This window comes from Colossoma macropomum, unplaced genomic scaffold (assembly GCF_904425465.1).
Source record: "Colossoma macropomum unplaced genomic scaffold, Colossoma_macropomum, whole genome shotgun sequence".
In the NCBI taxonomy this organism is placed as follows: Eukaryota; Metazoa; Chordata; class Actinopteri; order Characiformes; family Serrasalmidae; genus Colossoma; species Colossoma macropomum.
The window spans coordinates 15,556,150-15,700,328 of record NW_023494789.1 but is presented as its reverse complement, the minus strand read 5'-3'; the positions used below and the strand labels follow the sequence as shown (position 1 = coordinate 15,700,328).

At 39.0% G+C, this 144,179-nt stretch overlaps 7 protein-coding genes across 7 annotated transcripts; 3 read left to right on the top strand and 4 right to left on the bottom strand.

Moving 5' to 3' along the window:
• Positions 1-4,046: 4,046 nt before the first annotated feature.
• On the bottom strand, positions 4,047-21,466 carry lurap1 (leucine rich adaptor protein 1). Its single transcript, XM_036569532.1, has 2 exons — positions 20,853-21,466; positions 4,047-4,921 (listed from the first exon to the last, which is right to left on the bottom strand). The coding sequence occupies exons 1-2, from the start codon at positions 21,054-21,056 to the stop codon at positions 4,235-4,237; spliced, it is 891 nt and encodes a 296-aa protein (XP_036425425.1). The 5' UTR covers positions 21,057-21,466; the 3' UTR covers positions 4,047-4,234.
• Positions 21,467-25,901: 4,435 nt separating this feature from the next.
• ttc22 (tetratricopeptide repeat domain 22) lies at positions 25,902-34,051 on the top strand. The gene is made up of 7 exons (XM_036570262.1): positions 25,902-26,465; positions 27,101-27,156; positions 28,152-28,267; positions 28,582-28,700; positions 29,973-30,134; positions 31,083-31,235; positions 33,259-34,051. The coding sequence occupies exons 1-7, from the start codon at positions 25,902-25,904 to the stop codon at positions 33,784-33,786; spliced, it is 1,698 nt and encodes a 565-aa protein (XP_036426155.1). The 3' UTR covers positions 33,787-34,051.
• A 2,220-nt stretch (positions 34,052-36,271) lies between these two features.
• Positions 36,272-40,618, bottom strand: ttc4 (tetratricopeptide repeat domain 4). The gene is made up of 11 exons (XM_036570261.1): positions 40,506-40,618; positions 39,839-39,955; positions 39,623-39,740; positions 39,242-39,403; positions 38,979-39,056; positions 38,724-38,848; positions 37,729-37,815; positions 37,395-37,639; positions 37,067-37,151; positions 36,852-36,934; positions 36,272-36,753 (listed from the first exon to the last, which is right to left on the bottom strand). The coding sequence occupies exons 2-11, from the start codon at positions 39,938-39,940 to the stop codon at positions 36,651-36,653; spliced, it is 1,188 nt and encodes a 395-aa protein (XP_036426154.1). The 5' UTR covers positions 39,941-39,955; positions 40,506-40,618; the 3' UTR covers positions 36,272-36,650.
• Positions 40,619-41,675: 1,057 nt separating this feature from the next.
• Positions 41,676-45,114, bottom strand: pars2 (prolyl-tRNA synthetase 2, mitochondrial). The gene is made up of 3 exons (XM_036570260.1): positions 44,973-45,114; positions 43,839-44,422; positions 41,676-42,760 (listed from the first exon to the last, which is right to left on the bottom strand). Exons 2-3 carry the CDS (start codon positions 44,394-44,396, stop codon positions 41,879-41,881), a joined length of 1,440 nt encoding a protein of 479 aa, XP_036426153.1. The 5' UTR covers positions 44,397-44,422; positions 44,973-45,114; the 3' UTR covers positions 41,676-41,878.
• A 1,491-nt stretch (positions 45,115-46,605) lies between these two features.
• On the top strand, positions 46,606-56,633 carry dnai4 (dynein axonemal intermediate chain 4). Its single transcript, XM_036569531.1, has 17 exons — positions 46,606-46,729; positions 48,072-48,234; positions 48,326-48,507; positions 48,662-48,774; positions 48,973-49,129; positions 49,386-49,525; positions 49,706-49,882; positions 50,048-50,233; positions 50,853-50,992; positions 51,172-51,258; positions 51,407-51,558; positions 52,869-53,026; positions 53,491-53,609; positions 54,108-54,206; positions 54,795-55,021; positions 56,190-56,343; positions 56,431-56,633. The coding sequence occupies exons 1-17, from the start codon at positions 46,680-46,682 to the stop codon at positions 56,479-56,481; spliced, it is 2,355 nt and encodes a 784-aa protein (XP_036425424.1). The 5' UTR covers positions 46,606-46,679; the 3' UTR covers positions 56,482-56,633.
• A 3,296-nt stretch (positions 56,634-59,929) lies between these two features.
• Positions 59,930-63,645, top strand: insl5a (insulin-like 5a). The gene is made up of 2 exons (XM_036569530.1): positions 59,930-60,133; positions 63,182-63,645. The coding sequence occupies exons 1-2, from the start codon at positions 59,947-59,949 to the stop codon at positions 63,325-63,327; spliced, it is 333 nt and encodes a 110-aa protein (XP_036425423.1). The 5' UTR covers positions 59,930-59,946; the 3' UTR covers positions 63,328-63,645.
• Positions 63,646-66,698: 3,053 nt separating this feature from the next.
• On the bottom strand, positions 66,699-139,470 carry sgip1a (SH3GL interacting endocytic adaptor 1a). The gene is made up of 25 exons (XM_036570259.1): positions 138,938-139,470; positions 102,631-102,694; positions 101,946-101,970; positions 99,459-99,521; positions 99,037-99,091; positions 98,640-98,821; positions 93,533-93,544; positions 90,219-90,230; positions 89,397-89,421; positions 87,947-88,040; positions 86,510-86,595; positions 84,805-84,891; positions 82,645-82,719; positions 81,385-82,152; positions 79,696-79,814; positions 78,532-78,685; positions 77,508-77,567; positions 73,256-73,315; positions 72,307-72,418; positions 71,541-71,696; positions 69,639-69,771; positions 68,754-68,956; positions 68,282-68,346; positions 67,993-68,157; positions 66,699-67,500 (listed from the first exon to the last, which is right to left on the bottom strand). Exons 1-25 carry the CDS (start codon positions 138,945-138,947, stop codon positions 67,478-67,480), a joined length of 2,808 nt encoding a protein of 935 aa, XP_036426152.1. The 5' UTR covers positions 138,948-139,470; the 3' UTR covers positions 66,699-67,477.
• Positions 139,471-144,179: the final 4,709 nt, after the last annotated feature.

The following is a 144,179-nucleotide window of genomic DNA, read 5'->3' as shown; positions in this document are numbered from 1 at the left end:
CACACTGACCACCCAGTCCAACAGGCAAAGTACTGAGCAGAAACAAGAACAGAGGAAGATGCAGAGCGAGTCTGTCTGTCCATTCATCCATTCATCCATCCATCCATTCATCCATTCCTCCATGCATCCATCCACCCAACTCTCCATCTATCTATCTATCTATCTATCTATCTATCTATCTATCTATCTGTCTGTCCGTCTGTCTGTCCATCCATCTATCTCCCAACATCTCACCTTTCCACTCTCTATCCCTCTATCTTTCTATCCACCTTTCATCGCTTACTCTCTATCTCTGATTCATTCTCTTCCTCATTCTCTTTCTCTCTATCTTTCTGCTGTCTATGTATGAGTCCCCCTCTCTCTCTTTCTACCTTTCTTGCTCCTTTCTCAACCATCTGTTCTCTCTAGCTTTGTTCACTTCTTCTTTTGCCATTCTCCTCTCTCTCTCTCTCTCTCTCTCTCTCTTTCTCTTGTGCTCTCTCTCTTTCTTGCTATCAACCATCTGTTCTCTATAGCTCAAATCACTTCTTCTTCAGCCAAATTATCACTCCCTTTCTCTCTCTACCTCCTCTTTTCTCTTGTGCTGTTCATCTATCTATCTATCTATCTATCTATCTATCTATCTATCTATCTATCTATCTATCTATCCTCTCTCTCTCTCTCTCTCTCTCTCTCTCTCTCTCTCTGTCTCTCTCTCTCTCCACTGTTGCTCTACCTTCTCTGTCTCTTTCTACTCATGTCATCATCTATCTCTCCCTCTCTCTGCTACCCCTGGGACTGTCTATGTTTTCCCCGGACCCTCACTCTACAGCTGTACTCACTCCCTCACACACACTCACAGTAGTCATGGAAACGCTTCCTAGAAGCGCAGACATTATTAGCTCTCAGTGTGGGTGTCTAGTGGGAACATTACTCTCTCATGTTTGTCCTACACCAGACGCTAGCAACACATTATAGAGCGCAAACACAGTTTCACAGCTTTTCTGACACTCATGCACAGAAATCACATCACTATAAACACGATGAGGAATCACCATGGACCAGGTATCACCATTTATTACGTAACACAGTGAATATTGAATACTGATTGCGGCTTCGTTTGGTTCCTCAGTTACATGAAAGTGCAGTTCTCTTGGCAAGAGTGAGACAGGCAAAATAGAACCACATCCAGTGACACAAGGGTGGTCAGGCAGAGCACAATAATACGAAAATACCTTCAGCTTAAATAATATACAAATTAGCATTTTAATCAGTTAACAAGTGCATTCCTTCTAATAACACTAGACCTCTCAGAAAGCTTTATGTTACCATTAATGTTTACCCTGCAAAAGTACTGAGTGTCTCAGAGCCTTATGATCAAAGCCTTGCACGTTCTATTGCATTGGGTTTAAATGGCCCTGTAAGTTTAGGAGGCCTCCAATTATCACAATTACCTCATATACAAATACACAGTCATGTGAAAAAGGAAGTACACCCCATGAAAGGTTTAGACTTTATCCACATAGTTGGACATGCAGATGTTAGATCTTTATTTAAACAATGTTGACAGATGTGACCTAAAATGAACATTTTGCCACGGTTTGTATAATAGAAATTTACAGACATGCAGTTTTCTTACGTAGAAAAAGTAAGTACACCCCTACACCTGATCAGGTGCTAATGATTAAAACATCTAGGAGGAAACTGTCTTATTTGAACCTCTGGTCTGATTTGCTCTAATTGGAGTGTGTGGTATCATCATGCTTTAATCAATAGAGCTCTTATAAATGCCTATGAGTCTGGGAAGGGGCTTAAAAATATCTCCAAAATATTGGAAATCAGTCATTCCACTGTCAAGTCTTTTACAAGTAGAGAAGATTTTAAACCACTGCCGATTTGGTCAGGCAACACTGACCTGAGAGTAGAATGTAACATGCTAAAAGAAGAACCCCAGAATTTCATCACAGGACCGGCAGGCAGCTCTTGCCATCGTTGATTTAAAGTGCATGCATCTACCAGTAGAACAAGACTTTACAAATTCAACCTAAATGGGAGTGTGCCAGGAGGAAGCCTGTGCTGCCTAAAAAGAACAATGGGGCAAGGCTAAAGTTTGCTAATGAATATACAGGCAAGGTTAAGGACTTCTGGAACAATGTGCTATAGACAGATGAGTCAAAGATAGAGTTGTTTGGCCACGACACCAGAACCCATGTAAGGTGAAAACCAAAGACAGCATTTGATCAGAACCTCATATCATCTGTAAAGAGTAATGGTGGAAATATTATGGTTTGGGGCTGCTTAGCTGCCTCAGGGCCTGGCCAGCATCCAATCACAGAATCAACTATAAATTCTCTTTCGTACCAGAGAGTGCTTGAGGAGAATATGAGGTCATTGAGGTCATTCCGTCAAAAAGAAATCAGGGGTGTCTAATTTTCTAAAGTAGATGATTACAAAGTCAAAATTACATTGTTTTTTTCTTTTATTATTGACCATTTATCTAGGTTGTGCTTACTTGTTCACATGACTGATACAGTGACCTGCATAAATATTGGCACCCCCGGTAAACACGAGCAAAACAGGCTGTAAAAACCATTCTTTATTGCTAATCCTTTTGATATTTCATTCAAAATATTAGCAAAAATCGAACCTTTATTTGAAGTACAATGACTGAAAAAAATTAAATCTTATCACAAATAAGAATGTTTCTTTACAGCTCCTCTTGCTCATGATTACCAATATTTGAAGTGCCAATATTTGTGTAGGACACTGTATTTATATGTTTTTTTCACTTAACATACTGATTATATATGCTTCATATTGTGCAAAGCAGTTCTCAAGTAGGCAGTTATATACACACAAACCATTAGACTCTGAATGAATGATTAAAATTCCCAAAACATTCTGAAGAAATCACAGAAGTGATTCCTGAACTACTAACGCAACAAAGGTGAAGGCCGTCAAGAATAACTGATTGGGTGAGAGCTAATGCTAACCTCACTTTAGCTATTATTAGACAATTATCAGTAAAAGAATAACATTTCATTGTCTTTCTTTTTGCATATTCCCATCTCCACCCTGAGGGTCAGAGCACAGGTCAGCCACACTGTAGCCCCCTGTGCTGTAGAAGAAACAAGTCCATTCATTTGATACTGCAAATGTGATATGAACTGGAAAACACTAAGAAAACACTGCATGGATTGTATTATATTTACGGAACCTTAAACATGAGCACAGGTACAAAAATAATATCATCATTATGATTTCTTGAATGAACAGCTAAAACTTTTGGTCCTCTCTAAAATACTTTAAAAATGTTTGCTGTCCCACTTCCAGGTATTTATATTCCAGACTGTGTCTCAGCTGCACACACACAACTCATCATTTGCTTTAACAGATTAATAAGCTGATCTTAACTAGAAAACAGTATAGTCAATTTTCATTGTCATCTGTATCCTTTCTATCACACATGATTACAGAAAATATTAATAAACACTTTGATATTAAACAGAGAAAGCATTACAGTTTATCAGTTCAGTCACTTAAAAGAAACATTTAAAGGAAACTGCATTCCTGATGAGATTCCACGAGCACAGCCATTTGTAATAGATAAACACCAGCACACCTGATTGACTTTAGTTGCTAAAATTAAATTCATCCTTTGAAAGCTCTGAGCTCGGCGGCTCTTTGACATCATAAGCCTATGCCTTAATTCATTCAACCTATGACCTCAGTTATGAGGCTTCTTTTCTTAAAGGCTGCTCTTATGCACGGACATTAGTGTGCACTGAAAAACATGATGCACTTCTGCAAATTGTAGTGCACAATTTCTATTTATTTGCTGAATTTAACATATTAGGAACCAAATAAAATAAATAAATAAATAAAATGTGGCCTGTGCAAAAGTTATGGCACATTTTATATTCTATGTTTTATTTTTTCCAGTATGTTAAACTCAGCAAATAAGTAGAAACTGTGAACTACAAATTGCAGAAAAATGCCACATTTAAGTTCTGTGTAGAGGATGTGTTAACTTAGTTTCACTTAGAAAATCAGCAAAACAGGTTGGTGTTCAAACTTTTGCGCACAACTGTACATCATTTCCACATGAATGCACAATTTTACATCAACACAGTTTTGAGTGTCAGTTTCCTTCATGTGGAGATGTACACATTTGAATAAAAGTGAATGCATCACTTTTTCCAGTGCATCTGTCCAACTTGAAAGTTCAGCACCTTTTGCTATGTCACTTCAGTCCTCACAAAAAGGTCACATCGTCTTGCGACTGCACCCAGCGCCAGTGTGCGTCATACTCCAAGTGCACTTTACCATTCATTTTACAGCTTTCCAGCTCCACCTTGCCATTTTTATACGCTTTGCCTTTAGGGCTGAGGTTCTTCCCCAGCTTCTCAGCAAGACGGGCCTTGGGGGAGTCCATCTCAGCAGCTCTCTTCAATGCACTGTCCAGGACTCCATTATCACTCCTGTTGGCTTCTGGATTATTGGAGTCACGGCTGACCACAGAAGAAGGTCTCCCAGCTTCGGGTGCTGTTTTGGCCTGCCTCGCTTGGGGATCTTCTTTAGGGACGTCCAGTTTTACCTTTTGATTTTTCACCTGTGACGTTTCCGTGCCCTGTTGGGCGGGGCATACCACAGAGTCCGCCCCGCTGGAAGGGCAGTACTCGTCCAGGTCATCCGCCAACGTGTCCAGGTAGCTGCCGATGGAGATGTTGTCCAGCTTGTCGTGGGGATCCTGCAGGCTGCTCCAACTGCCCCTCCACGAGGTGTCTGGGCCCTCTCCCAGGCTGTACTGGCTACTGGTTAGGCTGCTGCAGTGGCTAGTCAGTGGCCCACGCTCCTCCAACAGCCATTTCACTGCCTCGATGCCCTCATGCAGTGCCAGCAGCTGCTGTAGGATCCGCACATCCACCGCCCGCAAGTGAGCCTGAGCAAAGAGACACAGAGGCACTCGCGTTAGCAGAGAGATGATGAAGGAGCAGGAGAGAATCTCTGCTCAAATCCAGTGGAAACAGAAGGAGGAGTTAAACTGAATTGTAACATTACAGCCAAAGTACAATTCCGTGCAAAAGAAACCACCCTTTATTTATTTCATTTACAGTTTAAACCGCCAACCCCTCCAAACTTTAGTCTTAGAGGTTGGATACATTTTCTGCTTTTTTATGACCTCAGTAATCCCAAACACACATTCAGTGATGTTGAGATCTGGACCCTGGGGGAGACCAGTCTATTGTTCTGAGAACACCAGCAGCTTCTGTGTTTGATTTGCAATTAGTTGTCTATTTCCCTTTTTCAGTAACAGCTTCTTGACAGCTACACATCCTTTCAGACTCATAGTGTTGAGTTGTCTTCTCCAGTGAAAGGATGGACAGAAACACTTGTGGATTTAGAGTGGAGCTTGATTTTCTCTCATCTCTCAAAGATGAAAACTTTAAGTACAGTTTAGCTGTAAAAGGTTTGGTGGTCTACCAGGTCTTGCACGGTTGATAGGAGTCCCATTTTCTCTAGATCTTCTAAAAATGCATTGAACTCCATTTTTGGAAACTCCTACGTTTTCACTTATTTTCCTTTGACTTTCCTCTTCTTTATGCAAGTGGATTATCTATAGTCTAATCTCCTCAGAAATATCTCCTGAAAAATTAATAACTTGTATTTAATGGCCATTTTGACTGTTAATTAGGTAAATGAAGGGTGGTCCCTGAATTTTCCACAGCACCGTAAATCCATAGCATTCTATTGTATAAGTGTAGTTTTCATAACTAGGCAAAACTGTCACTACTGTGGTAGCTACATCAACTTTCTTTAGGCCTATTTATTGATTTTTCATTAACCCCTTAAATGGCAAGGGCCCACTGGTGGGCCCAAAGTTTTATTACACACTTCTATAACCTAAGACTAGCTTAACCAGTTTGAAGTCCCTGTAGTTACTGAATAATAAGCCTTAGTATGTAATAAGCCTGGGATTATACTCAGTGGCCATTTTATCAGGCACATCTACCATCTTGAATTGTGGATCATTCTTAGCACAACAATTATACTGACACAGTAGTTGCATGGTTGTGTTAGGCTTTGGTACGAGTGTGAGGTGCAGCAGTGTTTCCATGTCTTTATGGGTGTCGCTGCTGGATTGAGAATACTGTCAGACAAAAATATCCAACCAACAGCAGCCCTGTGGTTAGAAACAGACCACTGGTAAGGGGGTTGGGGGCCTAGCACATAAAGATGAACTATAAAGATGGACTACAGTCTCTAACTGTACACCTACAGGCTGTACCAACAAAGTAGACGTGTCTAATAAAGGTGTAATAATAGGGATCAGAGTTCTAATCACAATGCATAGTATCACAGCTGAAACCTCCATGTAATACCACACAATACTGAAAGACGAAGGGCTACCCAACCTCCTAAAAATCCCAAATGAATCCATGAACAGAAGCTGTGACGTATAACATTTAAATGAACAATTGGGAGATGAGCCAGCTGAAAGGGAAAAGGAAATGAAATGCACAGCTCTAAATCTGTTCTAACAAGGCTGATTGGACCCGTGTGTATACGCAGCAGTTGTGCTTAATCTTAGTGTGAGTTTGGGAGTTGTGCTGACTGCTGACGAGAGCCAGAGGGCCATTACAGTAAGTGCTGTTGAGATTTATGGAGCACTCTGACAACATCAATTCTCTGTAGCGAAGCCTTCACCAGCTCTCTGCTCTCTTCTGCCCACAGCACAGTGGACAGCCTTTCGTACACAAACACAAGCTAACACTAAACAGTAAACATTATGCTTCATAACATACTGTAACTGACACAGTTTCTATAACAGATTAAGCAAGAATTTCATTTCTTAATTCTGCACTTCTGAATGAAAGAATTCAGACAACTTAAATATGACAGAAATTTGGAGTAACTTAAGCTGATGAATTTAAACTGAATACATTGCTGAGACAATAACTCAAACAAGTTACTTTGAGTTAAGATGAATTTATTCAAATGTATCATATTCACTATTTTTCTCTAAGTTGACTTTAAAGGCAAACAGGCCAATTATGAGAAGTTTATAAAGATGGTTTGAGATTTAGTGTCATCAGATTGCAGGATCTGAAAAGTCCTTCGTCTGCAGTCAGTGATGTGACAAATTTAGTCATCCCATCTGGACATTTACTGTGTTAATATCAGGGCAAAAATAAAGAAAATACAGCCTGTATATGGATCATTCTACTGAACTGGTTGAAAGTCAGCTTTCAAGAAAACATTTTGGACCTTTAGCTGACTTAAACTGACTGACTTAGAGCTAAAATGCTTTTGCTTTGAATGATCCTCTACCTTAATTATGTTTATTTTATTAAAATAGATGATTGAAGATTCCACTTTGTCACTACCAAAACAATCATAACACTACTGAAACTTTAGCAAATGTTTCAGTAGTGACTGTTTTGGTAGTGATAATTTTAGCTAAATTGGAGCAGAACTCAAAAACACTAGCCAGTACATGACTAGCAAGCACAGCTTTGAACAGTCGTATCACATAAAATCATGATATTTTTCATTAAAACACAAAAACGTTACAGAGAATATGTGTTTCGGTAGTGACAATTCTTAATGTTACACTGATATTCAGACTTCAGGACATTTACTCAGAACAATGGGATCTAACTGTTCACCATAAGGCCATGAAGGACAGGGATGCACTTCCTGATCTAAAATGCAGAGGTGTGGCTAAAATAAGTCTCCGCCTATCGACTCTTTCTGTTTTGGTCGTGACATGAAAACATTGGACAGCATTTTTGAAAAAAGTTTTCTTTATTTATATGTAAAAAAATGTAATATTAGTATAATGTAAGTTCAAATTTAGGGGTTAGGGTTTGGGACAAACACCTGCCAGTAGAAAGTACCCTATAAATAATGCTTTGTATATATGGGGGGGTTGGTGGTCCAAATTTGAACCAATTTGTCCACATATAAAACAACTAAATATGCACAGTTGTAATGGACGACAGATAACCTGTCACCTCAGCACATGTGGATCAGCTTCTAATGTTTTTAGGCAACACAAAAGTTAACAAGTCTTAAACATGTTCCACCTGATTCAGTGGGTGAGCTGTTGGCATATCCTGTATCAGTTTATCTGCATTCTCAGTGAATTTAGACTGCATCAATGTTTACATTTAAATGTTTGGACTTAATAACGCGTACTTAATAAATGTTTTACCTTTAGTAAGTGAATGTTAAAACCCAATATAGGCACTTTATGTCTTATAAATATGTTATGAAGTTTTTTTGTGTAGTACACTAATCTATCCTCTGTAAAAGCAGCTTCTAAATGGACAGAGTGCTCTTACAGTGCATAATACATGGGCTCATACTGCTCTTTTAACCCCTGGAGACCAAATCAATACAGAGTCAAAACAGAGAATATTGATTCTCAGAATGCTCCTCTGACAATTTTGCAAATCAATATTGTAAACTCCATTCACATTTCAGCTGTCATCACATTAGAGAAACACTATGTCTACAGGCTCGAGCTCCTCTGCAAGACTTTATGATGTGTATAGCAATGCACAATACTGTTCAAAAGTTTGGAATCACTTAATAGTAATCATAATTTTGAATTTTATTCAGTTATAACTTCTACAGTGTAGATTGAAATATTATAACTACACACTAGTATGTCACTAGTATGTAGTCATTTCTTGATGAGTTATCTTCAAATATGAGGCATTCTGGCTGTTTATTTTATTATAACCTCTGGTTTATAACTGGTTTTATATTATTGAAAACAGCGATTCCATACTTGTGAACAGTATTTGCAGGTCTGATCCATAATTAAAGAATGAAATTTTATGCATTAGTTTGCTATATCAGTATTCAATATGAATGTCTTAATTCATCAAAGCACTTACATCAATGGAGTATCAACAGGGATGTCAGAGATTCGTCAGGATGCTCACAGCACGCAATGAAACATTTGGTGATTTGTTTGAGGGCTTGTTTACATATTGCAATATCACTATAACAGTTAACACAAAAATAACGGTTAACAAACGATATATTGTGCAGCCCTGTATGATAATGTATGGAGCAGTAATACCCTCTCAGTGAGGCACTCTGTTGATGACAGCATTAAGCACCCATTCTCCGCTTCCGGCAGCTTTTCCTCTGAACTCTACGGAACTCCAACAGCTTCTACCTCCCACTGATATCCAGGCTGTTGTAGCCCATCTGTACTCTCAGAGCCACCAGTCACAAATCATCTCTGTCAAAGACCTGCTCATGGATTGGGCTGTTTTTTCAAGGTACAGCTGACTAGAAGTGTAGGGAAACCTGAGTCTGTACTCATAAAGCTTCTCAGAGTAGGAGAACTGATCTGGGATCTGATTTCTCACTTATTTACCTTACTAACAAGAACGAATCCTCTTAGAAGCTACTCCTGCTCTTAGAAGCTTTATGAATATAGCCCTAGATCTCAGACCCTGAAATACTGCACTGACAGAAATTATGCCTTGAAGTTTGTCGCTGTCCAAATAAAACCAAGTATCTCATTTTCATTTTTCAGCATTTGAGCACACCAGCTGCCCTTTATGTTGTGTGACAATTTCATGATGAATGGATCAATACAAATGGTCCAAAATTGCTTGGAATAAAATCTCTTTACATTAACTTATGTTAAAAGTACCCATTTTGCCTGTAAAGCTGTCACTTTTTGCTTTTGTCTGGACTGTGATGATTTGCTTTATACAAATGTGTGCACCATTCCTATGAATACATTTTTCTGCAGGTTTTAGTGCACAGTTTCTATTTTAGTTTAGGGGTGCAAATAGGGTCTGACAAGTGGTGGGGGACCAACATCAGGAGGCAGTAGTTTACATACAGCAATTCAAATGTGAAATTGGGTAAACACAGTACACCTACAATTACATGTATCATACTGATACCTCATGCTTTGTATGTCCATATTAAAACACAAAAACTAATATTATCTACAGGAATATCACACATATTCAGTAGAGATTCAATACTGTTTACCATTACAACAGCTTTTTTCCATTGTGTCACTGAAACTCTTAGTCTGATCTGCACATTGTTAGAAATATTTTATCAAACATAGGCCAGACATATCCCACTACCCCCACCACCGAATTTGCACCAGCAGCGGTGGAGTTTAGCACTGTTAACATAAAGTGTGCCATAAACTTCGCACAGCCCACATTTTATGTTTTATTTTTTCCCCAATATGTTAAATTCAACAAATACACAGTAATTGAACAGTAATTGAAATTAAAATATGTAGAAGTGTGCTCTCTGTAGATGATGTGTTAATTTTCACTTAGATCAACAAAACGTACTTGGACCAGAGGCGCTCAAACTTTTGCATTTTATTAATGTGGGAATGATGTACACTTCTGAATGACTGTTCTACACTGTGTAGCTTGTATTCATACATGCTGTTATTTACTTGCGTGACACCAGATCTCTCTGGTATTCAGCTTCTCTCGCACCACCTACATGATAACCACCCCTCAAACTAACTGTAGCCTCCTGTTAAAGAAAAACATCAGCAAAGCAGCAGTGAGAGGACGGTCATGGAGACCCAGAGGAGGCAGTGAAGTTAGCTGTGACCAAACTGCATTATTTACTGCTGACGTCAGCCTCACTAATTACAGCACAAAAGAAAGAAAAAGAGGTGGACGAGAGGGAAAGGGAGCATATGTGTGTGTGTGTGTGTGACAGAGAGAGAGAGAGAGAGAGAGAGAGAGAGAGAGAGAGAGAGCGAGAGAGAGAGAGCAGACAAAACAATCATACAACAGGAACAAAGAAACAATATTTTACAGTAAATGGAAGGAAACTGTGTAGAGAAGAGTGAGATAAAGTGCAGAGCCTAAAATACACAGTCTGTGAAACTGCCGTCCCACATCACGACTAATATTCAGAATATTTACAGTCTTACAGGTTTCAGTGCCTGAATTAACTCATGCCATGCTCCACATGTATAAAATACCTACTGACAACTTTACAGCCTTATAAAACCCCTACAACACTAAAATGACCAATAAAACAGAAATTTTACAGCTAAAAGGCTACTTTCTAATCGATGACACTGCTGAAGTGTTTGTGAAAGCCTGCATGTCTGTACTGGTAATGTCCAAACACACCCAGCCAGTTTCTGTACAGGATTAAGCAGATGCTTTAATTTAATTCCTCATAACACTTTTTTTGTGCTGCAGCTTTTGTACCCGCACACACACACACACACACACACACACACACACACACACAAATTCTCAGTGAGTCTGAGGGAACATGTCAGTTTGGGGGCTAAAGTATAAGACAAGCTTCAATGTATGGGAAGAACAGAGGTAAAGGAAATTAGAGAGAACAGTGGTTTGGCACATTTATGGTAAGGTGCCAATGGCTACACTGATTTGAACTGTAATGACTGTTTGATCTGATTGATTCCTTTTATTGCCACATGACATGTTGGTGGTAATTGTATCTGGTGCAACAAGATGTAATTCAACTCGTAGCACAATATACACAATATACCACATACAGTAAACAATATGCAATACAGTACACAATATACATGATTTAGTATAGGAGAATCCTACAAAAATTACACAGTAGTTTTATCTGTGCATTCTTACAAATTCTGGCAATCTTACAGTTAAACTATATTTACACTACTCAGAAGAGCTTAGTAACCTTACAGCAGTAGGAAAAAAGCTGTTCTCGAAGTGGGTTGTCTTAGTTTTTATGGATCTGTATCATCTCCCAGAAGGAAGAGTCTGGAAAAGACAGTTCACTGGATGAGATGAATCTGTAATTATTCTCTTTGCTGGCTTCAGGGTGTGCTGAATGTAAACAGAATCAACTGAAGGAAGTGATATTTCGATTATCTTTGAAGGTTTACTCACAATGCCTTGCATCCAGAGTCTGGATATTTATATTTCCATACCACGCTGTAATAGATGACATAAGAACGTATATAATAAGTGGTTGGTATAGTGTTGTGAGTAACACGTCTGCCTTCTACGCTGTAGACTGGGCTAGACACTATAGCAATAAGAGTCCTTGGGCAAGACTCCTAACATTATCTTCGCCTACCTGTGTAAAATGGTCAAACTGTATGTTGCTCTGGACAAGAACATCTGCCAAATGCTGTAAACACAACTGCATCACTGGATATATTTTCAGTACTCTGCAAAAGCTTTTTAAATTTTTTTTTTTTTTTATTTCCTGTCAAAAAGTGCTTTATAAGTTACTCATTTTCACTTACACAAGGAAGGGAAAAGTAAAAGTGGAAAAACAGACATTTCCAAAACTAGAGTTCAAAGATGATTTAATGATATAGAGAAAAAGGGGCTCCTAAGAACTACGCAAGAACTGACCATCTCAGACAAACAGTACTTAAAGCTTTTGTCTTTGAGATCCACAGGTGTTTCTGTCCATCCTTCCACTGTGAAAAGACTCAACACTATGAGTCTGAAAGGATGTGCAGCTGTCAAGAAGCCATTACTGAGAAAAGGAAACAGACAAAAAAGATGTAAAATTTGCAAATAAAACAAAGAAGCTGCTGGTGTTCTCAGAACAACGGACTGACCACCCCAGAGTCCAGACCTTTACATCACTGAATGTGTGTGGAATAACTTGGATCAAGTGACACAGAAAATGCAACCAACGTCTAAGACTAAACTTTGGAGGTGTGGAAAAATATCCCTGCAGATTTCTTTGAAAAACTCAAAGCAAGTCTCTTAAAAAGAACAGAAGCTGATAATAAAGGCAAAGAATAGACACATTAAATAGTAAAAATACTGATATAATAATTAGTTGTTGAGGCTTCTTCATAATTTTCTGCTAAATGACGTACTTAGTAGCTGTTTTTACTAAAATTAAATAAATGAGGGGTACTCTGTATATGACTTTTTCACAGTTATGTATAGATATATAGGCCCAGTTAAGGTAAAATGTGATGTGAGTACATATGTGGCTGAGAGCTCTATGAGAGAGAGAGAGAGAGAGAGAGAGAGAGAGAAAGTAAGAGAGAGATGGCAGTGGAAGCGTTGGTGTGTGAGGTGTATTAAGAAGGTTGGACTGCTCTGAGGCTTTGGGCTGGGTTCAGTCTGGCTCTGCGTTCCAGTCTGAGGCTAATGGAGCCACTCATAAATCCACTGTTCTCCCTGTCTCAGCACCAACGTGGCTCAACCCCCCTTCCCCACCACCACCCGCCGGCCTCCCTCTCTCACTGCCTGCAAGCAAGCATGCATGAGTACATCCATCAGTAATATTCAGAAATATTCCATTATTCCATTCATGCTCTAAAGCTGCATTAGTCTTTCAGAAACAATGTGTGCTCTGACATGTTTGATCACTTTATGAGATTTTGATTATGAAGGGATTTGTATACACAGTCCTCATTGTAACAAAATCAAAAGTCTCTGAGAAGATAACTTTGTAGAAGGAGACAATGCTTCTAACTTCATGCTTTTATTCCAAGTCATTTTGGACCATTTCTATTGGCCCACACAAAGTACAAAGGGCAGCTGGCATTCAATAGTGTAAAAAAAAAAGAAAATACGTTAGATTTGTCTATGACGGCAACAATATAGAATAAATAATGTCATTAGCCAGTTAATCTCTTTGTCTCTTGTACTCTATACTGCATATCCTTCCTGTCATTCTGTACAGTCACGTTTCAGTCAGGCTAGTGTAGACGGCTCTTTATTTTCACAGCCAGGCAGATCCCATTTTCCCCCAACGTCTCCTGCTCTAATCCCTGGAATTCTCATTTTCCCTGCTGGGCTGTTTCGCTCAGTTAAATATTACACCGCAGACATTGTGTGTGTGTGTGTGTGTGTGTGTGTGTGTGTGTGTGTAACTAATGTCTCAGTGCATCTCCCACTTATCCTACTCCTTTCTATATATTTTTTATTAAAAAAAATTAATCACCCCTACATTTTTATTGTTCTTTAATTCTTTTTTTCCCTTTCATTTTACACCAAAAGTACCACCATAAGAGAAGCGTTACCTCTGAACAAACTTCACTTCCTGTGCTGGCAGGTGCTGGATGTACTAAGAGTTCCAGTACAGTTCCGTAGTGAAGTGAACTCGGCACTTGAAAAGTTTTTGAACCTGAACCTTTCACTCTTACACAAGATGTTTCTTGCTAGGAAACCTTTTCTTCTATATAACCCAAACAGTCTAGATTCACTGAAGCCTCAAGGCATTCTAGGCCTCCAGAGATTTTTTAGTTTATTTTTATTTAAAGGTGCAGTGTAAAAGATTAAGTAGAAATGGAATATAGTTTACAAAACCATGTTTTCATTAGTGTATGAATTGTTGTGTTGTCGTTGGGTTAGAATGAGCCCTTCTTATCTACAGAGGTAGCGGGTCCTCTTCCAACATGTTGCGCCGCCATGTTTCTACAGTAGCCCAGAACAGACAAACCAAACACTGGCTTTAGAGAGCTCATTTTGCGTTTTTACATTGGAGCGGCTGCTGGTGCTGGCTAACCATTTTATGTCGTGAGACGTTCACGAACACAAATTTTGAAAAATTGAGGATCTACTTATGATGTAGCAGAAGTAAAAGCAAGGGAGGGTGAATCCTCATCGTCAAAGAAGCGAAAACATGAAGAAGCAAAATGAAATCTGGACAAGCAATGGCAGAAAACCTGATGGGCATTGTAGGTTCTACTACGTGCTTGGAAAGGGAGGGGTGAGGGAAGAGTATTCAGGAGGTTGCAATCTGCAACCTCACCGCTAGATGCCACTAAATATTACACACTGTTCCTTTAAAAGACTCATTACATTTGTTGTATTTAGACTCTGCAAGTACCGTAGAAATATTATTTCATTATCAAGTTTTGGTTGGAAACAAAAGGGTTAAATTTGTGAAACACCCATAATTGACAAATCAAGATTTTATTCTCTGTGGTAGATCTTCTAGGCAGATATAGCCAAGTGAGCTCTGCCTTTGGTTAGGACTTCAGGAGCTGAACAGAAGGCCAGATTATCCCTAACATAATTAGAAAGTGACAGTGGAATCAACCAATCACATTTAAACAAAACATTTACAAAAAGTGGGACAAATGTCACTCTAGGCCTTGTGGACGTCACTGACCACAAATATGAGCAGTAGCCTGATCAACATCTGTCAAATGTTAGAAATGGAAAACAGCTGTAGCAGCTCTAAACCAGGCCCCGTTACTGAAGGAGTCACTGTAAACCTGTTACATACATGGCAAAATATGTGCTAGTGTCTATTACAAGCTTCAAACAAATCATGGAATTGCTGTTACAAGCTTCTTGTTTAATCTAGAATGGCCAAACAATTGTAAGTTAGCACTAGCAAAAATTAGCATTAGCATAGAGGTTTTTTCCTTGTTTTTACTGGGGTTTGACATGTAAGTCCCAAACTGAAGGCCTAGCTGTAATAATCATAATTCACCATTGTCTAGATTTATTTCTGTTGTTTTGATAAACTATTTAAATAGAATTAAAAATAACAATTACTTAGATGCATAAATATTATTTTTTTATATTATTTCATTTACATTCTGTACTAACAGGCTACAGTCCACACTCCTGAGTTTGCTTCAATGTCGAGAAATGACATAAATATGGGAAAAAAAAGTAAAGCATAGTTTTTTGTCCTGCTAAAGTTCACACAACAACTTTTAATCAAATCATAATACAATATGTCCTCTTATACTCGTGAACATAAATGTGGCAACATTTGAAAGGATCTGTTCCTCTGACAGAATTTCTCAATTTATTTCATTTACCTACAAATGAGAAATGGTTCTGATAGCTGCAACTGCTAAGGGTTAAGTAATTCTTTCACTGAAGTAACAGCACTTTTACTCGATAATTTACATACCTCTGCTCAGAAAGCAGTGACTCACTAAGGGAAAGTGAATGTCACTTTGCCAAAATATCGCAAAGGATACATACACAGCCTAAAGCTGACACATAAACACGAGCTTGTGCACAACAAAGTCATGCCAAAGGCAACCTAATGTCAAAATGCAGGCATCAGAACGCGTGACTAGACATAAACCTTGCAGGGCCATTCCACTGAATACACTCTTTCTTTCTCCCTCACACACTCCTGCAGACACATTTAATTACAAAACACTGATAGACAGTCCTCTTTCACTGATACTGCACCATGCCACTTACACTGTCCTTCAGTGCCTCTCTGTCCTCCTCCGCACTTATCACTCCACCTGCCCTCTCTCTCTCTCTCTCTCTCTCTCAAATCTAGACTGGGAAGTGGGAGTCCTCTCTCCCATCTGTCAGCACACCATCCCCTGTGTTTTCCATCTGCACAGCAGAAAGACAGACAGAGAGACTGTGTGCAAAGTCATTGAGGACTTTAAGCTTGTTCCACAGTGCACAGGTGCTTAAAGGCCTGCTACTGTTTATTTCCTGCAGAAGAGCCACAGGTTTTTAACTGCAGGCTTATTGGTCAGTTACTAATCTTAGATAAACTTACAATAAGGAAAACACACTTATACTAGTAGTAAGTGGGCAGTTGTTTCAGTATGTACCCCAGTGGCTTCTGTTATAAGAGTGCTTAAGAAAAAACCCTGGTTGATTTTGTATCAATTAATCATCTATGGAATGTATGATTTACATGTCAGATCATTTAGTAGTCAAAACAGTTCAGGTGTCGATGTATCTCTAGTCAGTGAAACGCAAGTGAGCAACTATGTGTCTTTATGATGAAAATCTAAAGTAAATATATTTTAATATACTTGAATAATTTAATCTAAATACATTTTAATATAATTTACATAACAATTTTGGGGCAATATACTAAAGGGGGCTTTTTGCCCCGTGTCTGCGGCGACATCTTGCCCCATATTTTTTTCCTCTCAAAATCGAATGGGACGCTCTCTCCACAACCACCCCTAATTATATATTGTTGAGACGTTTATCATACAATTTAACATAAAGGCATAGATCACTAAATTATCCAATAACTAAAAAATAGATCAACAGACCCCAAACTTTTCCAGAGGAATGAATCCCAGCAATGCAGTGATCCAGATGAAATTTCAGAATTAATTAGAGCACAGCCATTCAGTAAATGCGCTGAGATTAGATTTGCCTCCATCATCAGGAGAGAAAATAAGGGGGCAATGTTACCCTGGGGGGCTTCTTCCCCAAGTTCCCCTTCTATGAATTATTTAGTAACTACTATGAAACTAATACATAAGTCATGTAGTTATGAGAGTGAAGAACTGCTCTCTACTGAAGTCTAAGTGATCTCAGTGAAAACAAATAGCTCACATTACATTAGATCTAGTAAGATCTAATTATCTGATGTTGTGCACCTTCACTATGATTATTCCAAGCCACTCTCAGGCCTTCTCTCTTGCTACCTTCCTTCGGACACGTGGGGGGAGCGGAGGAGAACACACTGCCGTCACACACTGCCGCAGCGGCGGGTGACACAGCCACACAGCATGAGGTCAGAGCCACTGACAGCTCATCAAAGCTCAGGAGAAACAGAGGGAGGTGAGAAACAGCATCAGGATGAGAGAATTCCGCATGAGGAGAATCATAACTGAGAATCAGCTCTGTTAACATTCTGGAAGAAATGAATGCATGTTCATCCTGTCAACTTCAGACCTTTGACATGAGTAGGAGGACTGTTCAAACGGCTAGAAATAGCACTGCCTGCACCAGCTACTTTACAGCAATAGTTCAGTGAAAAATCAAGTTTACGGATTTTTTCCCCAAATATAGTCGATCAGTGTTTGAAGTTTGTTTTTTCAGTTTTGCACTGGAGCTACAAGGCTAAAATAGCTAAAAAGTAATGGAAGCTTATACCCCACCAGTTGGCATCATCCACTCAATCTCAATAAACCTGCTTATGTGGTCTTTTAACACTGTATGACTTACTGTTATACCGTAAATGGGCACAAGATTTCTGACACCACTGCTTTAAGCTATGCAATGCACTTACATTTTGTAGTTAAAAATATATCACACAGTGTCAAAAACCACATAAGCAAGCCTTTTGAGATTACCGAACAAATCAACACAGCTTGAGGCAAGTGTGTGATGATTTAAGCATGCAGGCTTCACAACTAACATGCAGGCTAACTAGCTTCCATTTCTTTTTACATTAGCCTCACAGCTTCAGCACAAAACTATAGAAGCAAACTTCAGATAGCAACACATCTTGGTTAATTGACTACATTGGTGGTAGGATGACCAAACATCACATTCAGTGACTACATGAATACTATACTGTCCCAGAACTCCTTTTGTGTCTAATTCTGTCGATTAAAGTGCCATCTTTCCGTAACTGAAGACAGTATTTTTTAATATGTGAAGGTACCTAAAGAGAAACTCTGTACTGTAGCATTGAGATGTAGTGGTCTCCAAAGGACATGTTTTTTGCCTGTATTTCTAATGCCAGTCCTGCAGACCCATGCTCTGGACAGTTTTGTGCTTTCTGTAATCTCACATACCTAATTAGATAATTACCAAGAACTTCATGAGCTAATTGAATGTGCAGAGTCTAAATGTGTCTGAGACATCAGGCCTGGGAATGTAAACCATTGTGATAATTTGCCTCAATATTTTTTCTTACTTTAATAGTTTCATTGTATCACATCACTCATTTGCAGCAAAGCAGAATTCCACCAGCTTCTCAAAATTCCTGCATAATTCAGACACTGAAATGCAAACAAAGACATGCAGAGTGATTTGATGTGAAATGCACTGTGGAGAAACTTACTGACTCAGTTTTCAGATGAAATAACTCAGAAAGTCAGTTTATTTATTAGGCAAAACTGTGGTTTTTAGGTTTTATGTATAGTGGTAAAATAGTGGTAAATCTGAAAAAAAATGTGGGGACCATTTGGCTTCACAACACCTTACCACACCTCTGCTCAAAAAATCTATGTTTTAGGTCAAAATCTCAGAACTTTTGTAAAGCAATAACTCAGACATTATGCAACATAGGAGCATCTTTGAGCTTTTAGGTGCATTTAAACTCTTTGGACATCTGGTTCCTATGACCACCACTGTGAACTATTCAGACTTGGTAAGTTTCTCTAAAACTGAGTATTTCACATCAAACCACTCTGAATGGCTATTCAAACGATTTAGCTATGCAGACATTTTGAAAAATAAGTGGAGTCCCCATTTAAGTTCCCTAATATTGCCTGGAATACACATGCTAATCTCCTAACGCCCTAATCAATACTGATGGTCACAACTAATCAGAAATAAGGCTGGCAGATGCTCTATAAATGATGACTTTTGAGTCCCTTGATTCTCTCACTCAATCAAGGGGCACACAGTGACAGCATCTAGGCCTCATTTCCTTAATGGGTCTGTCTTATTTCAGTCTCTACCATTTTTACAAGAACACACAGATTCAGTCTTATTTCCCTGTGGAATTGAGTGGAATGAGCTTGACAGGGTTGTGTGCACAATGTCAATGGAAAAATGCAGTAAATCTTCTCTTGTCACCTTTGTGTAGTTATTATTGATTCACTATCAGAAATGGACAGGCTGTATTTCAAATATGCAGTGGTGTGACATGTCCAGATTATACTGTCACTTAGTAATCAAGGCTGGTATTTTTGCAGCATGTTACTCTTCAAACAGAACAAACAAGTTAGTTAAAGGTCTCATGCCAGACAAATCTATATATCTGAGTCTATGGTGATGACAGGTGTAACATGTTTACATCTTTGTTCCAAACTGACCAATCCTGCTAGCACAAATAGGTCATAAATCACATTTACAGCTTTGTTACTCTACAAACCACTGGCTGGAATGGTAAGAAGTGCTTTGTGTCCATGCATTTTTTGAATGTGGTTGAACTGGTCTGTGGAATTTGGGCTGGAACATGTGAAACGGGGAAAAGAGAAGAACGCAGATATCAGGATAACTTTACTCAGCTTAAGCAAAGTAACTCTAGACTGCCAAGCACAAAAAAGACATCAGAGCTTGTGTAGAACTAGTGTTACTCATTTTCCACGTGGTTCAGTTGTTAGAATATGAAAAACCTTAGCAGTGAAAATATGGTTCTTGGTAGAAGTTGGATGCATTGATGTAGAATGTACATAACATCATATATATGGTACAGTGAAATTCTTGTTTGAACTGGCAATGGGGGTTATTCTCCATTTATTCAATCACAAGCCAGCAGAGCTCACCACAGACTCGAGCCCTGGATGTCTCATAGTGGCCAGATGGATGTTGTAGTAAATTCACATATCACATACACATTTAGTGCACATGACTCATTTAACTACACCAGCACACTGGATTTAAAACCACACTCGTAAACATAACATTCACATACATAGTGGCAGAAAAGCACTGCGGTACAATCAGCGCTGAAATATCTCTGGTTGCATGGCAACCTTTCAACATGGTGATGATTCAGTGGAAGTCCGAGCCTTTCCCACAGCTTTCTACAGAACACTCTAGCCATACAAGCGCACTGAACCCCTATAGATACTTAGAGACTAGACCATATTCCAGTCAAGTTAAACTTTACTGTCATTCCTTCTCATCACAGTCATGTGTTGAGAGAGGAATGAAATGGAACACAGTGATACATTAACACAGCAGCACACAAGAGGAGGAGGTGAAGGGGTCGACAAATACCATAATATTCAAATCTCACATCCAAATCCAGAGATTTTCTAATTCCTGGCAGCTGAATTAACAGCTACTGCATCTGGTTGGTCAATTTTGATCACTAGGCAGAGAGAAGGGAAAAGCTGTATCCCACACCTAGACCTTCAGGACTGGTATACTGTAGATGTAGATTATATGTAGATTATTCTAATGCCTGTTATAAATTAGCGTGACTACAAAATGCCTTACCATCTCCACTTTGAGTCTCCTGATCTTTTCATCAAGACCCTTCTTCTCTGAGTGGCCACTCTCGGGGCAGCTGGGCTTGGGGTGGCCCTGGAGCCCTGCCTCCTGCCGCATCCATTTCAGCAGCCCCTCGGGTGTCTTCCTTCCCACTTTCACCTCCAGGTCTTTTAAATCCGGGACACATTCGTTGACAGCAACTTCATCCATCACAGAGTGCCTTTAAAGAGCCTGCAGTGAAATCTCTACAACCCCAATTCCCTGGCTTTGATGGGTCAGCAGGCTTTCAAAACAGTCCTTTCAAATCATTACACACTATGCATGTCCTGGCCATAGGTACTGAAAGTGGCAGGATAAACTGATAAACTGATATGATAAACTGACAATGAACCAAAAACGTCCAGCCCACGTCTAGCCTTTACCAGACTGATGCTCATGTCCAGTTGTGCAGGGACGTTTGCAGTAAAACATCATGTAACGGACAAGGCTTCGTCCTCTCAGCACTGGTTCATGCTCGGGCTTCCGCTCTCTTGTCCGCCAGTCCTAGAGGCGCTCCGTCCAACACGCAGTCTTTCCCCTTCGGCTATGATCAGAGCGACCAGGCGCAAATTCCACCTGCGTTCCACCAGTGAGCGCGCAATAAAACGCCTTATTTCTTTTCCCACCTGTATTACGACGAAGCTCCGCTTTCCAGCGCAAGGATTGGCTGCTCCGCGAATGTGAATTTGAAAGACTAGCCAATCCGAGCGCAGGAGGGAGGGGCATGTCAGAATACGGGTGAGAAAAAACATAACACGGAGGCCATGAGTTGTCTACCGTAATAACTGTAGTAAGAGAGAACAAACGCAATACCGTAAACACTCTACACTTAACATATAGGTGCACTTGGTAGTTCAAAAATTACTGACTGTAGCCCATCTGTTTATCTGTTTCTCTGTATACCTTGTTAGCTCCATTTCGTCCTGTCCTTCAATGGTCAGGACCACCACAAGGCAGTTATTATTAGGGTGGTGGATCATTCTCAGCAAAGCAGCGACGCTGATGTGGTGGAGGCGTGTTAGTGTGTGTTGTGCTGGTCTGAGTGGATCAGACAGTTTTTAAACACTGTGTCCACTCACTGTCCACTCTATTAGACATTCCTACCTTGTTGGTCCACCTTGTATATGTAAAGTCAGAGACTGTAGCTCATCTGTTGCTGCACAGTTTGAGTTGGTCATCCTCTAATCCTTCATCAGTGGTCACAGGATGCTGCCCACAAGACGCTGTTGGCTGGATGTTTATGGTTGGTGGACTGTTCTCAGTCCGGCAGTGACACTGAGGTGTATAAAAACTCTAGCAGCACTGCTGTGTCTGATCAACTCATACCAGCATAGCACACTCTAACACGCCACCACCACACCACCACCACCACCACCACGTCAGTGTCACTGCAGTGCTGAGAATGATCAACCGCCCAAATAATGCCTGCTCTGTAGTCAAGCTGATAAAATGGACAATGAGTGTAGATACAAGAAGGAGGTTTTAATATTACGGCTGATCTGTGATCTTTTTTTGAGATCCTGAAATAATCACTGATCCGATGCTGTTATTTATTGTGTTTTTCTATTTATTGCTATTATCTGATCCTGGCCTTTTTAGAAAATGTAAAATAAAGCTAACTCCTGCTTCCTATCACCTCCATTGTAAAGAAATGTAAGCTGGTATTTTTATTTGCTTGTACATACACTCACCGACCACTTTATTAATAACACCCGTACACCTTCTCATTCATGTAATTATCTTATCAGTCAATCATGTGGCAGCAGTGTAGTGCATAAACTCATGCAGATACGGGCCAGCAGATTCAGATAATGTTTACATCAACCACCAGAATGGGGAAAAATGTCATCCTAGTGATTTTGACTAGGTAAAGGAATGTTTCCAACATCTTGTGGAATCCATGCCACAGAGAATTGAGACTTCTTCTTCTTATTGTTATTATTTTTATTAGTCTACTTTCTGACAAATCATATATATGGGTATAATTACCTACTCCCTAATTAATGCTACTAATTCTGTCTTTTCCAGGTCATTTTCTAACTACACGTCCTTGTCCTGACATTAGTATCTTCGTGTCTATGAGATTGAACAGGCAGCCATGGAGGGAGGCAGCACAGAAGAGGACATTGAGGCCCTGACCTGACAGATAGCAGCCTAACCTGAGGCACAGTAACACTGTATTACATCATATTAGGCAGATCAGGAGGTGTAACATCTGCCTGTCAATTAGACTTCCACACATAAAAATGCATTACAGCAGAACAAACACCATCCTCCACACATGTCCATTCTCAGAACACACCAGCCTTGCAGACTCCAGCTCATATCTTCTGGTAAAATACTATATATGGTCTACAACTGGTAAATTAATAGGCTGACTCTTTCCAGTGGAGTCTCAACTGCTGCAGTTGCACATTTCTTGAAAAGCAATTCCATTTCTCTCCGCTGCTTCCAAATGAGGCTCCCTCCAAGCATTGCTAATATTGAACACATAAAACACATGGAATGTGCCTGTCGGAAGTGGAAGGGGAGAGGGGACTGGGCTACTGAAAGCTTGCCCTCATTGCTCTGTCACTTTGCAGCTATAGCACACCAAAAGCCCAGAAAGATGATATCATCAAACAGCTGCAGGCCGCACAATGTGAGGATCTCCTCTCTGCTAAAATCATTATGGTGGAAAATAGAACAGCAGGGAGAAAAGGATAATCACTCAGTGTAGACTCAGACATTGAAGATTTCAACAGTTTCAAGCTGAAGTACATTCAGTTCTTCCATTAGTGGAGAGAACATAAGGTTATGACCACTCCATAATGCATTTGTATTGCTGAGATGTGGGGTGATGTACTACTTTTCCAATAGTATTGATGCAGTCATGCACTCCTTCAAACGGTATTCATCTTTAATCAAGGAATAGAGAGCATCTTCATCACATGATCTAGATTGAATGCATTTATAATGTATGTATTTAAATGCTTGTATGGTTACAGGCAGTTGCTTGTTACTCTAGTCCAATCAAACTCTCATCTGAATGGTGAACGCTCACTTTATAAGAACTCATTTGACATCTAGTGGTCAGAAGAGGAAATGCACAATGGACTTCCTTTCGGCTGACGAATTAGAAAAATATTACTGAACAGGATTATTTCGTAATGCCTTGCCTTGTAATGCCTAAAATACTTCCTCTTTCCTATGATCTAAAAATGACACCACAACAGGTATCAGAAAAATAATTATCTAGAAAAATGCCTTACACCTGACCTGCATGCATATTTTGGAAATCAGCATCTAAACAATGCAGAAGTCTTCCATCTTCTCCTTACCCAGAATAGTTAAATCATCAGAAGGGCTTATCTGAATATCAGATTAGCAAGGCTACAGTACTGAGGTATACTGTAATCCTGTAAAAGCATTGGTCATTCAAAATGGAATTTAAGATGATGAGAAAAACATGTGCAATGTTAGGCCAACTTCTACTTAAGAAAATGTAACCCTTTAAATTGCCAGGGCCCACCAGCATGTCCAAAGATTTATTACACACTTTTATAACCTAAGAATAGCTCAACCAGTTTACACTGAAGTCCCTGTAGTTACTGAATAATAAGGCTTAGTGTGTAAGGGTGGTTGGGGAACCAGCCTTGTGACCGGAAGGTCGCCGGCTCGATCCCCAAAGCCGACAGTGCGTGACTGATGTGCCCTTGAGCAAGGCACCTAACCCCCAACTGCTCCCCGGGCACCGTGGTTTGGGCTGCCCCCTAGTGTGCGTGTTCACTAGTTTGTTTGGGGTGTTTCGCTGCACCATCCGCGGTAAAATGCGGAAGTGAAATTTTCCAGTTGTGGGACTAATAATGGTCACTTCATTAACCTAATCTTAATTAATAAGCCTGGGATTTTAAGGGGTTAATACAGTGGATCTACATGGTTATGTTCTCGCACCACAGGACCAAAAATGTGTACCATTACTGTGAACTGTTCTGATCTTTTGGTTGAAAAAGGCTAAATCTATAATGACAAAGCAGGCATGTTATTAATTGTGAATAAATAAGTATAATTGTAGACATATATCTTTCCTAACCTCAAACAGTTCCTAAATCCTCAACTCAAATATTGGGCAATACCAGTAATTGTAGTAAAGCTAGGTATCGTGTGGACGGATTTTCAATATTTCTACATAATTGAATCATTAAGATGCAAACAAAGTCATTCAGAGTGGTTTGATGTTAAATTATTTATTCTAGATAAACGTGAAGAGTCAGAATTGTTCACAGTGGTGGTGACAGGAACCAGACATATGAAGTTTAATGCCTCTTAAGATCCCTCACAGAAAGTTCGTCCTTGAAATGATTCCAGATACATTACTTGATACAATGTTCTGAGAAAAGGTTTTGGACTAAAATATATTTTTAAAGTACATTTAGGATGGAGAGGTACAGAGTGTGTCAAGGCAAAATAGTCCCCAAAGAAAATGATCAATCACCATTATCAATGTTACAGATAAAACCTGAGAAGCCTGTTTGAAGGTTCACTATTTCACATCAAATCACTCTAAATGACATCTTAATGATCGAATTATGAAGAAATTTTGAAAAATCAGTAGAGTTCCCATTTAAGCAGTTGTTTGAGCCTGTTTAAGAACATTTCACATAGTGGATCTACATGGTTATGTTTTTGCAAGACATAGCCAACAAATCTGAATCATACCCTTAATCTGTTCTGATCTCTGGGTCGATAAAGGCGCAGTCCATGATGGCAAAGCAGGCATGTCAATAAATGTGAACAAACAAGCATGATTGTTCACACACCTCTTTCCCAAACCTGAAACATTCCCAAATCTTCCATTCACATACAAGCAAGCTGACAGTCATTGTACAAGAAACAAGACAGCACTTGCCAAACCACATGATTCTTCACTCCTCCAAACCTGTATTTCCTGTCCTTCGTACGACACAATGACATTTCGAGTACACGTCCATGTCCTGGCGTTAGTATCTTCGTGTCTATGAGAGCGAACAGACGGCCATGGAGGAGTGCAGCACAGAAGAGGACATTGAGGCCCTGATGGAAGGCCTGGCTTTCATCCCTGGACATTTTCATCTTCTGCTTCATCTGAATAAAGAGCCTGAAGGACCAGAAACCCTCCGCCAACGTGACACCCAGTTAAAGCAGGAGAGCCTGCGGGCTGAGCTGGAGGCTGAGACTGGGAGACTGCAGTATGCTGTCCGAAACATGCTGGGCCTGCTGGCCTATCATTTGGACAAGCTGGACACAGCTGAGGAGGTTTTTCGAAGCATCTGCCAGGAAGACTCTGGAAATCTCAATGCTTGGGCCAACCTGGCCCATGTATACGAGCGGCTCAACCGTGAACAGGACGAGAGTGAGTGTCTGGAGCGGGTGGCCGCTCTCATGGACCCGGAGACAGGCGAGGACCAGCCAGACTGCAGGCTCAGAGCAGCCCGGTGCTTGGCAGAACAGGCTTTTGCCCAGCCTCATGATGTGGAGCTGGAGAAAGAAGAGCACCGTCAGGAGAGACTGACAACTGCACTGACCCTGTATAACCGTGCTCTCCACTACGGAGGAGAACTGGTGAGATTCTGCCAATACAATTAAAAAGCATAGCCCTCTGAGTAAAGCACTGTGCTTTTCGTGGTAAACACTCTTAAAAATAAAGATGCCTAACAGGTTCTTGGAATGATTCCATAGAGGAACCACTTCCCTGAAGAAGCTTTCAGTGAATGATTCTTCAAAGAACCAAAACTGTAAATGAGATGTGCAAGTATGAAGGACATTTTCATTCAAAGTTTAGAGAACCTCCATATAATGTTCTATACCAATTAAAGGGTTTACTTAGAGCCATTTGTTCAAGCCAAGAACCAATTAGTTTCCATTATTTTTAAGAGTGTAAATGAATTTTGCTTTTAATTTGTTTTATCTTACATGGAATCCCAGATAATGAAACCTAAATATTTCTATATTATACAGATATATTGCAGTGTGATATATAATATGAGCAAAAAGCTATTAAGTGCACAGGGAAGATATAACTTAGTAAACCTAGCCAACTATAACTATAAATGTAATGTAACAGACGCTAAACTGTACTCATATACACACATCTAAACATACTTAAATACACAAGCACACGTAACTGCTTTTATACATTTATACCTATAATGTAGTTAAGATTTTCACGCATTTGCTTTTTTTGCTATTTGTTACAGGTACCTGCAGAAGAAAAGTGGAACTGGTACTTCAAAATGGCAACAATTTACATAAGGTCATCTACTTTACACTTTTATAGTCACTCTTTAACCATAGGGGCATACAGTTGGCTAAATTTACAAAACATCAGATCCAAAAAAGTTGGGACAGTCTATAAAATTCTAATGAAAATTATGTGATTTGTAAATCTACTTTACAAATAAATAAATGTATGCTCATTCTAAAACTGACATCCTCAACTCAAAAAAGTTGAGACGGGGCAATTCAAAAAACATCTTAAACATATGATGCGACCATGCTTGGGTGTAAAAAATCCAAGATAGGCAAGGATGAGCAAGGATGGGTTGACGCTCACCAAAAAATGTGTCAGTGAATAATCCAGCAGTTTAAGAATGGCATTCTTTAATGAGCGATCACACAATTTTTATGTATTTTATCCTCTACAGTGCATAATATTATCAGAAGAATCAGGGAATCCTGAGAACTCTCATACGTACAAAGCAAAGCCAAAGAACACAACTGAATGCATGTGACCTTTGATCCATTAGACAACACTGCATTAAAATCCAGGATGCTTCTGTAATGGATATCACCACATGGGATTGTGAATACTTTATCAATCTGTTGTCAATAAACACCATCCATCGCTGCATCCACAAATTTAAGTTAATACTGCTATGCACAGCAAGCTCATCTGGAAAGGACTGATGCACAGTGGAAACGTGTTGTGTTTGGACAAGTTAACCTTTCTCCTGGTCAAAGAAAGAAAGTATCATTCAGATTTATACAAGTGTGAAGTTCAAAAGCTAGGGTCTGTCATGGTACAGGGGTGTATTAGTGTTCAGCATTAACGCTGAATGATATATACACGTTTTAGAGATACATATGCTGCTTTCTAGACAATATCTTTTTTAGGAACCGTCCCAACTTTTTTTTGAATCAAGGTTTACAATAATAGACTATTACAGTAATACAGTAAACAGACACAAAACAGCTCCTCCTAATCTCCCAGACAGGAGACATTATTGCAAAATCTACTTGCTTTTACAGATTATATGGTATTGTCAATGATTCCAAGGATTTGGAGTATACGAGGCTTGGACACTACAACAAAGGCCTAAAACTGCTTGCAGAGACACTGAAATCAGAAACAACTCATCTCAAAGGTAAAAGCTGTCATCAATCACATCTATGTCAATTGTGTTTTGTTATGTTCAGAAACAAAACAATTTGCCTTTATTTTGATCAGTTAATGTTTTGAATTTGCTACAGTATCTGTGTGCCTTAGTAACTTGTGGCTTTTCACAGCCTATGTGATAATTGCTCCATGATCTCATGCAGTCAATCGAGAGCAGGTGTCATAGACCTGCCTATCTGGTTTCTAACATCAGTTCGCTCCCCCTGCTTCTTTCAGTTCATGTAAGTGATCACAAACATCTGTCAATGTCTTTATGCTGACTAAAACTGCCTCTGTATGTAGCGCTTGCTTGGTGTTACATTGGTCTCATGCTGGAGAGGCAAGAGGAGTTCTCTACGGTTCCAATGGCAATTCATGACTGCGGCCTGTCTGGATCTGACCCACTCTCATGCTACGGATCGGTACTGTATATCAGAAGATATAGCATTTGGATAATTTATTGATAAGGGATGCACTGCTATGGTTTTACAGATCAGAGCACGCTGACCCAACAGACATGAATAAACACTAACATTCTAATCACTGTAGTTTTTAAAGAAAGTTCAAGGGAAAAATAAAGTGTGAACGGGGAGAACATTCTAGAAGAGTTGAGTGAGGAGAACAATCGAGAACAGTTAAGTGGGAAGAACATTCTAGAACAATTTAATGGGGAGAACATTATAGAACAATGTAAATGGGGATAACATCCTAGAGCAGTGTGAATGGGGGAGACCAGTGTGAACAGTTGAGTGAGGAGAACAGTCTGAAACAGTGTGAATCTGGAGAATGTTCTACAGCAGTGTGAATGGGGATAACATTCTAGAACAGCTGAGTGAGGAGAACATTCTAAAACAATGTGAATGGGGAGAATGTTCTAGAGCAGTGAATGGAGAGAACACTGTAGAACAGTGTGAATGGGGAGAACATCCTAGAGCAGTGTGAATGGGGAGAACATTTTAAAGCAGTGAGAGTTCCTTACTCAGTGTCAGCTCCTAACTAACTGTCAGTGTGTTCAAAGGTCATCTGCGTTGCAAAACACGTTCAGATGTTTTTAGAGTTTAACTGTTTTGCCTCAGGCCTGCATATAGTTTGACAGTGTTGCCCATGTTCTGTATCGCTGCTGTTGGAACAAAACCTTATATCTCAGTTTTTGTCGTTTTTTAAGTTTTTGATATAATTTGAAAATGCTTGTTGCCCTTTACATTGTGTGTAAATTGCGTGATGAATGGACCAAAAGAAACGGCCCAGAATTACTTAACTGAATAACATTACTGATTACTTCCTGAACAAAGCAATCTCAAAGTTACATTACTTTTATGTTACTCTCTAAAACCCAATTAATTGGAAGTTCCTAGCCAGTAAAAGCAGCACAAAAATAGCTGCCTTGAAATAAAATCTGAAACACTACAATGTAATACTTGCAAAGCTAAATGAAAACTGGGTCTGGCCAGTGTAGACCCTTGCATCACTGAGATCTCTATCCATCAGTTTATTTTTAACATGGTCAGATGCATTATGCGTAATTAATTGTCTGAGAGACAACAGATGTCACCAAAATTATTAGGTATTTGGTTTAGACTGTAGTGTATTACAGTACTTTCTTACAGGAAAACGTTTATTATTATGTCACAGTACCAAGTTCAGCTAGGACAGGCATTGTAAAATAGTAAAATCTTCCCTGTCTGTCCTTACAGGGTATCAAACTGGCTACAGATGATGCATTCACATTAAATCAGCTAGCCAGTGTGTTTTTTCAGTCAGGCAAGCATGAGATGGCAATGGGCATCTGTAACATGGCCCTGAATGTGCTGCCTGATGCAGAGCTCAACTGGCAAGCTTACTGCACCCGGGCAAAGGTAAGTAAAACCCTCAAACACCAGCCAGCCCATCAACAACCATCTAGTTCAGTAGGATTTAATTTATATAAAAATCAATGATTTTTTATTTATACTTTGGACCACACATTGGATTTGAGGTCTAATGTTCTATTTTAAGTGTAAAATGTAGAAAGTCAGTTTTAATTCCAGGCTATTCACTGACCGCATAGGAATCACAGGCCTGTGTCTGGGGACCAAGAGTAATTGAGCAACTGTCTGTTCAGTTGTTTGTGGGCCAGCTGTGTCACTGCATTATTCAGTCATGCATGAGAGAGCTAATGCTTGATTGAAGACTTGATTGCAAATATGGCATTTGCATGTGTTGCTGTTAACATGAGGACTAAGAGAGAATTAATAACAGTACAGCAGGCAATCATGAACCTGAAAGATCAGAATGAATCAGTCAGAGACAGAGACAATAAGTGTGTGTGTCAGAATTAGGTGTGCCATACTCAACTCTAATCCCCTGATTTAGTACATTGTTAAGAAAGATTAAGATATATTTGAGTCACAGACTTTAGACAGTAATCCACTGCAAAGCATTCGCAGCCAAGTACTAAACATGACAATTTTACTCAAGATGTAAGATTTATTTAACATTGCCCAGTAACTTAAAGTTCTCTGCAATGATTTTGATTGCATAAAAAGTAAGTGGTTCACCCTGTGCAGATTGAGAAACCTCATTATGAGGAACATACTGAGCTGAAGTACTGAGCCAAAACAACAACAGTTGTACCCAGTTTTTCATGGATGCACTGTAAGGAAAGCTCTAGTTATCTGACAAATCAAATGAGGGGTTATATTTAATGCTTAATTTGCTTCATTTGCATTTCCCTTTATACTGTAAGCATTCTGTTAGTCTAAACAGTGTCATACACACTGAACAGCCCATTTTAAAAAAGCAGTTGTTTTCCATACTCTCCCCAGCTTAAGGTCACAGCTTATGTGAAGGCCTTGGACAGAGCTAAGCAAGGACTGGATGGCATTCCTGACCGCCAGGACCTGAGAGAGGCCCGCGCTGACCTCGAGCGAGTCCTGAGTGTCCGGCCCTGTCTGAGGACGCACCTGGAGATGGGACAGGTGAGACAAACGGAGCAAAATAAATAAAAAAGATCTCTTCAGACACTGAACATCATGCATTAGGTCAGTGTTCATGGAGCTTGTTAGCTGCTTTGTTGGACCATATTAAAAGACCATACTAGAGCAGAGAAAACACCAAAACACTCAGGGGAGGTGTTCTCCAGGACCAGTACTGGAAACCACTGCCTTGGGTTACCTCTTCTGTTGATCATGTGTTGTATAGGAGTGTCAAACTGAGATTTTGGAAGGCCAAAGCCCTGCAGGGATTACGGTTTTCCCTCTAATGCTGTTCATGAATTCTCATGAAGTTCTTTATCAGCTGATGAGTTAAATCAGGTTTGTTTAAAGTATAATGCTAAGCTCTGTGGCTAATATATTGCCACAGTGAATCTTTGTCAACAGATTACCTAGATTTTCACAATAATTTTTTGTACTAGAAGTTCTGCCAAAAAATGCCTTTTATGCAAATGAGACTCATCTACCTAAATATTCATCGATTTGAATATTGGAAAATTAAAAAATGATGTTACAACTAAAACGTTTATTTCATTGTGAACAGTTACACTGCAGAAATAGGACTTTACGGAACAGCTCATTGAAATCTCATTTTTTATTGTTTAATGAAGAAAAGAAAAACATTTTTTTAATTTGTATAAAACATTTTAAGTTAATTTTGAAGTACAAAATCTAGTATACAGCAAACCCAGTTATGAGCAGTATACTGGGGTATCCTTCTGTAATACACTTTAGAACATGGTTAGTTCTTAACAAGTAAAATTTCACAAATGCAAGTCCTCTAGAAACTGAGATTTTTGGTTCTGAATGTAAAGGAAAGGCTGATTTTCAGGAGAGTTCTGAAAGAACTAAAGTTTGGGTGGAGGATCGCGCCTGAAGCACCTTCTCCTTCAAATCTAAAAAATTCCATATCTACATTTGATTCCTGTGATAAAGTTTTCACACCACATCATCACCTCATCTCCTCCCGGTTCGTGTCTATCTCTGTTCATCAATGGGGGGTCCTGCCTTCTAGTAGAAGCTGCCCAGAACTCCAGCACGAGTTCTTAAAGTTCTCTCCCCTCCTGAGCTCACACATTGTATATTTCAAGCATATGTTGAAGGCACAGTCAGAATTAGCAAAAGAAAAAAAAAAAAGGTAAAAATTACCCTCAGAACTGCATTACCCAGTAAGAGCTCAGAAAACATGCACCATTTGTGGGAATGTTGTTATTAGTACAAAGGAATATTTGTATATCCTAGTTAGATTCTACAAGGCTTTTCAGTGGAATGTTTTAATAAACATAGTAAATTCTGGAACATTTTACAGTTAGATACGAGAATGTAAATTCACTAAACACACTGAAGTAAATGTATTTCAGCTGAATTTTGGCATTTTTATGACTACAGTTCAAGAAAACATATTATAGATGCATTTTTTTTCCAAAAAATTGAGAAAATGATTGACAGGACCAAAATTCTTCCAGTATAATCCTACATAAAACTAGGTGCCAAATGCAAAATGTCTTGGAAGAACCACTTTTTGTTCCCTAAAGAACCTTTCAATGGATACTTCTTTCAATAACTATTTTTGTAAATGAGATTTTCGTGCCAGCGTGAATTTTCTTTCTAAAAAACCTTCACATAATGTTCTAGGGGGAATCTTTAAATTGGTACAGAACATTTACATTTCTTTCTTCAAACATCATTCTTTGGTAAACCACAAGAGGTTCTTCTACAGCATTCCTCAAAGTACCTTTTGTGGCACCTGATTTTTTAAAGATGTGCACTTTTAGTAGGTATACAGTTATACTCACTTATATTACCCATCTGTTGCTGCACAATTTATCAGCCACCTTCTACCCTATACATAAATGGAAAGGGACAACCACAGGTCCACCACTGACCAGATATTGGGTGATGGATCATTCTCAGCTCAGCAGTGAGCAGGCGTATGAGTGTATCAGTCACAACAGTGCTGCTGGACTTTTTACACAAATTGCCTACACTCTCATTTCTCCTCCCTCAGGTCTATTACTACATGGGTGTGGATGCTCTGCAAGAGAGCCTAATGGTGGACGAAATGGCAGTCAATCAAGCTTTGGTCAGCCTGGCCCAGGCTCTGCAGTGTCCACTGGGCTCTACTCTGCCAGAGCTGCAGCTGCTGAGGGGCCGCTGCCTGCTGCTGAAGGGCGAGGAGCAGAACGCCATAGACTGCTTCAAACGAGCGTTGGAGCTGGAGCGGCCTGCCAGTCAGGAGCTACGTGCCCTGCCCTTATTGCTGCAGGCCCTGCTGACTGCCTTCTCTCAGAGCACAGGAGACGTGAACCACATTATCGCCCAACTGGAGGAGTGCTTACAGAAGGCTGAGGAGAGACACGGCACCGGCCCAGTCCGGGCAGAGCTCAAGCTGCTGTGCCGGACAAACACGGAGGAAGTGGCAGAACTGTCCAGGGAGCTGGTGAAGAGGGGCAAGCTGGGCATTGTGAGGAGGCTGCTGCAGAGCGTACAGCCTCAGGGTAAAAACACAGTGTTGGGCAGGTCTCTGTCTGTGTGAGAGGAAGAGGAGGAGTTGCAGGTTCCTCCCAGTGTGAGAATATTAATGCTGATATGGAGGCTGTAAGGGGACCTTTCATAAGCATACTGGATTAGAGTTCATTCACTTTTGGAACAATACTGACTTTAAATATAATGACAATGAATGTACAGTAGAAGGGCTACTGACCTAGGACTTATGAGTTATTGTGAAATATTTATAATATAATGTATATAATATGATATGTAATTAGAACTTGCTGAACTTGTGAAATAAAAAAAAAGCTCCAAAGAAGTTCCATTTTTTGTGTTGTCATGCTCAGATTCAGTTTCACATACACACTACAGTAATGCAATTCCGTTCACTATTCAGCCCCAACAGAATTCTAGAGCACTCTTGTGTAAAATCCACGATATATCAGAGAACTTGTAGAGTAACTGTCATAAACCGGCTGTGGATATATGCACAGCTATGACCGCTTCACAACAACTGAATTGCGTATTACTATGCCAAGGCACGGAAAAAAAAACCTTCGGCTGTTGATGACTCTGGTTCTGCTGGCGCGGACCACCGAGTATACTGATGAAGTAAGAACCCGTTTTTGTTGAAATTGAGGGACTTACAACTTGTGTTCTTAACTAGAACTAGACTGGTCGGCTAACTAACTAGCTAACAGCCTAAACAACTCCTTCATAAAACGCCACAGACTTGAATTAAAGGGGAACTCCATCGATTTTGCTAAATTACTTAATCATTCAACCGTTTAGATGTAAACAGAATCATTCAGAGTAGTTTGGTGTGAAATGCGCCTTTCTAAAGAAATGTGCCGAGTCAGAATTATTCACCATTATAGGAACCAGACGTCTGTATGTCTACACTGTATCACCATTTTATCTGCTATCCAAAATGACCAGTGACCTTACATGTGTCTTATAAGGTTTTACATGTCACGCTGGTAATGGTAAAATAGTGCTAAATTCGAAAAAAATAAGTTTTTGGGTGCTATTTTTTCCTTATAACGCCCTGTATGTACCTGTCTGCCCTGCACGCGTTTTGTGTTTTTGGGTTGGCGGCGTTGCGTCACACGGTGTCAGCAAAACTCAGAGCTTATGTGAACAACGTTATTCATCAGAGGAGCTGTGATGGATCACAGTTGCACGTCGCTGCCGCGCGCCCATAAAGTAGTGAGCAGAGTAGCAAGTAGTTTGTTGTTAACGCCGTAAAATTCCATTCGCCCTGGGTTCTTCTGCTTTGGCGCCGGCGCGTTCAGTGTCTGTCTGTCTGTCTGTCTCTCTCTCAAGCCGCAAGTTATTTGTGTATTCTGGTTGAAATCGATTTGGCACTACGACAGTCTGTAAACGGACCTTATCAATTCCCTCCACACACTTTGTCATCTTCCTAAAATAGGTAAGAAAACTGTAAAAATAAACTGTACGTAAAAGCTGCTGTTAGTGTTGTATCCGATTCGGTTCCCCCTCCAAATTCACGTTCCCTTTGACAAATCAGGTCCTCGGGCGCGCGCATTCCCTGAACAGATAACAACGCCAAGCCACACTGGAACTACGGAAAGCGAAAAGGTTCAAAAAAGACTGAATGGCCACGTGTTTTCACCCAAACCCCAATATAAATTCACACAATATAATAAAACATAATTGTGATTCCGTGAAAAATATTATTTTCAATTCGGGTAAACAGTAAACAATCGTACTGATAAATACTTTTTGTACTATTCGTCGCCGATTGGGTGAATGCAGCTGCCTTACAGCCCTTTATTGAAACTTTTGCTTTCCGTAGTTCCAGCGTTGCTTGCCGTTGTTATGCAGTCGGTGCGAGGAACCTGAGCGTGTCTTGCTTGTTCTGTGTAAATTTTAAATTTCTCTCGCGTTTGAAATGTGAGCAAAGTTTGGAAATTTTTGACATTTCACACCAAACCAATCTGAATGACTGTTTAGAACTCAACCATTTAATTAATGTAGAATTTTTGAAAAATTGGTGGAGTTCCCCTTTAACTAGCTGAGGGACTGACACTAGCTGGAAACTGGAAACACGGAGATCACCGGCTAGCTAAGTTGTTTCATTTAGGCTATGAACTATCCCTATACATCGATATAAAAAACGTCTCTGGTGTCTTGACAGGTCAACATAATTATTCTGCTAAATACCTATCTCAGTCTCTTCCCAGTTAAGCCTTAAAATATTCATGCTCTTCATTCCATAATTACAAAAGGAAGCTGCATTCCTGTGCAAAGTCTAACATATTCATTAAATGATTCAAAAACAGGGAAAAAAACAACATAGAATGGAATCTTGTATTGAACCATTAGTCTGTGTACCCGAACAACCCAGAAATAAAATCCACACTATGCCGAAGGGTTTTTTTTTTTATATGTTACACTCAAGTAGTGAACTCACTTTAAGCAGCATTGGCCAACATAAGTTGAAGAAATGCAATAAATACTTTTGAGGGCTGTTTATTTAAAAAAAAAAGTGGAATGCATTTGCAACATCTCATTAAAGGCATTTATTTGAATGACGGTTTAGTATAACCATTATTTTTAATGTATTTTACTACTTGCTCCATGAGTCAGTTTTGCCTTTCTCAAAGTGACATGTCTTTTGATCTATAGGTTTCGTGTGGAAACTCTCAGACCACACTGAAAAAGAAACTTGGGGTAAAACTACAAGAAACAGTTATGGTCTCAGCCTGGCTATATGGTTTTATGCCACATCAAAGTGTCCTTGAAAAGATCTCTTACCCACCGTTTCCATTATTAAAACATTTTCAGCTTAGTGAATTCATGAGCAGCCACTTATTCAGCACTCTAGTTTGAGAGCTTGGTATAGGTGCTTGGTTAATGACCAATACAGTGTCCTTCCATCAGTCTTCATTTCAGTCTTTGGACTTTCTTTCCTGATAAAAACTGCTTACAGAATGGAGACTCTTTCACCAGCACAATAAAGCTGGGTGTTCCTGCCTTAACAGAGCACCTAGAGGAAGAATAAAAGTACCAATCAAACAGGGGCATTCTATAGTGCTTTTCGCAAATAATCAAATCAATGAATCTACATGGACAAAGAGAAAATACCCTGGGTGCCGAAGGACGTTAAGAAGAGACATCTCCAAATCTACCTCATAAAGATGCCCTTTCTCATGGTCTTCAAAAAACAGCTATAATGACAAAGAAATAAATGAGCATGTAGACAAGAACATCATTCAAGTGATTACATGCAAAGTCAAAGTAAGAACCATGTTCATAATGGAAACATTTCTGTGGTTCAACAGCAGGACATCGAGACTAACCTGAAGATTCTGTGGATAATATTTTCTATCTGTGTCCCAGGGAGGCAGTTCCTCTCCAAACATGACCGCCAAGTGATCTATGAAGCTGAGCAAAAGGTAAAAGAGACAGTGTAATGTTTAATAGTGAACAGAGCACTGTGATGAACTCAAGAAAGCAAGACTCACCACTCATTTGTCATTTTAGGTAATACAAGATTTTCAACTGAGAAATAAATGTAATAATAATGTAAACAAAAACAAAACATCAGATTTTATGTGCCATTATTCACAATTATTTCCCACTGAAAGGCCATGAACGATGAAGACTGTTGCGAGATAAATGACATACCTGGAGTTTTCGCAGAAGGCTGAGATAAAGTCAGTCTGTCTGTACTCAGGGTACAGGAACAGCACTGGCCAATGGAGCACACCCTGCTCATCCAGGTGCACATGTGCTCCTGTGGCCTCCTGCGTGCTCAGCCCGTCCAGATGCAGCTCTGCCATTGCTGCTGCAGATACATCAGCTCCATCATCCTCGCTATCAGAGCCTCTGCGCTGAGGCTGCTCAGGTTTCAGAAGCCTGATGCCACGCTCCTGCTCCAAACAGCATCTGGATCAGTCTGACTTACTGGAAAGCACTATGAATGCGTAAGGTATAAAGTAATACAAGGCTCAATACTTACTTTAATAGCAGCTAACAATGCACCTCTCTCATTCCGCTCCTTTTTCTCTTTGGCCTTGGCCTTCCTGGCATCTCTGTCTGCTGCCCTCTACAGCACAGAAAAAGTAGAAATACAGACATTTTACTGAACAAGTGTGCCATAAAATGTAAGAGTGTAACAATTTCAACACAATATCAAACAATCTGACAAAATTACTGAAATGTAAAATTGTACCCCTGCTCTCCTGCAAGCTCTCTTTACCGTCTTTACCGTGCAGGTTTTCATTTCAAACAAGAAGTGCACACCTGATTTCACTCTTTTAATTAGTCAGTCTCAGTCTTTAAACAACTGAGCATGTGTGCTCCTGCTTTGTTGCAATAAAAACTTGCAGCCACACCAGCCTATTGCGGATAAGATTGGACACCCTGCTATACACAACACCACAAATGACCAGGCTTTTATTCTGAAGTGGTTATAAATTCTAGGAGTTGTGATTTTCAGGGGCAGCAGGAAAGGCACTGAAAATAATTCTATTTGTGATCTTTTACATTTCTGAGCCAAACTAACCTGTGCAGTATATACTCAGAGCTCTTCAGCTATAATAAAATAAATAAAATAAATCACAAATATCAAATTTTAATTGAAAGTCAGATCAAACTTGAAAATATGCTCACCACTAGCGAAATTGTGATTTATTTGTTTGACAGGCAGGGATTTTGTAACCAAAATATACTGTATGCACAGTACAAAATATTTACCGTACAAATATACATCACTAGAACCTTGTATCAGCAAGTCATGACCACTCATCATATGTTCACACTATCAGGCTGCTAGCCATCCCAAATAGTATAAAGAAAGAAAAAAAAACAAAAAAAACAGGAAAACATGGAATTACAAGTTTGACAGCAAGATATACTGTATAAAAGATTTGTGTGTTAGTCATAATTATTATTTTATGTAAAGGTGCTGGAATATGGTTTGTAGTTCTGTAAGCCAGTCTTGCCCCAGCCTACCTTCTGTTTGTCTGCTGTGGCTCTGAGCTCCTGCAGTTTCTTCTCGGTAGGCAAAATCCTGAGACCTTCATCACACCACTGCAATGCAACTGCATAACTGTGCAGTTCCATACAGCACTGGGCCCCTACACAGATGTTTACATATTTACAGGTTACATAAAGAACAACTACCAATGTATACTACCCAACTGGATATTTAACATGCACAGAGTTAAACAAAATATAAAACTGGCTGGATAATATGGTGTCATTCACCTCTTATGATGGCTTTAATATGGTCTGGTTTCAGTTTCTTTGCAGCAGTCGCATCATTCAAAGCAGATCGCATATTTCCTGTGGAAAAATAAGGAAACATTTAACTGTACAAACAAATTTATCTAACAAGCAGTTTCACAACACTTCTTTTGTGATCACTGCAGTGCTCAACCTTGTCCACAGAATCAAATTTCAATCAATATATCTTACCCATCCAAAAAAATATTGGCTTTAAATAGCCACATGTGAGATTCTGTTCTTACCTAGATGGAAATGGGCTGCAGCACGATTAGTGTAAAGGATGGCATTCAGATCAGAGTCTGAACAGTTCTTTTTCAGGCCCGCTGTGTAGGCCACTATTGCTTTCTTATAGTTCTTTTCCTTGAAATACTCATTGCCCTCGTCCTTTAGACTCCTTGCTTGCTCTGTTGAAAAAGAGGCAGTATTAGTTCAGCATAGTTAATTGAACAGTAACTACAATTAGTTAAGTTGCACTCACTGGACACTTTATTAAGCCTGGGCATCTACGCTCATTGTACGTAACATGTTAGCCCCCATTCAGGACCCCCAAAGGAAAACCACTGAGCATGTTTTGGAAAGTGAATTATTCCCAACACTGCAGTGAGTGTATAAGCATGTGATACCTTCTGGTGGCCTATCATCATCATGTATAATGGACTGAATGCAGGCAAGCTCAGGGTGCTTCACTGGGTCTATCTCCTCTGGAGCGGTCTTCATGAACATGGGCACTTTGTCAAACTCCTGTAATACAACACAGTAACGTTGTAATTTCAAGATATGAACTACTAGAACCTTTTCTTGTCAAGGAAAAGGACTGAGACAAAAGAGTCACTTCTTACCTCCTCCCAGTTGCTTTCGTTAAATGCATTTTTGTATTTCTGTGTTTTGAATTTCTCCATAAACTCATCCATTCCATCGTCGCTGTCATCCGCCTGAGCCATTGCCTCGCCTGTTAACTACAGTGTAGTCTATGAGAAGATGTACTGCTTTATGGCACTACAGACCTTATTTTATTCCACAAGCTCGGTTTAGAAAGCGCGGACTAATTACACATAATATATCAGTATACTTTAAGGTTAAAAGCACATGTGTGTGCCACACTATAAACATTTACTGCGGTAAACACGTGTCCATGTTACTCTAATACGTCGCTCAAGCGGCTCTTCGAAGCAGAGCTCTCTGCCTCCCCGCCTGGTCTGGAGCCGAGTGGATACAAAAAAATGCTCCGGATCGAACTAATGTAGAGAGCAAACTTTGCGAGTCAGAACCGGAAGACAGCTGTCTCGATGCCTTGCTGTCTGTGCTGTGTCATAAGTTAGGGTCTTAGAAGGCAGCGCTGTGATGAAGACACCTGAAGGCAAGGATACGTCACGTCGTTGCCAAGATACCGACAGCTCACTGCTAACTGTTAGCGTTAGCATCTTTCACGCAGAAAAAAAGTCCTTTAAGAAAGCTAGCATACTGAAATTTCTAAAACCAAAATAAGCATTGTATTTGTACACAAACCAGTCTGTCTTCTCCACTGTGTCAGTGCTGGTGCTTTTTGGTATGTTTTCCCCAACCGCATCGGAACTTACACAGAGGATTATGGGAAACGTAGGCAGCGAATGATACTTCCACACTGCTCTCAAAAAATGACTATGGGGTTTCGTGGCTTAGACCACAGTCCGAGTGGGCAGCTTGTGTAGAGGATTTATGCTGCGTTTGGCATAAACTGGGAAATGGCACTTTTCCCCTCTTGTAAACTGCGCTCGAACGCATCTTTACGAGATGTGACGTATAACGCAACCTTCTACATTTTATATGTAAAAATATATATACCTGATGCTTCTGATATATCTGTCCTTTTTTAACACAGCAAAGAAAACATTATTCTCCGGAAAGTAGAAACACATAAAAGATAACTCTGTTATGGACAAAACCTATATTTCAGGCATGCACTGAGGTGGAAACTGGAGGCCAATTCTGATATCCCTTATGTACATATCTGCAGATGCCACTGAAATTACGCTACAAATGCATTAAAATGAACAAAATGCAGATTTTAGGGCAGCAGTCCAGCATCATGTAAACGTTCTGCTGTTCTGGAGCCAATAAATCTCATATCATTTTGAATATCAGTCAAATCTAAATCTGTCCAACGGTAATTTTTTGGGACAAAATATTCATATTCATAATTGATATTACTGTGCATCCCTTATATATATGAAATAAATAAAAATCTAATAAATAATAAGCAAATAAAATATTACAATGATAAAACATAATGGATAAAAACTGAATACACATACATGAAGAATCCTAGTAATTTTCAAATGCATTATTTTAATACTGGTGGTGCACCCAGGGACAAAAAGACAAAACAACATACAACTGAAGAGGTAATAAGAATATAATAAGTTACATACACTATGAAAATATATTTTCTCTCATTGGGTGAGTGAAACAGGGTAGGGTAACTTTCTGGTGGGCCATATCAAACATCCTCACGGGCTAACTTTGCGCACCCTTGCCATATTTATTTCTATATGTTAATGGATATGTAAAATATTTATTCATTCTGAATCTTAATACTCCCTCAGTGCAGAGAGGTGAGAGAGAGAGCAGGAAACAACAGTCTGTGCAGTGCAGGTGGACTACAGGACTGGAAAAGAGAAGCAATTTAAAATTCCACAGTTAGAAACAGAACATATTTATTAAAAGTTTAGCAGTCCATGTAACATCTCCATCATCAGCACATACAATTACGTACACGATCACCAGTATGTACATAAATGTCCCTTTGAAATATTACATACCCCATTTTAATTGCTAGTACACATACAGACTGTATGTTTTCATGAAAGCAACACACCCCACTGTATTTCAGTTTAGGTAAATTATATTGTCTCTACTCCACTTAAGAGGTCCAGCAGGCCATCTCTGCTGAGAAACACAGTCTCCCCATTGTGCTGACACACTACCTCAAACACTGGCTGCTCCTCCATGGCCTTCTGTCCTACAACCACCACATACGGGTAGCCTAGCCTATTAGCGTCCTTCAGCCGCTTCCCAATGGTCAGCTGAGTCCTATCATCCAGGACCACCTCTCCTTTTAGATTTGGTAAACTGTTTCCTAATCTCTGGACAAGTTCCTCAGCAAGGTGTATAGCTTCATTGGCCTTGCTGCCCTTTTTAGGAGGCAGGACGCAAACCTGATAAGGAGCGAGCAGCCTAGGCCAACGAATGGAATCTTCAGAGGAGAGCACCTCAATGGAGGCGGCGAGGATTCGGGTGACACCAAGGCCGAAACAGCCCATCTCTGCCACTGCAGGCTTGTTCTGCGCATTGGTAAATGTGGCATTAAACACTTGGGAATATTTTGTTCCAAGGTAGAAAGTATGTCCTACTTCAATGCCTTTTGACTCTGTCAGAGGTGCTGTGTGGCATTGAGGGCAGTCAGCTTGTCCTGGTTCTACTGTTTCAACATTAGCAGAGAAGCCACAATTCCCACACATAAGCAAACGGTCTTCTCCTACATCGGCCGGAAGATGAAATTCATGAGAAAGCGTTCCTCCGATGTTGCCGGTGTCAGCCTGCACCTGTACCCACTTCAGACCCAGCCGGTCCAAAAGGCGGCCATAAGTGTGGCACACAGACTGATATGTGTGGAGAGCAGCCTCTTCGCTAATGTCAAATGAGTACATGTCCTTCATGTAGAATTCACGGCCCCGCAGCAACCCAAATTTTGGCTTCTGCTCATCACGAAACTTTCGGGTGACCTGCAAATCACAGTCAAAGCCACATGCAAGGTTCAGACAACATTAAAACAATAAAAGCTGACAAGATCTAGCTATAACGACACCTTTTTTTAATTAGCAAATGCAGCTATTTTAAAGAGGCATTCAGGCCTTAAACTAGATTTGAATGTTATTTGTTGTTTAACGCTGTATTTTGTAGAGTAGCATTGTGTGCTTCAACCTCGCCGCTTTGACAGAATTTACAATTATATATTGTTTTCATTCATCAATGTTTCCTCACTACATCAGACAGCATGCATTACTTAAATACATTGGGAATCCCTGTGGTCAACCAACCCTGTGCTACTGATTCTATCTCTATTCAGTACAAAATGGATACCAGAGACAAGTTTTTTTATCTTTTCAGTAAAACAGAATAAAAATTTGTCTAACTTTAGCTTTTAGCTTGCTGTCTACCTCAAGTGACGAGTCATTTGTGTCACTTGAGGAATCTGTTCTCTCCTTCACAACGATGATTTAGTGACAGCTGCTTTCCTTCTACATTACCCAGCTAACACAAATTTTCAAAACACAGCGCCCCCCAATCCACCTCAAAGCAGTTGTAGTTTTTCAAAAGTTTGCCCCACCTTTAATATATACCATCAAAAGGGGTGGAGGTGGGGTGTTCCTAGGCTTTAAACCAGAAATCTCACTTTAGAGGTTAGGCATGTTTGTAACAGATATATCCAACATCAGTACCTGACCTCACTATGGCTCTCATGTCTGAAACCCTGTCATTGCACAGAGTTATTAAATTTTTCACCTGCACACCTAATTTAACTTAAAGAATTAGAACCTAATGAAGTACTGAGTTTATTAACCAGGTTTGTAAATGGTTGAGCTAACATACTACCAGACATAAAATCACAATTTTATGTATTAACATTTTATACATAATGTAAGAGCTTTTCTGAGAAAATAATGGCTTTCTTGTTAAATAAATTGCTTTAAATACAATTTTATGAAGTAGCCTTAAACTTTTCTTCCAATTACTTTATATGAAATGTTTATAGAACATGCAATCGTGCAGACCAAGAATCTGCCAAGCCATTTCAAATACCTGGTAAAGAAGCAGTGGAAGCTGTCTGTAGGACAGGGTACTCTGTGAAGCCAACAGTTCTGTGACCGCCTCCTCATGCGTTGGGCCGAGGCAGTAGTCAATATTGTGTCGATCTCGCAGCCTGAACATCTCTTTTCCCATTAGCTCCCAGCGTCCACTACGCTTCCACAGCTCCGCTCCGCACAGCGCTGGCATGTCCACCTTCTGTCCTCCAATGGCCTGCATCTCCTCATCAATAAGCCTCACCAGCTTCTCCATGGAACGCAGGGCAGCAGGGAGATAGGAGAAGCAGCCTGGGTTGGAAGGGTGAATGAGGCCAGCCTGCAGCATCAGTCTCTGGCTGCGGCATGTCATGTCCCCCCCTTCCTGGCCTTCGCGAAGGTTTGAGGGCTGGAAGAGACGGGACACCAATGGTGTCGGAGCGACTGGCTTGGAGGGCACATGGACTGAGTGAGAAGGCTGTGGTGTGCAGTGGTGGTTTCGTCTACATGCCCTGCTCAAGGTTCTGGGCAGCAAGGTGTGTAGTTTGTGGTGACAGAGATGCATCAGCACCTCCATTGTAGATTCTGCAGTTCTGGAAAACTCTTAAAGGAGAAACATGAATAATATTGTAATATAGAAATACAGAGGCATTACAATCACTCTCTGAGCACTCTTGGGTCTAATGTAGCCCTACCACAATCACCACAACCCTGCAATAATAATAATGATAATGATAATGATAATAATAATAATAATAATAATAATAATAATAATAATAATAATTAGAGATGGCACAATACCACTTCTTTTTTCCCCGATACCAGCTCCGATATCGAAACCTTCAGTAAAAGCTGATACCGACACTGATCTGACATTCATGTCTCTGTGAGAGATTATTTTAACAGTACTGTTGAAGGTCAGCAAAAGAGGGTGGACTGATATAAGTGCGCTTCAACAGCTGTAATAAGCATTGTGTGAATGACAGTATTACAAAAAGGAGGTCAGTCATACAGAGAGAAGAATAACTCTGTGTAGTGGAGCTGATTCAGTCTGTCAGTCACACTTAGCGCCGAGCTCTCCGTGTAGTTTAGCTCAGAGGAAAGTGAACACCAGCACAGGACGCTCAAACACGCTTCAACAACAACAACCTACCGTGTAGAAACCAATTTGGTAGCTCTTATTTATCTGCAGAGACCTGGACTCCTCAGGCACAAAGCCCTAAATGTGTACGGATAACGCAGACAGACAGACAGCGGGTTGAAATGAACACACATGACAGCTAAAGACAGTCTTCTTCAGGGGAACTGCGCACTGGAGTACATTTAGCTCCCACGATTCATCCTGCCACCTAGCGGTCGGGAGTGTAAACCTGAGCACATTCTTCCATTCATTTATAGCTGAGGGTCATATATATATATTACATTTTTTAATGTTTGAAGATATATTCACATATTCAATCCGATACCAAGAAATAGCAAATCTAATATCCACATATCATCACTGATACCGATCCTTTAAAAAAAAAGGGGGGGGGGTCTTTATGATTTCTACAGTGAAAACCAGTAAAAATGTACATTAAAAACTATATTTGAAAGCTTTTGCATTAGTATAAAATCGATTGACACATAAACTGTCTGTTTAGAGAAATAACCCCACTGTGCTGAACTTTTAGTCCAGGATAGGCACAGATGAGTGAACAGAGGCAGGATTTAAGGGAGATCTCATATGCAAGGTGGTGTCAAAAACAACAGAAATCACCCCCTTGGAAAACTACCGCTCCTTCATGCAATGCCCTTTGGATGATTGTCGTTTTATGACTTCACTTCAGATGTATGCTATCTTATAATATGTAAAATCTTATTTAAATGAATATTGCACTTCTAAAATGTCTTGTATTACACTCATATAATGTCTTATTTCTGTATTGTGTACGTTTCTATCTAAGTATCAGGACTGAAAAATTAAATTAAAATAGAATTACTTAATAATTACTAAAATTAAATGAATACACACAGAAAGCTATAAATACATAAACAAATTAGTACAAGATATAAAGAAATAAATAAAGTGAGCAATACAAATATATGTAGTTTCGAATATAAATAAAACAAAAAAATACATATATTTTTTGAAGATGTGTGTTATTTTTATGCTTCTAATTATTTGGTAAGTCATTTTATTAATTAATTAATTAATTTGTTTGTTTGTTTGTTTAGGCAGATCCTGTACTCTATTGCCTTAACCCTGTACTGCATGTGTTTTAAATGTGTAAAAAGGGCTCAGCAGCATCATGTCCTCAGATTACTGAGTGAGCTTAGAATGATTAGTGTGAAATGGTTATTTTCCTGTTAGCTTGATGTCTTGTACAGTGTCTGTGCTGCTCGTGCTCCTCTGAGAGGGAGCAGAGCGACGAGGGTGATACAAACGCTTCACTAACCTCACTCACAACATTTAAACGTGCCATTAGTAAAAACAGTCCCAGGTCAGTTACTAGCTAACAAGCTAACATGGCTACAAGATCAGATGCTCTGCTCTATATCAGTCCTTACCATGAGGAATGGAAATAACCTCTTATTATTCCAATAAACTGGAAACAGTTATTGAATAATATAGTGTCTCTGTTTTTGGAGTAGTTTTTTGTCTCATTGTAAGTCTATGGAAGGTAAAATCGTTTTATAAATCAATAAATAGTTTTTGAGGAAAACCGTTGGACTTTTAACTGGTGGGCGGGATCTGTTACCATGGTTACATTAAACAAGCTCCTTCAGGACCTGATTCGTGAGGACGCGCTGGAGGAGCCGCCTGTAGATTTAACGTTACTGTTTTATTAACTGTAGTTCTGCTCTGTCTTCAGTAAACATGTCCAGCTCCACGGCAAAGCACACCAGACCTACTCTGAAAGTGACCACGTGAGTTACTTTATATTACTGACCAAATTCCCCGCTGTTCTGACGAGTTATGCCACCTTGTCGAAAAAACCCACCGTACGCCACTAAAACGATGGTTCTTCAAGGGTTCTTTAGTAAAGGCAGTTTTGTATAGAACCATAAACACTCGAAGAACTATTAGCATGCTTAAATGGTTCTTTGCATAACATGGTTCAGATGAATGAAGTATGTGTTGCCTATGGTTCTACATGGTTGCACATGGTTCTTTATAGCACCAAAAAGGGTTGTGCTATCGTTACGTTGTCAAGATTGTAAACAATAGAATTACCCTTTTTGGGTTCTATATAGAACCACATACAACACATTCTTCAACAATCTGAAGGACCATTTCACCATTCAAGTACCATTTAGGCATGCAAACGGTTCTTTGAGTGTTCATGGTTCTATAGAACCTTTGTCTTTACTAAAGAACCTTTGAAGAGCCATCTATTTAAAGAATGTAACACATATTTACAGACAGCTCCTTACATAAAACTGTAGACAGGATATTTTCACAGACTAAATCACTATCAGAAAGTGCTACCAGCATTGAAATGTATTTCATGAATAAAATCAAATCAAATGTTTTCAGAATAAAAAAAATTCAGAATCTCTTAATTTCGGCAAGTATGTTACACTTACAAGGAATTAGTCTTAGTGTATGACATGTAACATACTGAGCAGAGCAGACAAGCACACAGACTATTAGCAACTATTTAACTGAAGGAAAAATAAAATAAGAATACAATAAATAGAGAATAAGAAAGAACATTGCAGAGCCAGTGTGAATATTTGTACATATGCACATGTAAATGTCTATACAAATGCTGGTCTGAGGAGACTTATTATAACTATATATGCGTACAGAATATTACAGGATGATATGAAAATTTGTCAAACATAAATAAATCAGAAAATGTTGTCTACCTAAAATAGTAATTAGGATATTTTGATAGCCTAAATCATCTTATCAGGGGCTAAGTAATAATAGTAAGCTTAGGCTGTACTGAATAAATATTAAAAACGCAATAAAACATTTGAGACATTGAGTTAGAATAAGACACTATTCTAATGATATCGGTAAGGCTGCTCAACGAATAGGACAAATTATTAGAACACCGGACATACTTGCTGTAGGTCAGCGAACACCAACATCCATCGTTTATGACTAGCTAGATCTCACAGTTTTCTTAGGAAATGTTTTATTTCACTGTATTACTGACATGACATTGTGTTATTGCTTTATGTTATAATTTCAGCAGTTCCTTTATAACATAGCTTAGTAATTTTGCTGTACTGGTCAAATATCGTTCCCTCTCCCCAGGTCATCAGGCAGGATGAACCACTCATCTTCAGGAATACTAAAACCAAACTTAAGTGCTACACGGAGTGTCAACGCCTCTGTAAGCCGAAAGAGCTTCAGTTTAGCAGGGGATAGTAAGGTTTTGGATAAAAGCTCTGCTCAAACTCCTAAACACATTGTACAGGTAACAGCCATCACTGATCATTCACAGCATAAACTGTGACCCAAGTTGTTCAGTCACTATTGCGTCTAATAATGCCGTTCTTTCTACTCAGGTTTTGGATGAAGCAGGGAAGGATGTCACACCTCAGCCTCTGTACCAGCCAGAACCTGGAGCTGTACTAACCAAACAGAGCAAAATCTTCGCACCTCATGACACATCAGGGGGGACCATCTCTGACTTCTTATCCACAGCTTTCCAAACCACTAACGCGAGCTTCGCAGCACCCTTTACACGGTAAATGATAAGTGTTAAACAGATTAACCTGATAGGTATTGTTTACTTTTCCCTATTGCAAATAAGCTCACTCTATTTATGTCAGTGTTGATTATGTCGGGAAGAAGAAGAGCACTAGGTGAGGATGAAAGTCATGAATGATTTGCTATTTTAGGTCCATTTTTGGCAGCAGCTCTGTGTCCAGATCGAGCCAGTCTACAATGGAATCAATCAGTGATGAAATTGAGGATCCGTCTTTGAAAAGAGATATCTCAGTCGGTCTCTCAGGTTTGCTCATGTCTCTTCAGTGAAGCCTAAAATATTTAACTCAAACTGTGACTTCTTATTGATATTGAAGAAATACTCACAAAACACAGGGAAACCTATAAAGCACAGCAAAATAGCACACTAATCATTATTAATGCATTTTAATCCACACCCACTTCATATGAAACAGTTAAACTGACTCATGCTTGTTGAATACAGATGTCCAGGTTTGGAGAGAGGAGACGAAGGAGCAAATCAAAGAGCACATGCTGGACAGTATGGTGGATTGCTACCTCACTGAGACAGAAACCATCTGGCTGCTGGACATGCCTGCAGTGTCTGTGTCTGTAGACTCAGATGAAGCTGAAATAGTCAAGTAAAAGCTCATAACATCCTTGATTATATATATAACCATACAAATTATTAAACAAGATAAGGTATGTTGTCAGAACTTGTATTACTTATTATTATTGCTGTATTTGCTTTTCAATAAACCTTGCTGACATTACAGAAATTGTTTGGCTGTAAGCACTCAGCTGTCTTTCTGTGGATTTTTATATTTATTATAAAACTTGTTTTACATATATAATATAATTTTCATGTCTAATTTGGTTCCTTCTTTGTGCCGGAAGAGAGAGGAACAATGCATATACAGAACTTTGCAAAAGCAGACTGGGCAATGATAAATACGTGGAACGCTCAATGCAGACATTTAACGGGGCACCCAAAGCTAAAGAGATCCAGACTGACAGCATCACCATGGTGGAAAAAGGCAGGTTAACTCATGTACCCGCATTTTTTAATGGTCATCAAGATCTATTTGAATTTCTAAACTGTTTCATGCTGCATTTCCTGATCACTTTACATCTGATTTTATGTATGGATGCATTTATAATGTATTCTTAAAAAAACACTATTTATTGTGGGAGATTACTTTAAAAATTGTCTGCAGCTACCACAGCCACCATTTGGGACATGTATGACTCGTGTGTGAGTGGCAGCGAGGCAGGAGAGCCCATTTCTTCAGATGGAGAGAGGCCCACCATCCCACAGATCTCCTCAATTCATCGCCTAGATTCAACCAGACGTCTAGACAGAACCACGTCTGGAGTCAGTGCCAACAGCATAAGTAAGTTTGGCAACTGTACCTCACTGAAATGCAGTAGAGTCAGATCTTATAGACTTCCACAGTTCACACAAACGTTTTTTAAAATGATTAGTTCACTGAGTCACAGTTGAATTATGATAAGATGGTACAAATTGATACTGATCTTACTCCATCATCTGCATTTAGCCAGTACCACCAGCTCCAGAATAGAGATGGAGGCCTTTGTGGTTGAAGTGGAGGACAAGCCTGACCCCGAGCTGGTCCTACAGTCTGAGAAGTTCCTGCAGGATCTGCTGGTTATGGAGCGGACGATTCTGGAGAACATCTACCAGCCCAAGCTCGCTGCCTACAGACTGCTGCCAATACTGACAGGTAATCAGCATCATTATGTATAATTCATTGTGCTAAATAGCCACTTGCCTTATGATTTCAGTGTAGCACTTGGTTTGATTCCATACTATTGGAATGAGCAACTGATTTTATGTTAATAATTTAAAATGCTAGCTTGGCACATTAAAGAGCAAATAAGATTATTTGTCTTGTGTTTAGTCCACACAGTGTGAGCTTTAGGTTAAAAAGGCTAAAAAAAATTAGGCAAAAAAATCTGCCCATATTGCTGTGAAGAATGACTCAGAATTGGTCAAAATAATCATGACCGGTTAACCTTTAATCATGAGGCATCAATCTGGTGGTGGGGATTCAACTACATCAAATTTAAAATGTTAGAATCAGTTATGATCAGTTAGAACAATGAAATTTTTGTGAGCAAAATCTCATAAAAACGATAAAAATCCTCCCAAAAGCTTGGTGTGTCCCAAATCAGTTCTTGCATCAAATAGCATGACTGCTTGTCAACAAGACTACTTATTACAGATGCTAGAGAGGAAACTGTGCTTTATCTTCTATTGCCACTCTGGATATTGTGTTTAATGTTTTGATGTGTGATACATTTGTTAATTACAATTTCGAAGGTGTAAATCTGAATGTGCAGATCCAGACAGTGCAGCGATTGAGACAGAGGGCCAGGAGGAAAGTTCTCTCAGCCCAGCCCTGGAGCGCCTATGGGCCTTCAGCTGTGAGCTCACTATGGGTCGCAACGTCAGCAGCATGGCCTGGAACAAGAAAAATCCAGTAACTGCTCACCACGTCACACACTGATTGCACTGTTCTCTGTCTTTTCCTGTAAAATCTAATCAATATTATTATGAACAACATAAAACAGAACAATCTGTTTATCTGAGAACAGTCAGTGGGGCCATATGGTACAAGACTATATGATGAACAGCCTTTTGTCTGATGCTCTTCTGCAGGACCTTCTAGCTGTGGGATACGGACAGTTTGACTTCAAAGATCAGAAATCTGGACTTGTCTGCTGCTGGTCTCTGAAGAACCCTACTGTACGGTTCACATCCAGTTGATCAGTCACAAATAGTGCAGAAAATCTGCTCTCACCAGCTTGTTTATCTCTCTCTAAATGTTACTATAAATGAATATCACTTTGTGTGTGTTTGTGTGTGTGTGTGTGTGTATTGGTGTGTATTCTAGTGGCCTGAGCGGATCTTTCTCTGCGAGAGTGGTGTTACGTCCCTGGACTTCTCAGCCTCGAATGCCAATCAGTTGGCAGTGGGCATGCATGATGGCAGCATCGCCATCTACAATGTACAGAGCAGAGAGAAAACACCAGTCATCGACAGCAGGTGGCACTATAAGCACTTTTGCCTCGTTCTTCATCTGGAGTGAAAAAGTCACTGTGATTGCTTAAATGGACTTGTCAGTATATGCATGTTATAGATTGACATACAGTACTCTGCAAATGTTGGAGATCACCTTTGATTTATTTCATTTCCAGTCAAAATGGCTTTTCATTTTACAGCATGAGGAAAAAAAAACAGAACATATATTTAACAGAAAATTACACCGAAGCCTGAACAACTAAATATAATATCAGCTTTTTTCAGTATTTTGTCTGTCCACTCTTTGCCTTTAATACGGCTTATGTTATTTTCAGGAGAGTTTCAGTGCTTTCAAAGAAATCTGCAGGGCTACTTTTCCACACCTCCAAAGCTCAGTCTTAGAAGTTGCTTGGTTTTTCATAGTCCAGGTAATCCCAAACACATTCTGCAATGTTGAGGTCTGGTTTCTGAGGTGGCCACCAGCTACACATCCTTTCAGACCTATAGTGTTAAGCTGTCTTCTCACAGTTGAAGGATGGACAGAAACACCTGTGGAGTGGAGTGGAGCTTGAAGGCTTTAAGTTCTATCCCATTTTCCCATTTTCTTTATATATTTAAAAAAAATAACTCCAGTTTTCCTTATGCTTATCTTATTTCTTTGAAGGATCTCTTGGAAAATGTATAACTTGTACTTAATGAAGGGTGGTCTCCAAACGTTGAACAGTACTGTAAAAATCTAATGAAATTAAATGAAAATGAAAGATTATTTTTTCAAGCAGATCAACACTACAACAAGAAATGTTTTTAACTGGGAAAAACCACACACTGGAGGTAAAAAGATTCACAAAGGCTACATCTGATCAGACTTACAAAGACGTCACTGAACTGTTTTTCATGATTTGAATCACATGAAACTTTCCAACCAAAAACATTATAGTTTCCTGTTTCCCATGCATTCCCATGTGTTTGGAGGCATTTGCTACAGCAGCTCAAATGTTTACTGTTTCCACTGTGTTTATACATCCCTGGATAAATTATAGTGTGCACAGTGGCGCATAGTAAACACAGTGCAATATTGTGGCATACAGCTGGTAAAAAGCACTGATCACTTGACTAATGTTGTGCTTTGGGATGTTATTTGCTATTCTAGAAAAATAAACAGATCAATCGTGCAGAGATTACGTAACTATAAATATCTGTGTTGATTAAAGGGTTCTGCACAAACAGTACATGTTGGCTTTTTAGCACTTCTACACATGCGACGGCACACAGCCTAGGCTGAAGATAACCTGAATGAATGAAGATAGCCTTGTTTGTTTCATGCTCTTTTGCAGTGACTGTGCCTACAAACACACGGGTCCGGTGTGGCAGGTGAAGTGGATAGATCACGAGCGGGGGCCTTCAGGAGAATATAAAGGAGAGACACTGATCTCTGTCGCTGCTGATGGGAGGATCAGCAAATGGTTCCTGCGCAAAGGCCTGGACTGCATCGGTGAATTCCGAATGTGTTTTATCAGTGATACATAAAAAAAATTTCTGGATCAGGATTCGGTTTGTTCCCTATTAATATCAAGGATTAATTCATGCAATGTTTTATTTATATGGGGCATTTTGAACAGGCACATTGTTACAAAGCAGCTTTACTTGATGAGACTCTCGCCAGTGCTGTGAAAGATCTGTTTAGAACTTCACTTATCAAAATTTAAGCCCCTTAAATGGCCAGGCCCCACTGGCAGGCCCAGAGTTTTATTACACCCTTCTATAACCTAAGAACAGCTCAGCCATTTGGAAGTGAAGTCCCAGTAGTTACTGAATAATAAGCCTGGTTTGCAACAAGCCTGGGATTTTAAGAGGTTAAGAACTTTAAAATGTAAAAATACTGTCAAAAATAATGATTAGTTTATGGCATGCTAGATACAGCTGTGTGTATCTCTTATGTGATTTTATTTGAATCAGATCTGATGAAGCTGAAGAGGATGAGAAATGACAAGAAACTGCTGGGAGAAAGAGAGAGGAAGAGTGAGGCTCTGATTTCTCGCCAGGCGCCTGGACTGTGTTTCGCTTTCCATCGTAATGTTAGGAGCTTTGCATTGGATCACACATTCACCAAGTTTGCTGTTGAAGGGGAATTCCACATGCTTTTTTATTTCCATGTAATTCAATTGTTGAGATGTAAACAAAGTCATTCAGAGTGGGTTGATGAGAAATGGTTCATTGTAGAGAAGCTAACTGACACATTTCTTCACCATGATGGTCAAGGGGGTGACCCGGGGTCATAATATCTATAACACAGATATAGCCATTTTACTTACTATCCAAAGTGACCAGTGACTCTTCTGAGTGTTCTGAGTTCTTATATGTAATGTTCATAATGGTGAAATAGTGGTTCTCGCTTTTAGAGGCTTTAAACCCTTCAGATATTTCACATCCAGTAAAAACTCTCTGAATGATTGTATTTACATTACACTAACAATTTCATTAATCCGAAATATTGAAAAATAGGTGGAATTTCCCTTTAAACCAGCCTGCACTTGAACATATTTTCACTGGTTTTGCATATTTCTATTTATCAGGACTCAAATATCTATTTGAGTGGAACAGAAGAGGGACATATTCACAAGTGCTCCTGTTCATACAATGAGCAATTCTTGGAGACGTACACAGCACACAGAGTAGGTTTCTATAACGCGCACAGCCTCCTAGCCTGGTTAGATGAACACAGTGGGGTTTATCAAATCAAATCTCTGAGTATTATACTTTTTGTTTGAACTCATAAACTAATTATCTTCGTTTTCAAATGTGAGATGATATAGTGTATATACTATTATAAAGTATATATTTATGTAGTATGTTAATAAATACATTCACCATCCATTTTAACATTTTAACAAAAGTGCATACACTTTTACACGTATCAGTGTCACTGCTAGGTTTATAGTGGTCCATCAGCCAAAAATACCCAGCGAAAAGAGGTTTTGTCATCAGACAGAGACTAATGATGATGGCTAACAAACTCTACAGCAACAGTCTCTATCTGAACACCAGCAAAGTCTTGCTAGATGGGGATTTCTAATAAAGTGGCCATTTTGAACAGTTTACATTGTAGTGGATGTGTTGTTTTTGTTCAGAGGTGTCTTGTTGGCTACCAAATATTGGTCTAATCACAGCAGTTATTATTGGGGCTCCTGAAAACATTTGAAAAGATTATTTTTCATTATTAGAGAAGCTCCTTTTATATGTTTTTTTTTTCATTTATTTAGGGTCCCATCTATAAGGTCACCTGGTCACCCTTCTGTCCAGATGTCTTCCTAAGCTGTTCTGCAGACTGGACCATTCAACTTTGGAGGCAAGATCTCCTCACACCTGTTCTGGCCTTCACCTCCACACAGAAAGCTGTCCATGATGTCATGTGGTCCCCGCGGTGGGCCACTGTGTTTGGGGCAGTAAACGAGGGCAGGGTGGAGATCTGGGACCTGGGAGCCAGCATGTAAGAACTTGCTCATTCTCTGTGTTTTTAGTTTAGTCCCCCATTAATAATCTTGAACAACTGGGCACAAACTTTATATTACACATCTATTCTGAGTGTTTAAGGAAATCAGTGTTATATCATTTGGTGATCACTAAGCTTGGACACTAATGTAAATTTCAACTATTATTGTCTGCAGAGCTGCGATAAATTATATGATCGGGATCCAAATTAATTTACGAGGTTCCATGTGTGAGTGTTACAGATCGTTACCCTGTAGCTTGCATTTTCCCAGACTGTAATATAATTACCATATTGGCACCAAACTGGGCCTGCATCTAATATTACTTAATAATGTATAATGATATCCATATTTTACACAGCATGTAACGCTGTTAATATTATCTCCATTTGGGTGGAAACCGAAATGTTGCTTATCCATTTTTCTCTCTATTGGAAAGTTGATCTCATGTCCCAGAGTTTCTTTCTGTCATTTGCAGGTACCCCAGAATTATTTTACTGAATGCGATTTGTTCAAGATCAGCATTTTTTTATTTGAGACACAAAACACTGCTTTTACTAAAATACAGTATTTAAAAAGTGGAATTTTATAAATTTTAGGATTTATTGGCACCTGTCGAGTGATTAGGTTGAAGTTAGTATCGGTATTGGTACTTGCTATCGGCAGATACTTAAGGAATCGATATTGGAAGGGAAAAGTGGTCACGATGTGTCCCTAGTTATAATTTTTCCATGTAGCATTCAAGGTTCATGTGTAGTTAATTAGTTTGTGATATTCTGCCGATTATTAAGTTCAGTGTTTTCTCTTGTATACATTTTTTACTAACCATAGATTAAATTGATCTACGTTCAAATTACAAGCACCATTTTTCAATTCCGAATTTTTGCTCAGATTCAATCTTTATAACTTGATAGCTCACATTCATGTGAGTAAGTGACTCAAACCTGTCATTAATGTCAACCTGTTCTGAAAAGAGCAGCATGTGAACATCCTGAACTATTGAGTGTTGCTTAAAAAATACGAGTGTATTAGATTTTACTAGAATCTGTTGTAAATCTGTGCTGGATGAAAGCCCCCTAGTGGCTGAGCTCATGTTCAGCAGGGCAAATAGGTAATCTGCTCCTGCTCCCGTGTTGTTTATCACTCCCTGCACTTTTCCTCTTGCAGTCTGGATCCAACTATAGTGAGTGTCGCTAGTCCGGGTGTGAAGCTTACGTCTCTGCTGTTTGCCAGTGGGACAGACTGCATCTTGGTTGGGGACAGTGAGGGCCAGGTCAGCATCTACAAACTGGAGAACCTCGGAGTGGGAGCAGGCACACAGGTGAGCTTTGACAAGCATCATTTTACACATCTGAAGAAGCCTCATGCGATTCATTGGTGCTGATACGCGTCCTCTCCTTCTTGGCAGGTGGACACACTTGAGGACATCATCAGGTCCACGCTAGCCAGCCAGCTGTGAGAAAGAGAGAGGCTTTAGTGTCTGCTGGTGGGGTGCTGGCTGAGGATCAGGCTGTTGAGCTGCCTGCTCTACTCCATCATCCGTCTGACAGTAATGTCTGTTATCCATCAGACTCAGAGACTCCATTTCAGAATAACAATGAGATTACAACAGGCTGGCCATGTCTTGCATGAATAGAATAAACATATTGCCAAAATAGGACCACCTACCAAAAACAAGTCTCAGAGTTACTGGTATGTCTGAGCCAAGATAACCAGTACATCTCCAAGAAAGTTGTATTTTGTCTCAAAATGGTTCAGAGCAGCTCCTTGCCCTCTCTTTAGGTTGTTTTGTCCCATTATTCCTACAACTTAAAGGGGAATTCCACTGATTTTTCCAAAGTTTTCCAGAATACAGTTGTTGAGATGTAAACAGATGCAATTCAGAGTGTTATGATGTCTAATGCTGCATTGTATAGAAACTTAATGACAATGATTTCTTTACAGTCGCAGTGATGGGAACCATGGGTCACAATTTACTATCCAGAATGACCAGTGAACTTACACGTCTTCTGAGTGTTTATATGTAATGTTTATGATGGTGAAATAGAGGTAAATCTGAATAATTCTGTTTTCTCTGGGTATTATTTTGCCTTAGAAAGCACTGCATGTACCTCTTCACTATGAATGTATTTTTAAAAAAGATGTTTTTGGCCAAAAACCTCATCTAAAAAGTATAAAAAACTTATAAGGCAGCATATTCATAACTATTTCATGACATGACCTTCTGTGTGGTTGCCTTTAGAGGCATTAAATGCTTTGGATGCCTGGTTCACCACCTCTGTGATGCAATTCTATCTTTGTAAGTTTCTCTAGAACTGAGCATTTTGCAGCAAACCACTCTGAATGACTTTGTTTACATCTTAACAATTAAATAAAAAAAACTGATGAAGTCCCCCTTAACTCTTTAAAGTCAATGTGAACACATTTTTGTTCCATACAGAGTGAAATATTTCTGAGTGAAACACAGTATCAGGGAGGGTCTCTGAGCCAGCTGAGCGTTTTGCTGGATGGTAGGTGGGGATAGCGGGTGATAGAGGTTAAACATGATTTTATTGGTTAATATTGTTTTTCACCGCCTGCTGGTACACAGTCACATAATCAGAAATAATAAGCCTTTTTTAAGGTGGGCAAAAGCCACTACACTTTAATCAAACATGACAGGAAAAGAAGAACTTTGTCCACTAAGAATTTATGCATATTTTGCCAGTTCCCAACTAGCTAAATCATGATTTGAAAAGATATTTGAGCTTAGTATTTTTTGACAAATAACTGTCAAAACACCTACTAGTTCACAGAACTGAAAGATCCCCAGAGCATGTGGTCTTTATGACAGTGATACACTGAAAGTTAATGGAGAGGCTATGGAGGTCTGATTACCAGAACCTCTCGACAGATTACAACCCATCCATGCCATCAACAGCCCCATCACACCTCAGCAAATGGCTATCATTATGGGAACTGCTGTAATCCATGACCTGTCTGAGAGGTCCCTAATCTGAGTCCTTTAGTGCAAATCAAACAGTTTAATGCTGAAGCTCAGTCAGAGGCTCTGAGCAAATACTGTCTGTAGCTTTACAAGAACAGCAGTTATGGGAGTAAATGGATTCTAGATGTGCTTTTGCCTATGTTTAGCATATGGTTTATTCAGTGTGTCGCTTTTCTGTGTGTCACAGACCTTTCCTAAGTGCTCACCCATCTTTCATCTCATTGGGTTTAGCCTGCACCACAGCCTGTAGACTGGCTTTTATTTTATTTGTGATGAACAACTAATTGTGCTTGAAAATGAAAGTCTGTGACTTTTCCTGAATGGTCTACATGCACAAGCAGCCCTTTTTTTACATGTTTAAAATAATATTATCAAATTTAATTTCCAGTCATTAAGTACAAGTTATTCATTTTTCAGGAGATAATTTTTGAGGAGCTTAGATGTAAGATAATACATTGCATAAGGGGAAGGTCAAAGAAAAATAAGTAAAACAACAAAAACAAAACAAAACAAAAAAAAAACAGTTTCTGCAGCTCAGAAAATGATTAAAATATACGGAAAAGAATGGGACTCCTAACAACCATACAAGCCCTGGTAGACCACTAAAACTCTCACAATCAGATAAACAGTACTTACAGCTTTCATCTTTGAGAGCGAGGAGAAAATCAAGCTCCACTCTTACTTCAGATCTGGAAAAAAATCCACAGGTGTTTCTGTCCATCCTTCCACTGTGAGAGGACAACTCGACAGTACTGGTGTGAAAGGATGTGCAGCTATACAAAAGCTGAGAAAAGGAAATGATCTCAGACCTTAGCATCACTGAATGTGTGTGGGATTAACTAGATTGTGAGAAGCAGGAAATACAACCAACTTTTAAGACTGAACTTTGGGGGTGTGAAAATATCCCTGCAGCTTTATTTGAAAAATAGAAACAATTGAAAAGAATGGAAGATGAAATAAAGGCAAAGAGTGGATTCAGTAAATACTGAAAAAATATATATTTAGTTGTTGAGGCTTCTGTGTAATTTTCTGTTAAATACATGTTTTCTGCTTTTTTCTGATGCTGGAAAATTAATAACTTCTATATAAGAGCCATTTTGACTTGATATGAAATAAGTGAAGGGTGGTTTTTGACTTTTGCACTGTATATTATATATATATATATATATCTCTTCACCTCTTACATTGAGTTCTTATGTGGGTTTACACTTTTATTCCTCATTCTTATTACTACATACAGTAATTTGCATATTAGTTTCATATTAGTTACCAAATAGCCTGTTAGTTTACGGGTTTAAACAATGTGCTTTCACAATGGTGCCTTAGCTGCCCTTGTCATTAGTCAAAGTCTAACATCACTCTATGATATCTGATACATATTTATATCATTTGGGGACGTTTTAACCATCCCGAGGGAGGCAGTGCTCTGACGGTAAAGCCATAATGGGTCATATGATTGTGATCATGATCATTTGCACTCTTTATTTGTAGGTCAACTGGTTTTTGAGGACATAATTTGTCAGTCAGATCAGCAGATATTGGACATCTGTTTTGCAGGGGGAGCTGCGCTACTCCATGTATGACTTGATTAGCTTTGCATTATAGAGAAGATCACTGCAATCAAACCATTATGCTGGAGCGGTCAGGAGACAAGGCCTTGTCCCAAAAGGATGTAATTTGATTCCAGATTGGGGCAGTAAAGCACTTTACTACCTGTCGAGAATGCCTTTTTTCGAGATACACATCCTGTCATTAGAGATAACTGGCAATAAAAAGGGACTCCACTTCAGGGTGGAGTTTGAAGAAGAGATATAAGAAGCACACCTTAGAGCATCTTTCAGACACCAACCTCCAGCCTTGAAGACAGCACTACAGGGAGAGACACAAGAACAAGACAGAGAGCAACAAGGGAAAAGGGAGGGAAGTGTGGGAGCAACTATGAAAGCACTGCGTTCTACGCTGCCTCTGTTGCCCTTGATGCTGCTGTGGGCTGTTTGTAGTGTGTCGCAGGTGCAGGCGGAGGTCAAAACGGTCAAGCTGTGTGGCCGTGAGTTCATCCGGGCCGTGGTCTACACCTGCGGAGGGTCCAGGTGGAGGAGGCTGCTCACTCCACAGAACATGGAAGGTGATTCATACCACTACTAAGAAAATATTATTAGACTATAAAGAGGTAACATGTTTTTCTTTTATTTGCTACAGAGGCTGAGCAAGTAATGCATTTAGATGCTGTTATTTCTAGAAGTAGTAATCTAAGTAATGGCCTGTCAGTTCTGGGCTTTTTTGGAATATGAGTTGACCCTCTGTGAATTGACTTTATCCAGCTCAATGATGATGATCAAATTTTGTCCCCTTAACCCAAATGCATCTCTGCGAGAAACACCAGCATAGACCAGCAGGGCTGGTCACCAGTAAAACCAACATATGTTGTGTTTTGGACATAGATACGCTGGTCAGCAGCAACTGAAGTTAATATGCTGATCAGCAGCAAAATCAGTATTTGTTGTGCTTTGGATGTGGGTATGCTGGTCAACCAGAATGACCATGCACAAGTAGAGTAATGACAAGTGCACAAATAGACCAGCATAAACCAGTTTAGACCACCATGCTGGCCTGTGCTGAACAGAAACAGAAGCAGGTGTCTTGTAACCTACATTTTGTACTAATATTTTTAGTGTAGCATTCAAGGCATGTCTACAATATACAGTTTAATTTGAGCTTACTCAGAATAAACCGTGAATGTGGTTGCCTTAAAAGCTAAAATTGCTTTTTTGTTGCTTAAATGCTTTGTGTGATGGGGGAGTTTTAGCCTGTGGGTGGGGATTAGCAATGACTAAACTGGGGGAGAAACTGAGTAGTACAGAGTTTTACAGATTTATAACAGTCATATAGGTCCAGTAACCACATAAGCAAACTATTTGAGACTAACTGAACATGGTTTGAGGCAAATATGTGTTGATTCAGGCCTGTATTTTGCATGGTGCTAGTTGTTAGCCTCATAGCTCCAGTCCAAAGCTAAAGAAGCCAACTTTTTTCTTCTGTTGGTGAGTCCTGCAGACACAACATGTCATCTCTGTTGGAAAAACAAAACATTGAATACTCCTTCAGTTGTTTCTTAAAGCATCATTGAAAGTTCCTCTGATGCGCAGATTTAATCTCATTCGGTAAATGAGATAAATGCCACAGTCATAGCTCTGGCCAAATCCTCCAGTGACCTGTGATTCATTTGATCTTCAAGCATCTGCTCTAGATAAACCTGATGATAGCAACAGGACCCAGACCTGATCAATTAGGTAGTTATGGCTCAAGGCAGACCTGCTTGATCTAGGAGAGCCACACGCTGTGCTAATGTGCATTACTAATGCACACATCACGTTGTGTTACTGGATTTTCTCTGTACTGTAATTACATAATCTTTCAGGACAGCTCTGGAGTCTGGACCCTGGAAAAAATGATTGTACACCTAATTTGACTCTGAGCGGTGTAATTTCCATTTGCAGGTTATATATTGGATATATACATTGCATGATGATAATGCATATTTTAAATTCTCATACTGGACTCACTTACAGTAAGAAACAGTCCGGTAGACTCATTTATGTAATTTTTTTTTTTCGCCACAGGGTATTTTTGTACATATTTTATATTTATCTTTTTTAAATATTCTGTGAGTCAAGTATTTTGCAATCTTCAAAAAGTTATACATAGTTTGCTGTTGTCCATTATTAATATAATCAGCAGTTACAGACTTAGTATGAAACATGTCTGCTGTTACTATGTACTGCATGTATTCAAACTGCCCTCTACTAGCAAAGCTTATAATTTACCAGAACCTGCATGGCTAATTATAATTTGCACAATTAGTTATTTTTTCTTTCTTTAAATGTCTGCGTAATTACACTTTATTCAAAGTCATTCAGAGTTGTTTGATGTGAAATGCTCCATTCTAGAGAAACTTACAGAGTCAGAATTGTTCAGTGGTGGTGATAGGAACCTGACATCAGAAGAGTTTAATGCCTATAAAAGCTCCCAAAACAGAAAGTTATTACAAGATATCGTTTATGAATACATTATCTGAGACCTGATACATTGTTTTATGATAATTTTGAGATGAGCTTTTCACCTAAAACATATTTTTAAAATACATTCATGTTGGGGTACATGCAGGGTGTTGTAAGGCAAAACATTACCCAAAAAATCTTTTTTTCTACCATTATCAACATTACATATAAGAACTCAGAACATATATGTAGGTCTACTGGTCCTGTTTTTAGGTAGTAATAGAATTGATGTATATTGCTGCTGTCAGAAGAAACCCTCATATCTCCATTTTTGTCGTTTTTCAGTGGGGGGCAATTATAAGGACCTGTGACTAACAGGAGCCCTAAAAAGTTGTTAGAGCATTAAGTAAATTTGTAGATTTAGGCAGATGTAGTCCATGAGTGGTGGAGATAAACCTGTTAGCTTAGCCAATAGTGAAATAGGCTACTTCTGCTCCCCTAACATAGTTACTTGTTTACTTGTTTACATTTCGCTCCTCTTTTAGCCAACATTTAATCAATGCAGGCAAACTTGTAGCAAGATGTTCTTACTAAATCAGTTGTTCCAGTTTGTTGCCTGGTATGAGACCCAACAGATGCAGCTTCAGGCTTAGCAACCCTGTCTCCCCATCCCTAAAGGTTAATTTATATTTATGTTATTCATTAGTGTTAAGAGGATTTTCTATTCAAGAATTTTATTATTAAAATTACATTTCTTATAGATGGTATCAGTGTTATGGAGTGTATAAATTCTACTGTATGCAGAAAGTTGCATGCATGTCTGTAGTGTTATATTTTCAGGCTTTGCGCGGCCTGGGGTGGTGGGGCCCGATGTGATAACTTTTCATGGGGCCCAAAATCCCTGGCGGTGCCCTTGACGCCATTAGTAAGAAATTTAAAATGTAGTTTCTCTACAGTGCACCATTTCACATCAGAATTCTCTGAATGACTGTGTTTACATCTCAGCGACTGAAACATGCAGAAATTTTAGAAATTTTTGGTGGAATTCCCCTTCCTTCTTCTGTTGTTGGTTTGTTTCCTGCCTCAGTAGTTTAAAGTGTGCATCGTCAGCCTAGTCTGTGACTGAAAAAGCAGATACACCCCATACTGAACCAAGTATGAACTGTGCTTTACAGGGATTTTGAATGGAGAGCAGAACAGCGCTGAGGACCTGAGTGAGAGCGAAGGATTAGACCTGTCGACACGAGATATAAACCACCTGATGACCAACATGTGCTGTCAGGTGGGCTGCCAAAAGAGAGACCTCACCTACCTGTGCTGAGGAGCGGACACACACTCTCACACGCTCAGTGGTGTGTAAGGGATCCTAAGGCCATTACTAAAGATCAGCTCGCTCTACGGCTCATGGCATGAAAGATAATTGGCAAATCAGTGAGTGCCTGTAAAATAAGTGTTAAGGGCATATAAACAAACATTTAGTAGCCAAACCATGTTGTTTAAATATGTGTTCAATATTATACAAAAGGTTTGTGGAGAAAAAGAGATTTCATGCCAACTATTTTATGTTTTCAAATAATTTCAGTCTTGAATTGTATATTTTGCAAGTTTTGTCTAATAAATTTTGCTGCATAATCATGGACTTATATGGTGTCTTCAATGTAATTAATCCTAAATGGTAGTTTATATACTAAAGCAAGTCTCAAAATATTTGTTTATAACTTTTCAGGCTGTTATCACTGCTGAAAGAAAGCAGCACAAACCAGCATGGCATACATAATAAGCTGGTTTATGCTGGTCTAATTCTGGTTTAGCTGGTCACCCAGTCATACTATGTCTATTACTACCGCCTTTATTTACCAAACAGTGACCTGTAAAAGAGGATTCTGTTACCATCACAGGCCTAAACGTCTTAATTCCTGTTGCTAAGTCCATCAAAAGGGGAATTACACTGATTTTTCAAAATTGCTTGATAGTTCAATGGTTGAGATGTGAACAAAGTCATTCAGAGTGGTTTGATGTAAAATGTTGCACTGTAGCACTGTAGGAAACGTACTGCCTCAGATTTCTTTACAGTGGTGATGACAGGAACAGGGGTAACAATGTCTACAACACAAATATAGCCATTTTATTTACTATCCAAAATGAACAATGCACCTACACATCTGAGTTTGTACATGTAATGATAATGGCAAAACAATGTCTCAGGCATCAGGCAGCATATTCGTAACCATTTCATGCAACCTTTCTATGAGGGTGCTATTGAAGGCTTCAGATGTCTGGTTCTTATCACCTCCACTGTGAACAATTCTGACTCGCTAAGTTTCTGTTGAACGGCGCATTTCCCTTGAAACCATGCTAAAGGACTGTTTACCTTTGCTTACATTTTGATTTAACTATGCGATAAAAAGAGAAAAAATATCTGTGGAATTCCCACCAATTAGGTCTTAGAATGTGATACATAATTTTTTTCGCTAGCTCCAATAGACACACACAGTAGCTAATTATAGATTTGTTAAGCACATGTGGTTATTAGATCATTCAGAAAAACAAATTCATACGTTCCGCTTACATCTTTTATTGGTTTGGAAAGAGCAAAGTATCTCAGTTCACTGTTAACATCATCTGTACAAACACAGCTTGCACATGTTGCTGGGCAGAAATGTTGAGGAGTTAAGAATGATCTAACATACAGTCACACAAACAGGCAGTCTCAGACACACTCTCTCATACACTCACACACACACACACACACACACACACACACGCTACTGCACTTACAGAACCTGACTGACTGACTGACATACAACACAGCATCTCACCTCCAGAATATCATCACTGCCCAAAAAAAGGAAAAAACTAAAACATTTTTTTTTCCAGATATTTCTTTTTCTTCAACATTTGAACACAGCAGGTGTTCTTAACAGTGTGTTAAAATTTCATGATAAAACCGACCAATAGAATGCAATTTCTTGGGGTAAAATTGACAAAGTTTAGAATGTTTCTGACAGCTCCTATAAAGTTACTATATTGGAGATACCTCTTTTTGGACAGCGATGATATCTCGACTAATACTTCACTTTGGACTAAGCAGACAAACTCATCAGCTGCTACACACAACTGCATTCATGTGGTTTTCTGTTAGCGAATGGATTCTGTTTCAATTCTGTAATCTATTAAATTCAGTGCAATTCAGAAATCAATGCAGGATGTTGTGCGATGTAATGTTAATGTCCAGTGCACTGCTCTTCCCCAACGTACAGTAGATAGGAATGGGAATCAAACGCCAGTGTTCTCGTTAAACTGGCACACACTCGTTTCTGTTGTCAACATGGAATATCAGAGCATCTGGGAAGTTGAACAGTAGCACAGTGGTATTTTTTTTTTTCCACAAGAAACAATATTTTTTCACTTTATTAATAGTTTATAACATTTAAAAAATATGCAGCTTATTCTCTCTTAGAGGACAGTTCTGGAGATACACACACAAATACAAATAAAAAAAAAAAAGAAAAGAGAAGAGAAGAAAAAAAGCATTTTGGTCATCCTAACCACTCCCCAAACCTCGATCTTGTCATCTCACAGAGACATTTACCATTTGCAAAAATAATAAAATCCATGAACTCAAGCGCCAGGGCGGTTTGGATAGGGGTTCATGCTCAAGACGTCGAATAAATTGCACTGGAGGAGAGCGAGAGAGGTCAGATACAACACGTTGGCGTGAATGGAAAACGTAAAGTCCGAAAAGATGACAATCCATGTTTCAACTAATAGTGCAGATATACACAACACTGCTTTCAGAAAGCATGATGCACCCAGGTAGATACAATATTCATCCTTTAACCCCCCGCCCCCCCACCCCAACCCACCCATATACAGCTCAAATCCTCTGTTGCACTTCAGTTTAAAAAATTATATCTGAAATAAATTTAAAAATTATACCTCAGCATTGTACTGTACACAGCTTACCCAACTACACAGATAACAAAAAAAATAATAACTTTAAGGATCCTAAACTGTGATACCATTCAAAGTCTATTCATATACAGTCACAGAGTTTTTTGTTTCTTTTTTTGTACAACAAATTATCATGAATAAATAAAAATAGAATGATGTACTCAGAAGTCTAACACTGCTGTCTTGGGAACAACAGAAAGGCTATTCAACAATACAAGGAAAACACCAAACGCCCTTCAAGATATATATTATCCATTTAAAATTACATTTTAAACAGCTCTTTTTTTTCTCAAGGGAAAAACCTTTTTTTTGATACAATTGCAAGCAAGACGTATTTTAAGCTGTGGCTGCCCAAAAAAACTGAACATAAAAGTCACCTAAAACACAGTGCCAGTGCAGATGTGGAGCAGAAACGAAAAAACCTGATTTTCACATTTACATACGACTCAAAGCTGTTACCAGTTACCTGCCACTTTCTATACCTGATTTAACTACAGTGGTATGCAAAGTTTAAACACCCCTGGTCAAATTATATACTTTGTTGATTTTTTTAAGTGAAAATAAGCTAACACATACTTTACAGAGAACATACAGAAATTTTATCTGCAAATTTTACTGCACAATTTTATGTATTGAACTAAACATATAGGAAAACAAATAAAACCTAAAATAAAAAATGTGCCATTGCTTTCGCACAGGTCATATTTTATGTTTTTCCCAATATGTTAAATTCAGCAAATAAACAGAAAATGTGCATTAAAAAGTGCAGAGGTGTGTTCTCTGTAGAGGAGTTAACATGTAATTTGAAAAGGAGCACCCAAACTTCTGCATATGACCGTACATTCCAAAAACTACAGTAAATAACCTGAATCATGAACTATGACCGAAGTGTTCCGTCTTGCAAAACATCGCCCCCTTGTGGTAAAGATACATACCCCAACAGCAGACTGACTCCTGAACAACCCTATACAGACCCATAGTAACAGGTCAAAATTTGGCAACAGGTAAAAAGTCTTGGATGAAATATTCCTTTGTTAACAGAAAGAGTTTGACTGGTCATGGACTTACGGACACTAGTGGACTTCATTTCACTCAGGTTTCACTCAAGTCCCTGAGCTTCTTACCTTTGTCAAAATGCACTGCCTTGCTGACTAGACTCAACACTGATTTGTCTGTACCAGGCCTAGACAGATAGAGCATTCAGGCAGCCACAGCCTGTGGGTAGAACAACAAGACGTTAGACAGACGAGAGGCTAACCTTAAGGGAAAACCTGTGCTGTCTAACAGCAGCAATACAGTTTTGAAATGTTTACAGTTTACAAATACAAGTAGTACACCCTAAAACGGTCCACGATTCCTATATGCAACTTATACAATACTGCTGGAGTGTGGGCTCCGCCTGTGTCAGACATCTATAAAGGGATTCTCCGAGGGGTCAGGCAGGGGCCAGAGTGTTTTGGAGTAATTTTCTCTTAGTCCATAAAGACACACTTTCTTGCGCAGGGCTGTGGTGCTGATTAGTTGTCTGCCATGTATTTTCCTAAAAGTAAAAAGGAGAAAAAGATTTAATAGGTTAACACTGTAAACAACAATATGGTCTCTGTCAGAACAAAATCTTCTTTTGTTTTTAAGGAATTTGAAAATGCCAGTTGGCCTTTGCATTGTGTTCAAATTTCATGATTAATGTACCAACACAAATGCTCCTAAATAATTTCCATTAAGTTCCATTGAAAGTTCTGAATGTTTTCCTTTCCCTGTACACTTACAATTTGAGATACAAGGTTTTGTATAGACAGCAACAATATGATAAAATCATTCTGTTATACGGTTAACTTAGCGTTTCCGAACAGCAATCCTAATAACAGACTGATTGGTTTGAAGATTCATGCCCAACTTCTTTGAGGAAGATTTGAGAACTGACATAATGCTACCATGGCAACAACTCCCCAGACAGAATATGACTGTTGTCGCAGAGTGATGAACAAACTCGCATAATGTTGGTGTGTGAAACTGAGGCATTTTTCATCCTCACCTGCAGCAAATCTCTTCTTGATGAGGGAGAATCTGTATCCGGGGCCGACCAGCTCAATGTCACAGCCAGACAAGGTGCTGCCTTCACTGGTGAACTGCACTGCCAGTGGGGCCGGCTTACTGGGGCCGTCTGTCAGCTGAAACCGTGCCAGCAGAGAGCCCACACCTGGAGCCAGAGGGAGCAGAGCAGAAAGCAGGACAGTGGAAAAGATGAGGAAGGCATGTTGGCTACATTTTTTATAAGGGACAATTAAAAAAGAAAATGAAAGTAAATAAAAAGAACATTTCACCTCCATTCTCAGACTTCTGAGAGATATCTGGAATCTTCCACAAGATTCTCTGCTGCTCTGCATTCCTTTGCAGAAGAAGAAAACATCATTTGTCAGAACCACCACTCCTCCTCCTCCTCATCCTCTTCTCACTCACTACTCTTCCAACAACTTCATCAGCCTCCAAAATGCTTGGCATGTTGTACCTTCCCACATTCCCTTACTTTCTCGTGGTGCATCCACATTAAATATGTATCATCTCTATATCACAGCAGCCCAGGCAGAATGTTATAACCCTACTGTTTTTGTGTAATTTTTCTTATCATTTTTATTCTCATTGTCAACAATTATTTGACCAGAACAAACAAAAGACAACAACTGCCAACAATCAACCAAAGACCGCTACTGGCACATTACCATATTAATAACAGTGTTACAGTTAGTCTTGGCAAAGACTTTAGTGTATTAGAGATTCCTGATCCATCTTTCTCACCAGGCAGCTGGGGGAAGCACAGCCTGCAGTTTGCTGACCCCTCCATCCACAGGAATGAGGAACTGGACGTTGTTGAGGGCCACCGGTGTGGTCATGGCATTGCCATTATATTTGTAGTCTATCCTCAGGTCAGTGCTTGCAGGCTCACACCTCCAGTTGACAGCCAAGTTCAGGGGAGTGGACTGTAGACCCTGTGCTGATACCTGGTACACACATACAAAGAGAGTTTCAGACCAGAGATGTGGGAAGCTGTTTTAAGTTGGGGATGCTGATATGTTAAGGAGCGTGTACAGTTGTACAGAAAGGTTTGAATATCCCCTGGTCAAATTACATGTTTCGTTGATTTTCTACATGAAAATGAGTTTATATTATATACACATATACATACACAATATATATATATATAGCAAGCTAGCTACTGAGACATCAGCATACTACAAGTGATTTTTTAATGCTTGTTATGAAGAAAAGGACCATAATACAAAATTACAAAATTAATCTAAGATAATACAATGGTTATCGTAATTTTTATCCGATAACATTCTTACATTCATGGGTTTCTTCGGTCTCTTACGCAGCCATCTTGCTGGTTTTTCTATCATAATACTCCATTTGAAGTGTGCCTCTGAAAAACCTCTGTTTGGAGGGCCACATATCCCTAACACTTCGCCCTACCCCTCCATCTCAACAAAAATTGGGACACAGACCCCTCGGTGTATATGTGCAAAACAAAGAGGTAGGGCAAAGTAACAGCAAGGGGCAAGGGATGAAGTGGGATATGGTCCCTGAGTCCCCTTTATGACAGTCTCTGAATCCTGATTCATTTTTCTCATCACTAACACAAATTCATTATCACAAATCCAGTCCAAGTCTGCAGGTTCTTACCTGATATTTCAGCATGTCTACATTATAGTACGTGGCCTGCGGTTTCTGTTCAGCCACCTTCTTCAAGTGGGTCATGAGGTTTGTCATGTTCACCCAGAATTCTTTAGCGTTGGGGTTGGACTGTGTGGTGTCGCTGTGGGAGTAATGACAGAGAAATAAAACAAAGCACAGAGCCAGGTCTCGTGAGGTATGAGGGCAAACCCGCAGCCAAATTAAAACAGATAATCTTTGTTCGGGGCTAGGATATGAACAAACGCTCCTACCAAATAAATCTCTGGCAAAGAGAGCGATGAGCTCACTGCCGATTAGTCATATGTGAGTCACCATCAGCTGACTGTAAGCTGTGATGCTGGGTTCAGGAGAAAGGCTTAGTGATGTAGGGCTGGTATATTAAGTTTGCTTCTTTAGTTTTGCACAGGAGCTACGAGGCTAATGTACAGTACTGTGAAAAAAATCTGAGACTATGCTTCATATATTTAACTCCCAGTCAAAACAATCATTTGAGGTATTTATTTTTGGGAGATATTTTTGAAGAGATTAGATATAAAATAATCTACTTGCATAAGGGAGGGGAAAGTCAAATGGAAATGGAAAAAAAACAAAACAACAAAAAAACAACAGGAGTTTATAAAACCAAAGTTGAAAAAACTATTTTAAAGATACAGAGAAAATGGGACTCGACCACCATGCTGGTAAACAGCACGAAAGTGAACGTTCGTCTTTAAGAGAAAAGAGAAAATCAAGCTCCACTCTTGCTTTAGATCTGTCCATCCTTCCACTCTGAGAAGACAACTCAACACTATGAGTCTTAAAGGACGTATAGCTCACAGGAAGCTGTTACTGAGTAAATTAATAGATAAAAAAGAAGAATATTTACAAATCAACCAAAGAAAGTGTTGGTGTTCTCAGAACAATGTCCTAGAGTACAACCCAGAGTACAGACTGAATGTGTTTGGGATTACTTGAATGGTGAGAAACAGAAATCAAACAGAAACAGAAACCAGCTTTAAAGAATGAGCTATAATAAGTCTCCTGAAAAAAACAGAAGCTTTTATAAAGACAAAGCACGGACACACTAAATACTTAAAGTTTTGATTTTATATTTAGTTGCTGAGGGTTCTGTTAAACATGTTTTCTGCCTTTTTTAATTGGTGTGGAAAAATGAATAATTTGTACTTAATGGTGCTTTGCTACTAGAAAGCAAATAAATGAAATAAATAACTTTTGTATAGTACTGTAGCTAACATGTAATCAGAGCTTATAGTTATCACCGTGGGCCTAAATCACCACACACCTGCTTTAATCTGTATCAAATTGTTCAGTAATCACAAATAAACTTGCATATGTAGTTTCTGACACTGTATGACATTCTATTCTCTCTAAAATGGACAGAAGTATGTCACATAGATAAAACAGTATGAATAGCCTTCTTGAAGCATGAATGTATGTACTTTTTTCTATGTTTACAGACAACAATATGACAAAATGTCAAAACCAACATGGGTAACTTATGACTTAACAAGGTTTGACATGTTGATGATGAGGCTGGTTTGCACCATGCTAATTTGTGGGGTATAATTGTCCATTAATTGTTAGCTACATTAGCCTAACAGCTCCGCTCTAGTGTAAAGAAGCAAACTTCAGACACCAAACATGGCTAAATTTGGGTAGGTGGAAAACCATTCAAATTCATTTCTCATCAAACTATTGTTCAAAGACTTCTGCAGACAAAACGGCTAAATACAACATGCTAATAAATGCTAAATGGTTAAAACGTGGTTATCATGGTTTTGTTGTTATTCCTTTGGCTGAGCAAAATCAAGGTGGCACATGCCTGAACCTGTTCGAGATGTAGATGGAGTGAATCGTAATCGTATGTGAATCGTGTTAGAAGTGTCATACCAGCACAGTAACTGGGGGTTAGGGAGGACGTGCTCCAGACGACTGTAGTTGGTTATGCTGAAGGTTAGCACTGCAGGTGAGGGGTTATTGGCAAAATGCCTGGTGATTCCAGCCGGGAAAGATAAGACCATCTCCCCTGTGATCTTCACCACGCACCTTAGAGATGAATACTGGGGTTAGACTAATAATCTTGCGACTGCTAATAACAGAAATACCATCCTTCATGTACACAACTTGTCAAAGGCTTAGGTACCACTTGCTGTGCCTTCTTTAAAAATTGCTTATTTCTAGCTGTTACCCTTCAATTAAGTAAGACACCTGTGAAGGGTTTGTTAATCTAATACTCAGTAACTAATACTCAGTTTTCCTCAGAATGACTAAATTATGATTTGACTGTTTTCCAAACTTTTGTTAGAAGCACATACAGAAAATCTTTTGGCCCAAAAATGGTTTAAAGACCTGGAAGGTTTGAGTGCTAATAAGTGCTGACATTACAACAAGGGGATAAAATAGGTGGGCTTCAGCATTATTCCCAAGGTAGCACTGTCACAATTATTGTCAAAAATACCCGCAAGTGTGATACAGCCATCCGCAAAATAAACCTGCTTAGTGCTTTATACGTAAAGTTAAATGTGCAAGTTATTAAAATACGTGTTTTTATTAAACAATTTTGATGAGCAGTGTAGATATTAACAGTGCAATATTAAACATTTGTGCTATAAATCATGAAATGGTTCAAAAGGCAGTTCAAATGGGTCAGACATACTTGCTGGGATCAGTTCCCTTAAAGTAAGCATTGACCGTTTCAGTGAAGGCCGCTGCCACTGGGAGTGTGTCCTGGGCCCCCATGGTGAGGGGACTGGGCCCACGTGAGCATCCTGGAACACATACATGAGACATACAGCCCACATTCAATGTGTATTCATGAATTCCCAAAATATGAAAACTGCCCTCTACACCTCTACAATAGGATCTAGATCAATTCTAGATCACTGGATTGTGAAAAATAAGCCTGAGAGAAGGAGAATGAAGAACAGAAACAAAGAAACAAAAGAATAAAGTAAGAAACAAAACAGATGATCAGACACACAGAACACGTACAACACTCAACAGCTCACAAACAGACATTCTCTCTACTGAGACCGAAGGCCTCTAAAACCAGCAACCACAACACTGAATCGCAGCAAGGGAAGAAAAGCATCAAGCCTCACTACTCTAGTGAACAATTTTCATTTTAATGCCATCAATGCCATCGCAATATATTTCTGCACACATTCAACATAGAATTAGTAGTATAAATGTAGCAAGTGCAATCCATAAAATCAACAGAGAATGTGATGTGAAATGATACGAACATGAAAGAACTAAAGAAATAAAGAGGCAGATAAAAGTCAACTTCAAACACATGCAGCTGATGCTGAATTGTTGTGTCATGAGACCAAAATGATCAAAGCAAAGATCCACAAAAAAAGACAAGAAAAACAGATTAGTGACGGACATGAAAATGATGATTCCAAAAACAAAGGCCGGGCTGCTGTGTTACATGAGCAGATGAGCATGGTGATGTGGAGTAGAGCAGGCCAAAGCAGGGGTGGGTGCAATCGCTGTGGGTGGAGGAGGCGGGGATGGAGGGAAAAACCGAATGAGAAGAGGGCGGGACAGATGAGACTTGAGTGTGTACGCTCTACATCCTTTGGCCAGAAAGCCTGACTTACCTTCAAAGGTTAAATAAAACTTGCCTCTGTCAAACCATACGAGGGAGGGCTGGTCTGTCTCTGTGTTGGGGAGGAGGGGGAGGAGGTGGGCAGAAGGGGAGGAGGGGGGGGCGTGAGGAAGGGGGGAGGGGGAGAGGGGAGAAAAGGACAGTAGCGTGAGTCACACACGTCTATTATATGTCACAGTGTTGGGGCCAGGGGCTTAGGTCAAAAGGCAAAGTGGTGGTCACCATTCACTTCAGATGGGGACAACTGTTACTACTAAAGAAGGCTACATGGAGCATCATGAGCTAAATCAACACTTAAAACAGGGGAGACAGCCTTGGTTCAGAACAGTCTGGTGGTTTCTCCACTCAAAACAACCTGTTTCAACACACGTGTTGGTCACCAGGTTTGGTTGGTGTGTTTTTGTAGGAACTGTGCTGGACTCTGGTCTTGATCAAACTGACACCAATGCTTTTGGGTGGAACTGACCCATCCTTGCCCCACCTACAAATGGATTCCTTCTTATCAACTGTTGTGAGGTTGGACAAGCTTCACAGAACAGTGGAAAAATCCGAATCAACCTCATAAAATATGTCAGCGCAACACGATCGCAACAATCTTTTTCTTTGTGGTTTTGTTCAATTTGATGGCTATACTTTACATTGTAAGAGCACAAAGAGAAAACATATATAAAAAACATAACATTCACAAAATGTCAGCAGCAGGCATTGTATGTTTTTTAAACGTATGCTTTCATTTTATTTCTCAGTTCACTGCAACCTGCTGTCTTTTTTTTAGTTGCAAGGACAGTATTTATTCGGTGTATTTATTCTTTTTTTTAATCCATTTCAAAAGACTGTACAAACTTTTGTGCTAATGTTTTCCATGTTTGCCAATTCCATCAAGTTTATGTGATATGCCAAAATACACATAAAAATATGAAAAAAAAAATCTAGCTAAGGCCGAACTTACTTACTTATGTTGAAGTGCATTTTTGCCAATTCCATCAAGTTTATGTGATCTGCCAAATACACATAAAAATATGTGGAAAAAAAATCTAGCTAAGGCCGAACTTACTTACTTACTTATGTTGAAGTGCATTTTTGCATTTCTGTAAAGCTTGTCAAACCTCGCAACAGAACACATCTGTGTGTGTAGCAGTGGTAGGTCAATTCCAACCAAAAGTACGAGTGTCCTATTGTTGGGCCTGAGCCCAGCAGTAACTTCACTGCTTAAGCACACCTAGTAAACCTGGTGACTAACTTCTGTGTTGGGGGGAAAAAACCAAAAAAACCAAAAAAAAATCAGTAAACTGTGCTAGACCAAGGCCCCCCATGACTAGAGCTGGACACGCTTCATTTATGCATACTTATGCATTAATGCACTTACATAAAAATGGAAAATATGTCGTGGCCAAACTCAAACTCAGAGTGTGTTGAAGCTTTTGTGCTGGGTAAGAAAACAGCAAATGAACTGTAAACTATAGCGCAGTATGTATCATCTATGAAAACTCTGAATGGTCAGCCCTTTGTTCCATATATTGTCACAGGGGGCATAAAGGGAAGTCCAGCAGACAGGCCTCTGGTATGGCTTCCATATAGTATCCAAAACTAAGTGGGATGAAAATATGCTTTTTATAGGAAAAAGATTCTTTGTGTCTAATTTGTGTTTCTGTGTACTTTGACAGAACATGAACTGTCAGTCTGTGACGAGGATGAGGGACAACAGGGGGCAGCAGTAGGTGAAAAAGACTACAGTAAGGGTGGTAGTAGTCTCACTGGGACGGACATGATCTTGTAGTGAGAACACGGGTCTGGGGACAGCTTTGGGTGTTGGATTGCAGCAAAATTCCTTTAGTCTTTGTTTTTTTAACATCCGGAGTACGGAGCTGCGTTAGCGTCCAATCGAAAACACAAGCAAAACTGGTTACCTACCAAAAGAATTGTTTTCCATCTGCATTAAATAATGTTTAATTTTATTGCATGTACATGCTTGATTGGAGTTCTGGGGGTGGGGCTTTTTAGCCATTCTAACTTGTGTTACATCTATGGGTTAACATCAGGCTTCTTGTCTGTTGGACAACACTGATGAGCTCTCCACTGCCCCTTACTTTAAGCTTCATATTTATGAATCATTGGATTGGTTTACAAATTTTACACTCAGCTTGTTCTCACATAAGTCTGTGTTTTTAAGTCTGTGTTCCCACTCACATTTAGCCAAAAATTTCTCATGCAAGATCACGTCTGGCCCTGTGAGACCAGGCTGGTACACTCACATCCTGTTGCATCTAATTCTAATCCGGAAGGAAGGAATTTATAGTAACACAAAATAAGAAGGAGGGAGAGGATGATAAATCTGGGCTGGAAATTTTGTTTTCACAGGTGAGGACCTTTAAGCCTGTGTTACATGTGAGTTATAGACACCAGCAGTGAGCAACATGGGTGTTCTTAAGATTCAGATTAATTCACTGAAATGTATTCCAAAAGAAATATTAAATATAATAAAGCGTTAAAATTCCTGAGGTGTTTCTCGTACAAGTGTAATCTAAATGGTTAGGACTTGAACAGGAGTTTGACCCAGGTCTAATGTGTGAGTGCACTCCACTTTAAGATGAGAGGTGGAAAGCATACTGATTAGCACTGTTACCATCTGGGCTGTAGTCCAGACCAGACTTCAGAAACACAGTGGGCCGTGTGTGTGTTTGAGTGTGTCTGAGTGGGTCTACTCTCTGGCTAGAGGATGGCCTCCATCCTTTTCTGAAGAGTGAAGACAGATGCTCCTTGGACACACTGTTTCCAGACAGTATACACTTAGGCTAACGGTGTCAACACAGCATTGGAAGACACTGTAATGGCAATGCGGGTAGAGCAGTGTGTGACATCGCTTGTGGGACAAAGAGCGCATGTCTTTTCAAGCAAATGGGGTGAATTATGAGAAGAAAAAAAAGTGAAAGATGCACGTTGCTCCTGCCTTCTCTTTTGAACTTAAGGATAGGATAGCAGTTCTTCTACATATGTGTGCGGATGGGAAGACAGTGAAACCATGTACAGTAAATGAACGTCTGATCAAACTTTTCCTCTTCTTGTATGCAAAGAGTGTGGGGAAAAGTGCGGGAGGAGGACATATTTATAGCGATGAACTAAAGACTGCTCAAACTTTGGTGTTCCTTCAATGGTTCTTTCATTAAAATGCAGACAAAATACTACAAATCTCAAATTCAAAAAAGTTGGGACAGTATGTGAAATGCTAATAAAACCAGAAAGCGATGATTAGTAAATTCTGTTTGATCTGTATTCATTTGATGTTTTACTTTATGAACTTTGGGCCTCATTCACCAACTGTTAGTAAGAACAAATCTCTCCTTAAATGCACTGAAGATTCTGACATCACCAATGTTTTCTTATTTGAAATTTATTCTTAGGTAAACAGTTCTGCAGTTTGAGAACACATAATGAATCTGATGAAGACTTTTTCTTATGAACTTTCTCAGGAACAAGTTTAAGATATTGGTAAATGAGGCCCTTTGTTTTTTTAATATACGCTCATTTCTAAGTCGATGCCTGTAATACATTTTGCGTCGTCATGCTGAAAAAAGTAGGTCTGGTCCTGAACAAGATATTGTCTAGATGGCACTAATATATCCCCATATCAAGACAGACCTTTTAACTTTATGCTGGTAACAATCTGGACAATCTTTATATCTGAGAACATCTCCATCATCGCCCTAAACAATCTGACTGATCAGACCACAATACATGTTTCCACTGTGCATCAGTCCATTTCGGACTCATTTGTCTCGACTCGTCCCTGCTCAAAAAGGACGAATATTTAACATTCATAACATTCTTAGTCTTAAATTGCAATGTCCAGACTCCTTGGTAATGAGTTGCAGGTGCCAATTTCAGAATGAGCTTATGTTCACAAAAAACAATGAAGTTGATGAGGTAAAACATTTAAAATCTTGTCTTTGTACTGTTTTTTTATTTTAATACAGGTGGATTTACAAATCACTGCTTTCTTGTGCTTTTTTGCATTTCACATATTGCTTCAACTTTTTTAGAACTGAGGTTTGTAATATCACGCAGGTATGGCCAATTTGTTGGCTAGTCTATTCAGTGGGCATAATGTTACAGTCAAAAAAAAATCATGATGATGACTTATGCCCTTCAATCCGACTGCATTATGGGTAACACAGGCATTTGAAATCCATGGCTTGAATCAGTGTTACCCATGTCATCCACCGAATCAGGAAGGGCCCATACCGTACCTGATGGGAGGTCAGCTCGCCTCTCAAAGCTGGGCAGTTTGTCTACAAATGCGTCATCTTCTGACATCAGACAAAAACGTCAGCCCAAAAGACAGGACGAGAAAGACAACAAAATAGAAACAAAAGTAAAAGCAATTCAAATCAAACAACAAAGACGTCAAAGTAAAAAACTACAAAGAACAGTTCTCAAACTCAGGTCAAAGTCACGCTACACAGACAAACAATGAGAAGGGAAGTAAAAAAAAAAAAAAGATAAAAATAAAATCACAAATGAACAGAATGGCAAAAGCACTACGCATACTGAAATCCATCACAATTCTTGAGTTAAGAGACACTATTCAAGCCTTCGAGACAAAAAACTTTGCTGAAAAAACGCAAAGTCTACAGCATTGTATTACAATTCATCAACCAAAGCTGGCAAACTCTTATCAGACATGCAGCCATGCACTGAAAGACTGAAGAAAGCACTGTTTAAAAACTATTTCAAATGAGAATGAGGCTACAAACTACAGAAAGTGGGATTTGTACAAATCCAACCATGCTTGTTAACAACTTTCTACCTCTACTTGTAGCTACATAGGGCTTGCCAAACACATCAAGCCATATTAATTGTGCTCCACAGCTCATCATCCAGTGACATGCAATGAATCTCATACAAGCTCACTTGTATTTTTAGGCCAGCAGAAATCTTACAACAGTCATGCATCACATAGACATGTATGCTATTATCATCCCAAACAGATGTAAAGAAGTACAGACTACACTGAATAAATGATGGGCTACTGAGATAAGTTCAAAATTACTAATGGCCATAACACTAAGGCCATAATACTGTCCTTCCATTAACAGTCATAAAACAAATGTTCTGAGCACTTATGGGGTTTTTCAGAGCACCTCTGCAGGACAAATGTGTAGACTACTCAGATATGAGGCCATACTAGACTTTCAAACTAGATTGTATTTGCCAACACATACACACAGAGCAGCAGAGCAGGAAGAAGAATGATGGGAAATGGAGTCACACCTGACACAGACACGGAGAGCTCTTTACCGACGGTGGGCGTGGTGGCAGCACTCAGGGAGTTGGTGGAGGAGATGGAGGAGGTGCTCTCAGCCCGGGCCAGCGGTGCGATGGGTGGGGGGCTTGATGAGTGTACCGGGGGGCTGAAGGGCCGATTCTGAGAAGACAGGCAAGGAAACAGGAGGCCGGGGTGATACAGGCAAGGTAAATCAGTCTTTGAGAGCAAGGGATTCAGTCAAGGATTCAGTGGTAGTGTTGCTACTGCAGTCTTCTATTATGTGCAGTGTTTGAAAAGTAACAGCAGTAACCTGCGGCTGTGGACATGTATGGCCAAAAGTATCCAGACACCCCTTCTAAATGGTGAGTTTAGCTACTTTAAAGTGCATGCATTGCTGAACAGGCATTCAATTACATGCACACGGCAATTAAATCCTCAAGGCAATGTTCCAACATCTAGAGTAAAGCATTAACAGAAGAATCGCTGGATGAGCAGGTGTCTAGAAACTTCTGGACACACAGTGTTTGTATAATAGGGGTGTAAATCTCTGACCTCACAACTCTATTCATTAAATTACAATTCTTAACAAAATAATTCAAAGCGTCATAAAATGTTACATTTCTCCACAATTTAAGGAGATTATTTTGATTCGATACAATTTGATACAAAAAGACTTTTCAGCATTTTTGTTCAGATTTGTTTTCAATCATACTGAATACACAAACGTGACTAGGGGAAATATCTATAGAGCAGCACATAAGAGATAGAAAATGCAGTAATATTTTATCTAAGTTTTTTTCTCATTTTAAAATACACAAAGCTTTATTTTAAAAAAGTGAGCATACACTTTATTGAATATTATAAATGTTAATTATTAATACTATCATTAATATTATTTTTTTTAAATCAGTTAAAAAAAAATCAACGTCGTCGAGTAGCTTCAGAATGCTGCAGCATGATGCATCAACACATTTTACTTACTTAACCTACAATGAACTGTGGCAATCATTTCAATCAGGTACTTCTGATCAGATATAATGGCAGGGAAACCCGATTACACTGAAAGGCACTCTGTTCGCAAAACGTGATTTATATCAGAGATCTTATGACCTAAAGATGAACTGTGTTCTAAGCGTGTTACAGTGTGGAATGTCTGAGCTGCCACATACCACATCCCCTACACTCGCTTTCCCAGGAGCCAGTTTGGGGCGGGAGGGTGGCCGTGGTGGGGGAGGGGGTGGGCTGCTAGCAGCCAGTGGCGTTGCAGGGCGTGCAGGGGAGGAGGAGCCTGTGGATTAAGGGTATGTCATTAAAACAACAATCTGTAATGGAGAAGGGATGTCATGCATCGCAGCCATTTGTTAAGTTAAAATTTAGCGCAAACACACACATTACAATGACTATTATGGCATGATGCCAAGGGTTAAGCCTTTAGAAGCTTACACTTCATGTATGGCATACACATGCAGTCTTCCATGGGCAAACACTGCACAGATCAACACAATTCATTTCACAATAGAGTAGCAATCACTTAGTATAAATTTTTTCCTTTCGTGTATACACATCTTCTTTAACCCCATCAGTACAAGTTTAAACTCAATCTGAATGTACCTGAGAGGAATGGCGATTGTAAGAGGGCTGAATATGGGGTGATTAAAAACCTGGTGTATTGTTTATGTGGACTGTCTCTTTTCTCACGCTGGACCGACTCTTGGTGTAGACTGTTCCATTATTACAATACAAACAGTCAACCAGTCTCATTAACTACACCCATCGCCTCTATCCAATATTCAAAAATCATAATGTTACTTAGACTTCCTCACAGAAATTTTGATACATTTATAGTCAATATTTAAACCATAAGTATAACTAAAAAGTTCTCTTATTACTTTTTAGAAGCAGTGGGACCAGTAAGATAAAAACAATCCAGCTAATGAAGCAACACAAAGCAATTTTGACTACTGAACAAGGAAGCCCTCTTAAAGCTCAGTTGTCTGGGCAAAGATTCACCTAATTTTATTATCCTGCTAACTTTCACCCCATTATAGTCAGAAATTAGTCCTAATATATGTATTTATTGTATTCAAATATGGGTTACAATTGTATGTAACAATCTCTCCAGCTCACAGTTTTCCCCACAATTAGATATTTCTTCAGTGAATTTCCCAGGAATCAATTACATCCCAAGTAGATTTAAAACAAGGAGTATACATTTATAATCTGCTCTCTAAGCACAGCTAAATACACATGCATGCCATTTATGAGTCTCATCAGTATGACATTTCTCTGGAGATTTGTAATAATAATATATTAATAATAATATACTGTAATAATAATAATAATAATATATTGTTAGTACATATGCTGAATTGCATCATATGCATTAAATATCATATTGTGTGATTATCCTGCCTAATACTGCTGTTGTACCTTATACTATATTTAAACACATGAGTGAATCCCTGATGTGATACTATTAAAGACTGACCAGCATAATTTTGGACAATGATTTTTTTGGACCATATGATTGCTTTGATTCATCCAAACATCCAAAGAAACTTTTCTGGATTATCTGAGGTTGGTTTTGATGCTCAAAACGCTCGAAAAAACATATTAGGCTGGTTTCCCAGACATGGATTAAGCCTAGAATTCGACAAAATTGCAGTGAAAATGGTGAATCACCACTAAAAATTCTTTTTACTCTAGGCTTAGGCTTAATCTGGGTCTGGGAACCAGGCTCACATTGAGTAAATAGATGCTCATTAGCATAATGAAGTTTTCAGAGATAACAGTATTGCAAAGACATACAACATACAACCTATTGTGGACCTGTATTACTAAGCTGAGACTGAGCTTACCGCTGCCGCTGCCTCCACTACTGGCTCCTGGGACAGGCCCAGGGGACGACACCACAGCCCTGTATGTAGGGGGCGGAGGAGGTGGTGGCGTGGATCGGGGGCCCTGACCAATCTCTTTGGGCGAAGCACTGCTTTCACTTGGGTCGTCTTTTGGATGTACCTCTTCAGGGGACTTCTTCTCTTCCTGATTGAGGATCAATGGTGGGGGGATTGTACGTGCATTTGTCTCTAGAGTGCTGGGTGGGGTTATGGCTGAGCCAGGCCCCGCATCCACAGCATGGGTAGGTGGAGTCGATTCTGTGTTGAGTGGGGCTGGCTCATCTGGTGGAGGTGGGGCCTCTTCATCAGGGGGTGGCGGAACTGCAGGGGGAGAGGGAGTGGCTTCTTTGGGTGGTGGAGGAACTGATGGAGGAGAAGGTGTAGACTCTCTTGGTGGTTCATTTGTAGGAAGGGGAGGGGCCGGCTCGTCAGGAGGAGGTGGTGATTTCGGTAAAGGTGGAGGTTGCTCTTCTTGTGGGGGTGGGGATTTAGGTAATGCTGGGGCTGGCTCTGCTGGAGGAGGAGGAGATGTGGGGAGTGGTGGGGCAGGTTCAGCTGGAGGAGGGGGCAGTCTTTCTGGAGATTCGTCGTTGAAGCACACCCACTTGTCTGCAGCATTGTCAGTGAGTTTGGGGGAGTCCGCTGGACCAAAGATGTTGTCCAGATCTGCTATGGAGGGTCTGTGCGGTGCGGGCACCGGATTGTCCTCCGCTTTCACTTCTGTGTCAGCTGCCACATTGACAATACATGGAAGCAGAGAAATCATTAAAAGCTACACTTTTTTCTTTTTTTCAGTTTTTTTTTTTCCCCTTTTGTTCCAGTTTTTCATACTAATTTAGTCATGGCCAATGAGCACCTGCTAGCTAGCAAAGAAGATACAGGGAGAGCAGCAGAGCCAATCATGCTTTCTTGGACTCCTGGAATGACTGGCTGTGGCATCACTGAGATTCAAATTAATAATCCCCTGTTGACAGAGCAAAACCTTAAACAGCTGAATCACTCGGGAGCCTCTAGAGGCCATACTTTTGAGACAGTAAAAGAGAAAGAGAAGACAGAAAGATAAGTGGACAAAATACCAGACAAAAATGGAACAGAACAATAGCCGTTTCTGATACTAAAGAATTCAAAAAAGCTCATGATCTCATCATAACACACAAGACAAAGATGGAATGGGGTAACATAGAGTGGATGAAGAAGCACTGGGTCGAGGTGCAGCCTTACCAGCAGATTCTGTGGTTGGAGAGTTGCTTGGAGGGGGGGAAGTCGGCACATTCTTGGGTGGAAGCGGAGGTAGCGCTGCAATGACATCAGGGAGGCTGAGACAAGCTTTCTCAATCACCTCCTAGTGGTAGGCACTACGCTAACTCAGAAAAAAAACAGGACTGCTTCCATGCCTAAAGCACCATGCATAGGCAAGGTCTCACTCAGTAGATGCAAGGAAAAACTGGGAAGGGCTGGGGCATGGAATGTTTAACTCAGAGAGGATGACAACACTGTGGCCAACCAGTTCCCTTTTAATAATAGAGTACGCTGTGGGTGTACTGGACCCATTTCATGTGAACAGCAGCCTGAGAATATAGACTAATGATTTACTTCCATTAATAGCTCCTGAAAAATATTATTTAAAACTATTAATTTCACTGCACTGAAAGATTTATTGATATGACTGTCTTTTTTACACAGTGTGAAATAATGGCAAACTAGGCCTTTATCCCAAATGTACTAAAAGCTATGAATAATAAAACATCTGCATACAAAAACAAGGTTGAGACAGTATGTGAAATGCAGATAAAAACAGAAAGCAGTGATTTATAACTCTACTTTGACCTGTATTTGATTGAAAACAGTACAATGACAAAATAGATAATGTTTTACTTTATCAACTTTATTATTATTTGTAATGATAAGCTCATTCAAAAACTGATGCCTGCAACAAGTTGGGCCAATTAAGGCTAGTAATGTTGTTAAATATTCAAAAAACATCCTAAACAGGTGATGCAGTCATGCTTGGGTATAAAAGGAGCATCCAGAAAAGGCCTATGAGCAAGGATCTGTTGAGGCTTGCCACTTTGCCAAAAATGAACCAGCAAAATATCTAACAGTTTAAAATTAATGTTCCTCAGTGAGCACTTGCAAGGATTTAAGGTATTCCACCCTCTATGGTGCATAATATTATCAACATATTCAGGGAATCTGGAGGGAAAGGCTAAAAACCACAACTGAATGCCTGTGATATTCGACCTCTTAGACGACACTGCATTAAAACCAGGCTCTGCGACGGATATCACCACATGGGCTCAGGAATACTTTGACAAACTGTTGTCAAAAAACACAAAAATCAGCCATGACATTTTGAGCAACATATTCTGCCTTCTAGATGATGTCTTTTTCAGGAACGTCCATACTTATGTCAACATGACATAAGTATGGACGTTCCCTACTTATGTCAACATGACAATGCCAAGCCACAATCTGCATGTATTAAAACATGTCTGCGTAATCAGAGTGCGAGTGCAAGATGGCCTGTCTACAGTCCAGACCTGTCTTCCTTTCGAAAACGTGTACAAAACATAACATTAAAAGCCCTGTATGGTTGCAGAGCTGCAGACTTGTACAACAAGAGAATGGCCAAAAATTATTTTCTGTCCCAGGTGCCAAATGATTATTGTTGTTAAATATATTTACAAAAAACAGTGAAGTTCACAGAGTAAAACCTGAGATACTGTCTTTCTGTACAGTTTTCAATTTTGTATAGATCAAGCAGAAAGTACTAGTCACTGCTTTCTGTTTTTATTAGCATTTCACATACTGTCTCAACATTTTTGCAATTGGGTTTGTAAAACAGCACTTGGATACAGTTTACTCTGCCTGTCCTTACTACATTTACTCTGGAAGCACTAGTTATTTCTTCATATGCAGTAAACTATCCAACTATCCAAACTGCATCTGTCTTACATTGCTAGCCACTGAGCTCAGATGGGCATAAAAAAAATCTTACAGCATGAAATGGGCCCATAAAATATTATATAATCAGCTACACCTATGCAAAAATCAAGCTGTCTCACTTGTATAGTATTATAAAAAAATTAGCATATTGTACAGAGTTTTATGTGGACTTAAAAAAATAGGCCACATCAAGTAAACTGTTATCACAAGAGACTGCCACAGGCTGAACTGGATGACTTCAGGGATGCAAGTCTGATTGGTTTTCCTGGCTAATGATCTGTGAAATTAGTGGGTTAATGGAGTCTGTGCAAGGGAAAAAAGTTAATGAAAAACACATTCCCAGCCGATTTTTTACTCAAATGACCATTTGGGAGGTATGAGGAAAGTTCATGATTCCGGATGGGAGGCTGTCGTGCCACATGATTGGAGACTTACTTCCTGAAGGAAAAGGTCTTCCCAGAGAAGAGTCTGGGTTTGGGTCACGTAAGGGAGCACCCCAAACCTCAGGTTCCTCTATCACCACTAGTGTATGGAAGATGGCACAACACACACCCAATGAAGAGCAGTGTTAGCTACCATATAACTCAGAAATGAAGGAAATTTCCTTCACAACCCCTCTCAGTCAGTCCTCAGCTACTTAAATGGCTTTTCTTCAGTTTAGGACTGGAGCTGCCAAGGTTCAAAGTTGCTGATAAACTACAGAAATCAATAGACACACTATTTTTTCTGCAAAGACATCCCAAAAACTTTACTCAACCAGCTCAAATCGCATCCTAGTCTTCACTGAGGTCATGCAGACCTCATGCAGGATGATGCAGTTTAGGGGCCTTTACTCTTAACTATACCAGTGTAGCTAAACGCAGCTAAACTACAGTAAGTCATACTTTGTCCTAAACCAAATTCGACAACTCTGTGTGACCTTACTGAAGACCTGGATGAGGCTTGAGCAGGTTGAGAGAAGTATTAGAGATGTATTTGTGGAAAGAAAGCTTGGGTGACTATTGACTCTTAGTGTTTGTTAGCAATGTTAGCTTTGCAGCTCCAGTGCTAAACTACAACAGCAAAATTTGGAAGCCAAACTTGTCTTGTCTGATTGGCTACATCTGGAAAAATGTATATTTAATTTTTCATATGATTCATTAATCTAGTTTGATAACATAATGCACAATATGTACCTATTCTCTATTTCTAAAATAGATGTTTTGAGATCTTGGGCCTAAAAAAAAAAAGAACTGAAGTGTTGGATGTGTAACATCCTGTCTTGCCCTGCTTTGTCTTTCCTTGTTCCTGTCTGCGTCTGCCTTATTCTATCTTGGTTTATCTGTTTTCATTATCTCCCGTTTGTTTTCTAGTCCTCTTTAGGTTCTTTAGTCTTGTTTCCTTTCTGTTGTAGTATTTTGTTAGTGACTGTCCTTATTGTTTTGGTACTTTGTGGATTCTTTCGTCATGGCATTCAATAAAAACAAGGACTTGTGCTTGCATCCTGCCTCTTCGTTATCCTCTATGTTACAGGATGACAATCACAATAATGGGAATCTTATCAACCTGAGGCTCTTTAGGGCTGTGTTGCACTGGGCTGTGTTTTGGGTTATAGCACTTATATCACAGCTGTCATAACAAAACCTCATTCACCTGAAATCATTCCTTTACAGTAAGGACAAGAAAAAAAATCACTGGCAACCTATGTTAATACAAAGAGATATTTAAATTATTTTTTGGATAATTTCTGTTGATCCATTCATCATGAAATATACACATAATGTACACATATACACAAAGAGTATCTTGTATTTTCAAATAGTTCAAAGATATAGAAGACAAAGTAACTGGAGTTATGAGATTTTGATATGACAGCAGTGACATTCTGTATGAATCACCTAAATACACATACATCACACAAATAAATGAACAATGATACTAGTGAATGGAAAGATACGGAAGGAAAGAGCACAATAGCTTAGCTGTGGTGTGTCTGCATTACACTGTAGCAACGTTAATATAAAGCATATGTATGGGTATACTCTGCAGTCCATTTATACTCTACACCTTTTCATTCTATTCCAAGCTTATATACATGACTCCAGACAGCACATAATTCAAAGACTGTTCTATCTATAAAGAGAGGGATAAAGCTTTGTACCTTCAGTCTTCTGCTCTTCAAAGGCAGTCTCCAGCGGAGGACCAAATAAGGCTGTTGCGTCCTCCGGCACTGGAGATTTCTTACTGCTGAAAAGGGGAAAAAAGAGGCAGATATACATGAGTCATACACGTTCACCCTCTCCAGGAAAGACATACTGGAGCTCCAGTCTCATCCACTCTGCAACCATATCCACCCTAAGCCTCTTTCATCTTCCTGCCTGTCTCTTCTTTCTGACACGGGCAGTAGAGCTTTAATATCTTCTAATGCAAGGGTAAACCTTCCAATGAAAAGAGAGGACATAATTACACATATATTTAGTAAAGCTGCCAGGATTAATCAATTTAACGTGATTTCTTGATTTGAAAAATTTGCCTTCTCAAGCAATCAGCAGTGACTAGCTGGCAAACTGACGATGTACATTTTTAATCCTCCTACTGTTGGCTCTTACCAAAACAAACAGAGCACAGTTATTTATTCATATGTTTCTGTCACATGCTCATTTACTCTTTCCTTTTTAAATATATCTTTTTCATTAGGCTTCACAAGGTATTTTATTTTGCACTAAATTTTGAATCTTTGAAATATTATGTATACCTTGTTATTGTTCTCTATATTGTTCTCTCATTCTCTGTCTGGCCTTTTTAATCTCCTAATTACTCAATTAATAGTAAAAATAATCCAGAGATTAGCCATTTACTAATTAGTGATGCAGTGAAAAGGAAAAACCAAAAACCGAAATTCAGGGCACTCTTGGGCAAGAACTGAAAATCTAAAGAAACGGCTCTTTTATATATATTTTACCATTATGCTTCTGAATTCACACAATAATGATAACAGCCCTTCAAAGGTGATAATCATCATATTAGCAAATAGAACTACTTTAATTTTAAACAGCTTGCAAAAAATACTAAATACTGAAGCTGTAAAATGCTAAAAATATAATACTTCATGATAATTTATAAAAGCAACAGCCACAAACCACAGCAGTAACATGTATTTGTATTTGTAACAACTTTCAAAAGTAGAGGTTTAAAAAAAGTTTATTGCATAAAGAGTTCCACAGTATTATTTACATGATTTCCATTAAACAATTTCATTAAATGTGTTAATGCTAAAAAGTATGTAAGCTATAGACCGCACTGAACGAGTGCTTTACTGTTTATCTGCTGGTGGTTTAAACACATCTGTGCTGACTGGAAGAGTGAAGGGAACAAAGTGTTTTTAATCTCTGTTTTCATTACTATTCAGAATATCTGTTATGTGTTAAGATTTTGACACTTCATTATATATCTTATCACATATATTCAGCCATTTTTGGTTAAACATTTTTGGTGGCAAATATTTCAGTGCATCTCTTTTACTTATATAATAGATTTCTAATCTAGAGTTCTAATCTTTATACACTCTGTTCATCTGTGTGTATATGTGTATGTGTACCTGGGAGGTTCAGGTGCAGGTGCAGGTGTAGGTGAGGGGGCAGAGGCGGGGGCAGCTGTGGGAACAGAACGTCTTGGTCGTGCAATTTCTTCATCTGAGGACAACAGCCAAATGAAACATGAATACATTTAGTCTAAATGACATTTAGCACAAGAAGAAGAACAGTAACTTCAACATATTTACTCACGTGAGCAGATGCAGACACACACACACACACACACACACACACACACACACACATACACACACACATATACACACACACACACACACATATACACAGCATTTGCAGTCTTACTGTCACCACACACTTTCACAATGTACAGAACTGTGCAAAAGTCAGAGACTTTTGTATTCATTATTAATTATTCATTTTTCAGCATCAGAAAAAAAACAGGAATATTACACAGAAGACTCAACACCATTTTTTCCCAGTATTTAGTGTGTCCACTCATTACTTTTATTACAGCTTCCACTGTTTTCAGGAGACTTGCTTTCAGTTTTTCATAGAAATCTGCAGGGATGTTTTACAACACCTCCGAAGTTCAGTCTTAGAGGTTGGTTGCATTTTCTGCTTCCTGCAATCCAAGTAATCCCAAACACATTAAATGATGTTGAGGTCTGGAGTCTGAGATGGACAGTCTGTTGTTCCACCAGCAACTTCTTTGTTTAATAAGTATATCTTGATCTTCTCAGCAGTGTGTGTGGGATTGTTATCTTGCTGTAGAATTAATTTCTTACTAATCAAACTGCAAATCATCAACTCTACTGATTGCACTCATCCTTGCACTGATTCCCCACCATGCTTTGCTGATGCCTGTAGACTTGGTTCGAAGAGTCTTTCATTCACTCGGCACCATACATACTGCCTTCTGTTACTTCCAAAGATCTCAAATTTAGACTCATCAGTACATAAAACCTTACTCCACATCTGAGATGTCCAGTTTCAGTGTTGTAGCGGAAACTTATTCTTTTTTGTCTTTTTCCTTTTGCTTTTCCATTTCCTTTTTACAGTAACAGCTTCTTGACAGCAACACATCCTTTCAGACTCATAGTGTTGAGTTGTCTTCTCACAGTGGAAGGATGGACAGAAACGTCTGTGGATTTTTTCAGATCTGAAGCAAGAGTGAAGCTTGATTTTCTCCTTTCTCTCTCAAAGATGAACTTTCATGCTGTTTACTTGATAGTTTTACCAGCTCTTTCATGGTTTTCACTCCCCAAACCATGTGAGTAGTCTCATTTTCAGTCTCATCTTTTAATCATTTTTTTAAACTTAGGTTTTGGAGTTTGATATTATACTTTATATAATATATCTGTTTATTGAGGCTTCTGTGTCATTTTCGGTTAAACATAGGTTTTCAGCTTTTTTCCTGACATTGAAAAATTCAAATGACACCACTGTACTCATTTTGCTCATCAGAATCATTGATATTTTATGAAATGTACTCACTAGGCGTATTTCTTTTTGCCAAACCCTGAAACAAAACAGAAAATCAAAATATTCAAAAATGCACAAAAAACGCACAACAACCTCAGGAAATGTATCCATCATTGAAACAAAGTGAAATCTCAATTAATTAAACGTTTCTGTGTTTTATCAAATAGAAAAACCTGTTGGCTGAAAGCTTAGATCTTGTGTTTAATCTACAGATGCAGGACGGGGGGACTGTGGGGAAGCAATATTTTCTTGCTCAACAGAACAGTTCTCTGGTGACTAACTGCATCACAAGCATCTGCCGAGAACTGTAATAGTAATAACGATAATTATAGGTGTTGTATTATCATTATTATTATTATTGGATTAATCATGTGCTTTTTTGCATCATATATTGTTGCCTGACTGAGAATGCTTACAATTATTCAAAGTACTCTTTCACAGCTTATGGCCTCAGCAGGATTCTGAATAAACCTCCTAAAGTAATAATAAAAAGGCTTTTGCTAAATAACAAATGTAAGCAGTTTTGTGCTCACATGGGTGTTCTAGTTATTATAGGCCAGGCGGAGCATTCAGCATAGCAGCTCAGGTTACAACACATCAATAAATGACCTTGCAATGCAGCACTGCTGGTGTGCATGCATATCTAAAAATACTGAATCAGGACAAATCTGACTAATCTTCATTTGCTTCTAAATTAAGAATGCAGTGTCCTGAACACAGATTATAAAAACATGCACAGTTCTCAAACAGTAACTGCAAAAAAAAACCTGCTCCCGCTGCATCATCTGAGGCAGAAAACATTACACAAATTATTGTATTTCACACAGCACTTACCGGGCTACGTCTCTGTGACCAGCAAAAAGGAAGAGAGAAGAGACACCTGGTCAGAGAGTGACAAATCAGTAATACAGACTTTCATCAAAATAAACTTCTGTCCTCATATAACACAGCACATTGTTTTCACTCCCCTCACCATGGCAGTACATTAAAACTCTCCAAACCACCATAAAGATATGACAAAATATGTTTGGCAGTCTTGCTATTTAGACCCAAATTGGCAGACCCACAGAAGTGAGCCCCACCTGCAGAATTCAAGTTTTAAGAAGAGGGCAAGTTAAAACATTCAGGAGAATCGCCTTTAAATAGCCCACATTCTAAATTTAATGTATTTTAACTTTTCCCTGATGTCCATAAATAAATATGTATCTGAGCTCTGATCTGATCGGCTCGCCTGTATTGTACCTCATTCAAACAAAAAACAGTTTGGGCTTAAACACTCCTAGTAATGTCAATGTGAATAGGCAGAGCTAAACTGCTGTAGTCTGAATAGGAAGAAATATGTAACTGCATTGGATTTTGTGACATCACAAAAACAGTGAATTCAAAACAAGTTTTTCTTACAGTTTGAAACTTTAATAATGCTCACATTCTACATCAAACTATTTAAAAAACAATTCAGTATTACATGATATAAGCCTTTTAAGTTAATCCAATTATTCAAACTGTTTGTCCAAAAGGATCCAGAAATCCCTATTAATTAGTGAATTCAGCTACTTAAAGGAGCACCCATTTCTGACACAGGCGAATATAATCTCCATGAGAAAGCACTGCCAGCAGAATGGGATGCTCTGGTACAGCTGCACATGAGTCCAAGGTCATGATGGCCAATGCCTGAAGGGGTATAAATCCCCCCAGCTTTGGGACTGCAGTGGAACTGTGTTTTCTGGAGTGATGAAGATGATTCAATACCTTTGGGATGAGTCTGAGTGACATTCGTGTTCCAGAACTAATCATCCAATACCCTCGTTAATGTCCTTTTGGCTGAATGAAATCAAGTCCTCACAGCAATGTTCCAACATCTACAAAGCGTTCTCAGAAAAGCAGAGGCTGTCGCTGCAGCAAAGGAGGCACAAACTCCCTATTAATACCCCTGATTTCAGAAGAAAAGTTGGATAAGCAGGTGTCTACAGGCTTTTGGACATATAGTATAGTTCACAACTAAAATGTCAGTGTAGTGTAAATGGAAGCCTGCATGACCATGCTAACTGCTGAGTTTCAGGCCTATTGTTAGCCACATCAGCATTCTTGGCTGCACAAACCCTTTAAGATTTAGCTAGAAGATTTATTATTCCTGTAACTGCTATTTTCCACTGTGCACTATGGAAGACCTTTGAAAGAAAGCAGCTTATACGAGTTAACTCCAGTCAGGTGAAAATGCTGGAGGAGACGACTGTTGAGGGAGAGGTGAAAAGTAGTAGCAATACTCCAAATACTCCATAAATCACAGGAAAAAGAATGGGATGAACATATGTACATACATATATCACTTAAAAATTCAGTTGACTGTCAGTTTTCTGACTGTTCTACATTCTACTAGTTTTAATTTATAAAACCAATGCTATAGACTTATTCACATAAAGGTTATTTATGAATGTACTGAGTGGGCAGACTCTGTCCCTGCTGGGCTCTGGTATAGCTATGTATATATAGCCATATTTGAGTTAGTTCAATGTTTGGAGAAAGAACTGTCAAAGAGGTCACTGAGTACTCATTTCCACCATAATGAAAATGTCATTCTTGCTCTAACTTATTGTATTTCAGACAAGACGCAAGATTAGCAAACTGTCTTTCTCTATCCTTTTCTTCCTTCTCTGCACATATTACATCAGGAGCTTCTCAGGGTGCAGACTAAAGAGAATTCAACGGCCTGTGAGTTGCACCTGATTATGATGATGTAACAGAGGCTAAGTCTAATTCTACTGGCTGAAGAGCACGGTGACCATGTTTCAGCGCTGCTGAACGGTAAGAGAGGCCGGCAATTAAAGAGTTTAACCAGAGCCCAGCTGGGACAAAGTCTGCCCCTCAGTGCATTCATAAATAACATTCTGTGTGAGGTGAATGAGGCTATAGCTTTGGCTTTAGAAAATAGTTTTAAGATTCAAGTACAATTAAAACTAGTAGAATGTAGAACTTCAATTTACACTGCATTCAAAACTGACAGTCATTTGCTACATGGATGAACTACATGGTGTACATACATACATATACACACAAATAAAACCATTTTAGATGCATAAGAAAATCAATTTTTGTAGGTTAACAGTGATATTCTGAATTTTTTAAAAATGTACACTTTTTAATAAGAAGCATTTTTAACATTTACCATTTGTGCGAAATAGTAAAAACAAAACTTAACAATATAAAGTTGAGCCTATGTCATCATTTCACTCTAACATCAGCCCTGCAAAAACTGAGAAGATGTTCCAAATTTTAATTTCTACAGGGCTGGATCATTTAAGGTGTAATGGAAAATTCCAACTGGTACAAGAAGAAGTGCAGCAATTGCCCTGGTGTCTATGTTAGGCTAAGGCTAACCCCAAAAGACCAGTCATTCTATGTCCGTTGACTTGAGAACAAAGTGGACTACTTCAGATGTAACAGACTAGACAGCGGCAAATGAGCGTCTGCTCCGTTTTCATTTTCATTTGGACAAACATCCCTTACTCAGCCATCCAGTTAAAGGTACTAAAGTTGGCGTGGTTTGCACTGTTCATATATTCTGTTATCTTCGTGTAAATCTAGGATACCAGTTTAGCAGTTATCAAAAAACTCATACCTGAGGAACAATTTTAATGGGTATAGCAAATGAACCAGTAAACCACACACTACTACTAACAACTGTGGAAAATAACCAGCTTCAATAATTGTGATCTGGAATAACTGTGACAGGCCTAACAACACTGATTACACGTGTTACATTGCTGCTTTAGCTGTAATAAAACAAGCTTAATGCCAAAAAATCCTTTAAACATGCTCATGCACATACAGAAACTCCCTGCCACTTCTATGAAATGAATGAAAGTCAGAGTGCATTATGTTAATTAGCCTAGCTTAGAATGTTCAATTTATGCTACAGTTAAAATATACATCCAGCAGAAAAGATTCAATTTTTCATTTTGCCATGCAAAACTAGCTCCACAACAACTGATGTATACTCGGCTCCAACTAGGCCCTGTCTCAGTATCAGTTCCAAGCAACAAACTGTCTGAACCAGGGTCGTGCAGGGCATGGACCGTGAATCCTTTGCCCGCCGGTCAGACTAATGAGCACAGAGCACTCCAGAATAGTGAGAGAGGTAAAGAGCTTACCGGGCTGCTCCTCTGTGGAGGCCAGCATTAGAGAGAAAGACAGAACGAGAGGACATAATATGTACTATAGCAGTGCAAAGGCATTAAATAGTGTCATTGGTACAGTGGCAGTGGACTGAAGGTGAATGGAATGGCAAAGCAGTATGGCAAAATCTGTGTGTGCATTTCTTTAAAAATCAAATCCTCTGTACTGTGCTTGTTCACATTTTACTGTTCACCCAGATATCAGTTTCTAAGCAAAATGTTAATTGAAAAAATTAAAATATTAACATCCTGACTGATCTGCCTAGAGCCACGGTCCTTCTAGTTAGTGCTCATAAGCACTAATGACATTTGATAAAAATGTTTGGTGCCACACCATTTTGTCACTTGTTGCTGTTTCTGCTGTTTTCTTAATGGTTGTTTGCTATACATAAAGAATTGTGGGTGACTGCAGGTCTCAACAGACACACCAATGAAGTCCTTCGATTTCTCAGAAACAAAGCGTGCATTTAATGGTCACATCAAAGGATTCTACAAAACAGGACAGCCTTCAGTGATGGCTGAGAAACCTTGGCATTGAGAGACGTCTTTGTGTGTGTGTGTGTATATATATAGTCCTGGAGGGGCATTTTTACAAAGCAGAATTTCTCTGTTAGCAAGATAACTTAGGCTTAACGTCAAGCCTGTCAAAATAGGAGGCAGGCTCAATCCTCACTGTGGACTTAAATTATTCAGCTTTACTGAGTAATACAGCTTGGTGGAATACCCCCCCCCTCCAAGTCTGGTTTTTGTAGTCTACAAAGTCATGCATGTATCCTGTCCATGTAAATCCAGACACAACATTGGCAATCCCAATGTTGCAATATCTAAAGAAAATTTTACATAAACACACTTGTAAATGCTCATTCAAAACTACACAATACAGTTAAACAAGAAATACTGACAATCTGTACCACAGGTATGACTTTTTGTACAGAAAGCAGATTTTTTAGGCCATTGTTAAGGACTTGATGGAAGCCTGGCCACAGTCAAGCATCCCAACAGAGGAGCAGGCCTTATCAATAAAACATGAACGCCACCTGCAACCCAGCACCTGCATCGGCTGTGTGCTATAATAGGAAAGGCTGTGCCTTTGTGTAATGTTTCAGCTGGAGCGCAACCCCTCCGATACGTCTATCTCGAGTCAACCAACTGCATTAGTGTTGCTCTTGAAAGAATACAACAACCTACACAAATTATCACTGCGTTCTGAACCATGGCAAAGAAAGAAAAGTTGGGGGGAGGCAGCTGAGTCTCCATTGTTTAGTTTATCAGGCCTGTTAACCTTTGCTCCTTTTGGTGTTCTTTAGGCCAGATTTTCATGCTCAATCCGTTGCCATGGTTACAAGTGTAAGCGCGAGTTGCCATGGTACAGGCGAGCATGTGACTTGAGTTTCATTCAGTGAGAGTGAGAAATGCCAAGAGTTCCAGTGCACTTGACAGAGTGAAGCTCAGAGAGCGGAATTTTTTATGGGCATGAGTGTTATTGCCATACATGAACCCAGTGCTAGTGTGTGGTTTTTGTAGTCAATGTGATGAACACAAAAAAAAAACGGCAAAGAATGAAAACATTTACTGAGGGCTAGGGTACGTGTTTGTTTCAAAGTGTGTAAAAGTTTTGGTTTATGTAGATATGGTTTAAACAGACAGGCTTTATATAGTGTACAAATGCAGCAATGCAAATGTTTAGGAGTGCTCAAGATCTACAGTACTGTGCCAAAGTTATAGACTTTATTTTTTTAATTTCCAGTCAAAATGGCCATTGAGTACAAGTTATTCAAGTTTGGCATCAGGAAAAAAGCAGAAAACATATTAAAAAGAAAAAAAAAATATATAGAAGCTTCAACAACCAAGAAAAAAAAAAAATCAGTATTTAGTGTGGTCAGGAAAAAATTTATAGAGCTAACATTAGAATGTTTTTGTCCTACAACTAGTAAAAATTCTTTGAGTCATACCAACCTTTCTGCTTTCATAAAGACATCACACTTTGGCAAGTGCTTTAAACCAGAGTGATGTAGAGTTTTAATCTTGTTACAGAGGTAGGCGAATGTAGTACTAGGCATCTTGCTCAAGGATTCTTTCTGGTATAGCAGAGAACTGAACCCTAATCTGCTGTGCTGTTGGCAGCAGTGTTACTCAGTATACGGCATCAATCTCTGCATAACCAGTCGAAAAAATTAATTACAACACCATTAGGTCATTTAATGCAGGATATATAAATTACACCATATGTGCTAAGTACAGATATTGACTTGCTAAAGACAGGCTATGTGTCTTTTGAAATTTGTACATTATAAAGTTTTGAACTTTTAATGATTTATTTATGTTGTGTAAACTCATTTTTAATGTGTTTTAGTTTTTCAAAGAAATCTGCAGGGACAGTCTTGGAAGTTGGTTGCATTTTCTGCTTCTTACTATCCAAGTAATCCCAAACATGTTCAGTGATGTTGAGGTCTGGATGTTGAGGTGGCCAGCTTATTGAAAACACCAGTAGCTTCTCTGTTTGATTAGCAAATGTTCTTCTTTTTTGTTTGTTTCCGTTTTTCACTAACACCTTCTTGACAGCAACACATCCTTTCAGACCCATAGTGTTGAGTTGTCTTCTCAATGTGGAAGGATAGACAGAAACACCTGCAGATTTTTTCTTCCTCTCTCTCTCAAAGATGACAACTTTAAGTACTGTTTATCTGATGGTGACAGTTTTGGTGCTCTACTAGGTTTTCCATGGTTGCTAGAGTAACAATTTCTCTATGCCTTTTGATAATGTTTCACTTATTTTCTTGTAACTTTCTCCTTACCTAAGATAGTGGATTTTTTCTAATCCCCTCAGCTACATCTCCTGAAAAAGAGTTTGGTTCAGACTTTGGTGCCCCTGTTTTTCCCAAAGACAATTCCCTGCCCAATGCCCCATACTACTGTAATTTTCAATGAGGGCTTTAACGCGCATGTGTGCGTGTGTGTGTGTGTGTATGTGAATAATTCAGTGTGCAGGCTTTCACATGATGCACACTGCTCTGTGTGCTTCTGTTCTTACAGTGCTGTCATACAGCACCACTGAGCCCAGTTTCCAAGCTGAATTATTGAAAGAGAACACACTGACACCCCAGTCCCGCAGCACACAAGAGACTCTCACTGCCTGCACACTGGAAGAGTCCCACCAGGTCACAGAGGACACACAACTCACCTAAAGTGCACCTCATATGAGTCAAACAATGAAAGGACTTTAAAACAAGGTCATAAACTTTTACCTTTATAAAAGTATAGCTTGAAATATACACATTTTAACAAGAATACGTGAGGAAACACTGTGTGCAGCAGAGCTGTAAACCTGTTACAAATTATGTGTAGAGGGATGTATAAAAAATATAACATTGGCAATGAACAAGTTCTTTAAGTAGATATTCACAGGCTTTCTTATGTAGGTGCTCTTTCACATAAGCATGCTGCAAATACCCTCAGGATTAAAGGAGCAGCTCAACTATACTGAAAATGTATATAAGCAACTGACCACCAATTATTAAATGTTATTTTTTAAAGTCAATTAGTGGCTATGCACTTTCATTCATTGTCAGCAAAAGAAGAATTACTGACAATCCATTCATTTAACCCAAAGCCCACAGTGCACATATTTACCCATTATCTGTAACATATTCTTAACACCTCCAGTATCACCCATGTGGATTACAAGCCACAAAGACATCCTCATCCACATAATGAAAACAGACACAGGCCCAGTTCCAGTAGTCTTACAATGAATCTCAAATGTACAACTGCAGGAAACGCAGTAATGTGCATCCATTTCATCAACCCACTTCATGCCTACTGAACCACAGGAATGAATGAGTGCAGATATCTTCAGTGGATCAAATTAAACTGATGGTCTCTTTCATCTATTAACGAGCTACAGAACAAGCTCTCTGCTCAGTGAGGCCTGACCTTCTGACAGCAATGCTCTAGAGGTTAAGCAGGGCATGTATGACTCAAGGCTAATACATGAACCCAGTGACCCGATAAATACCAACAAACCGAAATGTTTGGTTGGGTAGCCAAACTTGTGAGAGACTGGGAAACTCTAGAATGTTCTACCCAATTCCAATTGTTCTAGAATGTCCTCCCCTATTGCAATTGTTCTACAATGTCCTCCACCATCCACATTATTCTAGAATATCCTCCCAATTTACATTGTTCTAGAAGGCGCTCCTCCAATCAACGCTGTTCTACGACAGTGTGAGTTGGGCAAAACACTGCAGAACGTCCTCGCCATTCTAACTGCTCTATAATGTTCTTCCTATTTACTTTGTTGTAGAAAGTGGTCACCACTGTTCTAGAATGTTCTTCTCATTCACACAGTTCTAGATTGCATTCCCCCATTCATACTGTCCTAGAATGCTTTTGCTTTCACATGGTTGTATAACGTTTCACCCCATTTTTTCTGCTCTAGAACATCCTCCCCTATTTACACTGTTCTAGGATGTCCTCCTTATTCATGCTGTTCTAGAATGTCCTCCTTATTCAATCTGTTTTGGACTGTTCCTTCATTCACACTGCACTGTTCTAGAATGTTTTCCCCATTTACATTGATTCATTTATCAGTTTTTTTCTGAATGTGTCGCTGTTTGTTGGGCCAGTCTGTTTTGACCTTTGTCATCAGTGACCAACAAAAGATATGCACCAAGTTGTGGCTTTTGTCAACATGTCACTCACCACCATGTCCCCTAAGGAGTCCAAAAGCACTCACCACTTATCTTTTGAGGGACTCATTATGCATTGAGCAGCACAGTGAGTTGTGTCCTGGCATCACTGCCATCAGTACAGAGTGACCGTAATTAGGCCTAACAGGCCCTGATATCAGATCATGCACTCCTATGTGTTTCTAATGTGAGCACAACAGAAAATGTACACAGCATATGAGGCATGGGTGAGTGCAGACATCAAAATCAGCAACGAAGTCTCACAGTCCACCACTGTGACTGAAAAGGCATGTATTCAAACACATTTAACAGGAAGTGAAACCCAAAACAACTAATATGGGAGACAGAGCATTAAAAAAAAAAAAAGAACTGGGGGTAAAGTAGGCAGGACTCACCAGAAGCGAGGGAGACAGAGCTATGTTGCCTATGGAGGCTTTTAATTCATCTACCGAAGGAGCCACAAATTCAGCATTGTCTGCAGGCAGGGGTTTGATCTTGATCTTAAACTTTTTGCGGTGGTCTTCCTCCTCCTCTGATTCACTGGATGAAAAGAAGTGGCTCTTTTCTTTAGGGGTTGGTAAGCAGTCGTTAAGGAGAAACCAGGACAAAACTGCTTGGAAGATGCAAATACTAAAATAACAAAACAGATTACTATCAAGTTGTCGACTATGCGTGCGTGACTTGCACCAAACAACTGACGTCAACAGACTACTGACAATCAGGTAGATAAAGAAATTCTGGTCACATTCCTCAGATGGTTTAGATTCCTCAGATGCCATAGTTTCAGGATATCTGCTTCATCATCTGGCCTGATGCTGTAGCCTTCATCGTCCACCATGGGAGAGTTCTACAACAGAGAGCAGTCATGATCAGCTACAGGGGTTTCATATTAAAGGTTTTGTAAGCATTTAACCTATAATATATACAATGGTAATCAATGTTGCTAATGAGGCCAACCAGTGTGGATAATAATCATATTATCTAACTGGGATGAATAATAATATATCACATTTATCAACCACTAAGAATTATTCAGTAACTACTATAAATTATATGGTAAACACCATGCAACTAACAAAGTGTTCCACAGATCATCAATAACTTCTTACTTCATGGGAGAAGAGTCAAAATATTAACTAATAGTGTAACAATAATAATAATAATATTGGATATATTTCAGTCCCCTTCCATTAATGTAATGAAACCTGACTTACATATCGGTCCCAATCGATCTCTCCATAGAAACCATTGGGAGCCCCATTGGTCTTCTTCTGTGGCTATAAGTGAATCAAAGCAGAAGCTATCATTATTTAATAAATAATCATTCGATGAGCTTTACCTACACTAGATAAACTATGCCACCATAATGGCACTTCAGGGAAATCTACAAGACTGTGAGTATTCTATATGAAGGAACACTAACACTTATCTTAACACTAGTTTTTCGACTACATGACTAGGCTCAGGATTCTATATGCAGTACCAATTCAATCTGTTGCTGGTCCTGCTGTAGTGATCCATGACACATGGAATGGAAATAGAATGCAGATTATTCAGCTTTGTTATGCCATTTATTAGACAAGTGCATGCTTTGCGTGAAATAAGGCTTGTTTACAGTAAATCTGAAAGGTTAAGAGCATTAAGGCAAGCTGGTTTAAAAAAACAAAGGTCCTGGTGAACAGAAGCCCTGAAAAACTGCTGAGGTTTTAGTTTAACCTCTAAAATGTGCAGTTATCGCTGGCATTAGTGAAAGCATCACCATCAGACATTCTAAATTTCTCACTCATAGCTTAACTCTTTTCAATAGCCAGAGCCACCAGCAAGCCCAAAGTTTTATTATAAACTTCTATAACGTATGAATAGCTTAGCCAGTTTGCATTGACGTCCCTGTAGTTACTAAATAATAAGTCTTTTGCATGTAATAAGCCTGGAATTTTAGGAGGTTAAACAAGCAGAGACATTCCAAAACATAGGCAAATTCTAAATGTCCAATCGATACCTTCTTTTGTGTTCACGGAAGTAAAAGAGGATAATTTATGGTTTGAATTTGATGAAGGTACTGTCTTGCACACGGTCTTGTTTTGCCCAAACAGGTCTAATTAATTTATAATGTAACTTTCTGTGTAATTTAATATATAATTACATCATTACCTTTAAACAGATTAGTAAAACATAACACAACTGCAGGGTTCCAGACTAACTTGTTTTAGAATGTCCCATCGTGTAACCATCATGAAAAATGTCGTCAGTCTTCCCAAAGTGAAACCTGGCCATTCAAAATGTGAACCCGCTTTGTTTTATGCTACAATTTTCTCTAACATCGTTAACCCACAATGCATATGAGCACATCCATGGTAAATAAATACATTTATGTGCATATGTCTGAAAGTATGTGCATCACAAGCCAAAATCTACAAGGCATATGCTAGCCTAAATCAATGTTTTAAATATAGATTTCAAAACTTTGACTCAGCTTGAATTCCTAATATTCTCTGGAATACTATTGCAGACTTTAGGAGCTATATAGGACACTGATATACACTATATGGCCAAAAGTATGTTGACCATCAAACCTGGACTTGTTGGGTATTAATGTGGAGTCCCCCCTTTCCATCTATAACAGCCTGCGATCTTCTGGGAAGCTTTTCACAAGATTTTGGAGTGTGTCTTTGGGAATTTTCTTCCACATTCAGTCAAAAGATCATGCATGAGGTCAGGCACTGATGTTACAATCGATGTTCCAGTTCATCCCAAATGTGTTTAGTGGGGTTGAGGTCAGGGCTCTGTGCAGGGCACTGGAGTTCCTCTACACCAGACTTGTCAAACCACATCTGTATGCACCTCGCTTTGTGCACAGGGGTACAGTCATGCTGGAACAGGAAGGGGCCTTCCCCAAACTGGTGCCACAAAGTTGGAAGCATATTTGGAAGCATCTAACTGTCTGAAATGCTTTTGCATACTGAAGCAGAAACATTACCCATCAATGGAACTATGGGGCTGAGCCCAAACCCTAAAAAACAGGCCCAGGGCATTATCTCTCCTCCGGTAAACTTTATTGTTGTCACTATATATTTTGGTAGGCTAAATTCTCCTTTCATTTGACAAACCCAGATTCATACAACAGACAGATAGTGAAGTGTTATTCATCTCTCTAAGGAACATGTTTCCACTGCTCCGGAATCCAGCAGCAGTGTGCTCTACTCCACTCCAGCCAACATTCGGCACTGCACATAGTGATCTTAGGTTTGTGTGCAGCTGCACGGCAATGGAAAACCCATTTCATACAGCTCCTGATGCACAGATCTTGTGCTCACATTGCTCCCAGACGCAGTCTGGAACTCTGTACTGAGTGATGCAATAGCTATGTGCTTCATTTTATTCATCTGTTTCCAATGGGTGTAGCTGAAATACCTGAACTCAATAATGAGGGGGTTCGACATACTTTTGGCCATACAGTGTATGTAAATCCCAAACATATAAATTATTCATACAACAGTTTCAACAGCACAATCCGCGCAAGAAAAAAGTGACTTGAACCTGCCGATACAGAATGTAAATCGAAGGTATGCATAATCCATTGTGTAAAAAAAATACACAATATGTAAATACATAAATACACATTACCTTTGAATAGGATAACAAAACATAAGTCTTGAAAGGTTAAATGTTTAAATGCAAGCAATTGCAAGAGAAGTACTTACTGCTCCTTCTCTGTCTGGTGACCCTCTGAGAAAGAAAGAAAGAAAGAGAGAGAGAGAGAGAGAGAGAGAGAGAGAGAGAGAGAGAGTGAGAGAGAGAGACAGAGACAGACTTTAATACCCACTTGACATGCAAGTCTTCCTTTATCCAAACTCACGAGCAACAAAAACAATTTGCACTCAAACACCTGTTCCTTACAACACCGAAAAAAGCACACACTTACGCAGATACACACAGATATACAACGCAGACATGCACACACACACACACCTCCAAAGTAACTAGCCAATGTTTATTTATCAACGTCCTTATTGCAGCCTGAAGGTCCACTGTGGACTGCAAAAATCTTCAAAAAAGTTAGTGCCTCTTAGAAACAATGACAGTCCACCTCTGGTCAACAGTGCAGAGAGTGCAGTTAATCTGCTTATAGTCACAACACATTCAGTGATGTAGTCTGCTGCGCTATTGACTTTACATTCCCTATGGATTTAAAGGGAAAGCGGCTGTGTGGAAATGACAACAGTGACTGTTTTCACAGGCCTAGAGGAGCCATCTGAGAGATTTAGCGGCACTTCTAGCTCCTGTGTTCTTTAGAAAAGCTGCAGTATGCTAGCTCATGATAACTGCTTCATATCCTCTGTGTGATATTATTATGAGTCAGTGACACCAAAAGTAAACGATACTGACGTGGAGTCAGTGTCCTTCTCTTTCTTCCGTATCCCGAAGGCCTTCCTGGTACGTTTTTTCAATCCTGCAGATAAAAGGAGAGAAATGGTCAGTGCTCAGTTTAAATCAACAGGCACAAACACATACACAACGACACACTTATATAGCATTTTTCAGTTTTGTTACAAGTGCCTTACACAGGAATATAAGTAAAACGCTGAATATAAAACACCACGGTCTAATTTAAATAACAGGAAATTACAAACACAAGAGAAAATGAGCCAAAATATACTAGGCACATGCTAGTCTAAACATATTTATTGTTAATTTGGATTTACAAACTGATATTGAGCTTGCATTCCTCATATTCTCTGGAATCATATTTTAAAAGCAACATAGGAAATGATATATGTAAGTACCTATATGTAATAATAAATACGTATACACAGTGCCCTCCACAAATATTGGCACCCCTGGTAAACATGAGCAAACCAGGCTATAAAAATTTTTATTGCTTATTCTTTTGATCTTTCATTTAAAATATGAACAAAAATTTATTTATTTGAGGTAGAGTGATGGAAAAAAAAAACTAAATCTTATCAGGAAATAAATATTTTTCTCAAATCTCTGCGTGCCACAATTATTGGCACCCCTTCTTATAATACTGTGTGCAGCCTCCCTTTGCAAAGATAACAGCTCTGAGTCTTCTCCACACAGAATCTCTCCAGATCCTTCAGATGCTGAGGTCCACACTGTGGACTCTCTTCTTCAGCTCATCCCGCAGGTTTTTTTTTATGGCATTTAGGTCAAGTGACTGGGGTGGCCATGGCAAAACCTTGATTCTGTGGTCAGTGAACCATTTTTTTGTTGACTTTGACTTCCAAACTATGGCCCAGTTTAAGCTTCCTGGCTGAAGCAGTCAGGTTTGGATTTTATTTCTGCTGGTACTTGTAGTCTGTGATACCATGTTTCCAAATAAATTGTCCAGGGCACTTGGAAGAAAAACAGATCCTTGGTGATTCTTTGGCCACTTGAACCATCCACCTCACTGTGCGTGGCGTAAGTATAGACATACGTCCTCTTCCTGGCAGATTCTTAACATTTCCAGTTGTTTTAAGCTTCTTAATTATTGACCTGATGGTGGAAATGGACATTTTCAACAGTTTAGCTATTTTCTTGCTGCCATTTCCTGATTTGTGCAGCTCAACAACCTTTTAGTGCACGTCGTTGCTGTTTTCTCTGGTCTTTCTCATAATGATGGATGAGGTCTGTGTTTCATCTCATGCATATTTCTCGGTGAATCAGGAAGTCATGGCTGACCATTTAAGTGTTCCTCATCGCTCCGGCAAACTTAAAAACAAAAAATATGAATGGGAATAAACTTCATTTAGATTTCACTCTTAAGAATTTCTAGGGGTAGAAATATTTGTATCTATAAAATATTTGTGTATACACACACACACACACACACACACAGTATATGGGACATCACCTATACAACAGTTCTGACAGCCCAATCTGATTGGTTGAGATGTGTTTAACTCATGCTGCTATTTGTGATAATGTGTTTTGTTTTTTTTACAGTAACTGTATTACTCTGCTGAGCACTGGTTGCAAAGTAATAACTCATTTTACCCTACAGCTAACGGTTATTAAGTTCTTTCTTTCAGATTTATAAAAAGAGAAAATTGATACATTAGATAATTAAAGACCTGTAGCCCGTTTGGTCTGATTCTGAAGAAGAGAGTGACAGCAGCCCTTCATCAAAATCTGAACCTGTCGTTGTCCCCTAAGCAAGCTTTCATTAGGCAGCTGTGACAGCAAAACTACTAACAAACTGAAATTAGCCAAAAATGAACAGATTACAATTTAGCAAACAAGACATACTGGGTGGAACAAAATCACATTCAGGTTAGTCTGGCAAATACTGAAAAATTTAAACCTGACACTGCAACAGGCTACTACTTTCTGGCACAAGGCATAACATCAAAGAACATTTGACATAATCTTCAGGGCTCTGTTGCTTTACTTTTTTCTTTATTGTGCTAGAACTGTTGCATAAAAGAACACTAGGTCATGTTATTGCTAATAACATCATGGCTTCAGCTCGTGTTGTTATGTAATTCATAACAAACTCCCTCTCATGTCCTATTAATTGAATTTACATATCATTATGCATTAATATGTGCATACTCAGTACTGTACAAAAGTTTTAGGTACCTGAGGTTAAAAAAAAAAAGCTGTTTATCTGCCTGTTTAACGATTTGCACAGCTCTCCTGACAGTAGCCCAGTATTAACTGTAGTTATTACCGAATACCTGATTTGGCTAATCAGTGCCTCATTTTAATGAACCAGGTGTGCTAATGATGAAAATTAAGCAATCCATGCAACAGCTGTGAGTGTCCAAGAGAATTCTGAAACCAAACTTTGCTCTTCAAACTAGCTCATAAGTTATTAACTACTTTTTTCACTTCCTTTTTACTGCATTTGCGTGCATCTACTCTAATTATCATCTTTTTACTGTTTAGATGCTACAGACTTTGTGTACAAGTATTTTATGTACAGGGACGTATCTGTATCTATACGTAAATGTCATAAAAAATAGTTTAAGCCTAAGCCTCAGCTTAACCTTAGTAACAAAAAAAAAAAAAGAAATTTTCCATTTTTGGAGTTCTAATATGAAACACAGAGCTTTCATTAAACAGGTTTGTCCTGTTTTCTGGGATTTTCCTACATAGTCAAGACCTTTTTGCCCTGAAAACATACAAAAACACACACACACAAGCTTCAGAGACACTACTTACTGTGACTAAGAGGTGCATATGTGTTTGAAAAGTGAGTGATGATTTAAAAAGGTCAGTACAGAAAGACTTCAGAGAACCAAACAGGTTTTCATGTATTACTAAACGACTTTATGCTGATAATTTGCTGCTACTGAGTGACAAAGTGATGCATTTTAGACTTTATGAAGTGTCTTCTACAGTACTACTCTAATCATATTAGTGTAACTTTACTCCATCATCATGATACTGCACTTGGGGTTCTTTGAGAAAGCAATTGGTCATGCTTTTATTAGAGGCATGCTTTTATTGGGAGTCCCTTTCTCCTGTGAACAATAAAAAAAGCTCAAAAGTAGTAAATTAACCCCTTAAACTGCAAGGGCCTGAACGCTGGCGCAAACTTCAATCCCTCACTCTTGTAACTACACAACTTACCAGATGATATGTGATTTGTGGGCTGACGCTAATACCTGACATTTTTCATGTACATACTTGCCAGTGCAGAAACCAATTTATAAACATTGTAAAATTTAACAACTGGGACTAAAAGTTTTATAGAGAATTCTAACATTTCTATCTGTAGGGTTAAAAATGCAGCAAAATTAGAAAAATGCTGGAGTATAATAAATATGGTATAAAATATTGTTTTGAAATATTGGTCAAATCTAAGCATTTGCTGAATAAGAGGTTTTAAGATTAGTTATTTAAGAATAAGAAAGTCTACAGTTAAGGGGTAATTAATATTAAGACAACCTGGCATCCTTTAATAAAAACCAGAAAGACCTATAAAATAAACTGTACCCTACAGTTCCTTCACAAACCCTGTGTCTTTGAAGAAATAATCCTATAACCTTTTTTCTAGCACTTTCAAATTAAGCAGCATTGCTAAAAACTGAAAATATTTTAAGCATTTGGCAAATTACTTTTCAGGAGCACATCTATGAAAAGGCACATTAGGGATAATCAGTAATCAGCAGACAGAAAGGATATCAGGCCCCCATCCAGCCAGGCCTCTGCAGTGACAGGCAGCTGCAGCATGGCTCATGGCTTCATTGATCTTCACTAAATATTTCCCCACACCTCCTCACGGCCTGGAGAGACCCGTCTGGCACACAAAGCGAAGCCAAGCTAATCCTTCTGGCCAGTGAAGCACTTCCCTTCCTCCCCTCCACACTTTTGCTTTTTCACTGTGCAAAGGAGGTAAACCTTTTATTATTCAGATATTTCTGTTCATTTTTAAAATCTTTTGTACAGACAGTTGACACAAACCCCGAACTGCTACTCATTACAGCACCCTTATCACAGCTTCTATTCTTTTTAGGAGACTTGCTTTTAGTTTTTCAAAGAAATCTGCAGGGATATATTTCCCGTTCAGTCTTAGAGATTGGTTGTATTTTCTGCTTTTCACGATCTAACTAATCCCAAACACATTCAGTGATGCTGAGGTCTGGACTCTGGGTGGTCAGTCTACTGTTCCAGCAGCTCCTTTGTTTGATTTGCATTTTTTCTTTCTTTTTGTCAATTTCCTTTTCTCAGTAACAGCTTCTTGACAGCTACACATCCTTTCAGACTCACGATGTTGAGTCTTCTCACAGTGGAAGCATGGACAGAAATACCTTCAAAGTGGAGCTTGATTTTCTCCTTTCTCTCAAAGATGAAAGCTTTAAATACTGTTTATCTGATGGTGATAGTTTGGCGGTCTACCAGGTCTTACATGGTTCCTAAGAGCCCCATTTTCTCTATATCTTTTAAAAATGTTATGATTTCCAGTTTCAGAATCTTCAGTTTTTTCCACTTATTTTCTTCGACTTTCCCTTTCCTTGTGCAAGTGGATTATCTTACATCTAATCTCCTTGGATATATATCTTGAAAAATAAATAACTTGCACATAACGCATTACTGTTTTGACTGGAAATTAAATAAATGAAGGCTAGCCTCTGACTTTTGCACAGTACTGCACAAAAATGTAATGAAAAAGGGGAGGGAGGCATTTGATTCTGTGCTTAGTGAGGAAAATTCATGTTCAGAATACGACAAACAGTTGGCAGGCCTCAAAAGCCTTTCTGGTGGGAAAGGAAAACTTTTTTATTTGGTAAATGTTAGCTTATTTCAAGTTTAATGCTACAATGCTACGGTGCTTTTAGGGAAATGGGCCAAGGCAAGCCAGACTGTGTAAGAGTGAAAGCAATGAAAGAGGAGAAAAAAGAGCAAACAGGGAGATGAGGGAGGAGAGGAAATATCTGAAAATTCAGGAAAGTGCAAATGAAAGAGGGGAAATGAGAGAATATGTATCCAAGCCTCACACAGCAGTGGCAAATTCACACAGCTTGGTTGACCACACACACACTCACACACACACACACACACACACACACACACACACACACACACACACACACACACACACACACACACACACACACTTTGATACAGTGCCAATGATTCTAATCCAACATGTATCTGACAGAAGCGAGGGACATGTTTACAGCATTAAGAAGAAAGAAGGAGGCCTACAGAGCCCCTGGAGGATTCAATCAAACAGCAGATCAGGCTAATCAAAACAGCCATCTCCCTGACTCCCCGCTGAGCTGCCTGCAGCACACACCCACTGAGGCCCACAGAAACGGGCACTGGTACCAGCCAGTGTGCCAGCGGAGATACCAGCCTACACACTCCTCCAAACGATGAAGGCTGCCTACCTAATTCACATGAGTGGGCATTTATGGTTTTGTATATTTGCAGGAACCTGAGGACATCCCAGAGGAGCCGACAAGGATAGCCATCAAATGGTACTTAAAGCTTAAAGCTTTCATCCTTGGGTAATAGGAGAAAATCAAGCTCCACTCCAGATCAGGTTTGAAAAAAATCCACAGGTGTTTCTGCCCATCCTTCCACTGTGAAAAGACAAAACTGAGTCTGAAAGGACGTGAAGCTGTCAAAAACCTGTTACTAAGAAAAGAAAATAGACTGCTGGAATTACTTGGATCGTAAGGAGCAGAAAATGCAAGCAACCTCTCAAACTGAACTTTGGAGGAGGGGAAAAAATATCCCTGCAGATTTCTCTGAAAAAGTAAAAGCAAGTCTCCCAAAAAGAACGGAAGCTAATAATAAAAGCAAAATATGGACACATTAAGTACTGAAAACTTAATGTAGTTAAATGCATGTTTCCTGCTTTTTTCCTGACACTAAATTAGTCGACTTGTACTTAATGGCCATTTTAACTGGAAATTAAATAACTGAAGGGTGGTCTCTGACCTTTGCACAACGCTGAAGAACAACCTCAACTTGACTGCTAGCATACCATACATTTCCATGCCAAAATTTAGCATACACTCATTATTTCTATGCCAGTGTAAAACCCTACATCCAAGCACAACACAGGGTTAATAGTTATGAAAGTAATAAGGAAACAATCCCTTAATAGCTTCCATATGTAAGTATGGTGACGGAAGTAGTAACACGATTAGCAGCAGCTAGCCAGGGCTAATGTTATGGAGGGACAACCACAAGAAATGACAGCAATAAGGGCCTCAGGACGCCTGCTCAGCAAACAGGAAGCCAGCAGAACCATGAAAATAAACTGAACGGGCTAGCATTGAGGGTGCTGTAGATTAGGAGGAAAATAGCTGCGGTTGAAAGAAACAAGTCGTAAACTTGTTTATAGAATGCCAGCTTGTGGTTTAACCTCCACACTAGTCTGGAACACTAGCAGAAACCATTACCCTTTCTGGAAGAAGCAGACTGAGAGACAAGCAGACAAGAGAGAACAGGAAGACAGAAGAAAGCTTTAATTCATAGTACATCTAATACTAAAGCTTACTATTGCGTTATATAGAATGCAGTACTGGGCCTGTCTACTGAGAGAGAAACAGAAAGGTTTTTTGTTCATCTGCTGTACTAAAGCCTCCTGGTGCACAAACAGCATTATGAAACAGCATTATTCTTTGCTCTGTTTAGTGATGTTATCTTTCACACACTGCCCATGGAGCAGACAGATAAGCATCATCCAGTGAGACACAGATACAGCCGCCCAGTCCCAAGGGCACGCTAGGCTTTTTCCACTGCAATAGCACGTAGACCTCTTTTACTTATGACTGTGCAAACAAGCTGCAAAAAAGCATTTATATAAAATGCACAGCACAAGCATTTATAAGAGCACTCTCACATACAGTGAGGCTACATAACTCTATTAAACCTAACCTGTTGAAAATACAAACTAAAAAGTGGGTAGCTGGGAGATTGCATGTCTTTTTGGTTGTTGGAAAATAGAAATATTAAAATGTAGATGCTTTATGTTTCCAAAAACATGCACCAAGCTATTCACAACCACCAACAAATGTAAATAATTTGTCAAAATAATTTAAACTATTTTATTTACAATTTTATATGACTAATTTATCCCCCTTTTTAATACATAATCAGTATGTTTGGTTGGATGCGCGCACTACCTAAATGCCTAAAAACTTTATAAAATTTTATTTTGATGCATTGAAACTGTATTCACATAACAGAGGTAGAATAATGTAATATATCACGCATTTATTAAATTGTTTAATCAAAACAATGGACTCAAAACATGTCATGTCATTGGCTCAGTATTAGTTGTCCTAGTAGTACTGACAGTAGGCTATTATTATTCAGTGACTACTACGAAAGTGTGACAGCAAGCAAGAGTGTTGACCCACATACCCTTAGAGCTTACAGGGTTACAACATGCCATCAGCATTTCTAAGCACCTAACTACAACTACACTCTTTATACACTACATTTCCAAAAGTTTGTAGACACCTGATCATCCAATGTTTCTCCTGAACTAAAGGCGTATTTCCTCCTATGCTACAATACAACCTCTTCTCGTCTGTGAAGGCTTTACACTAGATGTTGGAACATTGCTAAGAGGATTTGATTGCATACAGCCACAAAAATATTAGTGAGGTCAGGTACTGATGTTGGATGATCAGTTCTGGATCACAATCACCACTCCAACTCATCCTTAAGGTCACTGCTGCACAGCTCAAGGATGAGAGCTTTATACCCTTCAGTTAATGTTTGTTCATGGTGACCTTAGGCTCATGCATGGCTGCTCCAGAGCATCCTATTCTATCGGCAGTGCTTTTCTAAGGAGATTATACAAGATGTGTGGGTGCAACTGAATGCCTGTGTGCTAAAAGCAGAGGCATTAAAAGTAGCCGAATTCACTAATTATGCATACTTTTGGACCGAAAGTGTATCATATCCTGTTCCATCTGTTATGTAGTGACTCATTGTAAAATTGACCAACATCTCACAAATATGCAGATTTCATATAATGGCCACTAGTCACTTTTAGTACTATAGCATGTAGACAATAAATGCACTGGCTAGCTCTTTTGGCTCTGTCCCACTAACTGCAGTGTAAGTGATGAGCTCTAAACATGCAGGCTACACCGGTTTGATGACTGCACATACTGAAAGGACACACTTCGCTTGAGTTGTCCCTCAGCGAGCGATGGGCAGTACACTGCAAAGTGGGTCACAGGAAGAGCTCATCTGCACGACAGAGCATGCAAACACAGAGACAAAAGAGTTCCGGCAGACTAGGCCAAAGGCGAGAGGGCCAAAACCATGCACCATGCAACAGCTACGATCGAGCTATTGTACATCTAAGTAATCTTTTAAGCCTATGAATCAAAAATGTGTATGAAATCTGTTTCCTTAAGCACAAAGATATTTTGCAGTGATACATTTGCTGAAAGTCTCATTCACAAGAACCCTAAACTAATCTCCATGCCAGGGCCCCCATCTGTTCCTCTTCATCTGTGCTGTCTTTCCTCATATCACCCGCTCTATTTCTCTACCCGTCCACTCCTGATCCTCTTTCAGTCACAGAGAGGAGGATTGATGTCTTTCTCTTTCGCAGACTTTGTCAAGGATTCCTAATTCACTTAGGTCAGTAGAATTTACGGCTTTGCAGAAAGGTTTCACTGAGTTTATACTGTCCGCCATACAAAAGCTCTGCTAAACGTTCAGCCCAAATCGCTGGGGACGTTTAACGGCTGAGTAGAGAAGGTCTCTACATATTGCGCAAATAAAATGATGTTCAAAAGAGTTTCTTTTATGAAATTCACAAAATGGCAGTCCATCTATGTTCATATAACAGCTACAATGTCTACGACTAATTACTACTACTACTACTACTAATAGTAATGAGTTATTATAACCAATGTATTTATATAGCACATTGTTAACACATGTTGACAAGTACTTTACAAGACAAAACAATACAAAGTAAACAAAAGCCATTAAATGCAGTACAATGTAACTGAAAAGTAAAGGACTTTACAATAGAGAAGAAAGAAGAGAAAACAAAACAACAGAAATAGGCTACTAATGTACAAATACATCATGCAAAACTGCAGATTCTTTTTAAAGGGCCTTTATCATACATTTTTGTCAAATTTGATTTCCTTCCCCCTGAGGTGCATTTAATACATTTATTATTATTTATTTTTTACAACCCAATAACGTAATTTATTTTTACACTATCACTTCCCGACCACTCTTTATCCCTTAGAATTAAATAGGCAGCTTTTGTTACTGTGCCTTTAAGACTGATTTATATAAATGATCTCATTGACAGCCTCTGTGTTGTGCCTTGTTCAAAACGCAGTCCAGCCTGAAACACTCTACTAAACTCCTATATGAATGGGTGGGCCTAATCTGCTGTAGGCTGAATAGGCAGATATATGTAAATGCATTGTTTTTTGTGACATCACAAAAACAAAGAACACAAAACAGGTTGTTTTTGCAGCTGGACAGAGAAGTGAATGGTATATTTTTGGAACTTCACCTTTACATACATCAAACTCTTATTTGTAAAAGATGAGTAAAAAAAAAATCCATGATATGGCATCCCATTATTTTGTTTAGTCAATCTTGATTAATCGCATTTGTCTTATTTGCTCAACTTTAAAAATCTAAAGAGAGATTTTTCCAATTAAAAGCAAAGCGTTTTAATCTTGCTGTACGAGTGAACAAAATACACTTTACCAGAATGCAATTGTTACTTTCAATAATACAAGAACATGATTTTCTTCAACCTGAAAACGTTCAATCACATGATTTCCATAGGATGAGTGCAGTTTCCAGTCTTCATTACCAATGTCCGTCAGCATGTTTCAACCAATGAATAAATATTTCATAGATACAGTCAACAGCCTCTCACTCTTGTTCAGCCTGTGCATTCTTCTCACAGTGAAGCCTCTTGAGAACACCTGCAGCTTTACATCTTACTGTTGCTTTTGTAAATTTGCTGCAGTTGATTCATCACTCGTGAGCACTGTCCAGCGCAGTCTGCTGAATTACTGATATTGCCAGCATCAGTGGTGTGCTTTACTCATCAAAATTACCTCAGACTCTTTATACTCTTTACATATCTGTGAACAAATTAACCATAGCAGTGAGAGGAAATAATGTTTATTAAGAGAACCATAAACTTGCTCTTTGAAAACTGTATTTGAATGAGAGAGCTACAGTTGCAGAGCACATGAGCAGCTGGGCTTCAGCCTGCACTACTATGGATGGTTCCAAGAGTAAACCTAGGAACATGCTTTAATTTCATTCAAAAAATTAATGTAATTAATAATTGAATGCGTTATTGCATTATCAACCTATTATGCTTGCTGGTGCTGATCTTTTGCAAACTTTGGTACTTTCATACAGTGCAGCTGCATTAGAATAGCATAATTAACATGTCAATTTTCCAAATTATCTTGCAATTTCACATCTCTCAGACACAAATTGTCACAGTTTTGCTTTGCAATATTACAAGGTCACAATTCCTTTTTTACACCCCTAGTTTTAGGCTGTGGTGATATTTTGTACAAGAATGCCTCAAACACAGCTTTGCATTCCTTGGATTCCATTTATCACTGAATCTGTGGGAATCCAAAATAAACAAAATAATGATTGTAAATGTTTACGCCACTTTTCAAACCCTTAGAATAATGGTTTTAACAAACACAACCTAATGAGAGCAGTAAAACAAGAAAACACAAAATGAACTGGAATGGTTGGAGCTGATTGGTCTGGTTTATCACTGCTTGACTTAGCATGGCATATTTGCTTAGACAGGGATTAATGCACAACAATCAGTTGGGGCTGGAGAGCAGAGGCTATTACAGTCAAAGCAGAGAGAGAAGCAGTAGCACTACTCTTGCTGTCCCTCTTCTCTGGGCTGATGAAATAGCTCCCAAATAACTCATTAGAAATGACCTAATCCCAAAACTGGAGCATATGCTATCTGGAAACCCATTTTCAGGTTGCAAAGATACTGGAAGATGATGAAACTGGCCACTGATGAAGGTATACACAAGAACACAAGGTACTGTAGTATAAAAAACACATATTTTAGAAATGGTATCTTAGAGAAGAAAGAAAAACGTTCTTAATTGTAAGGTACGTTAATATAACAAGATTGTATTCCAGGTGATTTTTTGGACAATTTCCATCTAAAATTTGTCATGAAATATTCACACAATAAAATGAGCAGCTGGTGTTTTTAATGGGGTAAAAAAGGATGTTGTGATGTTTTACAATGTAAAATACTCCATTCATTTTAATAAAACAAAATTCAACTAAATAAAACAGACAGATATTTTTAAAATCCTATCCTGACGTATATTCTGGGCTGGGAACTACTGTATGCATGAAAATCCCATGATTAGATGTGTTGTAAATCCAAACACATCTAATCCCATCACTTCCGTATCAGGAGAGATTAAACTTGTAGAAAATCAATCATTTATTGCATAAATGTTCCCCAGTATCACATTGCCATTCCGCTGAAAATGTCAAGAACAATTAATTACATTCCTTCCTATAGAGCAGCACTGCTGCGGTTCAATATAACAATGTAAAGAAAAAACAGCTTCATTGATATTATATTCTCACTGCAGGGGATCCAAAACATGCATTATTCTCAGAGGCGAGGCTTGTTCTTTGCTGATCGATTTTGCATCACTCTAAACAAACAAACTGCTGACCTGCCATGAAAAAAGACCTTTTGACATTTCAGCTACAGCATCTATCCTAAAGCCAACTGACTAGCTGTAGATATACAGTGATGCAGTCATGGCAGTAGACTTGCTGGCTGATACTTAGCAAACAGCCCAAGGCAGAGAAAAATGGGCTGAAGAGAATTAGCGGGGGACTCCATTAGCCACAGGCTGCTTCTCAGTAGCCTGTGTGCCTGGCTGTTAGCAATGACAGCATGCTTTGCTGCTGGAAGCGTTCCATTCAAACCACTGGCGAATCTGCTATGAGTGCAGTGAAGAGATTTATGGTGGGTGGGTGTTTTAATGATTGTTTACCTTCTGAATAGCTGAACTGGCATAGCTTTTTCTAAATCATCATAGCTTTCATAGCTTTCACCCGGTTCAGCTGTTACCGAAAACTTGGAAGAATGTCATTTCACCATTAGTGGAAAATAGGTAGCCTTCTCCTGGACAGCTTTATTTTTAAGCCATTTTATTCAGAAATGCCACTATAAATGTGATAAATGAGTGAGCATCCAGTCTGCATCTCCAGGCAGCATGTTATATTGGTATAAACAGAGCAACCAACTTTGCCTCAATAAACACCACAGAAAGCCCATCAGTACACACTTCAAAACGTGTCAGATAGGTCAGACAGGTCTGCTCAGACTCTGTAAGAGAAGCATTCTTGAATTGAAGAATGACCCCTCCATAAAGTTATCTAAAGCCTAACGTTAAGGACCATCATCTGAGGAGCAACTATATTGGACAACTCTCCACTAGTTTCTTAATCTCACCAGTGTTAACTATGGCAGCAGTACTGCCTCAGAAAAATGTGTAGCATCTTAGATCTTATCATGCCAAGCAAGTCAAACACGTTATGTATGGTATTCTTGTTTTGTTTTGTTTTTTTTACATAAATATTTTCAGTTTATAGTGGATTTGGAGGTTTTATGCACTTTCCAAGAACATTACAGACTCCCTTGACACTCTTCTTAAGATGGTACAGGACTTTAAACCTACAATAAGGTTCATTAAAACCTGACTGGCTGATTTCCCAGACTCAGATTAAGCCTAAAACGAGACTAAATGGAATTTATTAATGGTGAAACACCAAGTTTCGGCAAAAGCTTTATCCATAAAGACACATTTATTACTGGGTACATTTATCCATTAGCCATTTAAGATCTTGCACAGTCTTGGACAGATGGGTCATGTGATGAGCTGCAGCAGGTCCACTAACTGTCCCTTCAGATTCTCTATATATGACCCTTCAGGAGAGTGAGAGAATAATAACCCGCTGCTTTGAGTCTGGAAGACATCAGTTCTCACTTGACAATGACTAATGACATAACATCACCTTCAGCCAGTCACTCTGCAGAATTTCACATTTACAAAGTAAACTATTCAACCATAGGTGTAGGACAGGGGTCAGAAACATGGCTCTGGAACTACATGTGGCTCTTTTACTGCTCTCTTGCCGCTCTATGCAGAATTAGATTTTTAGGCAATAATAAAATAATGCTCCTTTGCAGTAAAATAAAGCTTGGCTGAGCGTTCTAACATAGTTTTAATACAGTTTCAACAATAAATGGTCTTAAACAGCAAAACTAATGTAGAACTGCCAATTTATCAGTCTTTAACCCTGAAGATTGGTGTGCAGACTACTGGACACACAGCAACGCAGACATATTTGCATTTTTAAGCACTCCACTAAAAAGTCAGGAAGCTGAAGTCAACTTCTCATTTGGCAGTTTGTTTGAATTTTCTCGTTCCACCTTAAATGGTTACATTTGTTAGATTTGGAGGAGGACTCACTGTCTTTTACATGAGGTCTTTCGGCAAACTTCAGTGTAACATTACAAAAAAATGGTACGTGCACAATAGCATTAATATTAATCTTTACACAATATTTTAAATCACAAGTATGAGCGCTATACAGTCCTGTTTGATCTGAGTGATTTATCAAGCTGTCAGTGGCTAAGCTAACTAGTTATCTAAGTGATACGTCATGTAGCATTTTCATCAGACATCATATTAAAACGATTTTAGCAAATACACTAACCCAGATAAAATGTTAATAATTCTGACATTGAGCTGTGAGTAAGGACTTCCAATTTTAATCCAAAACTTTTTTTTTTTTGTTTCTGCAGCTCTCTCTAATGCCCAAGGTAATTTTCCTTGTCACAGTTGTATCTTGTGTTCAGTGTGTGAAATGTAAATCTTTTACACACCCTCAAAAAAGCTAGTTTTAACTAATTTAGTTAGTAGATCTACACATTGTCCATGTCATCATGTGTCCTTGTCCTCTGTTGTATGTTGTGTTGTATACTTTTGGATTTGTTAACTTTTATCGCTGTTCCTTATATTTGATCAATGTACTGTATTTTAAAATGGTTTTTGATGTTTCTTGATGCATTTTATTTTTGTCCTTAGTATATCCTCTTGCTGTTGTACTGTGAGTTTAAGAAGCCCCTACAAGAACCTACACAAGTGAGGGCAATTAGTTTGGGTCTTCAAAAAAGAGGTAAGTTGAGAGAGTTGATTCATGAGCACCGATGACAACAAGAAGCAGAAACATTTGCTTGGTTTGGTGTCTGGCTTTTTGTACTCTATGTAATGTAATGTAGATTTTTGCTAGACTTGTCTGACTTTTCAGCACTGTGCGGGCAACGCTTTCTCCACTTCATTTTAATTTTGACTATTATAAATAATTAACTATTCATTGAATATTGGTATATTGTGTTGCTCATTGTAACGCAAGGCCTTTTTCATTGTTTTATTAGAGGAACAATGCATAATCGTAAAACCAACTCGAACACACCCCCATAAAAGACTATAACCAGTACTAGAAGGCTAATCATTTCAATTGGAAAGGGTTTGACTCCATCAAGAAATGTCCTATAGAAATGTGTAAACTTATAATTCCTGTGCAGCTTTTTTCTGCTTGTGGTTAAACTGCAGTTGTAACACTCCCACTCATGTCACCCAGACACATTATGACAAACAGTCATGGGCCATTGGCGCCAGGGGCTGCTCTCAACCTTCCGCCCATCTACTGAGGATTATGCAACACATTATTACAATGTTCTATCTAAAACAACAGCAAACAAAACATTTCAAACTGCAGCTAACTTTAGTGATGGCCATCTAGGCAGGTACTAATGAAGGCAAAGCAGACTAGGAACACCTATTTACTCTGAATGGCTGCAGATCCTGGCCATTATGAGTGATATAACCTGTACTAGATTAATGCTCAACTTGACACATAATCTTAGCAACAAGTACCATTAGTGTTTATACTGTATTATTAATGTTTTATACATTTTTATTAGTCTTGATACATGGATGCTAATCCAGGTGTTAGTATCCACAGGCTAAAACTATGCTTGCTTCAGGTAATGATAAAACATACAGAGTGTGCAGTGATGTAGGGGAAAGCGGGGCACAAACTAACATGAGGTAAACTGCAACAGGGATGTTCCATGTAGTTAAACAGATCAATGTATTTGGTCAATGTCTCATATGTCCATAACAACATCACCTTGAACACTGTTTCTGTAACATATGTAACTTTTTTCAATTACTAAGTTGTTGGTATCACTGAATTAATTCCTATATTATTTTGATCACCCTCTCAGGGGCTGTATTACGGCACCAATCTGAAGCATGTAAACAACTCACAGTAAGATTTAGCCAGGCTAAATCACACCTTCCCAAAGTAAACAATAAGAAAAGTCCAAATCCCATCACATCAATACAGTCATGTTTTTGGGTATGGGTAAATTGTAACATTTGCGCTCTCTCACATTCAGCTAAATTGTTCCTAAATGGTAGGTCTTGGAAATACCTTTCGCATTTCATTTGTAGCAGAGATATGTAGGCTGCTTGTATTAATACAATTCATTTATAATATTAATATAAAATGAATATTATTCTTGCTTGAAAAAATTTTAAAATTATTTAGTCAAAACCACTGTGTGTTAGTTTGTGCCTTGCTCTGTCCTATAGCACTTCTTTATAACAAAAATATAAATAAGCGTGATGTACCTCTAAAAGCAGTTAGGCTCTGGATTAGTGAAAAACCTGCAAATTTAATGATGAAGTACTTTCACTCAAGTGCAGCTGTGACTGCAGAAATGAGACAGGGACTACGAACCTTATCTGGCCTGGTTTACAGGAATACTAATAGCCAAATAGTTCAAAAGGGGACAGCCTCGATGCACTGCACTGCACCTGATTACATAATGCATGCACTCCCCCCCCACACACACAAACAAAATGCTTCCCTTTGAAGTAAATAAAGATAAATAAATAAGTAAATAAAAACTCTCAAAACAGCAAACAGATGAAAAGCACACACACACACACCTTTCAGAAGTGTTCATTTGTTTGACGTTATACCATAGTTTCCCAGGAAGAAGCAGTCCTTCTTTTACCTTAAATGACCTCTGATTACATGAAATCATTTTCTCCCTAATTACGCTGGCAGGAAGTCATCCCTCTGACTGGAATGCCGAGTGGTGGGTCTCAAAAAGTAAGTTTATGTTGACTACTGCTTAATGCCTTACCTTAAAAATCACTGATCGCAGGGCTGTAATGCCTAGAGCCCTACAGTTACGATTTGTTGAGTCACAGCACTGGATGGTTTCTGGTAATGGTCTAGACCTTCAAGCCTCAGGCTAAAGAGGGAAGCAGCATTCCCCTGCCAATACGTGTCAGCTCTGCCAAATCCTTGCCTGCCTGTGGAACAACTAATCAATCTAATGGCTTTCTCCGAGCTTCAGAGCATAGTGTCTGGGAATAGATGTTGTACTGTAACAGAGGCTAGAAAAATGGTGACTGGTATTTGACATAAAAGCTTTTTCTATTCAGTGATATACAGCTTCATCCAAACACTGAGCTGGCTCATATTCAGCTATATCATTAAACTACTTTGTGCAAAATTAATCCACTGGTTTTATAGTTTCAGCTCCAACTACAGCTTAATGAAAACATACAAACAGCCATGTTTTGGAACATAATATAAACCTTCTGATTTTGCACTCTATGTATCATTTTAGGTCATCACATCATAGACATTGTAATCCCTGGTTCTGATCAAATTGGTGGAATTCTTCTTTAACATCTTTTTGTGGTTGATACTGTTATCAATAACCATTTTTTAAATTTAAAACACACCAACACTATCATCCATATATGAAGTGCAGTGAGTGTAAGATAAGTTAAACTTCAGGTAGATTAATAATTATTTCTACAGTCATACGCAAAAGTTTAAACACACCCATGTCAAAATGACATTTTGTTGATTTTCAATATGACAATAGGTCCTCTACAGAGAACTTATATTTGGCATTTTTCTGTGCACAAGTTCTATTTATTAACTGAATTTAACATACTGAAAAAAACAAAATATATAAATGTGCCATGACTTTTATACAGGCCTCATTTTATGTTTTTTGCCAACATATGTAGCAAATAAACAGTAATTGTGCTTTGAAATGTGCCAAATGCATTCTCTGTAGATGATGTGTTGGCTTATTTTCACTTAGAAAATCAACAAAATGTAATTTCCCCAGGGGGGCCCGATTTTTTGTAAATGACTGAACATATCTAAATCAGACATGCTAGGTATTGTAAATATCTACATTAATTTATGTAAATATTTTACATTATACGACTTTTCAGAGCCATATACAACTGCAATGCAGCATTAGGACAAGGACTTGTCAAGCACAATCACTCTTATGATTGCAGCAGTGGGCTATCTGCCTGGACAGGGAACTGACCTTCTATCTCCTATGTGTGGGGCAGTGTTGTTATACACTATATTCTTTATTTCAGTTAGTTGAAAAGAATATAAATAGTACTGAACTGATGATAACAGTTTTACAATATAAAATCTGCCAATATGGTGTGCACTTCTATCTGTCAAGTTTCTAAAAACACACAAAAACGGAATACCAGTCCCAGACTGGCACTGCAGTGACAATTCCAAGGCCCACCTTTCAGGCTCACAGGGTCATCCCAGGGGACAGCATGAAGTCACCTATTTGGAAAAAAGTTCTGGCCTGTAGGACACACTACGATATATGACTTAATACTCACAAGGCTGTGGGAACACAAATTAGTTTTGGTACAACCTCAACATGGGTGACTCAAAGAAAAGATTATATATTCAGTCCAGCCTACACAGTTAGCTTCTACTGCTGTCACTACATAAGCATCTCGATCTCCCTCTTATTTTCTGCCTCTGTCTGGAAGTAAGTAGCCCCAAAAATGTTTGTGGGCTCTTTATATCTTAACCCCTATCTTTAATTTTCATTCCAACAGTGCCAGTTCCCATCACTTCAGTAAGCCAGTAACAGTAACCTTGGGAATTATGGCTGACGTGGGGTTTGATACCCAATTCAAATTCCTCTCTTCCTCCAACAACCACGTATGACAAAGTATATAATTCTCCTGAAATATTAAACAACTCCCTGTCTCAATTCTCTCTCTCTCTGTCACATACACGCACACACACACACGCACACACACACACACACACACACACACACACAATATATATATATATATATAGGTATATTCTGAATGCAGTAAGATGTGACATAAGCATATGAATAGGAAAATAAAGATAGCTTAAATATTTTAAAGAACACATTGATTTAGGGGTTCTCTGCTTTGTGAAAGGGTTCATGGTTCTGTTTATAACCATTTCCTTAACTAAGGAACTGTGAGGAACCAACTTTTTTTTAAGAGTGCGGGACTTGGGGAAGTAGAAGGGAGCAGCACTGTGTCCTCTAAAAGGGCTAACATAGCCTTAGGCCTGACCACTGACATTCCCAGTGTCCTCAGTGCAAGAGCACATGCTGCAAATCTAAATCTCCGGGCGCTCTGCCATAGGAAGTCATTAAAAGACAATAATATGACACATACAGTAAGAGCACAATATGGACAAACTTCCTTTGCAAAGGGCTGATCCCTGATGTGATGTGATTAAAGATTACGGGCACTATTTTTTCCCAAAATGATTTGCATTGGATTCTATCATTGCCATGATTCATGTGATCATGATTGATTAGACAATGAATAAGTTTAGTGACTGATTACAGGCTCATTTACACATTGCAGCCTTTTGCAATATCAGTACCGTGAAGGCCAACATCATAATAAATTATCAAACGATATGTCTTGAGCCAGCCTGATATCGTTTTTTGTGGACTACTTACGTTAAACAATCATTTTGAAGGGTATGCACATTATGCCTTCTTACTGCGCTAACACTGTGAAGTAGTTCTTCTTGATTCTGAATGCAGTCTTTGTGCTAATGCCGGTAAAACGGAACATTTCCAGATTACTTTCGTTTTTAACCACTCACAAATGAAAAATGCGGAGGGATAGTATTTTGACAATAGACTCAAGGTGTAACAGTCACATGGTCACATTTTACATGCCTGTATTAAGATAAAACATGCCTAGCTCAAATACATCAAAACACTGGCCCTACAAATATTATAGATTTACATATTCCATTGTAAAATAGTTCCACACTGCAGAACTTTTAATTTTTAATTTCTGAAAACACACCTCACTTCTGCAGGATGAAGATAACAAGCATTCACATCACCTCTTCACTGTAAAAAATGATGTTTAATAAAAAAAAAATTAGGTTGCCTTAAAATGTCATTTGGAATGGAACTTCTAATGGTACAATAATGTGTTAACAGAACAACAACTTGTATTTTACACTCTGTTAAATTATTTTTTTGAAACTCAATGAACTCAAAAATTGAAGGCAACCAGGTTAGTTACTTTAAGTTAAAACATTGAATTTTTGTTACAGTGAGTGACTGTGCCATAAGTAAAACACAAAAAACAAGGAAAAAGTATCGGAATTGGATTGTTGGATTGTACTAATGTATGTGACCACAGATCCGTTAAAATATGCCTGAATAAGCTCTGATCCCATTCTATTGCGCATTTGTACTGGTTGAAGTAGACAGCGATGTATGAGGGAAAAAAAGAACTATCATGACAGATGTCTCCCACACTAGCTTTACGATTCCACATTCAACTTTAGGGACAAAGGCCAGGTCATCTCATGATCTGAAGAAAAAAAAAATTACACTCAGTAGAGTGTGTTGAGCTCTCTAGAGCGCTGAAGCGCTAACATTGCCTGCTAGAGCTTCAAGAAGTGTAATTCCAACCCGCTTTAGTGGTCTGTACCCAGGTTTTGCTGATTCTAATGCTTCTTCTTGTTTCTCTTTCACTCTCTTGCCTCTGCTCATGCCAAAAATCAATGGAGGCTCTATTGTCCAAAGTAGAGAGTAATGTCTCCTAATGAAACCTAATCAGCATGACTCATCTTTGGGACAGGGACAGAAAGCAGCATAAGGTCTAAATCTCCTATCTAAATACAGCACAGTACTGTCGCTAATACAATATAAGTAAAAAATGACTTATGTAGCGAGTGCCTATTCATGATTCTATATCACACAGATAAAAGAATGGCATGTGCGTTATCTTGTAGACAGCAGCACATTTACTTTTCTCTAATTGTGCAAACTGCATCATCAAAATATAATGCAACAGCATGTATGCGTACAGGAGGTTTACATAAGAGAATATTAACTTACATAGCTCAACCAATAGTCATTTTCAGTAATAAATAGACTATTGACTATGACTATATGAAATTGATAACAACACAGGACCTGAACTATAGCCCGCTTGCTGCGGTTTGACTGGCTGAAAAGATCAGGCAAGAAAGAAGGACAGCTAAGCTGCTAGCAGCTAATGCTAACAGCGCCTGTCAGCTTGGAGCTAATCTCCATAATGTCTGCCATTCTTGGGATGACACAGCCCACCGAGGAAGCAGCGCTCATTCAGATGACTCATCCACTGCCTCAAATACACGCCCGCACACACTTCCAGCACACAAGATATTCACAGCCACATGACCAGTGCTTAAACACAGGCTAGAGTGATATATAAAACACAAATAAAATAAAGACACTTTAAAATGTGCAACACTTTCTTCCCAGATCAGTTATATAGAATATGACAAACCCATATGCATAGATCCATAGAGCTACACAACATACTGTTCTTTAATTGATATTATTCATAGGCCTTCACAATCGCAGAACAATATATATACAATATGTAAATCAGAACTAAGCCTTCTGCAGCAGCCTCAGGCACAAATCACATGTATGAAACTGGTGCACAAGCCTAAATGCGCAATTTACAGGCCATGAGAATGCGCTTCACTCCCTCATACGATAATGGGCGGCGCAATTGGATGTATGGCTGATTACATATTTCACTTAATTTACAAAAGTTTGAGCAAAAAAAGTGCCCAGTTTTGCTTGGATTTTTCTCCCTCTTTTAAACAAAAAAGCAAGTAGTTGGGAGATTTTATTCAACAACGGCAGCAGCCATAGCAACTTGACGGAGGCATGAGCTTTGAAGACATGCTAAAAGAATATTTACCAACAAAATAAAACTATTTCAACTCTCAAGATCATTTCCGTAAAATATGCAGTGATTTGGCCACAATGTGATCTTACAGGCTGTGTTACTGCTTTCCTAATTCATACACCCAAAGCATTTGGCCTAAAAAAAACTTTTACTAACATTATTATCAATATTATTATTATCTCTGTCACTGAACTGTTATTTTCTATTTTTGTCTCAGCTTGTTTAATCGCTTGTTGAATCCAGCTTTTAGATCTTCCAGGTAGGAAGAGCACACACAGTCCTATACACAGCTTTAATAAATCACATGTTAATTTCTGACATATTGTGAGCACATACTGTGGACACATCAAGTCACATTTTGTGCTGCATCTGCACTTGTATGTACATCTGGCCCTTAGTAAACCTGGACGATATTGTAAATTTAAACAAATGACTATTGTCTGCAGAAATATTGCAATAAACGAAATCACTGTTATCCAAATTCAGTTATGAAGTACCACACGTGAGCATTACAGAGCTTTATGCTATAGCTTGCATTTTCCCGGATGGTAACATAATTATCACATAATTACCAACTGGACTAGCTTCTAATATTACTTAATAATTTTACTAAAAAATAAATAATAATAATAACTATGTTCTGAACTGATGACATGTAACACTGTGAAGATCCAGTGGTTCTCCTTGTTCATTTGGTTGAAGACAAAAATATTGCCAAACTGGCGTGTTGGCAATCTTCTTCTGGATAAGTTCGTCTATTTTACTGTACTGGAGAGCAGATCTCATACCTTCCAGTTCTCTTTATTTCATTTGCATATTTCCTGACATTAACTGCAAGACAGAAAACCTGTTATATTCTTTTCATGCAAAGTATGTGTGTAATTAATTAGTTGATGATGCCATGTTTACATAACCTATAATTAAGTGCAATCTTTCTTTTTAAACCTTCTGAACTAACCATACAGTTGAGTAGTTGTTCAAAGAGAATGGTTAAATAACAGCAAAGCAATTCAATAAAATGATGTGGCATGTGAAACAAAACAAAATCCCATTTTTTTTGCATTGCTGACCCAAGGCTAGCCCTGACTCTTTTATTGTGTGCTGTAAGCATTCTGAACAATCATGAATAATTTTTGAATCTCTGGATGCATCAAAGCACTCACATCAACCAAAAAAATCATTCATACTTGTTTGATGACGTCCATAATATATGGTTGAATATAGATGCTTCCAGTGGTCATCTCACAGAACTGTCCATACAGCCATGCAGCTATCAGTAAGAGCATTAAACTGCACTGACACTGATGGACAATACAGAACCTTGCAGTTGATGCTGATGATGTCTGAATGCTCTGCCTCTGTTTCTCATTTTTTAAAAGCTACTTTACCTACACATATGCACACGCTCCGGCTCTAGTGTGAGAAGAGGAACTAAACCCTTTATGCATATATTGGATGGTTGATCAATAAATAATACAGCTAAATTAATAAAACATAACCAAAATAAATCAAGCCTCCCACGGGGCAATCATCTTTCTGCCTACTCCTAGACAAACAGGAAGTGGTGATGGGAGAGAGAGAGAGAGAGAGAGAGAGAGAAAGAGAAAGAGATTTAACATCCTCCCCCTCTTCTTCACTAGTAATCTTGTTTATCTTTATAAACATTATAAACTTACACTCAGACAAAAAAAAAAAAAAAACAGAAAGCAGTATGGTATTTTATATAGTGGTTCATTTTTACCCCTTTGTCTTTAGTTTGTATATACGCTTTTTTTTTTTACCACAAACAAAAGACAAAAAGTTATATGCTCATTATAATTCATACATCAACCTCCCAACCATTTACTCATTAAAGCTGGAACTTAGCAACATCATCAAATCTACCCTATAACGCCAACACTTTTGCTTCAACTTTAAGAGCTCATATGTGGCTGTGTTTATTCTTGATTCCTGAGCAGGATTATAATCCTGTCATTTTTTGTGTTAATTGAAGGTAAGCATTTTTTAATAGCACCAACATTCTTTTAAAACAAGACAGCAACACCTAATGTATGGAATTATAAGCGTTCTGTTAAAAAACCCGTTGCTGGGTTAAGCCACTTCCGCTAAAACAACAACAACGAGTCCATAAATAAGAGCTTTTGCAGCGTACCCAAGCATTCTAACTCAATGCAAAAACATTACCTCAGTGCCTATGGCTCCTCTGCTGATGAAGAACAGAGGAAAAATAGAGCTGTGCAAATAGGAGAGATGAAGAATAAAGAAGGGCAAGTAACTTTGTGTCAGTATTTCACCGCTGCTGACTAATGTTACACTAAAGTCAGCTTGTGCTTTTAAGTGCTGTTCCCAGCCACCTTCAGTGGAACAGTTTTCATGCTCCCCCTCAAAAACTGTCTGCATTTGAGAGAGAAAGTCATTCACTGGAGTTGGTGACTGCAGAAAATATCTACAGTTATGCTACTGAAGATGACTACGCTGCACAATCCCCAGTTGGTATGTCGGCAGGTTTACATTTTTGCCAACTAGTTTATTGTCAGCTAGCTGTTTCAGCTAACGTGGCCAACCTAGCCTTTTGGCTGTAGGTAATTTAAACTTACATCGTTTTATCACTCTGTTGACGTTAGTTGACATTACAGCTGTGAAAGAATTTTTCCACAATGAATTTAGATCCTTTATTTAACTTGGACTCCTGGAGTGTTGTGTGTTTGGTGTTCTCCAACAATTCTGAACACACTCTTGAATGTCAATCTTGGCAACTATGACGAAGATGAAATGACACCTTTTCATGGTGAGTTGAAGTGATATGAACATCAGTATTTCTGAGGTTAAAAACTGTCTGTAAGACAATAGCAGAATTAGTTTACGCATTTGAGTTTCTTCTGAAAAGGGCCTAACAACTTGCTCATGCTCCGGCCACTAACATGTTCTTTTGTAGCAACAGTTACAAGGTTGGACAAGTTTTAGAGAACACTGGCAAAAATCCTATTTAAACTAACAAATTCAAGTAAAAAAAAAATTGTTAAAAATTCATGTTTGGGTTCTTACAGGCCAACACCCACTTTTTAGTTTTCTACTTAACCATACATTTCCACCTGCCATGGAGCCTGTTTACACCTTGCATTAACATGTTTTGTGCCCATATCGTATCTGGATAAACTTTGGCTGCATTCCATTTACACTTTTCACTAAAATGCGTCCCCAGTTTTACCTGACTGAGCTTTTGCCGTGTAAAAAGCACATCAACACATACAGCGTTTTTCGTTTTACTTTTAAATGCTCTTTTCCCTGTTACGATACAAGCGGACAAGCCTGGCCTGGACACTTATCACCCTGAAGTGCATGAAGGCACTTGTTTTGGGGCTAACTTCAGCTTGTGTATCCTGTATCTTTCTTTTTATTGTTTATTCTCTCACCTGCTAGGCAGCATTCAGCAGATGCATTTTCTTTCACATAATTCTATATGTGTTTTCGTTATCCATTCCATTTACACTTACACCATCTCTGACCACCTCTGAATGTGGTTTGAGTGGTATCTGACGTGCAATCTGAATGTGATCAGATTGCCAAAAACGCATGTTAATGCAAGGTGTAAACAGGCCCCTAGTTTTCTCCTTTATTTATTTTTGCTCTCTACTATGATAGCCTCGGGTCAATTTCGGACAATTTCGTTGATAATATGATCTGATGATGATGTGTTATGGGTCAGACTCAAACAGAATTCTGTTGGGCTGTATTCGGGTTTTGACCTAATTAAAGCTTTGCTTTTAATAAAACAATGCAAAGCAATATTTACACTTTACAATTTACAACTTCTGCCTACAGTGAGTGTGACCTGTCACAAGTACAAAAAATAAATACAATTTGAAATGAATAACACACTCCAAATTGAGACGTTTGGACAATGTTGTGCGCTACAATATTTCAACAGGCTGAACAGGATTTGTCCAACCTTGTCCAACCTCTTAACGGTTACTGCAATAGATCCCCTTGTCAGCGCAGCATTGATCAGTGTCATTTGCACTGAGACCTCTCCCTGACTGCAACCAGTCCACTGCATGAAGCGGATTTCAGCCTGTGTTGAGACGTTCTTTTTAAGTATACGCACAACAATGTGTTCAGCGGTAGTTCGATTTCATTTAGTTCTTTTGTCCTCCTGTTTTATATATACTTTCAGCTTAAGGGTACTAAACTTTAAATTCCAGTTCCAGCACATCATGCATATACTCTTTTCATTCACAGATATAGTGAATAAGGGAATAAAATATATACTCTTTTTTCTATGTTTTAAAACTGTTCTTACAGCAAGCTGCTTTTTTCTCTACCGCCAATCCTTCCATTCCTTCTCATCACCCTGGGGTTAACTGAACCACCCCGGCTTTTCTCATGGCTTCGTGCCTATTATTTTCAGCCCTTTACTCAGCAGTTTCCCCCTCACTCTGCAAACTGGATATGCGTTCCTGAAACACTCCTCACTGTCCTCTGGTGTTGCTCTGTCTAGCTCAATACAGCAATAATCTCTCTTCCTTCCTGCTGCTCTCTACTTTCGCCTGTACTATCTCGCACACTTGTTTTTTTGTTTACTTCTCTCTGCTTGCCTCAGAGTGGTGGAAAAAAAAGTATTCCTAATCTTGGGTCATGTTCAGGGAACAGTTTCCCTACCACACACACACACACACACACACACACACACACTTGTCTTCTTTTCACCAAGATTTCACCTGATATATATCAACCTAAACTATACAATCAACCACATACTGTCTACAATAGAGCTTCTAATCAGAGAGACCCCAGAGGGGGGCTTCAGCCCCTGCCTTTTCGTCTTCAGATTATAAAACTGTCATCTTGGTTGGTGTGGACAACTGTATTTTGTATCCCTCCACCAACCCTTAATATTCATTTTGCAAGTTTCAGCTCAGCCACGCCCCAAAAATAGAGCTTGTGGTCCCGTTTGTTCACAAGCTTCATTGCTCTTAAGTGTCTCCTCTGGTGCAATACCGGCCATCTGTGGATATTTCACCTCAGTAAATCCAACCTTTTATAGATGTATGCATTACGTGCTGGAAATCCTGACAATAAAATACAATAATCTTTTCAAAAGCGTGTCACATTATTTGCATTATCATTGTGTAGTTATTTGGAACAGTCACACAATGTTGGCAGTGGGGGTGCTAATAACTTGCTAAACCACATTTGTGTTAGTGTTAAAAAAAACAGTGATTTATAAAGGGGCTCTGTGGAGCTCTTAAAGAGACCAACTGCTTAAAGAAAGCTCAATTTTCAGATTCTTTAAAAAGCAGGCATATAAAGTAAATATTTTGAAAACAGAAGGTTGCCAGTTCAATGTCCTTCTCTTCAAAAACACCCTTATATCAGCATGTAATGGTGTTATTTTAGTCTGCTGATAAGAATCCTTTAGGATGCAAGTCCTAACACTATATTTGCCTTTTTTCAGAAATGACAGAAAATTAGTCTGAATAAAAGTGAATGCCTTCTGCTGTGCATGAAATTAAGTTTCATTCACATTCAGTGTGTCATATTTTTCCTTTGAGTCTCTGCCCTCTAAAATGTCTTTGCATAGTCCTGCTTCTAACATATTTTTACAGGTAAAGCCTAAGCACAAGCCAGCTGTGTGCGTATAAGTGCAGGTGCAACACAATGTAAAACATGCTCGATGTGACCGCGGTTTGTGCTCCCAATAAGCCAGAAATTCACATTTGATTTACTAAGACCTATCCTGGAAACTGCACAAAGCCCTGCCTACTAGCTGCTCACTCGAGAGGTACAGGGTTAAAAAGGCAGAGTAAAATATAGGAGACAAGCTTGAGACAAAACAGACAATGAAAGTTCAACGATGAAGAGACAGTCGTTCTTTCTCCTCAAAACATTCTATGGGGGTGTTATTTTACAACAAAGATAACAATAACATTCCGGCAGAAACCTGAAACTGAACATCAGGCCCCAAGGCTTTGTTTTAAGCATATTACAGGCCCATTTCTTGACATATGACTTGTTTTACATACTATCACATTAACATTATTATTATACAAATGCTGCTCTTAGCATGTTTGTAAATCTAATTCAGGTTTATATGTATTGTCAATAACACTACTTCACTCTGTAACTGCATTACAGGCCCAATTTTTTATAATAGCAGAAAATTGCATTTGTGTGTTACAACATACTGAAATATACTGAAATACTGAAAGCTGAGGCAGACCCACTCTGAAAGCTTATTAAAAGAGGCTATTAACTCAGTTCCACAGTACAGACAATACAGACTTCCTTTGTTGTGGAAAAGTTCATCCCAGTCCAACTCATTGTCACCCATTAAACCAAAAACATAGCTAACAATGCCTCCACAGTAGCAATCCAAGCACACTTGGCCTCCTTCAATGCTAATGAAATTGCAAAGAAACAATAATGCACCCACTTACACTTTCAACGCCAAAATGATTCAGACACAACAACCAGCATCCTAATTAAGAGCTAAAACGATCAATTTAAATACACAGATACTGTATGTTGCCATGTATATACGATTGCAAACAGTGGAAAAATGCAAATGAAACCTTCATATCCCAGATTCAGATAATTCAAGACATGTTTGGTGTCTGAAGTTTGCTGCTTTAGTTTTGCACTGACTAATGTAGCTAACAACTGGAAGCTTACATACACTAATCTGATTTAGATGTGTAAACTGGATGCCTAAACCATCACATACTTGCATCAAGTTATTAAAGGTGCCACAGAAAGCATTTATTCAGTACTTTAAATTGTTCTCTGATGGTGACATGACTTTGGTCAGGCCGAAAGATGCAGTTTTATACACCCATTTCGAAAAGTATGATTTGGCCCTAGAATGAAATGAACTGTTTTCCCTTTTTAGGTGGGTTCAAGAATAATTTAATGAGCTCTGCTCTGATTTGCTGGTTTAGAGTGAGGCACCATGATGGCTTACATAGCCATGCCCGCTGACAGTTTGGTTCTTTGGGAAGGGTCTGAAAGGCGGTGACCTCCCTTCACAGCCCGGAACAGTAAATTTCTGCACATAACCTCCATTTTCATTGCTGCTGCTCCATTGTCATTGTTTCATTGGGCTAGAATGTGGGCTGGTGTATGTAAATTCTGAGGACATAAATATTAATGAGTCAAGACTGCTACACAACACTTTAGGATTTTGGAATTGACCTGATTTACCTCCCTCATTTGCAGGATTTGTATTTGAAGGGGGAGACAACAGTATCAGTTCCATTTAACTTTCCTTATTCAACTGTTCCAATGTAAATACAGTTTTCTATTCTATGATACCTTTAAGAAACCTCTAATAAACTTACTTATATGGACTCTGACACTGTATGACATAGTATGACAAAGGGACAAAAGTACAGAAAAAAAAAATTGTACTAGGGTATAACGGTTCGCAAAGTTCAAAACTTGATTCAATAAGGAGGTTCTCTGGGTGGGTAGGACGGCCCTCCATCTCCCCCAGTCACTCAGCGCTAACCAACACGTGCATCTGATACTAGCCAGCACAAGTGTCTGTTAGCTAACATAGCAGAATTGGCAGTTAGCATGACCCACCAAGCACATTCAGCTGCCCAATGACGTTGTGTTAGCGGCAGTTCAAAAGCATAAGCTTCACATGACCCTGAGGAAGCATGTGCAGGCCTTCACCCTCCTAGTGCTGGCAGTACTGTGTGAATGGGGAAAACCTAGCAGGTGGAATCTGACATGACTAAACGGGGGAGAAAAATGTCACTAAATAAATTAATAAAAAAAACAAAGAGGGGCCTGAATATGTATCTTGCATTCATATGCCAATGCTAATATGTTCATGTTTGCACCATGCTCACAGCATGCCTGCATGCGCACTAAGGGCATATCGATGCACATATCGTCAGGTTCGACACAACTGTCAATTCTGAGGTCAAGATTCAATTTTTTTTTTATATTTTGTGTTTAAAAAATATTCGCATTAGAATTTATTTTCTTTTTTTCTAAAAAAGCTTGGACATTTGAGGGTGGACCATGCATAATATAAGCCCTCCACCTCCCGACCCATTTCACTCTGATATGCTGCACCCAGGCAGCTAGTTTTGGTCACTGACAGTGGTTTCCACAAAAGACGATAAATGAAAGTCCCTCAAAAGAGACCAAGAGATGTAACAGCAAAACATTTTTTAAATTTTAATGCACTGCTTCCAATGTGATTTTCCAAAATATACTGAAATCTTTATGGCCTTAGTTTCTAGGTTGCTGCTACTGCTGCATTTAGCCATGCAAAACACTTTTGCCCTTTTTTTAAGATAACATGTCATACAGTGTCAGAAATCAACAATGTATTTGAGATTACTGAACAACCCATCAAGGTTTAAGGCAACTGTGTGCTGATATATATATGTATGCAGTTATTGCAAATCTTTGACATATTACTATCCATTACTTGTTAGCTACATCAGCAAACTTCAGACACCAAACCACGGACTGTGTCTGTTCTTTGGGCTGGGTGTTCCCTTATTCAGGCACATTTCCTCGTGTTTCAGCCACATGGCCAGCCTCTGTTTGCTTTAGCCTACTGGGAAAGACCACTTCTCACTCCAGCGTCTGCCAGTCAACCAGCAGCCTGTCTCACAGTTATCAAACACAAGCCAATTCAACACTGCCTGACATCATAATCCTTCAACTCTATCAGGCAAGCAGTGTTATATAAAATCACAATACATCTTTCCTCAGTGAACATGACCTACTCAGTGTGAGAAGTTCATTAACAGTCATGGGAGACGGAATAACTGAATTGTTCTTTTCTTCTCACTGGGGAAGGCCACAGCAAACCAGTTAGATATTTGATTCACACTGCTGCACAATGATCAAGATAAAAATTCAAGATATAGTAAAAATCTCCATACCATAGCAATTAAGGCTGTAACTATCAATTACATGTAGTAATGAAGTAATTTGCTGATGACTTTGAAGGTTAATAAATTAAAAGGCCATAAAATAAAAATGTAAAATGTATGTATGATACAAATTAACAGCGTTCAGGAAGAACCTTTTAAACACTGCAAAAATACTTTTTAGAAAAACATACATGAAGAGGCATTTAAAAAGGCTTCAACAGGTTTAATACTTTGAAAGACCAGTTTGTTTTACTTTAAAAAGAGACCAACTATAGAATTTACATATTCATTATCATCATGCAAACTAGCTGCTAATAAATGTCAACTGAGAAGATAAACTTTAATTGATGAATTTCCTTAAGAGTGTAATTGAGTTTCAGTAATAGAGCCTACAAAGCAATACGGATATACAAGCGTATGCAAAACACTCAAATTACATATTTAGTTTATTGTCCCCATAAAAAAATCCACATCCTCTACAAAGAACAAATTTACATATAGCACTTTTCTGCACATTTTTAGTGAACAATTCTATTTATTTGCCGAGTTGAACACTTAAAACATATAACATAAAAAAGTGCCAGAACTTTTTCACCAGACACATTTTAGATTTATTTTTTCCCCAATATGTTAAATTCAGCAAATAAACAGTAACTGTGCATTAAAATGTGTAGAACTGTGTCCTCTGTAGAGGATTTATTTTCACTTAGGGTATGGCCAAAAATGTTATCACGATAAACAAAATTCATATCGTTCGATATCGATACATATCGCGATAAATGTCAAATCATTATTTCTTTCAAGTTTGAAGGCTGATTTTTGCTCCTGGGTGGTTAATTGCTGTTTTAAACTATCCTTTATGGTCGGCACACGACAAACACTCACCAAACAGTGGAACATTTCACAGATCTGTCATGGGAGAGTGGGAGTAAGTGTCTGCTGAGCTGTTTTTACCAGCTGGAAAAGCATGGCTATTTTGTAATAGTCATAATTTAAGTAAGAAAACAGATTATTTTTAGCTGATGCCGAGCGCTCGGCTACCCCGTTACAAATGACATCACAGTATTCAGACACCAGCTAGCGACGACTGGATATTCAGTTGTAGTAGTTTAAGGGGTGAACCGCAAAATATCAACACTAGACAAACAGAGTCCTCCTTTTAGGTACGTTTAAACTGAAAGCGGTGCTTTTGTGTCTACAGTATCATCAATTCTCTGTGTTTTGGAGAGTAACAGCTAGCCTGGAAAGATAGCGCTCTCCTCCTCTCCAATGCCTCACAGCTTCCTCAGTTTACTTTTGTTTAAATCAGGGCTGTAATTTACATGAACCCACTTCTTTCTTTCACTTTCGTTGCTTGGGAATGCACTAATATTAAAACATGACTGCCCGAGCGCTGCAACAGCGCTTTAGTTGTGAGGATTGTGATTTAACGCTGCTAAAGCTGGTTAGGATGTACAGAAAGAGGTGAGTTTGTCACTCACACTCGGTCACAGGAGAACAGATCGCCGGTCGCTCCACTCAAACAGGGAATGTATAACTCCGCGTTTCAGCCGTGGCTAAAGACTCATCTTACTCGTGGCCCCCTCCCTCACTAATCATGTAGAAAAACTCGGAAGTGCGCCCTCTCCTGGCGACAGCAGAGTAGTGTCGCCTTCCTTGCAGTAGAAAACGCCTCCAAGGCTTTCGCTGAACGTGGAAGTGTGAGAGCGGTGTATTATAACGAACATTTATCGAACATGTCGTATCGCTCTATCGAGGAAAAGTTAAATCGCAATAATTATCGTTATCGTTTTATCGCCCAGCCCTGACTGTACATCACACTCGCACAGGTCTAGACATGGCCTGTGAGGGAAAAGACTTCAAGGACAGATGTAAACATTTATATTCTGATCTGGACTCAGGTACACTGTTCTGCTCCCCAGTTATAACTGTAGTATGAAGGAATTCCTCACTGCTCTCACCCACACTAACTTTACTGCCCCTACCACCACACACCAGTGATCATCTTGCCACAAACACAAGGGTGGGGTTGGGTGGGAACAGGAAACACTATCTACCACGAACTCTATTTCCAGCAAGCCCCCATGGCCAGCTCTGCTATTTAAAATCACAGTCTGCTCCCACCCAGACCTTACCAGGGCCAATGCCATTAGAGCTGAGCCAGAAATATACACCTTGACAGCTGAAGGTAAATGGTTTACATAATGACAATTATGAATATATTTGGGTATTACTAAGCACTTTGCTGCCCTCATGCTGGTCTTAAGGAAGCACTAATTGTGGTAAGTGGCTACTGGATATATACTGTAACACAAGTTTGTGATGTCAAAGTACAATATTCATTTAAAAGAAGGGCATTCATTTGGGAGTAGTGGCAAATTCAGTGAATTACCACATAAACGTTCAACAAAATCCTGTAACATAGCATATTTTCTAAAGAGGTATCGTTGGACTTAATATAAATAAAAAAATATGTTCAAATTTTGAAAATTCTGATTTCTTCAAGGGCATTTCCACAGATTTTTCAAAATTTCTGTATAATTAAATCATTAAGATGTAAAGTCATTCAAAGTGGTTTGATGTGAAGTTCATTCTAGAGAAACCTACCAAAATTGTTCACAGTGGTGACAGGAACCAGACTTTAATGCCACTAAAGGTTAAATCACAGTAAGTTATTACATGAAATGGGGACTGATGCCTGGGACATCATTTTAGGACACTTTTGAAATAAAATTTTGTCCTAAAACACACGTTTTAAATCCATTCAAGGCAGAAGACTACATGCAGAGTTAAAAGGCCAAATAGTCAAAGAAATCCTTTTTTCGGATTTACCACTATTTCTTCATTATCATAATTACATATAAAACTCTGTTGGCATGTAGGTTCACCCATCGTTCTGGGTAATAAACAAAATGGTTTGAGACTGTGTTGTAGACACCATGACCCCTGGTTCCCATCACCAGCACTATAGAGAAAACCAAGTCAGTACGTTTCTCTACAAAGCACCAGCTCACATCATGACCACTCTGAATGACTTTGTCTAAATCTCAAGGACTGAATCATGCAAAATAAAATTTGAAAAATTCACTGTGTGTCATGGAAAGTGACATACATTCAAACACGGAAAAGGTGGAGAAGATCTGTGAGTATTTAAAAGGCCTCAACTGTACACCAGAACACCGTATAAGCAAAAAGAACTGGTTTACAGGTCAATAAGTTTCTAAAAATATCCTGTGATGGCATAGGCATAAGGTGCATGAGGCAGAGAGGGCCAGAGAAAATCTGAAAATATACTGCACACATAATCACTTTAGGGGGAAAAAACTTTCTCGCCTCTGCAGAGTGCTGCTGATACATATTATATTTAAAAATGCAAAACTGCTATACTGACTATGTCAGCAAAACTACGAGAGTATGAACTAGTTGTCCAGTCTCAGTTTTGTATGAGTTTACACTTGACAGAAATGTTATGCTGGCTTATATTTATGGCTTGACAGTGGGCTTCTGGCTAAAACTAATTTGATGAACATTGATTCAATTGCAATGACATTTATGTTGACATGGAGCAACAACATCAGCGTCATTAGCATGATCAGTGTCAGTGTCTATATAAACAAACTAATTAAAAGAAGTTACAATATTCAACATTTTAATATAATAACAATATTATTCTTCGTATTATTATAAGCAGTATTAGTTTTCCTACTATGAAATCCTGTCAAGTAATTAACATTAGGTGATTTCAGTTGAAATGCAAGAATATTTTCTGAAATGTTACAACAGTTCAAATTAGTTGAACATTTGCTGTATGTCAGTAATCTGGCTGCATTGCCCCCGGGTGTTCTAGGAAGAAACCACAGGCCCATTAGAAACCTTTTTCACCTTAAACTATGAAGATATAGCAGCTATAATCAGACATACAGGCTTCATTAGAGTGTGCGTGGGTGGCAGAGTTTAGAAGGCACTGGGCGAAGTGGATTAGCTTCCTATTTTACACCTGCAGGTAATCCAGGCATGGCTAACCCTGCTAAGCCTGTGCTAGCCACGCTAAGCGCCATTCACCTTCATGTTACGCAGCTATGTGGAGGTCTAGAGGTACCGTACCTGTCACTGATGCTTTCGGCTGTTACTTAACATCTAAACACCTTAGCTGACACACACACACACACACACACACAAACACACACACACGGAACAAACACACACATCCACAAGTCACGTCAGGATACACACACATGAATGCATACTACAGGTGCTCAAAGGATTATGAACACACCTAGATGGCCTAGATCCCACAGTAGGGTTGGACAATGTTACAATATTTATTGTTATCGTGATAAATTAGGTAGGTGTGTTATTTAACACAATTTTTTAGAGTGTACAGTTTTGCTATATCTCCTAGCTGTATCCCATTTACACTTGAAGTACTATATTTCAGTTCTACACATTTTAAATTAATTAAACAAACTGTGCACATAAACATCAACACGCTCTTTACTGAGAACTAACAAAAGGGGTTTCTGCTGATTTCAGCTGGGTACTGATACCTAGCATTAGATTTGTACCATCTGTAGTTGGGATGTTAACTCTGCTTTAAATTATTCAAATCAACGATCTGTTTTGAGATTGAGGAGGGCAATATGATGCTATTTTATCATTATCACAATAAATTGTCAAATTTGCTTTTGTGAGCAACTCATGACTATCATCAGTACTTAAGGAACACTGACCAGATGCATGTTCAATGACAAAGAGAGAACAATTAGTCTTGATTTACTGGATTTAGTGTGGTGCAGTAAGTGAAATGTTAAACAAAAATCATATTCATAGTTTTTGATGGCGGTTTTTAAACATGGCACTACTAATACAGAGTTCAGTAATGCCAAAATATCACGATACCTATCAGGAAATTGGGCATTTTTTTAAGTGGGCATATTTCTGCCATATTGCCCACCCTATTTGAAATATTCAATAGACTGGACTGATCAATGCCCAGCCAGTTGTGTCATGTTATTTTCAATATGACAGTAAGTCTCCATTAAGCCCTTGTTTCACAATAACAGAAACAGAATGGATAGCGTCCTCAGATTTTTTTTTAATCAAATAAAATGTTAACTTTGTCCTTATTTTGCTTCAACCAACAGCCTACACAGACTTTAGAAAATGACATTACATGCTGAAATATCTATACAAGCAATGGGTTAACAAATCAAGTTAATGGCAATGTTCCAGTACATGCATTTGCATGATCATTCAGTACTTGAATAAACAAACAAAAAAAAGGACACAAACATACCAAATTATTGGATCCACAATGTATGACTCACATACTACATTTGTGTTTATGAATATGAATACATATATTTACAATATTCAAGAGCCATGTGAAAATGAGCTTTGATGTATGACAAATTTAAATAGCACTAATAAACCTGAACTGGAAAAAGAAAGACGGTATCATTTAAATCTAGAAATCTGATATTGATTTGATAATGCACTATTATAAATACATGGCATGCTCTCATCAGACCGTTACATAAAACCTCCGTCACGCATGTGGATCAAGCCAGCCTCCATTTCTCTCCCAAAAACACAGCGGACAGCCACCCAACCTCCACTTCCACACACACCCCTTCCCTGCCAAAAAAACATGAACCTGCACTAACATAGATTCACACAAAGCTCCTATATTATTACAGGAGTAAGCGTAGTGACAGTGTGTGTATCTGCATATGTGTGTATGGCTGTGTGTGTATGTGTGTGATGTGTAAACTGAACTCCATATACAAAGAGAATTCTGACCCAGCCAGCTGGGCACATAAGCTGTAAGTGCAAAATCCAAATAATCCTTTACGACAGCAAGCCAAAGGAAGGGGGTAAGAGGAAAGACGGGGGATTGGGGGGCAGCAATTATCCTTGCTATTGTGTGCGCGTGTGTGTGTGTGTGTGTGCCTGTGCTTAAGATAGCCAGTAGCCTCTGCTCTTTACCGAGAATGATATGCAAGTCACTGGAACGGCGAAACAGCAGCCGCTCAAAAATAGCAGGCTGGCTAATGGCATTTATTTAAAGCTGCTGCACTGAGAAAAGCATGAACAACACATCAATAAGAAATAGAAAAATAAAGCACAGCCAGGATTTATTCTTACCTTCCATCATGGTTGCAGATTTGCATTCCTCTATCTCCAATGAGCCTGGAACGAAAGGAGGAGAGGGTGAAGCCCCTGGTCAGCGGAGAGATGGACAAACGGAGTAAAAAACAGAGGCAGAAAGATTCCCAGCGGCTCTCGTACAGCCCTAACGTCTGGCCGTGCGTGGTTTAGGCCATGGATGCTGCTGCTAGTCACTGCGGCTTTCAGAGGATGCTCAAAGGGAGGAGGGAAAAAAAGCAAGCCAGAGAGAGAACGACAGAGAGAGAGAGAGAGAGAGAGAGAGAGAGATAGAGAGAGAGAGAGAGAGCGCAAGAGGAAGGGAGAGAGGGGAGGGAGAGAGGGGAGGGAGGGAGAGAGGGAGGCGAGGGAAGGAGGGAGGTAGGCTTGTTGATGATGTCACAGCCCAGCTCAGCCAATCAAAGAAGACCTTGCTTCACGTCACACAGCTCATAGCTTCTCTCAGCGTCTCTCCACCCTGGGAAATACACACATGCACATAAAAACACACACACAGACACACATACACAAGCCTATACCTTGTTATGGTGTAGCAGGCAGCTCCTAGCAGAGCAGAAAGCGAAAGGGATTAATGAAGCGTTGTTCGCTGGAGGAGTGAGGCAGCAGCTGAAAGCAGCCTGGCCATGCAGTCTACTTCTGACAGTGTTTCTAGATAACTTTTAGAAGATGCACTGTCACTGTCCTCAATCTGCCTTTTCTTCCTCTCTCTCTCTCTCTCTGTATGAGGGTTCACTGGCAGTCAATGCTGTGTCCCTCTCTCGCCCTCTCTCTTTGATCTCTCTCTCTCTCTCTTTCTCTCTCTCACTTACTGTCGTATCTCACTTACTCCCTCTCTCCCTCTCCCCCTTGTCTCTCTGTCTCTCTCGCTCTCTTTCTCTGTCATGTTACTTGTTCCCTCCCTCTTTCTCCCTTCTCTCCCTCTCTCTCTCTGTCATATCTCACTCCCTTCCTCCCTCCCTCCCTTTCTCTCTTCTCTCCCTCCCTTTCTCTCTTCTCTCCCTCCTTCTGGATAACAATCAATCAAATCTTACGTCACATCGGAAACAGTAGCTGCCACTGTGGGTGGGGTCAGTCCAGACTAGAGGGGATGTAGAGGAATACATGAGGCGGGGAAGAGAGGAGAACAGGAGAGCGAGAGTGTCTGTATGTGTGTGTGAGTGAGTGAGTGTGTGAGAGAGAGAAAGAGAGAGAGAAGCGATTTATTTTACATGAGGAGGTGGATCTCAACCAAAGAATGGCCACTAATCAGTAAGAAAGAAAAATAAAAGGCGTGGTGTTCTGGGTGGGCAGTTCTTTGCTAGCCTCTAAAAGACCATAAGCAAGACTACAGAAAAACATGAGAAACATCACAGCATCAGTTTCTACTGTAGTGAAAGTGTGGCATATGCAAACTGGCAAAATATTGTAACACTTTGAACCCTCGACTACTTACTTTATTTACATTACGTTGTATTATGCAGTAACAGGATCATAATACAAAACCAATATCTAAGCTATTTAGTTATGAGTGTGAGGAACTGAAATGTGGGCCCATGTACAGATCCTTACCAAGTAAAAGCGGTATTAATTAATTAATTATTTAATCAACTAATTTCATTCATTTATTTCAAGGCAAGTCCCTGAAGGAGAAGATTCAATATAAAATAAATCAACTTGTAAACAGAAGAAGAAAGTCAAATGAAATAAGTGGAAAAAAACAGGAGTTTCCAAAACTAGAATTAAAAATAAAATAATATATTCAAAAAACCATATAGAGAAAATTGGACCAAGCACTATAAATGAAAAAAACTGTCACCATCAGATGAAGAGAACTTAAAAGTTTCCATCTTTGAGAGAAAAATCAAGCTCCACTCTTGCATCTGAAAAAAAACACAGGTGTTTCTGTCCATCCTTCCACTGTGAGAAGACAACACAAAGAGTCTGAAAGGATGTGTAGCTGTCAAGAAACTGTTACTGCGAAAAGAAAATAGGCAAAAAAGAAGAAAATAGAACATCTGAGAAGTGGAGTAAAGCGTCATGGACTGTTGAGCCTAAATTGGTAATTGGAATTGCCTGGATCATAACAAGCAGAAAATGCAACTAGCTTCTAAGACTGAACTTTGTAGGTGTGCAGGAAGGAAGGAGAAACATCCCTGAAGATTTCTTGGAAAAACTGATAGCAAAGAATGTGATATCATAGAGGATCAGTAGTCTTCGTACATAGGTCAGTAAAAAAAAAAAATTACAGGAGCCTTATGTGAGGACAAAGCAAAAGCAGAAGATTCTGAGCACTTTTTATTTCTTTGAAAAACTGAAAGTAATTTTCCAGAAAAGAATGGAAGATGAAATAAAGGCAAATGAGTAAACGCAGCAAAAACCTGTGTGTGTGTGTGTGTGTGTGTATAAAATCAGATCTGTATTTGCATCAGCCGATACTCCAGGTATCAATATTGAAGTGTTATTGTGCCATCTCTGCCCAAATCAGGTAAAACGACCATTGCAACAAATGACCACAAAGACCTACATGGCTGCAAAACTTTATATCAGAAATTGTCTTTGTATGATATTGATTTAGCAGTTAGATACCCAGCTTGATTCACAGGCATACCACAAATCAATAAGCGGGCATGTGATGCATCCTCTTGTTTGGCTGTGAGTGTGTGCCAAGTTGTGACTCATGCAGACTGAACTTCTGCTTCTTTCTCTGCTCTCTGGCCTTGTATCCCTCACTTTAAGATAGAAGATGCTGCTTCACTCCTAGACCTGCTATTCTCTAGTCATGCTCTAATCCATGTGAGTGCATCTCTCACTCACTCACTCTCTCTCTCTCTCTCTAGTGCCCCCTGTCTCATCTTCTCTCCGCAGCTGCTACGCTGCATTTCTCCTTTCTCAACTCACTGTAGGTCTGCTAGAGCACGTGCTTAATTATGCATGCTCAGTGTTCACACAGATTGAGTGAGAAATATCAGCAACCTAAATTCAGCGAGCCCCCACTATCCCAGCTGTAATAACAGATGCTGTCTGTGCTCCCCTCCCCCACACTCACACTCCTCCCTTACCTCTGTCCCCACCCCTACAGCCACACTCATCTCAGTGTGTGTTTGTGTTTGGGGGTGGCGATATCAAACACAGGATTCCTAAAATAATCCTTCTACCGTGACACTGCCTGGACAGGTCAGTGTACCCGCTCCTATCTGGCATGCATAAGGCCTTTGACAAGATGCATGTGTGTCCATTCTCAGCAAGCGTGCTAAAAAAAGCCTAATGCGCTAATCCTTATTGCTGGAAGGGACCTAGAGTGTGTGGACAGCAGCATGTTCTTTAACTGCACTGTGTGGACAAAGGCACTTTTTACTACATTATTCCGACTGCCACTTGAACTCCTAAGCAGTACGGATGCACATGATCAACTGATTATCTGTAAACCAACAAATAAACAATTGTTTAACCAATGCTCTTCGCTGAAAAACATTAATTTCACTTCCAATAAACAGTAGTTCCTATCTTAATAAGCAGGTTTATCATTCAGGTTGAGGAACATTTTTGCACAAGGGCGAAAAAGGCAAATGATTCTACTACGAAATGAAGCATGCAACTAAAATTAGTGGTGCTCAGGACCACTTTTTTGAGAGGACAACAGCACTACTACAACAACATACCATACCAAAAGCAAACATCAACAAGCAGTAAGACAGACAACTATTCAGTCCATGTTGTCTGAGAGAAAGTGCGTATGGTGGTGTGAGGAAATCATATGTGTACAAAATTATAAAGAAGAATGTGGTGGACAGTGATACCTTTTAAGAGCTACCGAGGTACACTGAATAAAAGCTAGCCCCGTCACAGTGTTTATGTTCGTTTTAATTAGGGCTAGTAATGAGAATCTCTCTTCAAGTTGCTCAGGACTATACATTACAATCATTTTGTCAACTCTCTAGTATTTGGGCATGTAATAGCTAGCTCTTCTGTTCTTATGTAAAGCTGTTTATATCATATAAACACTTACAAGGAGCATTTTTTAATATCTCAGTGCATTATTAAAGAACAGTTGATGTGTGCAATCATAAATGTGCATCTGTCAAGTATTTTACAATGTTTTTGGACACAGCTGCTTTTTGATCCGGAAGCTTCTGTTTTATAACTGATACTTTAATGGTTTGCATCCTTGATTTTAGGCTTGTCATTTACCAATGAACTGCTAATGACAGTAGATTATTGGCTAAAATAATTTGCGAAAATTTGCATCTCCTGAGCACAGTGAGTAAAATTCACACAAAAGCAAGAATTTCTGAAAACAAAATGTAAGAAGGCCACTGTTTTGTGTATATATTAAAACTGGACAAAAGCACAACAAGCTGGACAAGCTTGACATCTGGTACTAATGCCAGATAACAGTATGTCACACGCAATTATGTGATCACGCAGTTTGATTCTAATAAGTGGAAATAAAGCTTTCATTACTTCTTATCCACATTAGCCTGAAAGCTTCAGTGCAAAACTGAAGAAGTCTACATACTCACTGAACAAATTAACAAGCAGAAAAAGTGCTGGACGAAACTACAGCTGCACAATAAAGTCGTAAACATATTGGTATTGGCAGAAAAAAGTTACCGGACAGATCAGACAGATGTTTAGGTTTGACTGATATTTCTAACTGGTATTTGATTATGTATATTTATTGTACTCGAAAAGAGTAGAACACTTAGAAGATGCTGGACTACTGTGCTAAAATATCTGGGTTTTATTCATTTTACTGCATTTGTAACCACAGAGCCCCAGTTTCTACACTGGTCTCAACATCAGTAGATAGGTGCACAAAAAATATCAGCACTGGCACACAATTACCATATTGGAGCATCCCTAAACACCTTTCAAGAATGCAAGAGATATCGCACATTTATTTCTTTGCCACACCACAAATCTCAGCCCATAATTCATAAATCAACCTCACAGAATACTTGAGGAATGTATTAGTAGGAAACAGCAGCACTGGGTTGAACCGAGCTGAGGACAGCAGACACACACATGCATGCTTGCATGCATACACGTGCGGATGAACGCATCAACTCGCGTACACACACATTCATGCAAAGATCAGGAACAGCAAAATGAAGGCAGTGAAACAAGGAGCTTTCTGGTCCTACACTGCCATCTACTGTTTACACTTAACCAAATCCTGCCACACAGTGACAATACATACATACACCGATCAGGCATAACATTATGACCACCTCCTTGTTTC

Bases quoted from the DNA above. Each gene is read 5' to 3' on its own strand.
- pars2 (XM_036570260.1), bottom strand. From the start codon at position 44,396: ATGGAGGTGCTGATGCATCTCTGTCACCACAAACTACACACCTTGCTG. The intron at 42,761-43,838 runs GTATTTGAAATG...TGTGATTTGCAG, and splicing joins TTCCACTGCTTCTTTACCAG to GTCACCCGAAAGTTTCGTGA.
- ttc22 (XM_036570262.1), top strand. From the start codon at position 25,902: ATGGAGGAGTGCAGCACAGAAGAGGACATTGAGGCCCTGATGGAAGGC. The intron at 28,701-29,972 runs GTACTGTATATC...CTGTCCTTACAG, and splicing joins CACTCTCATGCTACGGATCG to GGTATCAAACTGGCTACAGA. The intron at 31,236-33,258 runs GTGAGACAAACG...CTCCTCCCTCAG, and splicing joins CGCACCTGGAGATGGGACAG to GTCTATTACTACATGGGTGT.
- sgip1a (XM_036570259.1), bottom strand. The intron at 79,815-81,384 runs GTAAGCTCAGTC...CTTAATCCACAG, and splicing joins TAGTGGAGGCAGCGGCAGCG to GCTCCTCCTCCCCTGCACGC. The intron at 72,419-73,255 runs GTAAGTCAGGCT...TATGTGTTCCAG, and splicing joins GTTTTATTTAACCTTTGAAG to GATGCTCACGTGGGCCCAGT.
- lurap1 (XM_036569532.1), bottom strand. From the start codon at position 21,056: ATGGATGAAGTTGCTGTCAACGAATGTGTCCCGGATTTAAAAGACCTG. The intron at 4,922-20,852 runs GTAAGGCATTTT...CTCTTTGCTCAG, and splicing joins GGAGACTCAAAGTGGAGATG to GCTCACTTGCGGGCGGTGGA.
- insl5a (XM_036569530.1), top strand. From the start codon at position 59,947: ATGAAAGCACTGCGTTCTACGCTGCCTCTGTTGCCCTTGATGCTGCTG. The intron at 60,134-63,181 runs GTGATTCATACC...TGTGCTTTACAG, and splicing joins CACTCCACAGAACATGGAAG to GGATTTTGAATGGAGAGCAG.
- ttc4 (XM_036570261.1), bottom strand. From the start codon at position 39,940: ATGGCTCAGGCGGATGACAGCGACGATGGAATGGATGAGTTTATGGAG. The intron at 37,640-37,728 runs GTAAGTATTGAG...TGTTTGGAGCAG, and splicing joins CATTGTTAGCTGCTATTAAA to GAGCGTGGCATCAGGCTTCT. The intron at 36,754-36,851 runs GTATTTTCTCTT...TTCTTCCTCTAG, and splicing joins AACGTCCTTCGGCACCCAGG to GTGCTCTGTTAAGGCAGGAA.
- dnai4 (XM_036569531.1), top strand. From the start codon at position 46,680: ATGTCCAGCTCCACGGCAAAGCACACCAGACCTACTCTGAAAGTGACC. The intron at 48,235-48,325 runs GTAACAGCCATC...CTTTCTACTCAG, and splicing joins CTCCTAAACACATTGTACAG to GTTTTGGATGAAGCAGGGAA. The intron at 51,559-52,868 runs GTGGCACTATAA...GCTCTTTTGCAG, and splicing joins ACACCAGTCATCGACAGCAG to TGACTGTGCCTACAAACACA.